Here is a 121,720-nt window from a genome sequence, read left to right as displayed (position 1 = left end):
TTTTCAGTGGAAGATGTTTATCTTCACATTTTACTTAGGTTAAAATTGCTAACCAGCTTATTCTTGTAAAATAAAAGACTTAAAACAAACAACCAACCAACAACAAAAAAACCCCACTGCTTTTGGAATGCTGTATTTCTTAAATTTTCATCTGATCAAGAGTCAGCTGCTATTTATGTTTTGTTTGTGCTTCTAGGGAAAATATGCTTCTGCTACTTGATCCTAATCAGCCATAACTGTTTATACCTAAATGTTGTCATGACCATAAGTGATTAGTTAAGAGGTGCAAACCAGATAGCTCACAATGGAAGTTTGTGGATTTCTGCTGATTGTGTCTCATTCCTCCACACATCCCCCCAGCGCTTTCTCCCTGTTACTGACAGGAAGGAAGGGCCTCAGCCAAACCCATGTGCCAGCTGGAATTAATGGCCATTTTATATGTGGCCAGCTTGTGGGTGAATGGGAGAGGTCAGGCTCGTTTGCCTGTGCAGGGAGACAGTAAGCTCACTGGGAGCATGAAACAAGAGCTGTCAAAAGAAATTCTTCACTGGGCTTTGAAATGAAGTGAATTATTGTTCTTGACTTGGGCTTTGCATCCTCTGGGCCTGTGTTAAACTTAGATCTGCTCACAGGGTTGAATCTAAAGCTCTGTTAGTCTCCCCACTGCTCTTACTGTATGATGAGTAGCTTTTCCTCTTTTAAGGCTTGCCTGTTGCCTGAAAGAGTGTATGTTTACACATTCAACAGTCACGTATTCCTGGTGGTAATGGCTCCTTCCTTTCCTTGATACCAAAATCACACTGGGGGAACTGATACCAATTCTCACTGGGGAAGGTGTGAGACAAGGGAAGACTTGTACAGTGCACATGTAAAATGCAGTAACGCATTCAAAAGTGGCACCCTAACCCTGTGGAAATGTGAAAGTATGGAGATACTATGAAGCCCTTGGAGTATTCTGTCAGTATATATAATTAAATCTATTTTTCTAATTTCACATAAATAAAATTATATGTAAAAATTTACATGTGCATACATTTTTCATTATATTTGTACTAATACCAAAACAAAGCCTTGCAAGGAGCCCTGAATTTAACAAGGCTGTTCCTTTGTGGAAGGCGAACCAAACAGGTAGAATAATGTTTTTCTAATATCAGAAGACTATCATCTCAAAGTTAAATAAATCATGAGTTGCTGGGGCTAGTATCCAGTTTCATTTCATCTCTCAGTAAATCGAGGAAAGCTCAAAAAAACCTGTGTTTTCATTTCCTGGACTCAGGAGCTTGAGCAATGTTTTATTTGTCTACCATTTTCAGTCACCTCAGTAACTCCTCCCTGAGGGAGAATTCAGAGACTCTTTTGCTTTAGCTGACAGCCCCCCAAAATCTGAGCAACACAAGGCACAGACTTTTGTCACTTGCCTCCTTTCTGCCCCGTTTCATTGGCTTCTGATCTTCACTCTTGGGACAACTGTTTTGACCCTGACTGTTTTATAAAAGGAGTTTTCCTGTTGGATGGAAACATGCAGAAAGGAGAAAGAACAGAAAGAGGGAGAGAACTGCAGTGAATGCAGTGTTAAATTTGTCTGTGACTATGGGCAAATCTGGGTGCTTTTGCAACATATTGGATAATATGGAAGAATAAGAGGTAAAATATTTTTAAGGATTCTTGCCTAGAGAGAGGCTGAGACTGCTGAGATGTTCAAGAGTAGCTCTCTAGAATAAGCCCATTTCTCTTGAATTATATTTGGGGGTCTGCACAAGATCTGTTTTAGGGTTACATCATGCAGCTGGGAGAGGAGGAAAGCAAGACAGCAGGGATTGCTGCCCACCCTATAGTTGGCTAACAGGACATTACAATTTGCAGCTGTTGTCTACTGGTTACAGACCACTTGGAGACCTTATCATTTTGGCTCCCCATTCCTAGAGCATTCAGTTGTGTGCAAATTCCTGGAAATAACTTGTAGAATAAGGATGGCTTGTCACTGCTGGGCTGTTGGCTGAGCAGTGAGGGAGTTCCAGCTGCAGCAGAGAGATCTGGACCTCCCCCAAGTCTGGGAGTGTCTGCAGCCATCAGCTTTATTTGAGATGACAGTGTTTACTCTTGAAGTTGCTGCTGGTGGGTTTCCCTGTGTTGAAGGGTCCTTGCCAAGGCTGTGGGACCTGGGGAATCTGTTTGTCTAAAGCAGATCATATCAGGGAGGGAGAAGGGAGCTGACAGATGTTGGGAGGAACATTGTCCTGTGAGTGCAATCTGTCTAACCCTGGTCTAGGAACCCTCTTACGTTCCAAGTTCTGTACTAGAAGAGTACAGACTTAAAATGGTGTATTTCGGGCATCTCCCTGCAATTATGTTGACAGTTAAGAAGAGTTGTGTAGCACATGGTCAATGATGTCTGCATGTGAATATAAAGCGTATCTTGTCTGTATCAAGACTGACACAAGCAATGATCTCATCATAATGCGTCAGCAATATGCTAACTCTGCTGGGAGTGAGCAGTCATATTCAACATTCAGTGGTACGTTCATGAAGACAGTCTTTGTGCAGTCAGAATACAACTGCGTAATGTTTTTGTGCTCTGCCTGTCAGATTGCTTTTGTATGCCGCAGGTGGTGGCTAAAAAGGTGATTTCATTTCACTTAAAACCATAGCTGAAATGACCACAAGAAGTGAAATTTGGCTTTTCCAGCCCTCTGTTCTATGATTAACAGAGAAGCTGGCGCATTTCTGCTTCAGACAATCTGTTGCTGCTGAACAGTGGACCCATTCTTTATTGACATATTAAGTAATAAAACCAAGCCCATAAACCAGGAAAGACTGCAATTGTGCATAGGGACTGCCTCAAGCCTGGTTTCGCAGAGCTCAGCTGCAGAGTTATGTACAGAGGCCACATATCCACAGAGCTTTACAAGACAAAATTGCTACAGGTATCCCAGGGAAAATTGCCCTTCAGACAGCTAGCATGCATGGTAATAACTGTTTTGCAGAACCACAGGGCCAGTTTGCTGGCCACAGAATTATGCCATCTTGCACTGCATGAATAGCATTTCTTGCTGTTGCTTTAAGTCTAAACACATCCTAAGAAAAGGAATCCTAAAGGAAAGTATCTTACAGACTAAAATACTTTCCCTTCCTAAAAAAAACATTGTGGAATTACACAACATATTACTCCCTAAATTACATTATTTTCTTTACTCCCTCTTGGCTTGGAATTGTTTTGAGCTCCTCACTCCGTAGGAAGTTGGTAGTATTGTCATCAATAGGCTGGATGCACTTTTCTTCCTTATTCTGGGCTCCTGGAGGTCACAAGTGTCTGAAGGGTCTGAAGCTCTGCCACTTCGTCATTCTGCATCAAACTTTGCTGCTGTATGTCTTCACTTGGTTTCCACTGCAGTCACTTCTAGTGTGGGCTATACTTATGGCAGCTGTTTTGCCCCCATTGCATCACTGCAATTGGTGCGTTATTATGCTTCACCTAAGCAAAGGAAAATTGCTCCTTCTTCCCTGCTGTTAGCAACAGATGAAAATCAGAGGGCAGTAAAGGGCACACTCAAGTCCTGTTTGGTGAATGTTATTTCCATGTACCACAGTGTGCAACAGTATAAGTCTGACATAGCTGATGGTTGGCAGTCCCTTGCTGGAACAGGTTCCTGACAAGGTGGCAATAGGAAAAATAAAAAAGGTGAGCCTTTGCTTAGCATTTATTCAGAGACAAATGGGTGGTTTGGAGAGTTTCACTGCAGTATTCCCTTGAAAGACAGTCCTTGCTACCTGTCTCCCTGGCAATGTTTCAGGTTGCTGGACTTCATACTTAGCTGAAACCTATTGTTTGGCGGGGTGGGGGGTGGGGTGGAGAAAGGTGCATCACTACCCACTGAGTTTGATCAGATTCCGTAAACCACAGCTATCCTTTTTCCTCTGTTTGCCCAATTGATGGATTCTTAAACTTTCTTCCCTGAATGGCCTGTTGAAGACTTTCTGTGGCAGGCTTACTTTGCTTAGTTACGTTCTGCACATCCTTTAGAAGTATTCGACAGATGCCAATGAGTCCATGGGAAATGAATCAGAAGACGCCAATCTAAGAACAATTTGTGTGATAAAGAAATTTCTACTCCCCACCAGAGAGGGTCTGTGCTGCCTTAAGGATCCTTGTGGTAAAATCGAGAATTGGGTTCTTCAGTGGAATATAGATAATCATGGCTACTAAAACCAGCAACAAATAGCCCACTGTAAGCAGCATTGTAGCACAAGATGTCCTTTCTCCCTTGTCCCTCCTAAAGTAGATGTATGTGCTGCTGTCAGGGGGCTGCAGTGCAATTCTGCCCAGTGAGAATTAGGCATAAGTCTCAGACTCACAGAGCAACAGAGATTGGACCTCCGATTGCATCAGATTTTAAAAACAAAACAAAAACCCCCAGAAGAAAACCAAGTCTGGATTTCACAACTCAGTTTCATGCCACTGTGCACTATTTGAAAGTCTAACTTTACTTGGGCTTTTAGAAACTATCAGCTTCTGTTGATAAGAACTGGAACTGAAAGTATTCTAACCATCATTTGGCTGCCCTAAGAAGTCCCTAAGGACTACACCTAGGCTTCAGTAAAGCATACATTAGTTTCAGGAGTGTAATGCAGGTAGTCAGGGCTGCCAGATCTTCATGTCTGCACTACTTGTTAATAAAAAAATAGGTGCATTTGGCCAGGGAGAAGCATTCAAGCCTCTCTGTAAGCATTCAGGTTATGAATCAGAAATTATTTTACCTCAGTACAAATAGGGAAAGAAGCATTCTGTTTCTCTGAACCAAAAGCAAATTATCTCCTTCTCAATCTGAAACAGAAATAATACAAATGGATTGCTGATTGTAATCATTGGCTGTGACTGCTGGCTCCATCACTCATTCCTGAAATAACTGGGTATAAAAAGAAAATAAATGGGTTTTGTATATCTCTGATGTGTGCATCTGGACACAGATTCTGAATGCATTCATTGCCTTTTGGATAAGAGTCATCTTTTTTGCGTGAGGTAATCAACAAACTGACCTTCATTTTGTTCCAGTGCCCCCTGCCTCTCTGGCAGGCTTCCCTCTGCCCCTGCCCATTCTTCCCACTGTCACTGTCTTACCTCTGGGTTTTACTCTCTCTCCTCTTGCTTCCCATTTCTTTCCTCCCAGCCAAGTGCAGATGGATGTAGGCTGCTGCTTCCCGCACAACAGCATGTTTATGGGAATGACTTGTGTATCCTCTGCCTGGTGCAGGGTCTGACATTGCTTTCTCCTTTTGCTCTTCTTCTCTGTTTCCAAGTGGCGTTTGCTAGAGAAAAGTAACCAAGACAAGTATTTGTCTCCCTGAACTACTTTTTCATATTTTGGATCTACTTTGAGCTTATAATATGGTTTCACAGTTTCAGTTTAATGAAAATACTTCAATTTGGGCAAATTGCAACTGATGTGGTGTTTGGTAATTACAAACAGCATGAGCTGGCTGTCTCCTGGCCTGGCTTTCAGAGGATGGTCCTTGCACGTGTCCAGCATCATCTGAGAGTTATTGATTTGTCTGCAGAGACGTTCTAGAAGTGCTCAGAAATGCAACAGGACTTCAGATCCCTCACTGCTGCCATAAGCTACTGAGAGCTTGGCCCTGGCTTGGGAGGTACGTTCTGGTTTCTGCCAGGAGCTGCCTACTGTTGTGATGGGTTTATTCTCCAATTCTGTAGTGGGGCTCCCAGCAGAATCTCCCCATTCTCCTGCAGCTCAGGCTGTAAGTATCAGGGGAAATGGAAAGAAATGAAAGTTGAAAACTAATTCTGGTTTCCTTAGAGTACCTCAACAGCTCCCATGCTTTTGTTTGGACACACTACTGAGCACTGATTTCCATCTCTTTTATCTTCACTCCCCTCTTCCTTTTTCCATTCTCCTTGATCTTTGCAGATGTGCTTCTTCTTCCATGGGCACGGGAGCAGTTCAGAAATGATTTGCTCCCCATAAAGCACCGCATGACACCAGAGGAGAGGGGGATCTTTATTTATTTTGTGCTTTTGCTACCCATGTTATGGAAATCACCATGCTAGTTCAGGTAGGTGGGGCTTATGGTGGCTGGCAAGCTCCCAGTTTCCCTTCACTGATATAGCAGCTTCAGATTTCCACTTGCTCTATGAATATTGTTCCTAATTTCCTTCTTCAAGATTTCCCTTTGCCTTGTTTCACAGCATCTCACCTGCCCCATGTTCTATGAGAGGTGCTGAGATACACACTTATTTGCTTACCTTGTTCCAGATGGTCTGATATGTCCCTAGGGCCTGGAGTTAGCAGGCCAGTTAATCCTTGCAGTTCCATTCTAGTATGACTTGACTCCCCTAGCCTGCTGGGCAGGCAGTGGCAATGCCAGGATCTGAGATCATGCAGCACGGATATATTGCCTGAACATGTCATCTCCAGCAATGGTGCCCCTTTCAGGATCAAGTCTGTATTGGCAGCTCACATACCTGTGTTTTACCAAGATATAAGAAAGTGTTTGGGAAATTGAATATCCTTTTCATACACTCTATTTGTCAAACCAGTAGCCCATCCGCTCAGTGAAGAAGTTTGCTATGTATGGACAATGTTGCATGACTGTCCAGGGACCTGAGCTTTAGGACTCAGACCTGAGCTAAGGACCTCCTCCTTAATCGATGTTCATACAGAATGGCTGAGGTTGGAAGGCTCCTCTGGTGGTTGCATGGCCCAACACCCTCTTCCCAAGCAGGGCCACCTAGAACCCATTGCTGAGGACCGTGCCCAGATGCTTTAGAATGTCTACAAGTACAGGTATCACCACTTCTCTGGGCAACCTGTGACGGTGCTCAGTCACTCTCCAAGTGAAAAGGTGTTTCCTGATGTTCAGGCTGGTCCTGTCACTGGGCACCACTGGAAAGCGCCAGGCTCCATCCTCTTTGCATTCTCCTGCAGGTACTTGTACACACTGATAAGATCCCCCTGAGTCTATTTTTCTCCAGGATGAATAGTCTCAGCTCTCTCAGCCCTTCCTTAAGGATGAGATGCTCCAGGCCCTGCACCATCGTGCTGGATTGTCTCCAATACATCCACGTCTCTCTTGTGCTGGGAGCCCAGAAAGGAAAGGTAAAGAAACCTGCATAGGAAACCAGTAAAAGCATGAATCCTCTGAGACAGCAGTGTGAGATTTTGGTTTTGATTTCAACCTGCCTCTCTGGTGAACTCAGTTAAACCTTGCATACTTGGAGAGTTTTTAGTTTCAGTGCACTTTCACCATGCCATTTGCCAGTAAATTTCAGGTTATGGTTTCTTTGCTGCTCTACACTGAGCTGGTGATTTTCAGCCTGCTAGGCCAGCAGAAAATAAATTAGTGGAAGAAACCTATTACCAAAGGTTTTCACTTGCTCGACATAGGTCACTGCCTCTGTCAGAAAACCTAGAAGGGAAAACAAATTGAAAAACACTACTTTAATGTTGGTATGGTAGTTCTAAATCAGTGGAACTCTGCCAGATCCAAGAATCAGCACTCAACTCTTGCGCTCACAGCTGGGGCTGACCTGTCCCTTGGTCTTTTTTCCCTAGCAATGGGAGTAAGACTGAAGAAGAGATGTAAATATGTGGTGTGTTAGGTTGTCTGCTATCCTGAAACACATCTGAAATGCAGAAGGTTTGCAGGATGGAGGAAGTTGTGGCTTATTACGTGAAAGTAGTTTGACACACAGAAGGGAGCCCTATTTGTGGACCAGGCCTTTTGAGTGCTTGGCACAGAGCAAACCCAAAGCAAGAGAGTGTCTGAGGCAAAACACAGGCATTTTCTTCCATCTGCACAGTCTGCAGGTGCTGCTTGAATGCAGGCCCTTGCTTTTGAGAAGCTCCTGTAAAATATGCTGCTGAAGCAAACATTATTTTTACAAGTAGCTGATGCAGCTGCATTGGTACAGCTACCAGGCTGGATGCAGGTATAAGCCACTTGTGAAGGTTATCATAGATATACGGCTTATAGAGAAGGGACACCCTGTGCAGGTTTAGCCAATTTTCTACTTAAAGAGATTGATTTCAATTCACTTTATTGCAACCAGTTATTCCTTTCAAAGTGTCACCTGTCCTCCAGAACAGGGTTGACAGGAGCAGCAAGGCTGGCTGTCACTACAGCAGCTGACCTAACTTACTGAGATGCACGCTAAATATCCTCCTGTCAAAAACTATATCCCATGCTTTCAGGCTTGGACATGGTCTGCTCAAGATAGTTCTAATGTACTTGAGAGTGGTTAATAAGCTGGATGCTCTGAATTCTGTGTAAACCAAAGTTTCAGCTCATTCTGATTCTGCAGGTTTAAGGAAGCTTTGTCTGTTTCAGAATGCTGGTTTGGGAGCTTTGCACTGATTTAATTATGTTAAATCACACCAATTTTAATTTGCAGTGACTGGGAATAAAAGAAGCGCTTAGATCTTCTGTGATGAGAAGACAGAGAGTAAACTGAAAATGCCATGTCTGATATCTGGAAACATGAAACATACAGGGCTGTAGACAGTACAATCTCCTCAGTAGAAAAAAAGCCTCAGGAAAATCTCTCTTCTGCAGCTGATGTCGCAGTTTGCAGTTCTGTCTCTGGGCACAGCGTTTAACGTGTGCCTCACAAAATTCGTGGGGTGGCAGCTAAATTGCTAGTTTTGTGACCAGAGATGCTATTTGGTTCATTTCAGGAAAGTGCCCGCCCTCACTACCTTGCATTTCACCTTTAAAGGGTCAGGAATGTATTTGCAGGCTGCTGTAACAATGGTTCAAATAACTGCCCTTTGTCTGATTCAAGAACAACTGTTTTGTCTAAGCAGAATTTACACATTTTCATTATGTTCCTTTAGAATTTGTCACATTTGTGCTGGACCAGCTTTCACCAGAAAAAAATAAAGAGGCTGACAATGAAGCCGGCTCAGGCTGCATGCTGAATTGCATGTTGCTTATCTAAATGCACTTGCTGGAGGCAGATGGGCTGCCTTGTCTGCTTTGGAGTGGCAATGCTCTAGTACCATTTACATCAGGGTAATCCATGATAGCTGTTTCAAACTTCAGGCTAAAAACAACATCATTCAGCACTTGACGCGTCACATTAAACACCCTGAAAAATAATCTTCATTATTATGTATGTCTTAGACCTGCATCAGCACGGAGAGGCATACGTACCTACCTATATGTATGTATATTCTCACATAGATGTATATTTTAGTTCAGTGAGCAACATAATTCCCTGAATTCCTCCTCTGGATCTGATCTGGATGGTTTACTTGAGTCTTGGCCAGAGAAAGGCAAAAGCATCCAACCTTCTCTTTTCTTCAGTTTGCATGATGGGAGAGAAAATGAGCACGAAGAATGGGAAAATGAGAGCTTTCTTATAAGAAAGTAAAGGGAGATCTGATTTTTGTTTCATTTACTCCAGTTTATTCTGACACTTTCATAGTATAGGTTTAGCCTGTTGTATTTAACACCAATGATGCTAGGATCCAGCCCACTGATACTCTGCATGGCTGTGAGCTTATAGGTCAATGGTGGGTTTTTTTCCTTTATTTTTTTTCTATGTTTTACAGTTTCAAGGCTATGTATCCTGTAGTTGCAAGGAAACACGTGACAGCTTGGTCTGATACTACTCAGGGAATTATCACTGGAGAGTAAACTGAAAGGAATTGCAAAGTGGATCTAAAAGGGAAAGGTAGAGGCAAGTAGGTATGTAACGAGGGAAAACAGAAAAAGCTTGAAATAGACGGACTGGGGTGGAAGTTTCAGTGATAAAGATGAAGCAACCAGAAGCTGTGATGTGATGGTCAGTGTAGCTGAACTTCATTGGCTGAGTAGCCAGGGAATTTGAGGGAAGAAGAGAGGGGTTTTGTACCAGAAGAACTTACCTGAGAGATAACTTCACTCCAGATGCATTGGCTTGGTGACCTTAAGACTCAAACAGGGTGTTGTACTCATTATGTGCTTGGGACTGAAAAGATGATAAGAATGTTGTATCGCGTTGGCACAGGCTGCAGCTTTCCTTATTACCACAGCTAGCTTGCAGAATTATTCAGATTCATGCATTTTGCGGTTTCATTGAGCTTCATCTTCAACTTTAAGGCCATGTACCCAGATGTGATTGAGCAATGACAGCAGTTGCCCTCAAGCAGTTTTTATTCCCAGAGCTGCCTTCTCTAACCTTTGACATGATCCAAGTAGTGACGGTGACCAGAGCCTTTTGCAGCATGGTGGGTGCTCATTTCATTGAAGGCTTTCCTTCTGTGGTGGCAGGGACTTTTGTTTCCCCTGTGCTGTGGTCTCACTGTCATTCCTGCACTCCCTTACTCTCTCCTTGCTCTGTTTTTACTATGGAGCCCTCCAAAATAGCACCTGCAGGTGCTTATTTTGCCTGCTGCTCATCTGAGGACCTAGCTTCAGACAGGGAGGCACTGGCTTGGTGACCATAGGACTCAAAGCAGGTGTTGTACTCATGACAGACATCTTGTATTTTCTGTTGAAAGTCATTTCTATTTCAACAAGACACTTCCAGCATAAGTCAGTCAGTTTATTTTTTTCCTGTAAGTGATAATAACATTGACACATATTGCTGTTGTGTGTGCAGTTCCCTTCTGTACAGCTGGTGAAGGCTAATGTTGTTCACACAAAGCTGCAAGGCTTAGGGCTTTACCCTGTCTGATTAGGTGTTGCTGCAGTTCAGAAGAGAATTTTAGGGGTTTTAGCTGACAATCAACGGAAACTTCCATCAAGTAATCTGGATCTTTCCATAATTAGTCACCACTTAATTCACAGACTCTTGAACCCTCATCATGGTCCTGTACTGATTTTTCTGCAATGACTGATAAGTTACTGTCAATTAATGGAAATCTGGATGTGCTAGCCAGGCTTACTGGGGAAATTAAGCCCCTGGTTTTCTGGGCAGGGGATCCTTCAGTATGCTGCAGTGGGTGCAGGAGGCAAGCGTGTGCCAAAAGAGAAGCAGGAGGAGCTGAGGCAAGCACAGAGTGAGCTTCTGGGCTAATTCCATCGTTGGACAGCAGTCGCCCAGATGGAGCTGCTTTACCAGTTTTAACAGCATGTGCAAACGAGGTGGAACTCCCAGGGATGAAGCCATGGGGTTTGGCTTTGCAATTTGCCTTACCCCACCTGTTTCTTCCAGGAACTTCTGTCCGTGGTATGTTGCCAGCCTTAAAAGGCTAACCTTGCTGCATGTCACAGCTCTGGCTGCGTCCTTCTCCCCATGGGGATGGGTGTGAGCAGCAGAGGACAGCTACCCACATACAAGCATCAGTGAGAACAGTCCTGCATGGAGCCTGGTGATGGACATGCATCTGTCAGTGTGAGCTTCAGGATCCCTCCTCACGTGGTTGTGGCTTTGCTGTCATTGATGAAGCAATTGACCAGCCCTGCTATTATGTCCTTATAAATATCGCTTTCAGCACCTGCCCTTCTGCACTTTGGGATTTGCCAGCTTCCCTGGTCATGATGAAAGACCAACACCTTATGTGTGACCTTTAACAACTGTGCTCTGCAGCTGTTTTTCAGGCAAGGTACATTTTTCTTGCCATTTACTGGCAGCTGAGATAGCCTTTATCCTCTCCACACCTTGCCAGCTGCAAGAGCACTTTCTGCTGCTCACACAACCCACCTTCGCGGAGGCTGCCAGGAGCACTGAAAAACAAGGTGATGCTTCCATGAAGATGCTTCTACAGCCACAAGAACAATCCTTGCCCCTGCAGAAACAGGTGCCTGCTTTTATTATTTGCCTAACACTGGCCTTGGAAATGAAATGGCCCCAGCAGCCCAGGCGGCATAGTGTTTCTTTGGGTGTTTGACCCAGCAAGCAGGGATTATGGTCTGCACACAGAGGAACAGAAGTGTCCAGTTACAGCTAACAGGCAAAACCACTGTAGCACACCTGAAGCAATGCAGGTATGATAAATACTGCATGAACGTATTTGCTCTTTGCCCATGACCCTCTCATTCTCAGAAGGGAGTGCGTTTTAGTTGAGGGCAAAATGTAAAGCAAAAAAATTCATATGTATCTGAAGCAAATAAGGGTCCGATGAATACAAACTCCATAAAGCTGAAGAAATGTCTTCTGAGGTGAAGTGATGCTAAAATAGCTGATATTTATAAAGCTCTCAGGAATTAATCATTGATGGAAATTATGAGACCATTATAAGCCTGAACAAGGCAGAATCTTACCTCATTGTGACATCAAACAAGCACAAACGGAAATTATTGCCATATCAGAACAACAACATCCTCAGAGCATTTTCTGCACCTGGAAAAACATAGTCCTTCTTTTGGGCTAGCCCTAGTCTTGCTTCAAAACCATATTTGCTCAGTGTTTTTGCATAGCTCTTCTATACCTTAACCTCCAACTAGGACAGTCCCTGAGATGAACTTGCCCCATCCGCTGGCTTTTGTTACAAAATCTCAGATACTAGATGGAAGGCATTGGGAAAATGCAGCCAAGTCCACAGGTGTAGCAGCTCTGGACCAGACCTATAAAGGAGACACAGACTCAGATTGCTGCAATGGCTGCATATGATGTAAGGCTTTTTTGTCAGGATACTCTGACCGCTGGGATCTCCTACAGGTTTTGCTTGTGCAATTTCCCTGTGCAAGAGCACCTGTTTTTCTAGGATGCCCTATGACTTCATGGAAACTCTAGCTGGATAGACCTTACTGTATTAGCAGCATGCATAACCTTGCATTACTCTGGAGAAACAGTTCATTTCCTTTCTGCCTCTCTAGCCCCTTGTGCCTGTTGCTTTATTTATCCCACCTCTGGAAAAACTGAAACATAATTTATTCTGCTGATCTTCTCTTCCACTATTGTATTTCCATGATATCTTTTTAGTCTGATGTATTTTGGAGGTAGAGTGCACCTACTACTTCATGGCTATGTCACAGGCAGAATACTTTAGAGCATTTGGTCCTTAATTTAATGTTATTTTACTTAACAACATAATACTTCTATTAATAAAAGAACAGCCATGCCAGGAGCCTAAATGGCATGAACCTGGACCCTGCACAAGTCACGAACAGACGATGAAGACTTCTTGCTGTTCCTGAGATTGAACACAAGAATGAAAGATGTTAATTGCCAATATTCATATGAAATTGCTGAGCATAAGCCAAGCTGCTGTGAATGTCAGAGAACACACTCTGCTTGTGATAAGAACAACATTGTGTAATAACCTTTTATTACAGGCCAAGCTAATAACAGATTATCTCGCATTTCCATCAGCTAAGATCTTGCACACAGACTGTTACTGCACTGCAGCGTGATCCTATCTGACCTTCAGTCTAAACAACTGCTCTCTAGAGACAGAGAGCAGCACCTACACAGGCTCTACCTGATTTTGCTTGGGCTAGGAAGTATAAAACATTTTGTGCTCTCCTGGCAATATTGCCATTACTTACAAACAGTTTAATGGGCTTTGAAATTTGGAATATTCCTAGTACAACATTAAAAATGGTTTCAGATCAGCTTCTGTTTCATTCTGGCCTAACATTTCACCATGCCAGGGTGCAGGAGGGTCTGGGAGAAGATCTCAGCCTGAAGAAATGTGGATAAAAATCTCTTTCTTTTTCATTTCCAACACAGTCTTCTTTCACAGTCAGACATCTCCATCTTCCATGGAGGAAGACTTCTCACCCCAAAGTATCTCTGACCTAATGATCAAAGAAACCACTGGTATAACAAACACAAGCACTTGCCCAGGGAAGGAAGGTGTGGGTTATTTATTTAATCTCTGGAGCAATCTGACTCTCTTTTTAATTTCCTGTCTGAGAAAAGTCCAGAGTTAAATTAAGACAAACCAGGTTATGCCTTATTTTTAATCAGGGAGTTATTGCATTTGTCAGTCCCCTTTGCTTCTGACACATTGAAAGCTGTGAATGAATTTTGGAGCCTACAAGCTTGGTTTATATGCCTATTTCCACCACTTTTGCAGCATAAGAAGGTGGCACATTGTGCAGGTACATGATGAATATCTAGAAAAAGATGTATGTGCTGACAAAATGTCTTGAAGTATCCTTAACACAAATAAGAATAGGGCTCATGGCATCCAGGAGTTATTCACAGCTCATGATGCCTGCCAGCAGAAATTATGATAAATCTCAGCAATTCAGAAACTCATCAGTTATTCCCCTGCTTACTTTGTGTACCTCTTTGCACAAGGAGCTCCTTGGAACTAAGGAAAATGGATCACTGGGTAAATAAATACGAGGTTTTCCTACTGTTTACTTTTTCAGCATACAGAAGCAATTTGAGGACTTCTGAAGTGCAGGGGGGGATCTCCTTTTTTTGTTTGTTTGTTTGGGGTGTTTTTTAAATTAACCAAAAAACTTCCTTCTAAATGGTAAGTTGGTGGAAACGAACAGTGGAAATAAAACAGGAGGGAAGACAGATCCCTAGGTCTGTTTGTTACCAAAGGATGCGCTTCAGCTTAGCTGCTAAAGTACCTATCTGCCTGCAGCTCAGTGAAAGAGGAGCACCCCAGGCTGACGGCACTCAGGGAAGTGATGCAGGAGGATGCAGCCCTGGCAGAAACAAGAAAGGTATTCCCAACCATTTTCAGTCCCCAGTGTGTCTGGAGTCCAGGAAATATTCTGCTTTGCTTTGAGCACTGGCTTACCAAGGGAAGACTGACAGCTTGAAGATATTTCCAGGAACAGCAGCAAAAATTAGTCCTTTTTGATCTCCTGAGAGAGTCCTGGTATTGTGCATATCTCCAGGTGGGTCCTGGTGTATCAAATGGAAGGGAGAGGCTGGAGGTCAACAGTCTCTTTTAGCATCAAGAAATCAGGACTGTTACAGGAGGCACAGCTCATACAGCACGCCCATCTGCAACAGCCAACAGTAATGCAGAGATCCCAGGTTGCCTTCATTTCAGCTGTTGTGGCAGATCACTAGTGCTCAGCAGATTTCCTTTGGTTATTCGACTGCAGGAGGCTAAGCAGCAGGAAACACCCGCACCACATTTTGGCTGCATGGTGCATTAGTTCTTCCCTCCCTGACCCCAGATTTCAGCAACCATTTTTACTGTGTCAGGGTTTTGGGCCCTGCATAAATGGGTTTTCCCAACTGACCTCCTTTAATATTCTTAATATCTATTGGAAAACGTTGAAGCTCATATAGTGGATTTTTAATTTTTTGAGATTTTGGTGGGGTTTTCTTGGTTAGAATTTTCCTTATGTGGTGTCCTGGTTTAGCAGTAGCAGTCATTTTTTCTACTGGTGCAGTGCTGTGTTTTGACTTTCGACCTGGGAATAATACTGATAAAGCTGATGTTTTCAGTTGCTGGTCAGAATGTTTACCCTGACCAAGGACTTTGTGAGTCTCATGCTCTGCCAGGGAGGAGGAGAAGCCGGGAGGAAGCGGGGACAGGACACCTGACCCAAACTAGCCAAAGAGGTATTCCATACCACAGCACGTCATGCCCAGGATGTAGAATGGAGAGGGCCTGGAAGGGCTGGATCACTGTGGGGTGGGGGCGGGATACCGGTTGGTGAGCGGTTGTATTCTCTTCCTTGTTATTTCCTTTATCATTATTATTATTGGTGGTAGCAGTAGTGATCTGTGTTATACCTTAGTTATTAAACTGTTCTTATCTCAACCCGTGGGAGCTGCATTCTTTTGATTCTCCTCCCCGTCCCTCCAGAAGCGGAGGGAAGAAAGGTGGGGGGGGGAAGTGGACTTCGTGGTTCTGATTTACGGCCTGGGCTTAAACCACAACATGTGGGTTTACGTTTACGCACTGGAGGCTTCAGAGAAATGTGGTGCAGGACAAAAGCGTCTGGAAGTGGTTTTAAGAAGTAAGGCAGGAATATCCTGGTGTTGCAGCATTCTCAGTGGCTCTAGAGATACTGCTGTGGGTTATCTGCAACTTCTCCCTTACCATCCTGTTGTTTGTGTTCTGGGACCAGGCAGGGCTCTGTGCTCCACCAGTGCAGTGGCTTTTTGGTGGTGTGCCTTCAGGAGTGCAAGTCAGAGGAACCATGGTACTGCTGCAGCTTGTGCTTCATGTGGCCCTTGTGGTCTGCAAAAGGATGAAGGATGCAGAACAGTTATGGCAGGCTACCAGCTACAGGCCTCATGATTTAAATCAGCTCAGAGGCAGAAGCTGAAATCACAGTATCTCTGCTGAAGTAGGAAGATCATATGATGGAGGAGAGAGAAAAAAGAGGCCCTTTGTCAAAAAAGGGATAATTTTGTAGATGGCATCAGAAAGAGAAATTGCACTGACACTCTTGTCCAAGCAAGGAAATTTTCCTGGCTGTCTCTGTCACATCTTTGCCTGTATTTCCTGTTGCACTGGCTGAACAAATATTGCTCTTTTGTCCCGTTCATAAAGTGAGCTTAAGTGTTTTTCCAGCAAAGCCACAAGCAGTAGTATGGTGTGCTTACTGTGTAGTCCGCTTTTCCCAAGTCATCTTCCTTATTGGCAGATGTTCTGAAGCAGTTTTCTATAGCGATGATATACCACACAAAGGTGTCTCTTTCCAAGTAATCCTGAAAAATCAGCACCTTGGCAGGTAGATAACATCATGTCAGAATAGAGCAATAACCACTATGCTGGGATGGCAAGAGGTGAGTACTGCCATTTCATCACTCACATGGACATTTCTGTGTTAGTAAGAAAACACTGACCTGCCCCCTTACTACTGTGAAATTCAGCCTGCAAACACATGCTCAGCTGGTAATGCGGTTGGAAAGAATTTGGGCTCAGGGCTCATTCGTTCTCTGTATATTAATGAAGAGTGGTGAACAGACCAGGCTCTGACAGCCAAGGCAGAGGTTTGGTCCTGGCTCCCATTAGTCAGCTCCCAGGTGTTGCCCATCTTTCCCAAGATAGATCTGGGGGGCTTTGGATGAGTGGGTAAGGCTTGCTCTGATACAGCTAATCCTAGAAGAGGAGGTACACTGCTCCCCACACCCCTGTGAGTCCTCTTAACACCACTGCACTGTGCTAACACCGGGGCCTCAAGGTGTGCTGAAGCAGGCAGCTCTCTTATTTTGCTGGAGATTTATTGAGCTGGAAGGACTCTTTCCAGCCTGGCTTCTGATCTTCCCATTTGTGGTTGCTTCTTCTGTGAATCCTTTGAGGATATTTTCCACCTCTTTTGTGCCTGCAGTGGCAGTGAGGGAGACCAAGAGAAGTTTCTCTGTTCAGATCTTGGTTTTTTTCACCTATCAGGAAGGAGAGCGAGGCAGGGGAAGGAGAAAAGCTCAATAATCTTTGTCATGCTTTAAAACCTATGAACTATAGCATTATACCTTCCTCCTTCTCTTATGTCAGTAGTAAGATGAGTTTTAGATTCAGGGATGGGGTGTTTACTGACAGCTCGCTGCAGATATGGTTATTTAGAGTATCCTTATATGGTGTGTTCAGAAAACAATAGGTTTCAAAGCTATTTTTCTGTAAGTACACAAACAACACGAACACAGGCAGAGTCGAAAGGACAGCTGAAGTCTAAGAGAAACAACAGGGTCTCCAATAAACAGCTTGGGGTTTGCCCCATAAATCTTCCTTGGCATTTCACAGAAACACCAGCTTCCCATCCCTCCAGGAGCAGGGGCAAGAAAGGGTGGGGGGAGAAGTAGACTGCATGGTTCTAATTTACGGCCTGGGCTTCAACCACGACAAGCTGCTTCTGTGGAGCACTGGGATTTTGCAGAGCTGCTTCCTGCATGGATGCAATAGACATGAAAGATATTTAAAATTTACCTTAAAGAAGCAGTTAAAGTAAAAATAGTTGCCCAGATGCTGAAATAGCAAGACTTGCCATCATGGCATGATAGCGTGCAGCAATTTTATGCCTGGCAGTTTCACAGTGTAAGCTATGTTGAACTTGAGACTCACCACATTTGTCCTCACATATTCACTGGTTCTGACAAAGAGGGGCATGGAAGCTCAGTTGCCCTTCTTCCCCCTCTGCCACCTGTAGCGGTTTTTGGAGTGGGCTGAAACATAATCGATTCATATGTATGAAAAATTGAGCCTTTCCCTGCTTATATTTATCAGCAACTTTATGAGAAAGGGTATCAAAATGGGCACGAGTGTCTTCCACTGGCAAACTGGTTTCAGCAGAGATTTCAATGAACGTGTGTTCAGAATTGTGGAAAAGAAATGCAAACCAGAGCAGCTGATGCAGAGTAGGCGAGCATTTTCCTGCCAGACAAGCTCTGCTGTTGGCTGCGTGGCTCAGGGTAGCGTGCCTGAGATGCATGGGCAGATCTCCGTAGGGAAAGCTCTATCACACACCAGGGCAGAACTGACCCCGAGGATGCAATCCCAAGAGGATGAAAACATTCAGGGGAAGAGAGGAAGGGTGAACCTTTGCCAAGGGGCAAAGCCACCTGACATGTACAGTGTGATGGATCCAGGATCAAAATGGAGGTGCACAGCAAAACTGGCAGCAAGGGGTTGCGTGGGCATATTTACACAGAGTGTACGCATGGCTCTGCACCCGGTCTTCCCCTGATGCTCCACACAGAGAGCACAGACCTGGGACCCAGTACCCTGCATTTGCAGTGCCCAGCTGGGCACACAAGTGACGTTCACCATTTCCAGGTACCAGTTTCCTAGGGTGTGTGCGTTCCTTTCTACGCTGTGTGCATTTGCGTACCAAAAGAAGGCATGGGCCTTATCTGCCAGATTGCTGCTGAAGAATTGCTTCTACCACTGTCCATCAGCCAGCTAGATTGTTTGGAGGTCACCAAGTTGTCTATGCCTTTCCTGAAAAGCATCAAGGAGGGGGAGAAAAAAAAGGCATTAATAGTCAGTAATCAATTCTATTTATATAAAATGACAAATGTTATGAAATGAAACTATTTGACTTTCAAACACAGGACGAAGCTTGCTTAAATCATGCTGACGTGGTATGTAAACAGTGCACCAGGCAGCGTGAGGAAATTAGCTGTGTTCCCATGTGCAGAGATCCGAAGGGGTTGAACCTCTGCAGGGAGGTTATCAGGCAGCCTTTGCCAGCACTGAGCAGCAGGGCAGCAGTTTCACACGTGCGAAGGGGCAGCGCCACATCCCCACAAGTTTTCTGAGTGTGACACAGTCTGCCAGTTAAGCATGTGAGCTGCAGGGGGGACTGTGGCTGGACCTGTGAACAGCAGACACTGGAAGGGCAATATCTGGGGGTTTGGAGTTGGGGAGCAGTGAGTACTGGATGAGCTGGGCAAGGTGAAACCCTCTGCTCCTTGCGCACAGGACGTGGCAAGCATAAGCAAAGCAACAGTGGAGTCAAACAGCTCTGGTGCATCTACACGGATTCTAAATTACCCTGCTAGCTCAGGAGAACAGACCCTGTTCCATGTCCGTGCTGGCAGCTGTGCTTCATCGGTAGCTCTTCTTTTTGGTTATTTACTTTCATTGTTGTGATTCACAGGCAGGTAAATGGTTCCCTGTGAGTTGTGGGCATGACTCAAAGGAAACATAAATGCTGACAAACAGATTGAGAGGTTTATAATCTTAGCAACAGTGCCATTTTCCACAGTTAGGCGGTCAGGGACTAGCTTGCATCAGGTTTCTGATCTCATCAGAAACCTTTTGGGGTAATGAATGTCCTCTCATTCTTTGAAGCACATGAGTTGTATCACAACCAGTCTAAAATATTTAGAAGACCATTCCACGCTATGCCCCAGACTGGCAAGTAAACCTTTCTGCCGGTAATATTTTTGATTTTTCTACCTGCATGTTTTTTCTCAGTATTGTCATGTGTCACATTTTATCTTCCTGTTTATAAGGCACACAGTACAAAACAGATTGTAGGCCAAAGAGTTTATTAGTCCAGGAGATGTGAATTATTGTGTTAACACAGAAGACCTGATCTTTCTAAAATGGCTTACTGTTTTTTCAAGGCCTCTTTTCTTGATTAAGCCCCAACTCATCATTATGATGAGATTTTTCTAATTATAAGGGACAGAAAAATAACTAAGAAAGGGAATATGAGGGGAGCGAGAGGAAACCGCTTACGACACATTTCCTGCTTTCTCCTTTTGTACTTATTTGCTTTCCTTGTCTCCCACACACACCTCCCTTCACAAACACGTGCCCCAGGATAAGCACAAAAGGTCTTTTTTTTTCAGTATGTTGTGTTTGAAAAATGGGTTGGGAGGAAAAGATCAGGCTTTTTCTTCAGAAATACAAAGTTCCTGATTTACCCTGGTGAGGGAGGGAGGCTGAAAGAGAAAAAAGGCTTGGGAGAACTTGGGAAATAAAATTTCAGGATTCACTTAAGCTGTTCCGTGTATGGATCTGTGTGCTTTTTGAAGCTCCCTTCTGTAACTGCTTTTCTGAGTGCAACTCCTCCATGATGGACAGGGCAGCAGGGAGACAGGGCTGGGGAGAGCAGCAGTGTGCACTGGCTGGCGTTGCTAAGCTGGGAAGGAGGAGTTTGGAAGGGTGGCAGCAGCAACCCAGCTCCCCAGGCTCCCCTTGTGCCAGTACTGGCAGACAGCAGCTCCCTGGCATCCCTGCCCTGACCCTCAGTGGTGATCCGGGGACCAAGGCACTGGAGTGAATGATGGTGGAAGTGGGACGCAGCATCTAAGGGTACATGTCTCCCTGTCCTCGGTGAGGTGGGATCCCTTCCCTGCCACACAGTGTGGAGTAGCCCACAGATTTTTATTTTCCTTGGGAGGATACCAGTACAGGCTCTGCAGCACGAAGCAGTGCTAGTAGGGCTGCAGAGACCAACACTGTACTGTCAACCAGTCAAGTGCTTGATGGCTACCAGCATAGAACAGGAGTACCTGGTGAGCAAGCTTGACACAGGCAAAACTAGGCCAGCCTGCCCTCGGCGCCCCTGTGGTTGCCAGGAAAGGTAAGTCACAGCACAGCCACAGATAGCTGCTTTTAGGGCAGAGCCTGTTTTGAGGCAGAGCGTCTCCAGAGCCTGTTTGGCTCAGGCGTTCATCCAGCATGACTGCTTTCCCTCTCTCAGGCAGCAATGGTACACTTCTTCATTGCTCTTGACTGTAAGAAAAGTTCCATAGGGAGCCTAGAGCACAAATACCACTGGAAACCTCCTCCCACCTCCATCCCATGCCTTGGAGAGCATGGATGCTCATGGCTGGGGCACATGCATGCACTCATTATAGCCCCTGGATATGGTTGCTCTCTTTCTGCTGCCCAGCACGCACCCTTGGTGCCCATGCTGACTTACAGCAAAGTGGAAGCCCTCCTCTGCCTCCTTTGCACCGATTTTCCTCACTGAGCACACCCTTTTGCCATCCCCACAAGCTGCTGGGGCATGGGCCTGCAATGCAGGAGTCAGTCTGGGACCAAGGTCTGTGAAGGGCAATGATTACATTTGGTTAGACTTGCTGTCAATTTCAGGTGGATCCCACCTCCGGGAAAAATGCCCCTTGGGCGTCCACACAGCCTGTGTTTTGCCTAGGGCGGGAGGGCATTTTTTATGTAAAGGGAATCACTTTGTGAACAGCTTTAGCAACAGCTGAACAAATCCAGTTCCTGCAAACAGTGAAGCTCAATTCCCACCATCAGTGCTGAACAACAAAAAAAAGGTTAGTCTTTCTCTGCCGGCTGAAACATTTTAATCAACTGGGATTCAGCAGGTCTCACTTCTGCTTTTGTCTGCCTCATGCAAATCCATGGGAACTCCAGATCCTGCCCTTACTTAACTTGCCTATATAAGCAGGTTACCCTAAATGGCTTCTGAAATACTTTATGCCAAATTATTTTGACCTGAGCAAAGCAGAGCAGGGACTAGGATTATATGTGGTCCTCATAGACAGTCTTGTTGATTTATTTTGCATGCTTTTTCATGCCTACAGTACCTAATGCATGTTACATCTGTGTATTATTGCTCATTGCAGCTGCTGGTCCCACAGAGGAAAGTTCCCACTTTAGCCACAGAACTAACAAAAATGGACAGAACAGTCATCTCCAAACTGCCTACACTGCTGTGGCTGAGACCTCCTCAGGCAGAACAGTCATTTCTGTGCAGGGAGAGAGGTTAGCAGTTGTCTCAGTTCGGCAAAAGAAACTGCTCCACCAAGCCAGCTGCCATTACCATGAGCTGTCTTTTATTTAAATGTGTCAGTGAACAAGGTTTTCATTGTCTTGGGACTTTCGCTCTCAGTTACTTTGCTAGATTGGCCAATAACATTGCTTTTTGAGGAGTTGAAAGCAAACATTTGCCACAGGGACACCCTGGCCTGGGACACTGAGTGCCAGCATGGCTTTCTACTGTTTTCTGATCACTGACCTGCTTCTCTCTTTTTCTCCCTTATGCCTTTGCTCACTTGGCTGCTTCCTCTGATTGCTGTGTAACTACATTCCTGTTTCTCCAAATTTTTCTGCACAGTGAGCACAATGTGGAGGTGTCCTTGTCCCCACTATTACCCAGGGGCATGGCCATATCCCACCCAGGGGCTTGCAGGTACAGCGGAGACCTGCCTTCAGCAGAGATAAGTGGCTAGCAGCCAGGGTTTCACTTGCAATGTTTTTCTTCTCAATTCCCCTGAAAAGCTGCTGCTTTTAGCCTCATAAGGGAAGCTCATCATTTTGAAACTTGAGTTGAAGGATAATGACAGTGACCTGCCAAATACAGCGAGTGTTTGTGGAAGTATCAGGAATGCAACCAGTGGGTTCAATTAATCTTACTAACTGGCAAGCCTGAACAGTATAAACAAGCAGAGGACACTCCTGCCCTCAGACATTATGGCTGCAGTTAATTTTCTTTTTCTTATAAAACCTCAAGGTTTCAGGTTTGAAGCCTACGAAGTTTATGAGAGCTGCATTACTGTGCTGTTAACTCGGTCATCCTCTTGAATTTAATCTGGTATTAAACCCACTTTTAATTAAATCCACATGTGCTGGAGGGGAAAGGTTGTGGGTTTTTTTTCCAGCGTATCTGCAGCTGGCGGATTGCTGACAAATAGCAACGGGGGAAGGCAAAAACAAAGTGCTTCAAGAGCATACGCCTAGTACTCCCACAGGGCTGTACTGCAAGGTGATGGTTCATGGCCATGTGATGATGGGATTGGAGGGGAATGAGCAGCTCAAGAGAACTTGGGATGGTCCTGTCAGCTCCAGGTCAATGTCTCTCATCCAGCCCAGAGCAAGCCAGGGTTTCCCACTGCAGTAATTTCTACTGGGCCGGGAAACCCATTATTGGATGTGGCTACAGCCACAGGTAGCTGCAACAAGGCAGCGATGGCAGGTGATCCAAGGAGGTAGCAAGCCTGTTTTTTCTGAGGAGAACAGCCCCAGTTCCCCCCCAGTGTTGCAGTGACACTCAAACTAGTCAACTCTGTGCCAGCCCTCCTGGTTAAATCCATAAGGTGAACAAGTGCAAGAAGCTTGTCTATTCAGTCCACGGGACTCTGAAGGCTCATGTGAGCTGCCTTAGGGAGGCTCCTCTTTTCTGTTGGCTGGTTTTCAGATGCACATTGTATTTCCCATGTTTCCAGTAGCACTTGCAGGAGACCGAGGATCAGAGTGTAGACAGGTCTGGAAGCCCGCCCAGATCATCCATCTGCTCCTAAAATTTCCAGTGTGGAGAAAGCAAGCGAAACAGCAACAACTAACCTCAGCATTCTGATGGCCAGTGACTGCTGCTCAGGGACCACAGGCCCGGCGTGGACCCAGTTTCTGCCACCCTTCTGCTGTGTCAGAATTGTAAACACGGCATGAAACTCAGCTGGTGACATCTGAGGGCGGACAGGGCTGTGGAAAACCCAGCTCCACTCAGCATAAATGAGAGCTGTTGTTCGCACGCCTCTGGAGCATCCCGCAGAGCAGGGAATCCCCTGCTGTGAACAAGGGCTGTGCACAATCCAGCTCTGGTTTAGGCCAGGCTACACAGAACATGTTTGTGTGCTGCTGGGTCACGGCCCTTCTGGGAACAAAAGTCTGTCAAGACCACAGTGCAGTTTGTGTCTGTTTATGTTCAGGACCACACTGACAGACCAATGTCTGTTTATGTTGAGAGAGCTGGGAGAGGAGGAACACTGTGGCTGTGTTGTGGGGATCTTCCAGCCTCAATTGTCCTGTGACCCTGTGATCTGCCTTTTCAATGGAATCTGTGCACATAAAGTCCACACTGCATTAATTTTGTGCACTGGTACATGCAGTGTACTGACCAGAGAGGTAGCAGTGCAAGGGCTGAAATATGAAAAGGGCCTCAAGAAAGCTGCATTCAGGCTTGGCTTTCTCACCTGTTTTCCGCAAGTTCTCCCAAAACCACAGGGCAAATCTTTGGCTTACAGGGAAAGTACAAGCTTTTTTCCTCCAAGTGGATGGAGAGGACTTCACAGCTTCACAAAAACCTTTTCCCCCACCTGCGGACACTGTAACACCCTGCTCTGAACATGGGCTGGCATCGCAAGTTACCCACAGGACTTAAACTGGGATTTGCTGTGACATCAAGGGATTGAAATTTCTTCCGGCACCCCAAGGTTTGCTTGGATTACCTGCTCACCATGGCCTAAGAGTCCTGCTGAAACCATGACCACCCACCTGACTGAGATAAGAGGTTGTCTTGACCTGCTTTTGGCAAGTGAAAGACAAAGCACGAGCACAGGGCTTGCCCAGCTCCATTTCTCTCTGATGTGTTCGGACACACTAAGAGCGAGCTGGGTTTTCTGCATCTCCATCCACCTGCAGGCATTACCAGCTCGGCTTTACACCACATCTAGTGTTACAGACAGCAGCTAAAGGAAACCTGCACTGGTCTTAGAAGGAAATTCAGCCAGGCTGTGCAGGCGTTCCCTGTCTGGACAGATGGCTTCCAGCTCCACCAACCCGCTATGGGAGAAGTGCTCATCCCTGAGGTCAGGAAGAGCCACAGCATTCAAGAACTTGACAGACACTGCCCTGGCTGGTCTCAGTGAGGGTTCTGTGTGCTCCGTGGCCACATTATTCATCAGGCGTAAAACAGATAAATGAGCCAGCAAAGTCTGTATGAGACACAAACGTGGCCAGGATGATGGCCAAGCTGTGTATCCACTCACACCGTGTCTCCACTCTGGGATTTTTAGTTGAAGGAAGGATTATGACAGCAGCCGTGCCACAGCTGCAGTGTTCAGCAGTTTCATGTTTCCATTTGATCACATTACCGTACGATTCATTCCAGCCTACCCAGACCAGGGGGCAGGTTACATCTTAGTGCAGAGACCACATAACTCACCACAGGGCTGCCACTGCGCCAGGGAAACACAAGCTTGGATGTTCATGGGCCAAAACCAGAGGACAATAAGCGAAAATACAGAAACACATGGACGGAGCACAAAACCACGGAATAGTTAGGCAACTCCTGGAGCCCAGAAACTGTAGCAAAGTGATCTGTAAGACCCTCTGCCTGAATAGTGTTTTATTTTGGTTGAAAGAAATAAAGCAAAGGAAAAAAACAAAGAAGGTAGGGACTAAGTCTCTGTAAAAAGCAGAGAATGCACTTTATTTCCCCATTTTTAGTCGGTTAATCTTCCCTCAGGAGTTAGCAGCTCCTTGAGATGGTGTTGTGCACAGACAGTAAACCCCAAGCAATTCTCTAGCTACTACACTACAAAACACAAAGTTTATTTGCAGAAGAAAAGACATGATAGAAGCTGAATGTGGGTGTGCATTTGTACATTGCTTTTTCACAAAAACAATGACTTAATATGTGCACACCGACACAAAGATGAATGTTTTTGTGCTCGTACATTGTTTCCTTTTCTGAGTATCCTGTCACTCTTGAGACCGTTCAATTCTGCATGCTGTGACTGTGTCTTGGGCCAGGCTTTTCCAAAAGGAAATAATTTTCTAAACTGCATTAAAGAAACACTTTGGCAATGTAAGGGGTTAACTCCTTTCAGGTTCTGATGTAAGTGCTTTCTATTCTTGAGGCATGTTAGAAAGACCTTCACAGCTGGAGCAACGATTTAACACAAATTTCCAGATAGTGGTAAGGAGGTGTGTGGATGTGACTAACACTCAGAATGAAGTTGGACTGATTTAGGTCTTTTAGGCCGTATTAACAGCAGGTAAAGTCAGCATTTGTTCTAACTTTCCTCTCTGGAAGCCAGGACATCTTCACAAACTCTATCTCAAGGCAAAACTGGGTATCTTTTTCTGCTGAATATTTGAAGCCTGTGTCTTCAGGCTAGGTAGCTCAGCAAGTATTTACTAACTTCTTTATGCAGATAGGAAAAAGTCCAGCCCTGTGGGAAACATCATCATATCTTCATCATCATTGTTGTCGTCATCATCATCAATGATAATATTGAAATAATATTTAATTACAGTTGGGGGTTAAGCAAAACAGGATTTTATTAAAACATAAATGGTCCTCAACCTGTACGTATAATTTTCGAATATGAAACACACTGATCTGAATACATACAATTCCTTTTTGATGCATTAGCTGTGTGTCCTAAGGTTATTTCTAGTTTTGCTGGTGTTCACTTTATGCAGAACCTGTTTTCTTCAAGTCCAGAGCAAACTCGGTGCTGGTGTTCCTAATGCCTGCATTTACAACAATATGCCAACGAAAAGGGGTTTCACCAGCTGCTGCCAACCTAAATATAAAGAAGCACAGATAGACATGGGCCTCGTGGGCATAGACGGGTGCTGGGGACTAAGACCAGGACAAGCAGCAGTTTCCTGGAGCACGACTGGAAGAAGCAGTCCAGCACCCACCTCCAAACCGCTCTCCTTTGCTCGCCCGCCTGCACCTGCTCCTCACCAGAGCAGGTTTCTGCCCAATCAGGTGTAGTCACATCTTCCATCTCTTGTTTCTTGCCCTCGTTTGGCTGTTGCTGCCTTGGAGACCCACCACAAAATGCATGCCGGAATTGGGTTTATGTGCTGTCTCCAAAGAAGGAATGCCCCAGCAAGGACACTGCATAATCTAGCATAGGATGCAATAAAGCCATGGTAACACATTCTTTTAAGAGCATGCAATGTACGGTGACAATGTGTCATTTACACTGGTCTGACCTTGAGAGCAGTTCTGCTGGCTTTGATGGGATTGCTCTTGGAGTATGCTAACATGCTCACAACTAGATTTAAGCTGCAGCACTGCTTGTAGTTAGTGTGGATGGGGATTGCCTCTGAACTGATAAATAAAAAGGGCTTGAGAAATTCTCACTCTTCCTGGCCCTCTGTTCCAGCAAGTGCTTTTTTGTTTCCCTAAAGCTGCAGAGGTTTTCTGCTGTGTGCTGCAAGATGCCCTCTGTTTGTTGGCACCATCCGTCCATGCAAGTCCTTACCCATGGTGACACTTCGAGGGATCACTTTCAGCCTGTTGTCAGAAGAGAGCAGCAGATTTATGGAGTGTTGGTCAGAGCTTCCTAGGGTATCTGGCCTTTGAAAGCAGGAGTTCTTTCAGCTGAATGTAAGTTTCTGGTTTGTGGTAGTTTTTGTCCCCTATGGGATTAAAGACTTGGGGAAATGGCTTTTCTGTTGTCTTCCCTGATAACATTGTTGGCACAGTAACACAGTACGTCAAAGCTGGACACCAGAGACTATGCATACACCTACTTCTACACACATTTCCATCTTCCTTATTGCCTTCATGTATTGCAAGGGGGAGTTCAGCAGTCCCCTACCATTGCAGAGCACACATGTTAAGACTTGCCCTCAAAAGGCAAATGCGGGTGTACCCTCTCAAGGCAGGCAGATAGAGTTTATGAGGGCTGAGGACATCCTCCCTGTGCATGGGGAAACTCTGCCATGCCAGCAGTTACTCAGCTATACCCATGCATGCAGGGACTGGCACCATCCCTCACAGGTGCTGAAGGCAGAGCCTGGCTGCACTGCATAGGGAAGGAAACAGCTCCTCCAAAGCACCCCCATGCTGGGTAAGCCTCTTTAGCCTTTTTTTTTTTTCTTTTGTCCAAGCAAAATGCCTGTGATTAGAGACCAGGCTTCATAATGGTGCCTTCCTTTCTCATGTTCAGCTAGGACCCATGCAGTCAGTGGAATATATAGCTGAAAAGGACTTAACAGTAAAAACACCTGTCAGCATTAAGCAGATATATGACACCCCTAGACTGTGTTCGAGAGAAGCTGGTCTAAACACACCTAAAAGCTGCCTGGAAGAGAGACTTCTTGGTGGCTTGGGCAGCTCCAGGCAATATTTTTCTGCCCTGTCCTTGCAGAAAGCATTTCTCCACTTGCAGCAATTGAGGCTGATTCCTTGTCTGAGTTCCAATGGGCCCTGGGAAGAATGGACTTGTGTCCTCATAGGTAAGTGAAAACAAAGTGAAGGTGGTGCTCATCCCTCTCCTTGGTAAATGGGGATTTCTGGCTTCCCTCAGTTACCTGTATATTTCTAAAACCTCTATTACAGTGTTTTTTGCTTCCAGCTAGCTTCTTCTCCAGGTTGCTCACCTCTCACATGTGCATGTCACTGCAGCTGAGACCTTCTCAATGCTAAAGTGAAAAAGATCTTCCTTGGCTGGGGCATGCCTTTTATCATCCATCCCACAATACTCTGCCTTTGTTGCAGCAGCATCACCCAGCTGATACCCCCGGTGTCTGTTGCTTTCCTTCCACTCACTGCTCCTATGCTGTTATCTGAATACTCTCTGCTCAGTCCCAGTAGATGCATTTGATTTCTTTTCCAGACACAGTGCACTTTTGCTTCTTTTGCTTTTCATCTTGCTGACTGTGACTGTGGCCCAGGCATAACTGTTGGACAAACAGTTTGTCTGTTGAGAAGAAGACAAGTTGTTCAGTAAGACATTGACTGGCTGATTGCCTTGGCCTTTCACAGCCTGTGCCCTCTTAATGCATTTCCAGGTCCCTGCAAGCCCCTCCATTTTTTATGTTGGTATTTTTTCCTGCTCTGCCCCCTTAGGTTAGTGGCTGGCATCTTCAGAGGGGTTTAAATAGTTGGAGGGAAACAGCTTTCTCCTTGTCTCTCCTCATGAGTTTAGAGGTCAGGGAATAACTTACAAGGCTCAAGCAGGAACAGCAACTAAATACACTGGGCCTACAATGTTGTTGAACCATGCCGTGGTGATAGCTGGCACCTCTATACAAGGAATAAATGTAGAGCACCAAGCAGCAGTCAGCACCCACCCAGGAGAGACCACCAGCTCCCATACGTGATGGCAAACAACTGGAACTGGGCGAAGGTTTGGAAAAGCAGAAAGGGCAACCATTTTCTCAACATTCCCCTACAGGCTTGTGGAGCAGTGCTCACGGGACAAGAGTGGCTGGCTGATGATTGCCACAGGGCATTTCCATCACTCTCCCGGGAAGGCGCATCCCGAAGGAGGCACTGAAGAAACCCAGCTGCAAACGAGATTGAGCTCAGTGGCCTCCTGGGGAGCTCCAGGAGAAGGTGATTAACTCTCTAGTATGCCTAGGGCACAGTTCTTCCCAAAAACTGCTCCTCTCTTCCCCAAACTCTGTTATTTAGAGACCCATGTTGTCACTCTAACAAAACAAAATGATAGGCGTCCCACACCTTAACCTACAAAAGAGGTTAATCTACCAATCAACCAGTTACTGTGGAACAGTCTTTTGCAAGTGAATCAACCAGCAACTCATGTGAGGATGTCCTGCCATTACTTTGCTCAGAAAAACAAGAAGAGAAAGGGTACTGCTCAGCAACCACTCTTTCTGCGGTCACAGCTCTTGTAAAAGTACACTGAGCTGAACCTGCTCTACGCCAACATGATCGGGCCACATGCGGGAAGCAAACCCACCTCCTGACCAGATTTTCCTTTTTGTCTGGTATGAGCTTGGGAAGGGATGTGTCAGATGTAGTTAATGTTTGAGATGTGCTGTAGATAAAACATGACAGCCAGTCCCACCTCTTCTCTGGAAGGAAAGCAATGTAAACTTGAATAGATAATCCCACCCAAATGCCCCAAAGGGATTGCTAATGGCTCCAGGCACAGCAAGAGTCTCACACCAGGGAGTAAACCTGCAATAAGAGCCTGAAAAGCAAAATAATTCCATTAGCTTCCCATGTGCAGAAGGGGGAGGAAAAAGAGGAGAGTTTACATTTTACTGTCTACCATTGGATGAACACAACAGCAAGGATTCACTAATTCTTCTCCCTTCTCAAACATATTTTGTCAGTGTTAACTGCATTTGGCCAAGTGTTTGAGGTCCCAGGCAGTGTAAGTTTTTACACTTTACAGGAAAATAAGGCCTTTAATAGGGTCCTTCTCCACACATCCTCTGCTCAACAATGCGGTCAGCCTGTATCAGCCATCACAGCATTCACAGAGTAGCTCAAGCACTGGGCAGATTAATGAGGAAAACCAGGCTACATTGATTCAACTTACCAATTAGTGCGAAGCCAGGGAAACATCTATCCTGCTGCTGCCTGGACTCTGTTACTTGGGCCTTTTAGAAATCAAATGCAGGAAGCAGGGCAAAATTACAATGTAATTATGAAATGTCCCAGGCTGCTAATTAAGTTATAGGAGGGCCATCCAAACACTGTGCATGCTGTTGTAGTGGGAGAGATGATGGGTTCAAGAGCAGTTACAGCAGAAGCCATGTGCCAGTGTTCAGCATCTGCCATTGACACAAGCTGACGTTAAGACCCCCCCAGTAAAGAGGAAAGGTGAAAGATCCCAAAGAATGTCGGCAGTGCATATTAGCACATTAGTGAGTGTCCTGGGTTCAGCAGTAGCAGTCATTTTTTCTCCTTCTTAGTAGCTGTTGCAGCACTGTGTTTTCGACTTTCAGCCTGGGAACAGAGCTGATAACAGCGATGTTTAGACTGACCAAGGACTTTGTGAGTCTCATGCTCTGCCAGGGAGGAGGAGAAGCCAGGAGGAAGCGGGGACAGGACACCTGACCCAAACTAGCCAAAGAGGTATTCCATACCACAGCACATCATGCCCCGGATGTAGAATGGAGAGGGCCCGGAAGGGCTGGATACTGCGGGGTGGGGGTGAGGTACCGGTTGGTGAGCGGTTGTATTCTCTTCCTTGTTATTTCCTTTATCATTATTATTATTGGTGGTAGCAGTAGTGATTTGTGTTATACCTTAGTTATTAAACTGTTCTTATCTCAACCCATGGGAGTTGCATTCTTTCGATTCTCCTCCCCATCCCTCCAGGAGCGGAGGGAAGAAAGGTGGGGGGGGGGAAGTGGACTGCGTGGTTCTGATTTACGGCCTGGGCTTAAACCACGACAGTGAGTTAAAATCACAGCGAGCACATTTGCAGGGCCTTTCCTTCAATCTCCATTTCTTTGCCCTTGCTTGTCCCACAGAGAAGCACACGGAAGGGGCTCAATGCAGTGTACATGCATTGCTCTTGAAACCCAAGTCATGATGTGGTTGCTCCCAAACCACATCATGACTGTCCCATAGCTCTTAAGTTTCCAAATGTCTGCTGTAGGAGAAGGGGAAGCCCTGACCATCCCACATTCCCTGAAAGCACTAGATCTTAACTGCATGTCAGCCATTGGTTTTGGCAGCTCCCCAGATAATCAGAGACTCAAAGAGTATATACTTCCCATACCTCAAAATTGTTTTGTCTGAAAAGCAAGGGAGTAGTTAAGGTGACCTGAATGAAAGTCTCTAAACAGTTGCCAAAACAAATAAAAGTTTTGGTTTTTTTTCTTCACTCTAAAAAAAAAAGCTTCTGCATATTTCTGAAAAGTCATCCCTCCTTCAGAGGTCAGGGGAAGGGAAGCTGTTTGTTTGGTTTCTGCTTGGTGAGTACTCCTGAAGCCAGAGGTGGAGGTTTTTCTGCAGTGTCAGCAAGGCAAATGGACTGTGGACACCAGAGCTGCCACAGGGATGTACCAGGACCCCTGGGCTGGAACTGTGGAGGGAGGTGTTTCTCCAAGTTTCTCCAAAGCCCCTGCTTTCAGTGCAGCTAGTGATCAACAATGGATGTCATGCAAGGCCCTTAGGGATAGCCAGCCTTCCCTTGAGAGGAAATTGCTTGCCCTTGTCTCTGGTGGCCTTCGAGCCCTTACACAGTTTATATGGACCTTGTCAGCTGAATTGCTGTCCATTGGTCATAATGTTAGTTAGAAAGCCTGTTTAACACCCTCCTCACCCTGCCCCCAAAATCCAGTTTTTGCTCTCTGTTCTCTCACTGCAGTGTCTTCCTTGCTGCTGGTCCTGTTACTGGTACATTTTCTCTCCCAGCCAGGTTCCAGCTTCTCATGCACAGAGACAGCAAAGCAACCCTTCTGGGGGGAAATTTCTGAGCCCTCTTTTAATCTTTCCATGTTGCAATTTACCTAATTATGTATCTAGTTATAGATACAGCACATATTCTCTGTCTCCTGGGGGACAGCTTAGCTCAGCCCTGTGAAGTGGCTAACTCTCTGCGTGAAAAAAGAGATAAGAGCTTTCCAGCAGGTCCAGAGATGGGCTGCAAGAGAAAGGTAAATTGCATTAATGGCTTTCAAAATCTAAGCTATTATGGTTGCTTACAGTCAGAAATACCTTTCATCTCAACTGCAGTTACCTGAATGCAGAGTGTTTGTCTATGCCGCAGAAGCTGGGGAAGTCAAGCAGCCTGGGATATCCTGCAGTGCTCAGAGCCCTGGTGGGGACAGGGAGAAGAGAGCACGGGGCAGGTGAGAAGAGACCTCTGCAAATAGCTAACAACCCCCCATGAGATCCTTCTTAAACTTTGTGAGGTAAAAAAAGGAACCACCACGACCCCTCAAAAAAAGAAGAAACCCTGCTTTTATATGTGGGGGCTTTAGTGCAATTTACAGGCACAAATCTCTGTGAAATGGGAGAAGAATTATGCCATGGGACAAAGTTAAATATATTCCACTTCATTACAATTTTTAGTGTGGTGGTTTAGGTCCACAGCTAGGGACAGAACGCAGGAGTGAGTTGCAATGCCATGAAGCAGACACCACTGTTTCCTTTCAGAAGCATTGGTGAGAATTTGAACCTTCCCCACCCACGGCGTCCTTTCACTCAGACTTTTCTTTCCAGTTCACACCAAGGCATTGCTGCACCACAGTATTGGTGTCACCTCCATAATACAGTCAAATCTGGTACTCTGAGCAAGGAAAAATGAATCTCTGAGGAGCTGAGACTGATTAAGCTGGGGAAATAGAGTTACCTAAAGTCTTTTGGAGTAATTTTCTTCTGCAAACAAGGAGAGAAAACAAACAGGTGACTGTGAAAAGGATTCGGGAGAGGAGGTAGAAACCAGCAATTGGATAGTTGAATTGCATTAACAGAGCAAGTAGAAGTCTGTTTATTCTGTTACGTGCAGGAAGAGGGAGAGAGAAAGAGAGAGGAGATAAAAAGATGAAGGTAGAATGAGTATATTTCTGACCTACTTAACGAGAACAATGTGGAAATTTGTGAAAGTTTAAGAAGCGCTAGGCTGGGTGGTAGGACTGGGAAATACCCAGAAAGTAACCACTTTATTTTTGCCACAGAGTCCAAAAAAAGCAGTTCGGTCCTGGTATGGTAGTGAAAGCAGAATGAATAACAGATTTGATTTGGCTCCTTGTCTACCTGCCTTTGAGATTCAGTGACCCTGCTTACAGCTGAACAGAAGGCAGAGTCTACCTTGGTTTCAAGAACTGATTTTCATGGCTTTTTTTATTACATTTTTAATATGTCTTTTATTACTGTTTTTATTATCTATTTATTAAGACCAGGCCTTTCCACACCTAACAGTGCCTGTATGTTGTGTCCCACTTTTTCTTATTCCCAGCTCCATGGATACATACACTGTCCCCAGCTCAGTGTCACCCCAACACAGCCTGCCCCTGGGGACACTGGAAGCAGAGAGGTGCAGACAGGCACAACCAAACCTGCAGCTGCTTTGGATCTGCCTCAGAATTGGTCAGAAGTGAATAGTTATTGATGGGTGGTCTCCCTTACATTTTGTGCCAGCATTAGTGTTCTCCCATATGTTTCTTGCTTTGATGCAGCAACTATAAGTGACTAAGAATATGAGCTGACTATGATACATGGGTTCCGATATCCCTGGGTATGCCAGTTTGCTCTTTTTTCTCTACCAGCCTAACTCTTTTGAACAGGGATTGTACATACAGTAACTTGCCCAGGGTGGAGGCAGGGAAATTTGGCATCTCCAGTTTGGACTGGAGCTTGACAACTCCACTGTAAAATGTATAGCTGTAATGACTTACAAACATGACAGTTTACTGCAGCACTGCTGATCAACAAGTCCAAGCTGCATTTTTAAAGGGAACATGCCTGTGGCAAAATCTGTTCAGAGGGAAAAGAACTCAAACAGCAAGAGACATTTCTTTTGCAATTTTTCACATCTGGACATCCCACTAGGAGATAGTTCAATGTCTGAGAAGCTTTGAGTAACAGAAGGTAAGAAATAATATGTGTTATTTATGATGTTTAAAATAGAAACAAAGACTTGAATATTGCTTTGCATACATATTTTTTTAAGGTTGTTTAGTTCTCCACAAAAAAGCTCATGAGTGCCTAAAAAGGTTGCTCATGCCTATCACAGATAGCACAGTGGAAAAACTGATCAAACTTGGTAATTGCATACACAGTTCACCTGAGTGATTGTCTGATTAGTAACAATTTGTGCACTAAGCCTGAATGGTGTTCACCTCCCAACAAGTACTATAATTTTCCTGGGGACCTAACATCAAACATAAAAACCATTTCCATTAAAGATAAGTGCTGTCACTCATCTGTGAACAGCAGGCTTCTTTTTGTTAGCTAGGTCCGAGTACGAAGGGTTGGGATAACTATTGCAAAACACAAATTGATCTGTTTGTTTGAAAAACAAGGTGGGTGTAGGGCTGGGGGTCATTTCATGAACGATCAGGTAAAAAGCCTTCAGAAGGTTTGGGCACAAACGTTCTTATTGGTTACAAAAGAAAGCACTGCAGTTCATCTGACAGATGTTTGGCAAGAAAAAGTGATGAAGGAAAAGAGAAAGATAAAGAGATGAATGAAAAAAAAAAAAAAACACCACCAAAAAAACCAAACCAAAATCCTCCTTATTTTCCAAATAACCTAGCAAAGAAAGCAGCTGAACACAAAGGGCAGCACAGACAGAGGGAGCTGACACTAAACATCAATGCTGAGGAGGATATCTGGGACCTCCTGCAAATCCATATTTGCAGGGGAAAAATGAATGTATATAAAGGAAATTCACAGCAGGCATTGCCATTCCTTTGAATAAAAAATCAGGGAGCAGAAACTTGCTTATATATAACCACTTTCCAGTGAGGCATGTTGCTTTTAGGAAGAATAATCACCTTCTTTGCGTACATCTAATATGCTTTTATATGCACGCAGGTATCACTGATCTGTAGATGCTCATTCTGCATCACCATATTTTAATTCTGCATTAATTCTGGCAGTCACTGAATGAGCTCCTGGCCAAGTGATCAGGTCTGGGCAGCACAGAGGACCAAAACATGCTGTCTCCTCTGGGGATGCACCCAAATACCATGGAGTTTTCCTGTGTGGCAGAACTACAAAGAAATCCTCCGCACCTCCAGCAGTTGCTGCGTTAGGAGCTTGCATTCATCTAGCTGTGCTAAGGTTTGCTTGTGATGGGCACCTGGTTTTCATTATGAAATCCTAAGGAAATAGTACCCAGGGCAAGTTGAGCCCCAGTGATGTAATTCCCCCGAACTCAGAGACTTTGCTTTACTACTGAGACTGGACCCAAATTCCTCCACAGCCATGTTTGCACAGGTGTAAGTTAGTAGCTAGTTATATGGTGCAATAAGCAGAATCCCCTCTCTTGACAGTTTGGGTTGCTGACCCAAACCTTCAGAGCTGTGTCTTTAAGGGAGGAAAAATAAGAAAGTAGCCTGTGGGAAAGATGTGTTTATTTACAAGCATTAGTAAACACTTTTTGGGAAAGATGGGGGGTTTATAGCACAGGTTTTATCATACAGATAAAAAAAGGGACTTTTTTTTTTTTTTTTTTTTTTTAAGAGACTACCCTACAGATCTGATATGTATTTGGGTCTCCCTCCAGAGATGTTCCCAGTCACAGAGGTCATCCCATACAGCTGAAACCAGCATCCAAATTTTTACACCAGCAGTATGAATAGAAGCAGGGCCAAACTTTGATGCCTGAGACATGGTTTTCAGTCCCACATCTCTCATGTGTGAAGACAAGCCTGTTTACCCTCAGTTGGAAGCTCAGCTAGCTGCTCCTCTGCACAGTGTGACCACTAGCCAAGAGCTATTAGTATCAATGGGGCTTCAGATCCTTGTATGTAAACTTGGGCAAGTGCCGATTCCTCATCTGTATAGCAATCTAGCAATTAACTTTGACAGGGCAGGACAATACAGACGTATTATCTGAGCTGAGGACCTTTACTTTGCAGGACATCATGTTCTACTGCTCTTGAAATAGGGCAGTTTCACCTGTAACACCATGTCAAGTGCGTAGTTCCTTTGGTAAGACCCTTGGAAAAAAAACAGAAAACTGCTGCTCATCATCAGTATGCCCCTTTAGAAGATCTGTAAGTCCGTGCTGTTGGTACCAGAGTAGTAAACGGAATGGTGTAGCAGCTGAGGTTTGTAAACTGATATCCTCAGTTCTTCTCCCAGTTATTCCAGTTGATCTGTGGCCTTGTTCAAACCACCAGTTTCCATTTTACTTCCTGGCAAAGCTCACTCTGCTCTAGAAATAAGCTGCTCCAGGCTACCCAATGAAACTAGCAGCAGACAGATCCAAAGCCAAGCAGGAGGAGTGGCTCCTTGTAGGATGGATGAATGCTTCCCCGTAAGTTGCCACGGACATGACCAGTGCAAGGAGAAACCATGACCGCTGTATGGCTTTTTCCTCTCTCTCGCTTGTGCCTTCACCCAAGGGCCACCACCACATCAGTGCAAGAGCTCTGCATGCCACAGGTAGCTGTAATAGCAATGGCTGCACAACACCATGATGCCTGCAGTGCCATAATTCCCTTATAAATAGAAATCAAAAATGGCTAAGGAGAAATATACATGAAGAAAGTATGTAACCATGCGAACTGAAGTATCTGAGGATGCAAGAAAAGAACACCTTTATCAACTTAACACCACCTTCTTGATGACATTACATGCCTGAAAGTGGACCACTGCTGCAGAGACTTTGGCTAGTCTTCAGCAAAGCATGTCAGCCTTATCTGTCATACATAGAATCATAGAATGGTTTGGGTTGGAAAAGACCTTAAGATCATCTAATTCCAACCCCCTGCCATGGGCAGCGACTCCTCACACTAAACCATGTCACCCAAGGCTCTGTCCAACCTGGCCTTGAACACTGCCAGGGATGGAGCATCCACAGCTTCCCTGGGCAACCCATTCCAGTGCCTCACCACCCTCACAGTAAAGAATTTCTTCCTTATACCTAACCTGAACTTTCCCTGTTTAAGTTTTAACCCATTACCCCCTGTCCTACCACTACAGTCTTTGATGAAGAATCCCTCTCCAGCATCCTTATAGCCCCCCTTCAGATACTGGAAGGCTGCTATGAGGTTTCCACGCAGCCTTCTCTTCTCCAGGATGAACACCCCCAACTTTCTCAGCCTGTCTTCATACGGGAGGTGCTCCAGTCCCCTGATCATCCTCGTGGCCCTCCTCTGGACTTGTTCCAACAGTTCCATGTCCTTTTTATGTTGAGGACACCAGAACTGCACACAATACTCCAAGTGAGGTCTCACGAGAGCAGAGTAGAGGGGCAGGACCTGCTGGTCACGCTCCTTTTGATGCAGCCCAGGATACGGTTGGCTTTCTGGGCTGAAAGCACACACTGAAGCCAGCTCATGTTCATTTTCTCATCAACCAACACTCCTTCAATCCAACAAGTCCTTCTCCGCAGGGCTGCTCTGAATCTCTTCTCTGCCCAACCTGTAGCTGTGCCTGGGATTGCTCCGACCCAGGTGTAGGACCTTGCACTTGGCATGGTTAAATTTCATAAGGTTGGCATCAGCCCACCTCACAAGCGTGTCGAGGTCCCTCTGGATGGCATCCCTTCCGTCCAGCGTATCAACCGAACCACACAGCTTGGTGTCATCGGCAAGCTTGCTGAGGGTGCATCAATCCCACTGTCCGTGTCACTAACAGTGATGTTGAACAGGATCACTCCCAGCACTGACCCCTGAGGGACATCACTTGTCACTGGTCTCCAGTTGGACATCCAGCCATTGACCACATCTGACATGGAACTGGTGTAGCTGAGCTGCTGTAATGTTTCCTCAAAACACTCAACAAAAATCATACTATGATGCTGGCCGATTAGTCAACATCAGAAAATAAGCTCTTCAGTGGTTACAGAACTGACAGAAACCACAGCCATTGCAGGAAATGCCTGAAGCTAAAAAGTTGCTGTTGGTTCCTGGACATTCATTTATGTCTCCAGTGGAGACAGGATACTACACTAGTGGTGTAATGGTCCACGCTAATGCAATGTGGCATGTATGCATGAAAACAGTCCGCTTCATGCAGTAAGCTGGGAGATACTGAGGGCCTTTCAGAGAAGCAAAGTCTTTGAGCACACTTAGACTGCAGGGACTGGTCTTTTTCTCAGTGCAAACAGCCTCCACTGAGATGCCTGCCAGTCTCTGAGCACACCAAGGTCTCATTGCTAAGGTCTATAAGGAAAGCAAATTCTTTCAGCTGCTCCCTGAGAAAACAAAATATCTCAGAGGGAAAAGAAACACAGAGAAGAAGATGTGGATCTGGCAAAGAGAAACAGAGAAAACCAGAAAGAACTGGTCTGAAAAGAATTTTCATTATTTTCATGAAAAGAGAATCATAACATAGAGCACAGAAAAGTTTGCACTTATAGCCCTTGCAGAAGCCCAAGTCAGCTAATCATCTGAACGTGCTTGAGCATCAGTTTCGTTTCCAGCGACAGCTGCCAGCACTGCAGTAGAAACAAAGGCTCATCTCAGAGAAAGTGAACAAATGAAACAACTGAAAGAAAATGGGGTAAAAGAGTAGGAAAACTTGGTGAAGAGCTATTCGAGTGAAAGCAGAAGCAGTCTGAGAGCCTCTTAAAACTTGCCAGGTTATGTTTATGTTACAACACTACATATCTTCTGCTGAGCACTCAGATAACAGAACCCATTTGGTGGCTGGCAAGGTTTGCTTGTGCAGATATTGAGGCAGTGCAAAGGTTGGGTGGGAGAGGGGGGGTGGCATGCAGCAGGAGGGGTTGGTAAGAAAGGAGCAAGTAAGAGAAGTAGGTTGCTCTGCTGAATTCATCCGGTGCCACCAGGCCTTGATACTCAGCATGAGTTTTACAGTTTGGAAATCTGTGAAGGTTACACTGAGAGGGTGAAAACCTTGCAGCTTCCACCCCAGAGGAAGACTGTGATTTTAGGAGAAGTATTTAGATTTCTTTATAAAGTTTACATTAAAACAGTTTCATTTTCTCCATTAATTAGTTGAAGAAAACAAGTTTTTCTTGGTTTATTAGTTTATAAGTGAGGAAAACTACTTCTGGAAACACGAGAACATCACAAATTTTGGGAGAGGTGTTCAAGTCCACGATCCTTGCTATGAGCTCTGTGCACACCAAGGCAGTCACCAAACCCACATAGTCATCTCTGTATCAGGGAAAGAGAAGGAGAGCAGAGGAAGAGGAACTATGAATCAATTCACCCAAGAAACAGCAAATATTTTTTCTAGTTTTACCATTCTTACAGAAGCCTTTTGGATCTGTTTCAATCATGTCAATTCATATTGCCATCCTGCTGCAGTCAAGCCAGGCAATCAGATGTCTGAAGCTCCTGTGCAGAATATCAACATGGACTAAAAAAACAATAGCAAAGCTGAATAAATACACAGGTTTTGCTTGGTGCTCTGAAATCACTGAAATCTTTAGAACAAATTGAAACAATCACTTGCGTAAGAAAAATATCTTAAAGAGTGTCATTTCGTGACCTCCACTTTTACCCTGATTGTAGTGGGAAGGTGTAAATACTCAGTCAGCCTTGGATCAGAATGGGAGTTTTAGTACATCTCGCTTTTATCGCTAACCTAGAGTACAATGAATTATAAACATGTTCTGTGGCTTCATGTTCTTTCAGCATAAACAAACACATTCAGAAGTTATCTGTGCTCTGAAAAGAAAGAAAACAAAACAAAACAAAACAAACTTGCTGTTTTATTTTTTTCTTTCTTTAGAGTTCAAGCTTCTTGTTCTTCAGAGTTGTTTCTACCAAGTTACTGGAAGGGATGCCAGAATTGATTTAATACCGGCATGCGTGACAGCTACTTCAAAAGTTAAGATGTCCCTTCCCATGGAATGCACTGAAGCCTTATGCTTCTATTCAAAGTTGCCAGCTAGTTATTCAGACTTCCTTAAGCCATAGAGGCTTTCCTCAAGACTTACTAGGAATGTTTGTTAAAAGGCATCTTAAAAAGGAGACTGCCTTCCCTGTTGGTATCAGTCAGCCTGGTCACAGTACTTTTAAATACAGATAACTCAATTGCTATTACCTGGGCTGTTGCAGACAGTGTGGGGCTCCCATTTTACCAGAACTTAATGCTCCTTGAACTACAGGCAGAAAAGAACTTGAGCTAAACCGGGATGATACAGTCTGCTTGGCTTTGCCCTCGGTACATAGCCGTGCAGGTTGCAGTTTTGAATGGTAACAGCGAAAAATAAAGCCCAAGGATGTGTCTTTGCAGGTGGGGGTGCAAAATGCCTTTGTTTTCCTTCCATATCTAGATTGATTTGGGTAATGATGGTTGCAAACTGAAACAAGAATGACCATTGCAAGCTCCAGCCAGTGCAAGTCACAGTTTTTCCTGTCATGTTTCAAGTGAGTTAATAATTGTTTATTTTTTGGTCCCTCAGTTTTTACAAGGTTGCAAAGTTCATTCCTGCAAGCAAGTCAGTGTGGCAGCATAAGGTTAGGCTTGGGTTTTCTATTTCCTGTAAAGATTAAAGAAATTATTCTCTGATTCATAAAGCAAAATAAGCGCCCTTTTGGAACCTCGGACACAAACCAACATGTGATCAGCCCCAGCAATAATCTTATCTGGCTGCCATTGTACTTTGCACAAGCGCCGGCAAAGAGGGGCAGCTGGCATTTATTTTTAAACTTAAAAATGGTCATGAGAGATGGAAGTGCTTTGGGAGGAATTAGTCATGGTTCACAATGATAATCTTTGTTAATGAAGCTCCAGGCAGGCTTCTAGCCGTAAGTGGCAAATAATGAGGTGCAGAAATGTTTACAAGCCCATAGAGAATTCATCAACGAAGATCCTCTAGTAAAAAAGCTGAAGAAGGAGTCTGCAGGATTTGAAGAGCGATATTTATACCAGGGACAATGTTAAAATGCCAGGCTGCCACACGCAGGGGCTCAGCTTGTTTGCAGATTGCTGTCACTGCTTGTAAGTCTTGCATTCCCTCAAGTGCTCTCCTTCTCTGCCTGTTGAGGGAACAGGAAGGGGACAAGCTTGTGGTTGAAGTTACCTGTGACTTGGAAATCTCTGTGACAATATCACTTGGGGTCTCTGTGGGTGTCCCCCCGAGCCAACACAAATGCACAACTTTACATGGAATTGCAAGGCCACGGTGCAGGGTTTCTTCATAAGAGCTGCTGCCTCCTCTCATCCCCTTTGCTCGGTGATCCAGAACTCGAGCCATTTGTAACACCCCAGCGGCCACCACAGAGAAGTTACGGATAAGTGCCATCTGCAAGTGGTTCACCACCTGGGTCAGCTGATCACAGATGTGATTGAGTGGCCATTTCTAATAGTGGAGGGGTACCTGCCTTACAGATGCAGAGGCTGAGTGGGTGTTCACACCTGGAAGGTTAAAGTTATGAAAAAGGTATTTAATTCTATGCTATTGGCTAACAGTGAAAGATGGGAGATCTTCTCAGAAGTCTCATGGCATGTGATAGACAGTCCATTGCAGAAGCAAGACACGCTAGATCTTGGACACTCAGTTGCTTGCTAAATCAGAGCACATGGCTATGGACTCCCAAGCCTGCTGCAACTGTGAATGATCATGAAAATGGAGATCCCTCAATGTTGCCTCTGCTTGTGGCTTTGAGGAAAATTTGAAAGCTGTGTGAAATGCAAGGGAATGCATTTGTTTCTGTACTCTTGTCACTCAAAAATCAGAGGTACTGAGCCTTGTTAGACTGTCAGAGATACAGAGCACTAACAAATGCCCCATGTTTCCTTTCTTCCACAGGATCAAACTTATCTTGAAGTCTAAAGGAGTTTTGTCCAAGGACTGACCATATGACTGATGCCCAAATTCCAGTAATTGCAAAGTGCCATGGCCAGTTCCCAAGCCCACTTTATCAGGGGCACAGTGATTTAAGATGCCAGGCACTGCCCTGCTGCTGCAGGTGGTGGATCCTGGCCGGGGGAAGCTGGGGAGCATCCAATGTTCTGTAGCTCCTGGCTGAGGAAATGCCTTAGAAGCAGCATTCATCTTTCCTCTCTTGCTCTTGAAATAATAGGCCAGCACCTGAGGTGAGCCGAGACTGCCAAGGACCTGAGGTTTTTTTCCTCCTGCTCTCTGTGAAGCCTTTGGCATTTCCTAGGCAGGATTGGTTTCTGTATGCAGATGACAGCTTGGTCTCGCGCCACAGGTATAGGGCCAGCATATCTTTAACAGTTTTATGGCTGCACGCAGGATGTACAATACAGCTACAGGGTTGGGGGCAGTGATTGCTGCCTTCTCTGCTGAGCCTAAAGGAGGATTAGCAAGAAGATGGAGCCACACTTTTTTTCAGAAGTGCGTAATAAAAGCAACTGTAAAAAGTAAAGGAAATTCTGGCTAAACACAAAGGCAAAATAATTTGCCATGAGGGAAGGTGAAGCACAATGCCGAGAGAGGCAGTGCAACTTCCCTTTTTGTGAGCTTTCAGAACTGGGCTGAATAAAGCTCTGATCAACCTGACCTGCCACTGAAGGTTACCCAGCCTTGTACAGGAGGCTGAATGAGAGGTTTCTAGTCATCCCTTTCCAACCAGACAAGATCATGTGTCTGCACTTTTTCCCTCCTGAAGTTCTGGGCAGCTGCTATAATTCTTCTCATGAGATCCCTTGGACAGGGAGAGAAGCTTGTTAGGAATGTTGATTTCAAACTAGAAATAACAGCTTGCATCAGATTTGCATGTTTAGGAGAAGGAAGAAAATTTCCAAAACTTCACAAGGTTATTGGGGCCATTTCCATAGCATTTACAAATCTAACATAACCCAACTGCCTTTAGTTCATTGTGGGTAAAGGTCTGATCCCCCAGGATTTTGGGCAAGATTGTTTGCCTAGATTCTGTCTGAAACACACAATGCTTCAGAGGTCCACCACCACAGTTGTCAACAGGCAATTGGTCCTGAATGAAGGACCAATTTAAGGGAGTGATTTCCTTTGTCTCCTTTTCTTGTTCTTTTTATATTATTTCTTTCTTCTTTCAAATTACTGAAAAAAGTTTCTTTATCTCGATTGTATTTCAATAAACACTTAAAAACCCTCCACTTCTTGAAATCATTGTATAATTGCATATGACACCAAATGGAAACAGACCGCTCAATGTGCACAAGGGCAGGGCTGCTGTATGAGGGGCTGCGACAGGATGAGCAATGGTGTCAATGGGGTCCACGCACTTGGATGGGAGCAGCAGGCAGCATTGACCCACGCAGGCAGAGCCGTGTCAGAGATGCCAGTGGAGCCAGCTCTGTGTCCTGGCATGTATCGAGGCATGAAAGTCAGGCTAGAGAGTATGGAGGTAAATGAAAGCCTCTTTCCCCACATGACAGCACAGGGAGGTGATACCATCTTGATCCTTGGAGATTTCCAAGCCTTAGCTGGATAGAGCCCTCTGGATGGAGCTGAATGAGCAAACTCATCCAATTTCACATCTGACCCAGCCTGGAGCCGGCAGCTGGTCTACAGACCTCCTAAGATCCCTTTCCCTCCCTGCTGCTCCTGTTTTATTTTGATTGTTCTACTCTTTGCAAGTTTCTGAAGAGGATACAGGAGATATGTAAGCCTTATCTTCACGCTGGGCTGGATGTTTATCTTTTTCAAAGACCTTGTTCTTCCAGTGCTTTGTCAGATAATCACAATGAACAATAAGTTGGTAAATAAAAAAGCCTCCAAATTACAATCTCCTTCCCTATTCAAGTCTGGTTTGCTTCTGAATAACATTGTATTCCAGTACTCCTAGTTCATGGCACATCTGGAAGCTGCCAGAAACAATGGGCTACACTGGCTGAATTCTACCTTTTTTCCAGAAATATACAGAAAGTTTCATATATAAGAAAAAAAAAAAAATAATCTCCATTTGGTTCTCACTAAAGGAGAATTTTAAAAGTTGCATCTGGTCTTCCCATAGCTTCTATGAGTAGTTATTTTCTCCATGAGAATAATGTTACCTTCACCTTTCTATTTAAAATTATAATTGTCTTTGCCTTGTCTTCCTTTTTTTTTTTTTTTTTTTTTAATGCAGAAAATTCATCTTCTTGTAAATCTATTCCTACACAAATTTTTTTGCAACAGCGAGTTGCAAATATTTTAAGATGATTTTTGGGATGTGACCCCATTATTATAATGCCTCTGTCAGAGGGGTCTTTGGGGAGTTTTCAGAGCTTTATTGGAAGGGGAAGAGCATCCCAACATGTTGTTACCCTGGCAGCTGAAAAGTAATAAGTAGCTTTTTTTCTGTTGTTTGGCTTGGGGTTTTTTTCCTTGTGTTTGTTTGGTTTTCTATTGCTTTGCTTTTGTTTTTTTAAAGGAGTTAGTTTGTTTTGCACAACTGAGTCAGAGAACAGTATTCAAGACCAGCATGCATTTCTGCCTGGCCAAGGTGAGTATTTATGCACTGTACCAGTCTCCCAAGGGTACCTCTAACTCTGTTCCATGCACCACGAAACCCATGTCCTCCACCACCTGGATGTCAGGGACAAAACCATAGTTATTTTCCAGGAATGCAGATTCACTGAAGCCACCGAGATGCAGTGACTTTGCCTGCTGAAGTGGGTGCTCAGAACTGCCCGTGCCCTCTCGTGAAATGTTCAGCACAATGTTTCCACAAGTGTACTCATCAGTGTGCTGCCCTGGGTCAGTCCTCCTTTGTGCTTTCCACAAGTCACAGATGTACTCCTGAGGTGACTATATGCCAATCCCCACATAGCAAAACATGATCAAGCTAAAAATGGATATGCAGTTTGTGTCTGGGGGAAGGAAAATCTGAAGTGACAGACCAAAGCTAGAAATCTGGAAAAATCAGCTGGGAACAAAATGAGTTAGCCAACCTGCTGTGCTGCCAGGTGCTGGAAATAACACTGCAGAAATAAACCAGACAGAGGATCAGCTGGTGCAAGATGGAATCAGACAGTGACTACAATAACAGGATGCGCCACTGGCAGGCAAGCTGTTGAGCCAACACTTTTCAAAGGTGCAGCCATTGCAATCTTGTCTTCACGACAGGAAATGAAAAAAAAAAAAAAGGCCATTTAATGTGGAAGCATCAGAAGTGCTGAGATAGCTCGCTTCCCTCCCTGCGGAAAGTGGTAGCAGCAGTGCTGAGATGCTGATGTGACACAGGAATGTAGGAAGTTAGGGGACACCCAGAGAGGCAAAAAAAGAAGAAATCCTCCTTCCAAGCCTATGTGATTCTAAGGTTAACAGCTCTCATGCCATGACTGCACACTGCTGATGAACTGGCAGTTAATAGTTATTATATTAAATGTATGCTTTGGGACATCATTCCGCCAGGGAGCATCTTCAGCCAACTGGCTGTTGTTCAAGGGCTGCTAAGCCACTGCTTACTTTGCTGCCTGGCCATACCTGCACTTCTTACTTGTTTTGTTCTTAGACAATGGAATAGTAGGAAACAAAGGTTAAACAGCAGATGTGCTGACTCTCTCCTTCAGCCAGTTCAATGAAATAGGAAACCACAAAGGGTTTTCAGCTATTTACAGAGCTTAAAGTTCATAGCCTTCATGGATGCTCCACAAGGTAAATTAGATACTTCACATATTTCATGCTAATGCTTGGTCTGCTGACAGCTATGAGGTGATAATTTGTTAGTCTTTTAGTATAAACAGCGCTGAAAAGCCATCACAGGCAGTATTACAACTATGTCACCTCAAAATTATTTATGCTTTAAATCCCCATTATTTCGGCAGAGGGGAAGGCTTTGTTTCACCTTTATTGCTCAGTGGGTGCCTTAAGGTTTGCCTGATCTCCATGTTAGTCCCAATTTCCATAAAAGAAGATTTTTTATTAGTTTTTTTTATATATATATATATTTTAGATCTAATGTAGGGACTGCAGCTTTGAGGGTTGGAACAGCTGCTTTGTTTTTTTTTGCTGAGAGTTTCGATTCTCTACGTGAGATAACACACAAGCTCATCAGCTAACATTCTAGTTCAAAGTGAAAATCTTTATGAACAGCTTGTTCTAGCTTAAGAAGTTACTTTCTGGTTAGCAACTGCAGACTTCAAGCTGTCCTGACTTTCTTTTTTTCTCAGCATATTTCTCTCCATCCTCACAAGACATGTGGTTGAGTCACTTGACTGTCTGCAGACAGGAAAGGCTGTTCAAAATACAGTATGATGCATGACAAGGATGCCCCTCCAGGGAGAAAACTGCTGATCCTTAGATCCATCTACTCTGGATGTTGTTTGGAAACATGCTAGTACAGGCAGGCTACTTTTGGAGCAGGGGCTGCTGCCTTTTCCACGCCAGTGGTTTTTTCAGCTCATAAATTCATAAGCACTGCAATGCCCAGCTTGAGCCTGAGCTCAAGCTGTACTGCATGAGCTAGAGTTGCCTGGGAGTCTACTAGGTTTTGGTTGAGGCTGTTCCCTAAACCAAAATTGAGCAAACATTGCCTGGTGTTTTCTAGAATTTACCTCCACAGAGAATGTAAACCAAGTCATTGATTCAGTTTTTGCTGGTTATCATTAAATTATTTAGCAAATAGCTGTATTTTACAAACAGAAACATTTTTCTTCAGCTATTATTTCTGTTCCTGAAGTTATGAAATTCACAATTTTATTAATATCTCCTTGTTGATCAGGAGCTTTATGCTTTTCAGTTTTACATGATATGGACACTACCAGCAAGAGTTAGAGTTCTAAATGGGGCTTTTCCCAGTGTTCTCTTCACTTGCCTTTCACTTCTGCATTTTCTGTCATTATCTGAATAACCTTCCAACTGAATGAAACAAATCCACCTTGACACCCTTACAGTAAGGAAAAATATCCATGGTCTAGGAAATGTGAATTTAGAATCACTGAAAAAACTTCAACATAATTTATTAAAACTCTGGTAAAAGGAGTGAAAATGAAATCTGTTTTGTTTGTGAATATTTATTTATTTATCATCTTGGGTTACATATGTCTTCGTTTGGCAAATCTTACATTTAAATCAAGGCCTAGATACAGGCTTTTAGAAAGGAAAATGGCATTTGCTGCAGGCTTCATATCTCTCTGTACTTAGTAATAATAAATAATAAAACTGTAAATAAAAACTATTTAACATTTAAGAGGGATTTTTTTTCCCCCTGACATTAGTGTTCTAAGAAGCTATTTGATATAAAAGCGCCCTTTTTTTCCTATGAGTTCTGTGTCTTCCTGGTAACAAAGTAACAAAGGCAATGTCTGGACCTTTCTAATGTAACATTTTAGTAACTAACACTTAGTCTTAGTAAAAAGCCATGCAAAATAATCTTTTGCATTACCATTCCAGGAATTTATCAATTTGTGTGTGGGCTGCATTGTGTTTTCTTAAGGCTAAGCCTTTTCACTCAAAGCATGAATATGTTTAACAAAAGATGCAGAAAAATTACTATAATGATTTTCCAAGAAACATTAATTCACTGTTACCATTTGCCTGAAGAATAAAGTAAAATTCTTTCTCTTTTAAAATCTTTAGTAAATCTACCTTAGAAATCTCTCTGAAAAAGTAGTTGCCATAGCATTAGACCTGCTAATAATTGGTATGTCACCTGTAGACTTTCTACCAGGCTGTTTGAGTTAGTCCATCATGAGGCTGATGTGGAGCTGGAATATTTATTCCTGCTCTTAACAAATATTCTCTGAGCTTTTCAACTTCAATACTTTAGAGGGCTTCAAAGAAGCGTAGAACATCTGACTAGTGAAATCACGTTTAGCACAAGTTTGGTCTTTATAAACTGTCTCATGTTGGATGAAGACGTCTTTCATCATCACAAAAGATGATTTCCAGAGGATCAAAGCTCCTTCAGGTGTTCCTCTTGCTAGTGCAGGCAGTGGTTACAGCATCCTGTTAAATAGAAGAATTTTCTGCATAACACTATGGATGATTTGTGTGATAAACTAAATTGCATTTTTTCAAGTGGGCATATAAATTTTATTGACAGTATGACACAATTTGTTCACAGTTTTACAGAAGATGCTAACCCAGGCTGTGGCTTTATCAGATAAACAGTTTTCCAAGTCCTGTCCCTTTCAATGTTTTTCAAATAGTGACTTAGCTTTCTGAATGCCTCTCTTTGGTCTTTCAGCTACCAGACTTCCTAGCGATGAATAATTACCATAGAAAGATACTGACCATTTCCAGCTCACTGCTGGTCAAAATACTCCAGCCCTGAATGAACAGCACAATACAAAAAAACAGCTGAGGTCCAGTAGGGACCTCAAAAGCAATTTACTGTAGGGTTGAGCCTGCAGACAGGAGGTCCCGGTTCTCACCACTGTTTTTTAGCCTTTTTTTAAGGATCCAATTTGTTCTTTTTACTGTACCAGACCTTTGAAGTCAGTAAAGTATAGCTTTTCTTCAGTGTCCGGTAATTGTGTGTGAGCTGTACAGACCTCTCTGCCAAAGAATGATCTTCCATCAGAGCTAATTTTAAGGTCGAAGTGCCCCTCTAGCAGTGACTTCTGCAGTAACATATTTTAACAGTAAAAGTTTCAGTCTATTTTTCAAGACTATCAAGTACTGATTCCCTCAGCTGTTTTTGGAAGTGGCTCCAGAGTCTTGATCTGAACATCAGCATGAATCTGGAAGTGCTTTTGGTTTCAATGGTGCATTCCACTTGGTTACTGTAGCATTATTTTATACACAAATCACCAGCAACATTGTTTTACATTTCATTTTGTAATAGGTGGATATCCTGTTATTTTCAGTAGCAGTTAAATTAGGGATTCACACTGCTGGTTCTTTTACGCAGTTTATTGCTTATTAAATACCCTCCTATGATCTTCGTACGTCTCTTTTTTTTTGGAAGTTCTGCATCCGTATTGCCTTTTCTCCAGGCTTTTCCAACAGTTTTGATATGGCAAGCTCTCTGTTCTGTGGTTTAATGAGCGTGACAGGAAACGGGTTAGCTTTTGCTATAGTTTGATGGCAGTCTCTATAAAAACTCTCCATATTTTGACCTTACTTTGCTCTGTGATTTGCCAGGTTGTCTGGGTTTTGGTAGGGTTTTCTTACCCACATTGAAATAAAAATTATTCTCATTTACTGTTACCTTCTCCCATTTGACAGGATGGTATTTACACATTTTTTTCACTATACAACCAGAAAAGGTGACACTAATATTTTACTGATTAAGCAGAAACGTTGTGAGTGCTTTGCAAATCCAATTAAAATGTGAAAATAGTACTGCTGGGTTTGGACATGTGACTGCATTGTTATAATTCTCATTGATCAACTCAACAAACCGAGGTGATGTAAAATAGCAGTGGGTGCTCAAAGTCCTAACTATATTTAATGTGCATACCATGCCTTAAACGTTTCATTTCAGCATTGTGATAACTCCTTTTAACAACAGGAAACTTTCTGGCTTAGATGAAGATCTGTGAGTGGTGGGTAAGACTAAAATAGTTTTGTCGCTTTGGTAGATTTGTACTACCAGCACCACGCTGGAGAGGGATGCCACTGTATAAAAGTGCTCTAGGTAAAAAAGAGGGTTTGTTTTAGACTGGCTTCATTTGTCCATATGTTAAAGATGCCATCTAGGAACACAGTCTGGTGCTAGACACCAAACCATCTTGAGAATTGCACGAAAGTATGTCTTCGGCTGGACAACATTGCGTGTAAGTGTTAAATTAAGTATTCAAAAACATTAGACAAAACCAGCATGGAAGAACCATGAAGAAAACCAACAGTAACACCACCATGCATTAGCTATGCACCAGACGGGGGCCAGAGGATTAGCAAAACTCTGAAGGATCTTTCCTATCTCCATAGCACAGCAGACAGGAGACTAAACACCCTGTCTGACAGACCAGGGACACTGAGTGAATTCCTAAGTCGACTGCTACTTCTGCAAGCATTTTCTAGAGCTAAGGCACTGCAGGTCTCAGCTTTGGAGTCTAATGATTTATAGAAATCTAGAATGGCAGCTGCAATCAGATCAAGGACAACATCACGGGGAATAACAAGTGACAACAACCCTTACTTTGCCATTATCTCCCATGAAATACTTTCAGTCCAGCAAACTGTACTTGTAAGGGGTGACCTATACTTTTTCATACTTCCTTGAGGAAACAGTAATTCAGTTTAGCTCTAAGTCCTTCAAGAACCAGTGGGTGGTTTTGGATATACTGGCTATCTCACCATATGCTGTATGTGTGTTTTACCACATTTGTGTATGCATAGCAAAATCATATTTGTTTCCTAGCTGTGTAATGATTTGATGATGTATTAAACATCTCCCAGGGAAGTTGATACCTCTGCTGCTCTCCCCTGCCCCTCTCTGGCATGGTGAAAAGCATCACAAAATCCTTCAGAAGCATTTTTAAAACTCTTTCTGGCAAACTCTAGGATCACTCTGAACTTACAGAGAAATACTACATCTCACACACTTTGATGTCTTGATAAAAGCATCAGGTGTGTTTCTAAACTGTGCCATCTCAAATACATACAACCTCATATAGCTGAATTACCGCTTCTTTAAGGTAAAGTTTTTTACCTTAGATCTGCAGTCATGAAGCAGAATCCACTGGCTCTAAAAAACCCTAAAATCAGCCTCCTAAATCTATGCATTATTAGTTTGCCATCTTTGCCCAATTTAATATAAGCTAGAACATTATGTGACGAAAGGCAGCTGGTGACACTGAGGCACTTGCCTAATTCCTGACGCAGGGAAAAGCACAGAGCTCATGGACACAGGAGCCACATTCTGATGTTTCTTCTAGTGGTTTCATGTCCATGTGCTCAAGGGGTTAATATCTGCCTTTTCAGTGACAGAGCAAACTGGAGCAGACATAAGGCTGTAAACCTGGGGAAGTGAGGAGATAAAAAATGCCGTATCCGTATCAGTGTGAAAATTAAACAGAAAGTCCTCCTGCCATGTGAGACACCACTACAGCCATCATAATAACAGAAATGAAGAACTGGATCTGAAAGTCAAAAGGCATGTGAATGGCTTGTGAGATGCAATAGTATCTCACCTATACCTCACCTAGAGCCACATTGCTTCATCCCCTGAAGGGACATTTTATGTCTTCGGATTGCACATTATCTTTAGGATCAACCTCTGACCTTTTATGAGGATGTCTCGGTGCCTTTGGGGTTGATAATCCTTTAGACAGAGTAAGTTTGAGGCAAAACTGTGTAATTCATATTTATATAAATTATATTTTTATAATACATATAGGTTATTCTGGAGGGTAGGAAAAAAGACAAACCTTCAGTCTGCTGGCAATATCCATGGTACAGGTTTCCTAACATTAAGGCAAATCTTAGTAGCAGGAAAAGATTGAGTACTGTGAACAAAATTGCACGAAGAGTCTCAAGACTTTCAATTTTAGTTGGATCTTCTTGCTTTCAGAAATATTCTAGGGTCTCTAAACATTCACAATCTGACTCCAGTACCTAACTATGCTTTTCATTTCAGAAGAGTTAAGCCTCTTTTAGAACTGTTTGAATAGGGAGCTAATTTGTCTATAATTGCTCCTGAACTTCCCTCATAGTTCATGTACACAGCTTCACTGGCAGCTAACATGGCAACTCTTGGTTATTTTTTATTTGCAAGGATATGATGTCATAGCTATCAAATTCAAAGCATGAATTCTTTTTTTTTTTTTAATGCCTAAAGATGCTGGCATAAAATTGCAGTGTTTATGAAGCTTAAGTTTTCAGCATTAGCCACAGGGCCCTGATAAGTTTTTCTTCCAGCTGTGCTGAACTATGTGCTCAGCACATGGAGGGATGGTACACATACCAAATTGTCTACATTTGCCTTTTTTTGGCTTGTTTTGGTTTTAGATTTGAAGTCTTGAGCACCTAGGGACAGGGAAAGTTTCCTCTCTGTGGCTGGAAGGCACAATGTCTACCACAGCAATTAGCCATTGGGTATTACTAACCTCCTCTCTGTACACAGACTGCTTTCTTTCAGAAACTAGGATAGGGAGGGGAGGTGGACAGGAATTTTATTTGCCTATTTGTTAGATTTAATTGGGACTGGTTAAGACATCAAGGAAGCAGAAATGATCCTTTTTTTTCTAAAGTATTTCTTCTCCTGAGCTGAAAAAGTGACCCACACCTTTTATGAACCTCCATCTCACTGGGTCTCTACGGTCCATCCACCTGCCCCCTCAGCAGCAGGAATGAGACAAACCTTTGCCCTTTGGTTGGCTGGTACCTCCTGTGTGCTGTTCTCTGATCCGCGATCCTTTCCAGTCTCACGGCACCCTGCATACAGGGCAATGCTGTGGGTCAGAGTTACTCGCATTAACTCCTTTCTGTACTGTTTGAGACCTGTGCAGGTCACAATTGGAAAGCAATTAATTGGGAACAGCCACTCACAGGGACCTGATCTAACGACTCTTCGGTACCAGAGGAAAAAAGGAGGAAGCTTTTTTCTGTTGATTTGGAATAAAATTTAACAAATTCAAAACTAAAACGTTCATTGTCCTTAGAAAACACACATAACTCTTTTGCTGTTTTCTTTCATTTACCATTTTTATCATTTCCAGAGTCAAGAGCCTTGACACATTGGAGGCCTGGTCTGCTCACCCGATTTACCTGAAGAGCTTCAGGACAAATAAAGTCTATCACTGACTGTGGCATACTCTTCATCTTCTCTCACTATGCTCTGGCATGAATGAGGACTGATTGTGGTATTGAACTGAGCACAATGCAGTGTTAAGGGCTGCAATTTGCTCAATCTCTCCATGGCTCTTCAAAGTTACAATATTGACCTTTCTTTAAGCACTCATTGAGTTTCTACTCAGAAGTGTTAAGACATTTAAAAATGGGCCTATTTGTCTACATACTGTTTCAAAAATCTAGTTTTCTTTCTTTTCAGCATCTTTTCTCAGCCCAATTGAAGATGCAACTAAAAAATGCATAATCCTGTCCAAGTTGACCCCCTTTATACTGCTTCACCAAGTTCAGAAACATGGATACTGACAAAACTTTCAGACTGTGGTAATTTCTCTGCAGATATTACCTTGGCTTCCTGCTCAACATTGTAATTTCTTTTTTAAAGCTCTGTGGCATTTTGTCTATCATCTCCTGAACATTTCCTGTGCTGGGGTTCTTCTGGATGGGAGCCATCTCACATGTCCTGCTCCACTCTCTTCCCTAATTATGCCTCGTATACTCTTTACAGAACAGCTATCAACTATGAAGGAATACACTGTAAACTGATTTCGTTTCTCTAACTCAGGAAATAATAACCCCCAAATACCACACAGGCCACAGAGAAACAAAACCAGACTTCTTGTTTTAAATATGTTTAAAATTTAGCCATGTGCCCTGGCAGCAGAGCTCCTCACACAGCGCACTGATTGTTGTCCTACCTGCTGTAAAAGATTCCACGATCAGCTCTGGGTTATCCAGGCCCTTTGAGCCCTGCCTGCACGAAGGTCCATTTCATCTCTTAATTCTGATTTCTGATGTTTTCTCAGTCACATAGAATCACAAAATGGCTTTGGTTGGATCTTTAAGGGTCCTCGAGTCCAACCCCCCTGCACTGAGCAGGGACATCTTCAGTGACAGGAGGTTGCTCAGAGCCTCCTCCAACCTGAGTGTGAAAGCAATCAGGGATGAACAATCAACCACTGGAATAACCTTTCCATGCAAGTGCAGGAGTCCCCAGGGCTGGCTACTTTTAAGGTTGATGGGACAGGATGCTGGGGCATCTAGTCTAGGTCATGTTTCACCCTGAAGGGCTCACCAATGATCATCTAGAAAGACCCCAAGGCCTTTCTAGCCTTTTCATCCACCAATGTGACAATTCAGGTGCAGGGCCTTGCACCTTGGCCTTGTTAAACTTCATGAGGTTTGCAGGGGCCCACTTCTCAAACCTGTCCAGGTCCCTCTGGATGGCATCCCTTCCCTCAGGTGTTTCAGCTGCAACAACTCAGCTTGGAGTCATCAAACCCAGGACTTAGATCCCAATAGTTTACTAAAGCTCAGTTGCTTGCAGCTCCACTTTCTGTTTTGCTGAGCTGCTGACAGTGCTACCTTTCACTGACTTCAGTGTTACCTGTGTAAGACAGCAAGGCTTACTGAAGCAGTTAAACACATGTGAAAACATGTACCCCACCTGCTTTGTGAGGAGGCAAGGAAATACTTTCTGTTCATGCTCTGCCTTGCTCTAAAAAGTCACTCAGGAAGCCTTGAAGTTGGTTGTTTCTGGGCACAGGCGAGTAGAGGTGGGATTTGGATCCTCAGCAAGGAGAGAGCAAAGCAGCTGGGCAGCTGTTGCAGTTCCCATGTCCTGGATCTTACCAGCCTGCTTGTCTCCACATCCTGCCCACCCCAGTGTGGAGCAGTGCAGCGCGGGCTTTCCTGCTGCAGCTTGCTCCCAGGTTTGCTCCTTGGCCCAGTATTGCTGGGATAGGAGCTGCAGGTCCTGCAGCTCTTGCTGCAATAAAGAGGCAGTGCCGGTGAGTGCCTCTGTCAGCGTGAAAGCTGCAACCAGCAAACTCTTCCCCAGCCTGCCACGACAAGGAACTGAGTTTATTTCCATACTGTTTGCTTTTGGGTGGATGTTTCACAGATGAGAAGGAAGAAAAAGTGCATTTCCTCATGCCTCTTAGCTGAACAGGCCCCTTGCTGTGTGTTCTCTGGGCAGAGTTTCCTGCTCTCCCATGGCCAGTGCTGTGTCAGTTGCCTTCTCCTTTGTGTATCTTAAGAGCTGCTTATCCCTGGTGCCCCACATCCCGTCCAGCCAGTTCCAAGTGGTTCCAAGGCTGTGCTGAGGTCAGGGGGGAAGGCAGTGCTGCCGAGTGCTGGGCACAGGACATAGGAAGCGGTTGTGGGTGCAAGGCTCATGGTCCCCTGCAGCTCCAGTGCAGGGCTGCACCCCTCTGCCTCCCCAGCAAGGTGCGTACATGGGCTTAGCAAGGGCAGGAGCAGTGGTGGCTGCTTGCAGGATACCAGCACGGAGCCCTGTAGGTGATGTGAGGCTGCTGCCACACCGTGTCTGCCCCTGGGGAATCATGCCCCTAACCCAAACACCCTGAGCAAGAAGCACCCAGATGCTGTTGTGCTGTCAGACCCTGAACACCTCTCACTGCATCTGCACAACAGCAGGAATGACACCCCAAGCGTTTCATAGGTTGTTGTTTACATGAGGTCTGTTGGAATTGGTCAGCAGAGGTCCCGTGGAAGGTAAGGACTCTGACTCATCTTCCTTCACATGCCAGGAATCAGCTTTCAAGGCTTCCTGCAAGACACAGCTTGATCGGGCACTGGCACTGCCCCAGGATTTCCCTGGGACACACAGTTCACTCCTAGCTGTGGACCCAAAGAGGCTCTGGTCTTCTTTGCCTTATGAAAGCCACGTGTGAATGGTTTTGTCTTTGCACAGCTGAGGAAATGGCAACTTTCGCAAATGTGGCACAGTTTTCCTGTGACAGGATTTCCAAGGAAAGTCCTCACAGAGCTGATGGGATTTGCTAAAGGGCAGAGAGTGAAAATGGGGTTGCTGAAGGGTGCTCTGATGGAAAGCAGCAGCGTGAAACTGAGGTGCCTGCAGGATGCTCTTGCTGTGGCTTGTTATCTTTCACCAAAAGGTTGCTCAGTCCTCACAATCTGAGCAATGCCAATGCTGCAGCCCTAAAATGAAGGTCTTACCTGTGACATTACACAGCAATCTCGACCCCTTGTCAGCCTCACTGCAGCCCCTGGGGCTTTGCAATGGCAGGAGCCCACAGAACTGGTCTCAGAGCTCTTCCCTGTCGGGCATCCGTTCTTGTTTCTCCTTGATGCCCAGATGTGGTTTGCAGCTTGAATCAGTGCCACTCCAGGCCCTTGCCCTGACCCAGAAAACCAGCGATAGTGTGCTTCTGGCTTCATGTCTGCTGTGTGGCTGTGATCTACGCTGACTCATGGGCATGGTAGCAGGTCACTTGACGGTACGTTAAAGGCTGAGGTCCCAATGAAGATCCCCTAGACCACCTCTCCCTGCTTTCATCTCCCTTTCCTTCCCTAGGACCATTTCCCTTCAAGGTATCCTGGCCCAGGGAGTATTTCTGCAAAGGGAAAGGACATTTTGCAAAGCAGATCTCAATGTCACACAATGCAGGATCCAACCCTGCAGGAGGCAAAGCAGCAGCACAGCCAGCAGAGTTGTGCCTGGCTGGTGGCATGGCAGTGGGCACTGGGTTCCCTTCCCAGTTTTGCTGTCACCCTCACTGAATTTGTACCTTTCCTGTGAGGAACAGGAGGGTGTGACGTTCAGCCACAGATCAGGAGAACAAAGTCAGCAGAGAGAATCACATGAGTGGGATTTCCAGAGATGACCCGTTGTATTTCCAGATACAACTGAACGTGGGCTGAGCTCTAAAAACATGAAACAAAGAGTCCCAAACAATCCAAAGCCATACTGGGTTTTGTTTTCAGACTACTGGAAAAGAGTTAGCAGCTTCTATGTGATGCTGGATGAACTGATGAAAATACAGCTAAGTGTGCTCTTAGCCTCAGTGCTATAGAATGACTGGCTGCAGTTCGAAGAGGACCAAGCCTCCTCCTCAAAGCTTTTGCTAAAGCCCCTTCTCTTTGCTGGATGCAGAAATGTCAATTATCTATGTTTCTAAATGGCAAAACATGTGCCCATGTGATGAGCCTGCACATCCTAATCCAGAAGCTTTGCAGTGCTGCTTTTGACAGTGTTCTGTGCCATGTACCCTGCCTCAAGCCTGCTTCTTATTTTAGAGTTTGCCCATTGCAGCCAGTAGGCTCATGAGGCTACTTGTACTGCCAGACCTGCAGCACTGAAACAATAAAGATGTTAATGTTCCCAAGCTAGTACTTACTCTGTGAAATAAAAAAATGCTTAATACAGGAATGCCTTAACTCTGCCAGGGTCTCAGAGGAAAAACAGTCCTAACCACCCATACTGCACAGAGTGGAAATGGAGACAGTGAGGGTCTAACACCCTAAGAAGATGAAAGCTGAAGCCTGATGGAACAGCTCTATAGTAACTGCTCTGCTAGCATAGGACTCACAAGTACCTCTTTCTATTATGTGCTTTAATACTTGTTCTCTTTAGTTCACATTTTTCAGAGGGTACTTGAAAGATAATGGCTAAAAGTATCTCAGCAATTAAGCTCTCTGTATTCCCTCTACCATCCTTCCCCTAGTAAGAGAGCATTATTAAGTGCAGTCCTGCAGCATATAGAGGTGCTGCAATGAAAAATAAGCTACAGGTGTTGTGCCATCAAACACATGGCAAAATATATATGCAAAGCTAGTGCAGGACACATGTCTGCATTGTATCCACCATTCATCCTTTCTCCGTGTAGATGTATGTATATTAAAGGCACAGCACAAGGCCAACAATCAAGAAATTAAATCACCCCTAAGCAAACATTTCTGTGGTCTGGGCATCATCACATTGGAGCTAAAAGGAATTGCTCTTTTACGGGTATGCTTTAGGCTGTTCTTTGTTTGCTTGACCCTTTCTTAAGTCAAGCTTGACTTTTTTCTGGACAGTAAGCAACAAGTCATTCTTCACTTGTATGCCAGAACTTTTTAGGCCTTGAATTGTCTGGTTGGGGTGCAGTAGCTGTACCCATTATTGTTGTTTTCAGTTCCTGTAAAACTTGATCTTGTTTTTTGCTACTTTCAGTTCTTCTTTGAGAAAAGCAGAAACAGCAAAGCAGTGGCCAAAGAAGAGCTTTGCCACTGCAAACTGGAGTGGGAAGACCTTGTGTTTCTAAGCCAGTGCTAGGTATCAGACAAAAGGTAGGCTTTGAATTTGCATGGGACACCTTCATGGATTTTATGGCAAGACACAGATATTCCCCTTGAGAATCCTGAGGGGCAGAACAAAACATGAAGTATCTTACATCTCCCTGAGAAATCTGCATCAAAGAACATCAGATCAGTTCATTTGGCAATGAACTGGAGGCATACGGGAACCTGGAGCTCTCCCAACTACAACTGCACCTCTGTAGCAGTGCAGATACGCATCCAGCCCTCTCAATAGGCTTTCAGCAGCACAGCTATGTGCTAGTATCACCAATGGAGGAGTTAGAAAGCCAAACTGCCCCTTCATCTGCTACAATTTAGATGCCTTTAGGAGTTGAAAGAAATTTTAAGCAGTCAAAAGGTTGCTTATGTAGCTGGAAAACCATTTATCAGAAGTGAGGAAATGTAGCATCAATATATATACAAATGTATATTTGAATATGCACCTCAGAGAGAGTGGCAAACACCCATTCTATCAGTGCCTACGGCTACAAAGGATTAATCATATGCCAGCACAAATGCCCATTAAACAAATATTCCTCAAGCACATCCCTGCACTTCACAGTTCAATGCTGGTAAAACCTGCACTTTTGGTTGGCTTGGTGAAGCTTTTCACCAGCAACACTTCCTATGGAGAGCACTACCGGACTGTTGCTGCAGCCCAGAAGTGCCTCTCCAGATGCTGTCCTGTTCACCTTTTCTGGTAGTGGGCCAGGGGACTTGCCCAGAGCCCTGTGGGCTCCAGCAGAGGCCACTGATGTCACTGTGATGTTTCTCATCAGAATCACCTTTATCCCACCCATAACTCACAGTAAGCAAGGACAGCTATTGCCGTTGCCTCTCCTGTTCATCCAGAACAGCTCCAGACATCTCCATCTCCAGGAAACCTTATCTGCAACAATGTAGATACCCAGTTAGACGTTTACAGGCATTTGCCTACCCCCCAGAAGAACTGCTAGCACCTGAACGCCATAGAGAATATCTCACAGATAAACAGCCCAGCAGAGCAGCTCAGGCCTGAGGGCTTGCCTTTGGATGCGAAGATTAAAGCTCAGGTGAGCACATAGGTGGAGGGGGTACTATAAAAGTCTATGAATCTTCCTGTCTCTAGCTGGTCCCTTACAGAGGGAACACTGTGAAAAGAGGTGGCTATTTATTTCAGCAACCTTTCTGTAGAACTGTGCTCCTCCATCAGAAAAGGAGTATTTTTGCCACAAAGCTATCATTGTGCTCGACAAAAAATTCCGAAGCCAGCAGAAGCCCTTGGGTATGTAACTACCAGCAACTATTTAAAAGCTGGGAAAAATCATGCGAGGCTGTGAAACCTAGCAGTATCAGAATTAAATAACCTACATTTCTCACTTAAGTCAGCACTTGAATAAATCAAAGTCATAGTCTCAGGGAGATGCTACATGCTGGGAGCAAAGATGCTACAGGTCAGTAGTGCCAAAGCAGGAGATGTTTTTTTTCAGTTCATTAGGATCTCTCAAACAAGACAAAACAACATCCCCCTCCCCAAACAAAACAAAATAAAAGAACAAAAAACCCAAACCAAACAAAACCAGGAAATCATAGAATGGCAGACTGGAAGATATTGGTTGGAAGGGACCTCAAGGATCAGCTGGTCCAACCTTTCAAGGCAAAGCATGACCTATACAAGATGTCCCAACACCCTGTCCAGATGAATCTTAGAAGTGTTTCAGTGCTGGGGAACCCACCACTCTCCCGGGCAGATTTTTCCAATGGCTGAATCTTCCCATTGGCAAAAGTTTTCCTCTTGTGTCCGATGGGAAACTCCCTGGGAGTAACTTGTACCCATTACATTGTCACATGTACTTCTTTTCCATGTGACTTCTTGTACAAAGGGAGCCTCCATTTTCTCTGTAGCCACTCGGTAAACAGTCGAACATGGTCACAAGGTTTCACCTGAGACTTCTCAAGGCCGAACAAACCCAGTTCCCTCAGCCTTTCCTCTTACGACAGGCTTCCCAGTCCTTTGATCATCCCTGTGGCCCTTCTCTGGACTGTCTCCAGCCAGTCCACATCTTTTTGTATAGCAGGAACCAAACTGGACACAGTAATCCAGGTGTGGCCTGACAAGCACTGAGCAAAGTGTGATAATGGCTTCTTTATCTCTGCAGGTGATGCCCTTGTTGACGGAACCCAGCATCCTGTTGGCTTTCTTTGCCACAGCTGCACACTGTTCACTCATATTGAGCTTCTTGTCCACCAGGATCCCCAGGTCTCTTTCCACAGAGCTGCTCAGTGGCCAAATATATCCCTTGAATCTGCTCTCATGGATTGAGTTTACCCAGGTGCAAGACCTTAAACTTGTCCTTGTTTAATTTCATAGGGTTCTTCTCACCCCAAAGGAGATACTTTGTTTCAGTACTTTTGTTTCAGCACTTTTATTTCAAGACAGCTTATTTCAACTTACTTAATAACAATGTTTTGAAACTCTTTTTTACTAGAGCTGTGTAAGGCGACAGGGCTACAGTGCCAGATGCAAAATGGATGAAGAGTGGTGGAGTTCTACACAGGAACACAAGAAGACACTGGTTCCATGGGAGCCAGAGACTGCAGCTAGTCTTCCCAGCACAGGCTTGACCACGCAGCAGGTATGCAGTTCCTGCCCGAGTTCAGATCATGGCTGTGTTTATACCTGCAGATTGCTAGAGCACAAGCACTGGCTGTGTGCTTGAGTATAAAAATGGTACAAACACACTGTTTGGTAAAAAAAGAAAAAAAGAGAAAATTAAAAAAGCACAAAAGCAGCAGAAAGCCTTGTTTCCTTAAAGGGATTGAGAGGTTGGTGAGCACTGAACAGGCTGCCCAGAGAAGGTGTGGGTGACCCATTCCTGAAGTGCTCAAGTCCAGGCTGGATGGGGCTTGGAGGAACAGGGTCTAGTGGAAGGTGTCCCAGTCCATGGCAGGATGGAACTAGATGATCTTTAAGGTCTCTTCCAAACCAAACCATTCATTGATTCAGTGACTGAAGGAGCTTAGCATGGAAAGCACTGAAACATGAGTTTCTGGGTGAGGGTGCACTTTCTACAGTTAATATGAAAGTGGCTAAGATTATAGTATTCAGGCCTTCTGCAAGGGAAGAGACTCAAGCTGAAGTTCCTGCTTTCAATGAGACAAGAGGAGATCTGACTTCTGATGGAGGCCTGAACCATCAGGTAGATGGTTCAGTTTCTAACTACCAGTTAGAAAGGTATCCACTGGCACCTGCTTCCCCCCTCAGCTTTGCAAAATATAAGTCAGGAGCAAACTTTCCATATTTCTGGAAGGGAAAAAATAAATCCCAATGTGTTCAGAAGAAACTATGATCTGAGCTCTAACCCAAAGGCTACTTGAGCTGTCCCCACTCTCCCCACTGCATCGTTTTTTCTCTGTACATAAATATTTTGCTGGGAAATATAATTTCTTCTGCTTCCAGTTTCCCCCCACCAACACACCCTGAGCAACCATGATGCTGCAATCACTACACACATGCTGCTGACTTGCAAATGACCTGTCTGGCTACCTCCTCAAACTGACAACTAAACACTGCCGGCTGTGATGGCCCACAAGAAGGATGGATATTGCAGAAAACAGCACAAAAAGCAGAAGTGCAATCGTGTCTTCCCAGATTCTGTCTGCTTTCTTTTGCTTCGCCTCCTGTGCAAGTCATTCCCCTCCTTACTCATATTCTTGTGATAAGAGTTTTCTTTACCCTGGCCTCTCTCCAAAGTTTCCTTCAGTGGTAATTGTCCTTTCCCCTTGAAAATGTATTTTCCACCAGTGATGTTGCTGTGGACCAAAAAGCTGACTGTCAGCTGCAGCTTAGCACTGTTTTGCAGTTGTCAATGAGGCGTTTCTCATAAAGCAGGAGAAAAGAAAAATTGAAGTTTTGTTAAATTTGGCTGCATTTATTGTCCTTACTCCGCCTTGGGCCCAAAGAAGTTTCAGACATTTGTCATGCAGTAGCCACAGTATTCAGATCCCAAACATATGCTCGAAGCTTAAGGCTCTGCTAGTAGATGCTTCTGATATTTTAGTCTCTGCATCTGTCAGCTTGTACCGCATGCTAGCAGACAGAGTATCAGAGACAGCAGATAACTTCAGTGAAGTCCCGCAGCAAGTACTGTCCTGTTTGGTCTCCCACTACCCTTTGGAGTCGTGGAAACGAGGGTACTATGGGTTTACCTGGTATCCAACTTAATGTAACAGAAACTGCAAGTACCATGTCATGGCTGAGCGGAACTGCACAGGTAACACTGCCTGCTGTTGACATCACATTTACAGAATACAGACAGGTTGTTCTGCTTGTAGTTTCTTTATGTGAGTAAGCTAACAGATCTAGCAGATGCCTATGACCTCCTCCTCTTGCCCAGAACAAATAGCAGGCACACAGCTACAGAGTACACAGCATTTTAATATTTTTTCATAGGTATAATACCCTTCAGTATAATGTTCACACAGACAATTTTCACCAAACAGATCAAAAATAGTGCATTAATTATTAGAGCAGGGAATATTGCTATTTTCCACCTACTCTCAAAATGCATTGCTTTAATCATGAGCACAAAGGTGGCTAAAAATCCACATGAAATACCCCTGTAATTAACAAGCACTTTGTGTAACCTCATTCACCAATATAATATAAGCCCAATCTGTATCGTGCCACTGAAAACCAGGTCTTGGTCACAGATAAGCACATTTGGCAGAATCCCCTTCTAAGTTGTGAAAGACAGGAATCAAAAGAAAACGGGACAGCTTTGTCTAAATCAGTGCTCGTGGTACAAAACTGACAGTCAAACTACAACTGTTCCACTTCTGTGTTTTTACTAATTCACTCTGCAGCAGCCAGTACAACCCCTAACGTCTCTGATCCTCATGCTTTCTTATGGAAAAGTGCTTTGAGTTCTTCAGAAAAAAGATGTATAAAGAACAGATAATGAAGGCAGGAATAGATTGACAAGCGTGGGAGTAAGATAACTATCTATATTCAGAACCAGAGACAAGGTTCTTCATCCCAGTGAGATGCAGTGTAGGATAATTAATCCCAGCTAACCAGCAGAAGAAACGTTACGGTTTTTTTGTACAAAGGGAAGAAAGAGCATTGAGTAGTGACAACATTTTTCCTGAGTACAAAGAAGCAGCAGCAGTTTAAAAACAAATACAGAAGTGAACTCAGCAATGCCTAAAACCACAGTTTGTCCACATCATCTATGTTTCTTACTTTTTTAAAGCAAAATTGTGTTGTTTAATTAATTGAACAAACCTTGGTATTTGTTTAAAAAGCCTCTCAAAATATATGGGTTTTATCAATATTTTTCAAATGGATGAATCCATAAATGATTCAAAGGGGTGCCAGTGCCCCAGTCATGCAGAGCAGCATAACCAAATGCACAAACCCTGACCACAAACAGGTATCCAAGTCCCACATTAGAAACACTGAGGCTCTCCTCTTGCTAAAGGTACATACCCCAGGGTTACCTTCCAAGTAAAACTTATCAGCACTGCCTTGGAGCAAACCCTAACTTACTTCAGCAATACCTTAAGATCTTGTCTACCTTATTCTTTTCCTTCTTAATTAAGTTTTCCCATTTTTTTTCCAAGGGAAGTGAGAAGGGAAGCACACAAGCTACTCAAAAGAAAGCTAACAAAGTCAGGAAACAAAGACTCTCCCTGAGCCAGTCATAGCAAAACTGCAGCTTCAAAAAACCAGCACATCTTCAATCTTCTGTCAGGAAGTGACCTATTTGGACAGAAATGTTCAGTCTTAACAAGGACACTGTTTTTCTTAAAAAGCTCAACAATTACACAAAAGAACTCCTCTTAATTGTGTCAGGCCACTTCCTCTTTATTTAGTTGGTCTCTAAATTCTATGTGTGGTAATGCTTCTCTACTGACACATATGAAAGTTGCTGTCTGTAAGGCAGCCTTTGGCAGCCTCAAATGGAGCGAACAGAGTGGTTTTGTCATTTGCTCCACACTTCATTTGCTGATGACTTGGTTAAAAATCTACTGGTGAAGATGGGCTCAAAAGCAAGTATCTGATATTTCTTTCTGCCAAACACACTAGACAGATAAACAGCCATGAGTCTTGAGACAGACAATCTGTAAGAGTGCCATGGTGAAATGCACAGGCTAGGTAAGCAGCAGATCCTGTGATTCCAAAAAATGCTTTCTTAAATGCGATAGTAAGCATTCTAAGAGTCTGCAGGGAATCATGATAAAGGCAGATCCAATGACTGACTGGCAGTAGAAGAAGCAATTCCTTTGCAAAATTCCGTCAGCGAAAGAGGCAATTCTTTGGGGATGGTGATCTGAAGCAGTTCGGGACAGTTTGCCTCTTCACTGTACTTTTTAATTATCAGCCCTCCCTAGGAATTTTTCTTAGATCAATCATTTATCATGAAGAATCAGCAAAGTTTTGTTAGTATCAGACTGGAAGATAAGGATTGAAATTATATTAACAGGCACTTCTTTCCCTCTCTCGTCCTGCTGCTGGACATAAAGCACCATTTTCAAAGTGTATCCACGCCCATTTTCTGCCTTGATTTGAAATATAAAAGGAGCAGTGCAAAAGAGCAAGTGTCACAGCACGCACATTTGAAATCCTCATCTCTATCTCAAAGACCTTTTAAATACAGTGTATTTCCTAGGGGGTAACTGATGATTTTTGTTTTTCCCCAACAGAAAAGAGTCATCACTCCCCCCTCCCTACAAAAAGGGAAAAAAGTGTCATACGCTCCCACAGGATGTTGACTCTATTGGGAAAAAGACAAAGGGAAATAAATGTAACTTGTAATGTAGGAGAAAATGAGTACAAGATAAAAAGGTAACGAAGTGAAAGTCAGAGAATGGTATGTTTGTTTAAGGATGTCAAAGGCAGGAAGAGAGATTTATATCAGTTTTGAAAGCTGCTTGTTTACTTGGAAAAACAAGGACTGATTATAGTCATTTGCACCCAGGGTGGCTGGAAAGAAACCTGCTGCTTCTGCAGTTTCAAGACTTGTATCTGTAGCCTGTGATTTCCCAGCAGCTGGTAGCCAGATCTCTACAGCTGTGAGAAAGGCTAAGACTGAAGTGAAGACTTCTCCTAGATTACTCATTTCTCATTAAAAACAGCAAAGTTTTGCTAGAGCCAAGCAACAGAGGAATTGGCGTATAAACTGTAAGCTGCAAAACCAATGGTAAATTGCAGCTAACATACATTAGGACACACAATCAGCAGCCTTTAATACAGAGCGTTAGAGACATAGGTACCTGCAGGCTCGGCACGCTTCTGCAAAGAATATAAATGTGTAAGAGGATGAATGTGGCGTGAAGAGAATGGTTAAAGGCCATCTTTAAAAGCTCATTGTAGAAGTCTGAGACTCAAAGTAAATTGAATGAATCTAGTAACTTTCTTGCTTCACATTTAAAATCTTCTACACTGATCACTTCATTACAGCACATCTGCATAAACCTATCTGCTTTCTCTATTCATATGAACACTAAGATTTGGCTTGTAAACATCCTATGCACTGCATGCTTCCTGGATGTTTGTGCTGTGTTCATCTTTTGCAGAATTCCAGAGTACTGGGTAACTACGTACCTCGATGAAGCCTGAGTCTGCCTGTAATCTCTTTCTTCTGCTTATAGGTCATCATTCCAGACCAGCAGCTCTCACATAAGACATACTTAAGGAAAGCTTGCACTTGCATTGATTTTTTTTTTCTCTTCAATTCAGAGAGATGAGTTTGGAGAATGTCACTGCTCTTTTCTAGTGAAAAACACTTCTGTGATTCTCTGTGACAGCCACTTTCAGCTTCACTGGTTTTCCGATGCTCATAACAGGTTTTAAGAATTAACAGACTGCAAATGAGTATTGAAAAAAAACACTACTCCGTAATTGTTTAAATTTCTCTGCAGAGAACAGCCTGCAGGCATGCTGAAAGAGTTTAGATAACAAACAGATCTGTGAACACTGGGCTCAACCAAGCCTGGTTTTCCTTGGATTTGTATCTTTCAAATGACCTGAATTTCTAACAGAACTCCAGAATTGCTGTTAAATGAGCTCAGCTCTTAGCATGCACAGGAGACTAGTCACATACTAAGCAGTAAAAGATTTTCACTCCTGCTTACATGCAAGAGAGAGAAAATTGACTGTGCAATGGATTCTTCTGCACTGCATGTTTCCTAAAGCATGGACAGAGCACTTGTAACATCATTTACTTGTGCAATGGACTCTCTGGTATCTGACAAAAATACAGGCTGGACTCTAGTTTTTCTCAACTACCTGCTTTCACCAAACTTGATGACTTTGTGATTCCTATTCCTCTTGAATGTGCCTGCAGGCAAAGACATTATTATGGGAAAATGAAGAGAATTTGTAACAAGCTCTTTTCTTTAGAAAATGGTGAAACTGAAACAGTTACCATAAGCAATGCAGAATTCAACTAACACAAACTTGGACAGTGACCCAAGCACAAAAATGAGGGCAGCAGGGGTCAGTGGAGGGGGAGGTGCTGACCTCTGTCTGGTGATCACCGATAGACATGAGCAAATAGAATGAATTCGTGTCAGAGGAAGTTCAGATGGGACATTAGGAAAGGTTCTTCACTGAGAGAGCCGTCGCTCACTAGAACAGGCTCCCCAGGGAAGTGGTCTTGGCACAAAGCCCGTCAGAGTTTAAGGAGCATCTTGATGACACTTTTAATCATAAGGTTTAGTTTTAGGTAATCCTGCAAGGATCAGGGAGTTGGACTTGATGATCCTTATGAGCCCTTTCCAACTTGAGAGATTCTATGACTCCATGACTCTGAATCTTGGCATGTAGCCAATCGCAGTAAAGCATATCTTAACAATGGAAAGGGATATAGGAGTTTAAGTCAGGGCAAGCACTCCAGGCTCTTAGAGACTGCAGAGCTAAGATTTTCAAAAGGAAATGGAAATTAAAAAAAAAATAAGAAAAAAAAAAGGGCACCTGATACCCAGAGCGTGGAGGGCCAACCATGAAATAGCGTCTCTTTTAGGTATTGCAGCTTCCACACACTGTACCAGAGCACTTCCAACAATTTTCACCAGGCCATTACTCTGATGGAGAACCATATCCTGATTTCAGAGACTTTATCCATACAGAAAGAGCATCTCAGGGTATAACTAAAACAGAAAGCAATTACTCAATACCCAAGGCAGACTTACAAGGAAAATATCTGTGAAAGGAAATGCCAGGTACCAGATAAAACACCCAGAACCAAAAGTATTTCACCATCACACTGATTTACTATCATCTGCTGGGACATGTTTATGGATAAAGGCAAAACAGAGTGAAATCTAAATGGTAATAAATTGCATCATCCTACAGTAGTATTCTTGCTTGCTGATACTCTACAAAGTATTCTGGGTTCATCACTTCTGTGATTACAAAGTCATTGTCTTTTAAGACTTACTCTGTCACTCAAAATGCAATCCTTTTCAATGCATGAACTTTGCCTTTTGTTTTGGAGGATGAATCTGGTCAAAGCCAGAACGGGCTCTTGAATTATTATTATAACCATATTATGGGATAAAGAAACACTTGTTATACCTTGTCAAAGACAGCATGGCTTTTCACTGCAAAATGCCCAAAGCTAATACATGAAAATCTGTTCAAACATTCTGATCTGTTTGAGAAACATGAATCAGTCCTGCTATGGCAATTATCAGGATGTGGGATGAAAAACCAAACTCTCAGGAGTCCCAGCAGAAAGCAGAACAGATCAGCAGGATCCTAACTACATGATCTCAAATGCTGTTGAACTGAACAATAGAAAAATCTGGTAAGACGTAACAAAAAACCAAAAAAACAAACAAACAAAAAAAAAAGATGAAATTTCATCTTCGAACAAGAAAGGGAAATTGCCACAAAGGCAATGTGTGCCTGGAAATCCCCACCTACCTTGCTTCACAATGACCTGTGTAGACAGTGGATAAATAATAGTACTGCTGAAGAATCTTTGGATTTTGTCCAGTTATAGGACAAGGGGCAATGGGTGTAAACTGGAGCATAGGAGGTTCCATGTGAACGTCAGGAAAAACTTCTTTACTGTGAGAGTGACAGAGCACTGGAACAGGTTGCCCAGGGGGCTTGTGGAGTCTCCTACGTTGGAGATATTCAAGGCCCAGCTGGACAAGTTCCTGTGTGAAGTACTCTAGGTTACCCTGCTCTTGCAGGGGGGTTGGACTTTTGTTGATGATCTTTTGAGGTCCCTTCCAACCCTTGGGATTCTGTGATTGCTGTGGCCATACTAGGAATCCTTCTTACAGCTACTCCCTTCAATCTCTTTGTGAAAATGCACAATGTATTTGTCTGTCTGTTCTCATCTTTTCGGCTTGAGTTAAAATGTAAGAGAAAATTCTGAACCAATGTAAGCATACACCATTGTACTACATTTAGAAAGAAGTGGCATGGACTGAGAACCTGAGTAAACCTACAATTTCAAGGGAATTTAATGAAAATCTGCAGCAGAAAGCAGAATTCCTCACGCTCCTTTTGATGCAGCCCAGGATACAGTTGGCCGCCTGGGCTGCGAGCGCACACTGAAGCTGGCTCATGTTCATTTTCTCATAAACCAGCACCCCCAAATCCTTCTGCGCAGGGCTGCTCTGAATCTCTTCTCTGCCCAACCTGTAGCTGTGCCTGGGATTGCTCCAACCCAGGTGTAGGACCTTGCACTTGGCATGGTTAAATTTCATAAGGTTGGCATCAGCCCACCTCACAAGCGTGTCAAGGTCCCTCTGGATGGCATCCCTTCCCTCCAGCGTATCAACCGAACCACACAGCTTGGTGTCATCGGCAAACTTGCTGAGGGCGCACTCAATCCCACTGTCCATGTCACCGACAAAGATGTTGAACAAGACCGGTCCCAACACCGATCCCTGAGGGACACCACTCGTTACCGGTCTCCAGCCGGACATCGAGCCATTGACCACAACTCTTTGCGTGTGGCCATCCAGCCAGTTCTTTATCCACTGAGTGGTCTACCCATCAAATTGATTTCTCTCCAATTTAGAGACAAGGATGTCATGTGGGACAGTGTTGAAGGCTCTGCACAAGTCCAGGTAGATGACATCAACTGCTCTACCCATGTCCATCAGTTCCGTACCCCATCATAGAAGGCCAAGCCCCATCATAGAAGGCCATGCACATGGCTCTGCAAAAAAGTACAAGACCTGGGAAAAAGGAATGGTGACTAAGAACATTTAAATCTGAGATCATGTGTAGAAACAAGGAGCATACTGGCCCTCAGATCTAGCCCTGTACATACAACTGATTGTGATTATAAATACTGAAACAAACAAACAAGCCTGGATAGCTTCTGGCTGTCTCTATCATACCCAGAACAAAGAAATGTCACCAGAAGATTTAAGGGACATGTAGTAGAAAGTGTATTTTACAATAAAAGGTTTTTCATTTGACACACCATTACAATTACATGCATAAATGCTGGATTTTTACAGTAACCTGCATGTTATCTCACTATTACAAAATAGAAGATAAAAAATGGTTTGACTTAAGCTTAAACAGAATTGTTTATCCAGGGCTAACACTTTCCTGTTTCCTCTATAGACTAAAACACTTCAGAGATAATGCAGACACTGGTGTGTAGCGAAATCAGTTTCTCAATATAGCACCATGAATAGGAACAGATCAGAAGGAGGGGCAGACCAGCTTCAGTTGGCTCTTCCTTACTAGGCCTGGATGTGAAACACGTATCTGAGGAAGCAGAGCAAAAAACATTGGAAGAAAAAGGAGAATTTCAATGTTAACTCAACGAACAGCAGCGAAGGATCATGAGAAATGCCTGTATAATTTCTCAAACTGTGAGGGTGTGATTATGTCAATGTTGCACCTAGTTTGGCAGGATGCTATGTGTAAAAAACAGAGCCACTAGATCACTCCATAAAGTGTATAAGGATTATAAGTCTGAGCAACAAAAGTACCCCTAAAGACACACTTCTAATTCCAAAGCCTCATTCAAAGTGGCACCTATTAGGATTATCTTTTCCTATGAAGTATTTTTGTAAATCAGAAATCTAAAAGTTCGTTTTTGCAGTGACACCCTTTCCATCACAATGGATGAAATATCAGAAAACTAGCCATCATTAGCTGTACAATTTCACTGTACTAGCCTGTTTCTATAACTGTACTTTTAATTACAGCCACTATAATTTCATATAGTGCTTTTTGTCCGGTCCCACAATAGTTCTTCTAAGTAGAACTTTTAACAACCTTTTCCTAATCTAGCTACATCTTAATTTCCTACTGTTTGAATCTTTTTACTTTCCCTTAAAAAGAATTTTAAAAATATAATTGGAAAGCTTGGGAGCCACAGAGCAATGTTTCTGAAAGGGAAGGACTACAACAGATGAACTAACATCTGAACAATTATCTGAGGAGCGCAAGGCTAAATTATTTCTCTATGCTTCTCGCATTAAACTGGAACAGATGTAGATTGAAGAAAGATAAGTATATGACAGATGAACACAGGCTCACAGCCAGAGTGAGCCTAGCAAGAGTGACAGAGGAGGGGGAAACTTACAGAGGGAAAGGGGGAAATTTACAGAGGGAAAGAGGGAAACTTACAGCACATTAGCTATTTTGGAGAACTTAAGATGGCAGGGAGTCCTACCTCATCGCTTCTCCCTTATTGGTCTATTCCTGGGTATTACGGAATAATACCATATGCTGCACTGCTCTGCTGTGCAGAGATGCTCAAACAACTCATTACATACATTATGTAAGCCCAAGCAGAAGTGTGGGTATTTGTTAAGAAGAAACCTTGCTCTGAAAACTTTACATTATGAAAAGACAAGCTAGGTAAAGAAGAGTCACACAGAAAAGAAATCACTTGTTGAAGGTTACATGAAGACCTCTAACTTTCCAACTACACCTACTGACAGGATGGACTTTCTGCTCCTGGTCCTGCATAATGTACTGGAACACTGCTGGTCTTAGTAAAAGGTAAAAGAAGTTTTCTTTAACAGAGGATGTCATGTCTGTCTCCTCAAATCATTTCCTTCCTCTCCAGCTCTCCCTTACTCAGTCACAGCTGTTCATGAACTTTATTCCAGGACCAGCAGGAGAATAAACCAGAATGAAGTGGTGCAGTTTGTGCCGCTACGCCAAACCTTGGCAACCTATTCCATTGAGAAAGGAAATTATGAGCAGAATGTGTGAGAATGAATTCCACAGAAGAAACAAAAAAAAAAAGTAACAGTAGCCTAGTATGAACAGTTAAGTTGTTCTTTCACAGTATGAACAGTTAAGCTGTTCTTTCTCAATCAGCAAAGGAAAATATTACCAACCCTTAATCACTAACATAGACAAAGGTGTTCTTACTCAGTTACTAACTACAGAAAACTTCTGAACTTGAAGGAAGATTTAGTAAGCAGTAGAAAAGCTGGATAACAGAAATTATATCTGGCCAGATCTGAAAAAGAACCCCCAGTTAGCCACAGCAGTTAAAAACTCTCTCATGTAAATTTGATTGTAATTCCTCTCTCCTATGAAGTCTGCTGTTACACTTTAAAATACCCTTTTAACACATCAAAAAGGGAATACACAACCAGTCTAAAATTATAAAGCCAGCAGGAATTAGGAACACTCAGAATTCCAAAAATTGGTATGATTATTAATATTCAAACAGAAAAACCACAAAACATAACTTGGAAAAAAAAATGAAAAAACTAGGTAAAAACCAAAACTCTTGCTTTTTTATTTCACCAGTTAACAGAACGATTTTGCTAATATATCTCAAAGCAACTTCTGATCAGGAGTGCAAATAATCAAAGGGATTTGATTCTTTCTTACAGAAGGAAAAAATATTAACTGGGAATATGCCATAGGAAATCAGTTAATTGTACTTTATTAAGTGACTCTAACCAGATGTTACACACCAGCTCATTAACCAGATAATGATTTAATGACTCTACTCAGAAGTAATTATAGAACAGAGATTAACAAAATTGCATTTAACACAGGTAGCTCCTTACTTAAATTAGTTTCACATGCCATTAAGGCTACTCAACTTTTTGGCAAACTGCAGTTTTATAGATTGGTATATTATTTGCAATTATTGCTAATTGCTATGAGCAATGATTGCAATGCCTTTGGAACACATCTGTTGCTGACACTATTTAAATGTGACAATTTTATGGCTAACAACTCCGCACTTATTATTGAAGTACCATTACTAGTAAGTGACTGATGAACATCTTCTACCTTTATACTTGGAAATACAACAGGCACTTTATCTGACATAAGCAGTGATCTGTGCTTTTTCTCGTAATGGACCAGTTTATGTCCTACGGTATGTGAAGTAGCAGTTGATCCTCACAACAGTCTCAAATGGATCAGGGGATTATTCATGTAATAAAGTACAATACAGACACTCATTATCAGGCATTCATGTGGCTGGAATAGCTGAAAGCGTTTGTCCAACACGCGGGATGCATGATAATATCCCTGACACAAACCTGTTTGTGAGGGAAGATTCTCCTTCACATACCACACCACCTGAAAACAAGGGGAGACAATAAATCTCTCTCTTCCAGTAACACACATTTCAACTGCCCATGCTATAGTATCTATATGCTATGCAGATACATCCATATTCAACAGATGCTGGCTTTAGCAAGAAGAGTGTGTTTTCTCTATGCTGACTTCAGGGGCTAACACATCAGAGAAGAGAGACGTTTTCAGTCTCTAGGAATGACGATGTAATCCCTATTTGTGCTGTGTCCATTGTGGCAGATAAATACACAGCCTCGCAGGCTAAAGCAGCAGGTGGGGAGCTCACTGTGTTGTGGAGATAAGAGCTGGAGAAAGAGAAAAAAATCCAGTTAAAAGAAAAAAAGTTAAAAAACATTCAAGACTCAAGTCTTGATCTGATAGAGAATTTGCATCATTCGTAATGATGAGATAAATAACAGAGTTTCTGAAGTTTTCTGAAGACCTAAGGTTGCTGGTATCAATTCTGAACATTACAGCTAGTGCAAGATGGGTAGGAAGCATTCCCATAGGGTCTGATCACTACCTGACCTATGTTACCCTTGGCATTGACAACACTCATGTCCAGTGCAGATCTTCAGAAAGCTGAAGTTTTGACACTGTCCTTATGGGCATCACACATAAAACGAACTAAAAGAGGAATGAAGCAAGTGAGTATGTGACAAAGCACCTAAATAATAACAACTACAGGCTAATGCTTTTTTTTTAAATGAAAAAATTCATAATATCTAAGGACATCAGTAGTCAGGCTGTGCATTTTGTGAATCCAGTGTCAGACTTCTACTCACTGAGGAGCAGTTAAAACTTCTGTCAGCAATCATTATAGTAGGAATTCACAATCTGTCCCACTGTGGTAATATAACCCCTGAGGTGGCAGACATGTGGTAAGCTGGTGAATACAGCAGTTTTTTGTGACAGAAGCTGCAGAACAGGAAAGCTTACAGGGATGCTAAGAAATAATCCAAGACCATTCACCTGATGCCATGGCTAGACCAGCTGTAGCTGTGTCATTCCTGACTATGTTTAACCTGCTCTTGCAGACTACCCAGAAGCTAAAGCCTCAAAGCATTTACAGTAATCTGTTCCCACGCCCCTTCTCCTACTGCTCAGAAGCACACAGGTATTAATGCCCATGGATGGTACACGTATCACAGGAAATACAGACAGGAGGAAGTTGGTCTTTGTATAATGGCTTTTTGTATACTTGTTTATCATGTGTTTTGGCAGTCTCTTCTCTGCCAGGCTAGGCAACCTACCAGCACATTATTGTAGTTGTAGCTACATCAGGAAGATCAGAAATCAGAAAGACCTCATCTCTCTCTTGTTGAGTTCCTCTGTCCCTTTTTCCTGATGTGCCACATCCTTCTGGGAGTACATTGCCTAAAACAGGGCCATGGCTTTACAACTAGACAGGGCGAAAGGCTGACTTTCCATGCTTTTTCAAATTACTTTCTTAATCAGAAATGCATTAAACTGATGCTTATTTAAAACTAAGAGTATTTTTTATTTATCAACATTACATCTATTTGTGAGCACTGTGAATCCCATGACTAACATCTGGGATTTCCCTTCTCTGCCTCCTACTGAGATGGGGCAGCTTTAATTTCTGCAAAGGATTCTGACTGATGTTCTCTAAAATCGGCAAACAGATTGAAGTATTTTTCAGTACAGGGGAACATGGGCCTAAAAGATACTTGTTGAATTATCAAGTCACGTCCCCCAACATTACACTACATTACAGCATGACCCCTGTCAAATGTACTCAATGTACTCAGCTCCCTGAGTATGGGTCTTTTTTGCTCTCACTCCTTTTAAAAGAAGACTGAAATGGAAGTTCAGTACCTAATTTTCTCTATACTCACTCACTAGTTTAGACTTACACATGAAACTTCTAGTACTGTCTATTATCTTAAATAGCTCTCCAATCACTGTGATGCTAATTCATGTTAAATCAATTGATGTTAAATCAATTAACTGATTTAACATCAATTAGCATCAAGTATTTCTATACCTCTGACACATTTTCACAAGAGAAACTGTAATAACTGAGGAGCCTTTCAGACCATGACAGCCCAGGGATACCCTTCCTCCTGCAATAAGCCCTCTGCCAGGTGTGCTGCTTTACACACAAAGGCAGTTAGTTAATGGTCCTTCTGCCTCAAATGTCAAAACTGAATCTGACAATGTTTTTCCAAAAAACTCAAAACAATCAAGACTGCAAGCTCAAGTTACCACTAAATCCTATTGTCAAGGCAACCCTGAGATCCCTCTCTTTCATTAGAAAAAGACAGACACCATCAAATCTTTAGTTTGGAATCTAGATTGTAAGAGCTGATTTGAAATTTAGACAACTACAGACAATCCAAATAATTCTACTTTCTCCAGCCCTGAAGAAGACTAGCTCTTTCTATTTCAGAATGCCAAATAAAAATCTTAACTGATCATTGTTCTATACTTCCCAGCTTCCAAGCTGCAAGATCCTGACCTTTCAAGGCACAGAAGACCACTCTCAGAGTGGACTTCGTATTAGAACAAAAAACGTATTTTAAAGTCAAAGACATACTTCATAGTCAAGAGATTTTACACATACAGACATTCACAGTTACTTATAGGCACATATTTGTCTTACTTTTGGAAAAAAGACAGTTAGAAAGTTACTGCATGAAGGATCACGAAACAAAAATAAATCAATCCATGTTCTAACATGTTTTTATTGTGTCCTTTATTGCGTTTTTATTGTGTCCAAGATCAACTGCTACTGAAAAACTGTCCTTTCAGGCCTTCTGAATAAAGTTAGGAAGACTAGAAATTGGCTCCTAATATATGAAGAGTACATCAGAGGGCATCAGTTTAAGCCATGGCAGTGTTCACACTACTCAAGGAACTTTTGATAATAGCTTCTAATATGATAATAGTTTCTAATAAACTTAAACCAAGCAGATTGGCAAGAAAAACATTTAAGCCTTGTGCAGGCGGACTATAAAATTTGAGTTAATAACAATACATACCGAGCTGCTGAGAATGTCAGAAACAGTATAAGGCAGACAGCAGCAACTGACCCTAATCCAACAGCAGTCATGTATTGCGGAGTCGGTGCTAAATCTGAAAGAAAATATCAAACAATTCAAACAAATACCAAATAGTGCAACTTCCGTCTGGTAACTGAGTCTGCTCAGAGCTACAGTACTCTTAACAAAACCCAGATGCTGGACTGACTGCTCAGTCAAGTAGTAATGGAGCTGACTATCTAGTAGCTACCATCCAGTTGAGGAAGTAGGATTAAATGCTGTATTTCTCAAAAGTAATTACACTTCTAACTATTCTACCCTAACTATTCTGTATTCTATAATTCTCCATTCCTCAGTTTCTTGTCTTTTCCTTTCTTTGCTTTTTCTTTTTTTTCAATTCAGATACTCGATGTCAACATTTTTCCCTCTCATCACTGGCAATTTCAGTCTAAATCACATTCCAAAGTGGTCTCTGGTGCCAGAAAATCCTAGTGCTTTATTAAATGGCTCAACACATCTCCTTCAAACTTTGTACAATCTAGCCATGACTTCTCCTCCCCATTCTTTTATTTATTTATATCTTTTTCCAAGTGACAGAATAGAAATAAACCTGACATCAACAGCTTTACCCAAGCCCATAATACCACAAGCCATGCAGGCATAGAACAGAAGGCTAACAGTGATTTGCTGTCAAAACCAGAATTACTCAGAAGTACTGTTACAGGTAACCTGAGAAGACAGGAACTCAATCAATCCTTTCCAGCCACCTCTATTCCATTTTCAGCATTAGTCAAAGGTTACCTATTCCTTACTGGGCTTCCCACAGACATCTAGGATGCTGGATCTTATTTCTGCAAGATTCCGTAACTCCACTTGCTGTTAAATCTTGCAAGCATAGGTATTTAATACTTTATCAAAAATTCAAATTCACAAAAGAACAGCATTTTTTCAGTGAAATTACTGCATATGCCCAAATAAGAATCTAAGCACCTGAATATCAGAAACGTAACTTCTGTTACTTGAATTGAGTTATTTTTTGGCTCATCGGAACATACAGGAACAAAACTGATTGGACATGCACCCAAAACACCCTCAACAATTGATCTGAAGCACAAAATGTCATACAAAGCCTTAAGGAAGACCTGACCAGCTTATCATGCTTCTCTAACACTGCTCAGTGAAGCAAGGCTTGTATCTGTGCAGCACCACACCTGTAAACTTACTGTAAGTACAATAAAATAAAGAATTTCAGACAAGGATCCGACAAGGAGACTATGCTCATCCTAAAGGCATGTTCAATTTTGGTAAAATTTATACTTGTCCTCGTATCACTGTAACACCAGTTTCCATACAGAAGTTATGCATCTCTAGAGCAGATGTCAGATGTCTATAAAAATGACACAATTATCTTCCCTAAACATTATTATGTATTTGGTGAAAAATCCTCAAAATGCATTTTACTTAACTGTGACAAAAGAAAAGTGTGCTTCTAACTAACAGCTTCCTACCACTGTCTATGATGATTTATCATACAATGTAGCTTTGTCTAGACACCATCTGAAACACGCTCATTTGGTTTAGATTTATGTACAGATTTTCCTTCCATACAATGTGAATTAAGAAATTCTCAAAGGATTCAGTTAGCCAAAAAAAACTCTCATCCTTTCCAGCTCCAGAATTACATTAGGCCAAGGACACTGTCTAGTATATTCAATACAAAGGCAAACAGATTTACAATAGAAAGCCAAAGGCCTGGTCTGGCCTGCTCCAGTCTTCTAATGGCCATTCTTTTAATCCCAAACCCAAAATCCACCTACACATAAGGCAGCCTCTGATGACGCTCTGTAAGCAGAAAAATGACAAATTCAGACGAGGATAGTTTTCTGTCTTTCCAGACCTCTTGCCTATACAGCTCTAGCAATAGTGCCCTGAAACCTAGGGAATCCTTTCACATAGCCAAGTCTCCACAACCACAAACTGCTTAAATTATATTCTAAATGTGGTGGTAAATGAACTAGGTAACAAGAATAAACAACAAAAGGCAACCTAGAAATAAAAACACAACTGTCACCAGATCAGTAATAGCAATAGTCAGACAAGAGTTTTGTGAACAGGGGAGGAGATGCACATCAAGCACTCCATGCACCACAACTCAGTCTCATTCCAAAGTACTGTCTCTGCACTGCCACTGCATTTCCAAGCTCCAATTTGCAAGTCTTCCAACTCAAAAGCACAATTTAGTTTTCAGGGACTCTAGTGGTGCCACTTCCTTTGTTAGGAGAGGCGAATGTTTGCATATTTTCTGTCACTAACCTTTCCAGTCCTCACAGTCAACCAACAATTAACGGTAAATTTAGAAACAGCCACAGCAATTATTAGATCAGGCTGTCAAGCACAGCCATGACAATTTCTGTTTTCTCATTGAAGGAAAAATTGACTTACTCTTAATTTGTGCCCAAATAGCACAGGACTGTGTTCTCACCTGAAAATGAAAGCATAAAAATCACTGTTTCTCATTAAAAGAATTTATTATCATTAACACCCTCTGCAAGAGCAGCCATCCACAACATACTGTATTTTATTGCTATCTGGAGTGGAATTTATTATTCTCCTGATAGCAGCCTCTATCTTGTCTGTAAAGATTATAAACTACAAAGACAGAATTAGAAATTGAGCTTTGATGAAAGGCTGGCTCTAGTCTCTGGATATTCCCAGTTATCTAAATTGGAGATAGAACCTCTCCTTCCACATCTGTACACTTGAAAGAGTTCTGCAGAAACAAGAAAACATTTTGCCAGGCATATACACTTTTCTCAGATGACTTTTTATTAGGCTAATTTTAGCAGGCTTTTCTCACAGTAGGAGTCACTTTGATTCCAATTTTCAAAAGAGCTCACAGCTTTTTTCCTGAAAAGACTGCATGTCATCTCCAGCTTTCACAGTCCTGCTTTTACTTCTGTTACAGGCATAAATTGTTTGATAAAAAAACCCTGATACTGAGATTGAACAAAAGCTATGCTAAAGAAATTATTCTTAAGTAAGTTTAAACTCCAAAGATGTTCTTTAGTTCTTGCCCTTCACTATAAGCCTGGACTCTCTGCACAGCATGGAATCTATAAAGTAATCACTGGAGATTAAAACAGGTAATCGATGGATTTGAGTTATTTAAGTAGTCCCTCATGGAGAAGGACACTTCCACACAAAGGTTTTCATGATAATGACAGTAAATTCTCATTTAAGAATTCAGTGCCAGGTTGGACAGAACCTTGGGTGACATGGTCTAGTATGAGGTATCCCTGCCCATGGCAGGAGGGTTGGAACTAGATGATCTTAAGGTATCTTTCCAACCCTAATCATTCTATGATTCTAGGATTTGTTCCCAAATCCTTCCCTGGTCTCTATTATTCCTGTATTCCAGTTGCCAAATTAATCAATATGAAAAATAGTAATTTCTATCATCTTCAAATTCCCATTATCTTCCAAACTGCTTCCTTGTATATTCCCAGTGATCTCCTCAGATGGTCTGACCAGCCTTTTAACACATCTTATTGTCCTGCACAACTGAAATATGCATTTTAAATCTTGAAAAATAAATACTGCCCAGCAGACACCTTTCTGAGGGCCTCCAAATCTCAGCAAGGGATAAATGAATGTGGACTCAATGGAAGGGAACAGCTTGTCTTAACTGTGTCCACAAAATTTTATCTGAACTGATTTTCCCACCCTTACCACAAAGAAAATATGTAAGGTATATTAAGAAATAATGGCAATAAAAAGTCACAACCAAGCCATGATTTTGGAGCATGTATGATACAAATTGTACCATTATCAGCATGAAGGGGTCTGGAGCCAGAAAGGACTCTGGAGGATGCCAGAAAATAAAAGTACAAAAATGATAACATTAGTTAGGAGTCTATGATACAGACACATTAGAAATGTGTCTGTATGTGAAATGTGTCAAATAGGAATATATTCACAAATAAAATACATTACAGAAATGCTGATTTCACATGTTATTAATAATTGAGGGCCAATTAAAGAGCAGAATTTTTTTAAAAAGCAGACGTCTAAATATTAACTTTTGAATCAAAATTCAGTTACTTAAGTAATCAGATTTTCAGAAATTCTCAAAACTCAACAACCCTTGATTTATAATTCTGAATTTCTTAACTCCTTAATACCTACAATCATACAAAATACAAGAGCACAAGAATTGAAGATAAACCAGTACTTTGAACCACAGGTTTAAGCTCCATTTCAAAGAAGCAGTGCTTGGAATCAAAGCTTTTTGGTATTTGCAATCCTAATATTTATGATGGCCCTTTATTTTTAGGTTTTTCCATTGTTTGCCTTTTGGCATTCAGAGTTGCTCCAACATTACAATGACATAAATATCTGTAAGGAATTACAAGTATTATTTAACGACCTTCAGATTTAATCTAATTCTGTCAACTAAGATCCCAGCAACATCATGAAAAAATTTAACACAAAGCTAACATCTTCGTCTTGTTCCCCCAGCAACATTTCATTCAACAGGTGTAAAGAAAAGGGTTTAAAACATGCATTACCTTATTCCACTCACTTATCACCCTTAAAAACACACAATACTCTTCTCCCAGCTTTAAAGGAGCATTATAGAACTTTCCGTAGTAATGTCTGTCTCCAAGAGAAACTGGCATGTTATCAGCAACATCCTTTGCCCGAAATTCAGCTGCCACATATCCTTTAACATCAGTGGTGTTACTAAAGAAAGTTGCAGCAGCAAAGGAGTCACAAATAAAGGTGCTCTGCAAATCCAGAGGAAGCACAATGACTTGATAAAAACTAGAGTGAAACAAAAAAAGGAAACATTAGCTCTCACTTCAATGTACTAATAATCATTCATTAATTCACAATGTCTTTTCACACATTTGTAGCATCTTTACTGCTTTTAATTGTCAATGTCCAATACAAATGATTTTTATACTAAAGTACTTCTCCGCGTGTGTTCCATCACATTTTAAACAAAAGCAATGCATGCACAGATCAGAGCTTGTTCTCCCGACATACACATTAACTCTACATGTTCATTCATGTTCAGAAGAACATCGAAACGAGTTATTGCAGGCTCTCTCTTGCTCCTCTCATCTAACGCGTAAGTTCATCTATGAAGCAATACATCATTTGCCTTCATAAATGAGCCCCAGAAACAAGATTTTTACTGTTTAAAGCAGGAGAGGACAGATACCATTTGTAAAAAAAATTATCAAATTTGTCTTCAGACATCTCTAAACAATGTTTTATCTATAGTATCCAACCATAGAAAGATTTAAGTACCAGGTTGTTACGCCAATCCTATCCTGAAATGTCATTAGCTTTCAAGTATTTTCTGCTCTAGTGAAATGTTAAGTTACAATTACCTTTTCCTTCTATCAACGACAGCACTTAGAAAGGTGTAAATCATATTTTGGCAGTAGTACACTAATATAAAACACTACTTCAGAATATGCATAAATACAGATATTGTTCATTTTCCCTGGCTCCTAGAAAAAACAAAAGTACTGCTGCATGAGTTTGCTGGAAAAGAAAATCACATGGGTAGAGCTGTGCTTGGATCCATCAATAAAAATCTACTGTGGTTTCACTGTGGATAAAGGTGAAAAAAAAAAAACCCACAAAAAAATCCACAAAACAAGAGTGAAAACACATAATTATAAAACACATAATTTTGCTCCAGAAAGCAGGGAAGAGTCTGAAACCAAATACTACTCTGCTAAGGGAAAAGAAAATGGGAGTTACAGGTTAAGTTTTCTCCCATTGCTAACAAAAATAACCTAACTCCCACAGAAAGTTTCAATATGTAAGTAACATGAATCTGCAGAATATTTTTTGAAAGGGTGAAGAGTCCACAGAGACAAACCTGATTGGTCCATTTTGATCTTCTGCTTTCCGAAGTCTGAGCAAGGGTGCAGAACCTGTTACTGCAACAAATTCTACATCTGGGAAAGGGGGATCTAGAAAATAAACAAATAACAGCGCTTCAGAGAGATTTTCGAAATACTTCAGCATGAGGGTTCCTAGCTATTTTTTCCCTCAAAACTTCCTATATTAACTGAGCCTCAAACCCCTGACAGCTGAAGTCTGCAGGCAACATGAATAGTCTGGTCAAGAAAAACACAGTGAAGACAAGCATGATGGCATGGCGGCCCTAACTCAACCCTCTGTACTGACATATGTATCTGCTAACGGGGAATAACAGAAATGCCCCAAAATGATGGTAGGCTATGGAGAACTGAGGCAGGAAATAGTTGGAAGAAGCAGTATCATTTATTAGACTAACTGAAATGATCAAGGAGAAGAAAAAGTTGAAACTCCAGGCACACAGCCCACTACAAGAAATAAAGAAGTATCTGTGTCAAATGCGCTTTCAAGAAAGCAACTTCCTTAGTTACTACCCACAGTCAGCTAGCAATATCCAGCGCCTTAAACTGGATTTCAATATAGATACAAAGCTCCAATTTGGTCTAGTGGAATTTGCATCAAGGCCAAAACGGAACTAACACTTCTGCCTCTGATTTCAATGGCAATGATGACAGCTGCACACTGATATGAAAATTACCACTATCAGCTTGGCAGCAAAAATGAAAAGAGCTTCAGTATGTACAACCAAGGGGGCAAGAGTGTGAAGCATGGATACTATCTACCCCAGAAGTCTAAAAGAACTAGCACAGATATTAACAGGTATGGCTAGGCTGTTTGAAAACCGGTCTATCAAGCTACTGATGTGGTATCTGACTAAAGAGTAACAAATGCAGTGCTTATGTACAAAAAACAAAGCTCCAGAGCACCATTAGAAAGAATGAACAATGTCATGGAGGCAAACAAAAGTAAATCAATTAAGATCTGCCAAAGCTAAGACACATCAGATAAAATGATGTTGAGACACATGGAGTTTTCAAACACCTGTAATACGGATTGCTGCACATATATATTGAAATATAGGAAATCATTAGTTCAGCAGGAGAAAAAGTGTTAAGTGGGTAAATAACTGGTAAATAGAGAACTGTCAAAATGCAGCATGTTGGAAGCAGAAGTACCGGGATGCAGGAAGGTTGCTAGAAGAGCTCCTCCAAGACTAAAGTAAGTACTAAGTCTGGCATTCTGCAAAATCATGGTGCAAAATCCCTGTGCATACAGATGAATTTTGCTGCTTAAACAATGTTAGTGCAAAACAAAAGCAGAATGGAGACATTATGCAAGAAGAGCTGAATCACCTTTACAGCTGTTTTGCAGAAATGGGATGAAATTCACCAGTATGAAGTACATAATGGGGAAGTAGTTAGGACTATAAATATATTCTATATATGCTCTCTATATATTCCTATATATTCTAAACTCCTTTGAGTAGCAGGAAGAGCATATCAGTACATCTCAGAATGAATGTTAATAACCAAAATGATCACACGGGAAAAAAAAAAAAAAAAAAACACAACAAAAAACCTGCTCTAAAAAGTACAAGAAACAAATTTCTCTAACACTAGAATAGTACACTAGAGGTTCAGAGGGCCCAAGTGTGTCATTTCACAGTCTCTGAAGTTCCAATCATCAGTTCAACAGAGCTAAGCGAAACCAGTGCAGAGGATGGCAAGAAAGATTCAAACAAAAGAGAAATTGTCATATATGAGGGAACCAAAACCTGGTCTTTGTACCCTATGAGAAATAAATTTGAAAGCCTACATGATCTTTGCTTTAAACAGGTAAAACACGGGAAAGGAACAACTTAAGCGCAGTATGCCCAAAATAAATGCAACAGTCTATATGAAGCATCCCTACCAAGAAAAACCCTACTTTGCCCTTGGCAAAAACAATCTTAAGAGAACCTCCTGAAAGCCTACCTATCCGACTGAATTGTTCTGGTAGTTGCCTTTAACAGGTTCTCTTCAAAAACATGCTTTAGGTGAACTACCCATAGTTCAATTCCTATAAAAAGCTAGGAACGTGTAAGATTGAAATCAGAGTAAGATTTATACCTAGCAAGGCCTTAATGTTCTACAGTGGCCTTCCCCTAGCAGAGACAGGCCAGAAAACTCTTTCAGATAGTTGTCAGAGTTAATGAAGTGTATTGCATTGCTGCCTGCAAGAACAGAAAATGGTATTTAATTCAGAGGGTCTTTTCAACACTTTTGCAACTGCAGATATTGAAAAATGTATAGTCAGTATTTCTATCAGAACAAAATGAACAAACAAATAATATTTGTCAGGCAACCTTTTTGTCCTTTGCACCTTGCAAACATAAGCAAATAGAACTTCAGAACTGTAAACCCTCCCTATAATTTCGGTCATTCCGCGCCACATACATTGCCAGTGGACAGTGTGAAAGGAAAATACATCTGTCCAGGTAGATTCATCTGCTACGTTTCTCCTATCTTCCTCTCCTTTGGCATCCAACACTAGCAGGAGACACTGTTATTAATTTGACTTGAGAATATTCCAATTTGTAAGAAAAACTTGGGAATTTCCTCTTTAATGCCAGACATTACAGGCACTGTATGCAACACTTTTGACTCCTTTTTTCCAGATAAGCACTGCAAGGGTGAACATAGGGCAAAAAGACTGCTGACTAAGTTAGCAACAATTTCATTTTTTTATTTTCTGTAATTTGATAGGAAAAATGCAGAACATGAAAATAAGCAGCCATCCAGCACTGTCAGTGTCAGTAAGTGGGCAAAAGAGAGCAAAACCTTACACCACACACTCACACAGAGTGCTCTTAAAGCTTGGAGTCTTTTGCCATTTTTAGTTGCTGGTAAGAAATACAAATTACTACAAATATCAAGCAAATACCAAAGGCAATCTGCCTCTTTTAGTAAGAAAAGTGAACAGACGAAATAAAAGAAAGAGTAAGAATAGATGAAAAGAATTAATTTAATTTTTGCTTCAGTGGCCAGAAAAGAAACTGAAGGAGCTATTCCCTACAGAGTATTTGGCCACTAAGAACTTTCAATAAAGCAGCTTTCCAGCAATTTAACATTTTTTTTTAAATGTCTGCTCTGAGGTCATCATAAGTTCCAGATTTAAAAATCCACATGGAAAAAATACTGTCTTAATATCATCTAGAAGAGTGGGAGGGAAAGGGGGAATGCTACAAAGAAGGTGTGTTTGCACTAGGTGAGCTGTAAGAAGAAAGCAAGATCCTCCAGTCTGTTCTACTGCTGTCTTTGTTAAAGGTTTTGGGATCTTTTAACTCCTCACCAGCAGAACAGACTAACATAACTGTAGCAGCATCAGGTAAATACAGAAGAACATAGAAAGAAATGCAAATATGTCCAAAGATAGTCCTACTCCAAGTACCTCCTTGTCATAGCAATGCTATGTTACTAACACCTGGACATTTCATATACCGGCTAGTCTTCCACAGTCAGAGTGCATTTGTTGAGTTTGTCTCTAAACATGAAGGCAGACAACAGGAAAGAAGGAACATGCCAGGAAGTTCATTGCAACAGCCCTGGGATACAGCGCATGCCTCAAAGCTGGAGGAAAAGCCAGCTTCACTGTAATCATGCCCTTCAGAAAAACCTAGCAGTTCCTTGTTTGCTACCGTAAAAGCAATGGAACAGCTACATTTCTTTCTTTAATCCTGGAAATGAACTGTTTATTTCTCATTTTAAATTCCTGTTTGTTGCCAATACGATTTACTGTGGCAGTCTGAAGACTTCACAGGCAAACTGCTGCAATACAAGGAACATGGGCAGTTCTGTGACATTCTCCAGTAGTGACAACAGGAATATTTAATGCCTTTCCTGTCATCTGACCACTTGTACAGCTCTGAACCTGTAACTCTGCGACAACACTACTTAGCTTTGAATACACAATGCATGCAAGAAAGGTTGTAAGTTTCCTATACACAGTAAGGAGAAAAATGAATGCACAGATCTATTTCTATCCTACCCTATATATTGATATGTACAAAACCTGTTAAACTGAATGATTTGTAGCTTATTAAATAAGGTGCCAGCTTGGTGCCAGCACAGCCCTCCTCACAGACTGCCTTCCTTATTTTGTGTTGATGATAAAGCTTTAAAAATACTAATAGAAATGAACCACAGAGTCCAAAATCAAATGACAACTCTTCCCAAGATCAGGGAAATCAAATCAAAGATTCCCCTTAAGGCCAAGTACTAGCTGAAGTAACACAGTTTCAGTGATAATAATTTCCTTCAAACAAGTGATTTTTTTTAATGGTTATTTCGGGACTTAATGACCAAAATACTGAATTTTAACCAACTAAGTAAAAACCAGTGCTGTAAAATAAAAACAAATTTTAAAAAATATATAGATACAGATAAAAAAGGTTCATATGCATTACTGTCTGAAGAGCCAATAAACTTTCCTGTACATATTAAGCACACTTGTTTTAACAAGAGTGAGAAGAGATTTTTAACTTGGAGAAAGACATTACTTAAAGAAGGGATGCAAGGAAGAAGTTTGAAAAAAACAAGACCACATCTAATACAAAATGACCATACAAACCTTCTTCTACGACTGGTCATCTCTGGAAATCTCACTCATGTGATTCCTTCTGCTGTGACCTTTGTTCTCCTGATCTGTGGCTGAACGTCACACCCTCCTGCTCCTCACAGGAAAGGTACAAATTCAGTGAGGGTGACAGCAAAACTGGGAAGGGAACCCAGTGCCCACTGCCATGCCACCAGCCAGGCACAACTCTGCTGGCTGTGCTGCTGCTTCGCCTCCTGCAGGGTTGGATCCTGCATTGTGTGACATTGAGATCTGCTTTGCAAAATGTCCTTTCCCTGGCTGGACAGGCCATGTGGCACTGGGATGAGCAGCTCTTCAGACACACAAAGGCAACTGACACAGCACTGGCCATGGGAGAGCAGGAAACTCTGCCCAGAGAACACACAGCAAGGGGCCTGTTCAGCTAAGAGGCATGAGGAAATGCACTTTTTCTTCCTTCTCATCTGTGAAACATCCACCCAAAAGCAAACAGTATGGAAATAAACTCAGTTCCTTGTCGTGGCAGGCTGGGGAAGAGTTTGCTGGTTGCAGCTTTCACGCTGACAGAGGCACTCACCGGCACTGCCTCTTTATTGCAGCAAGAGCTGCAGGACCTGCAGCTCCTATCCCAGCAATACTGGGCCAAGGAGCAAACCTGGGAGCAAGCTGCAGCAGGAAAGCCCACGCTGCACTGCTCCACACTGGGGTGGGCAGGATGTGGAGGCAAGCAGGCTGGTAAGATCCAGGACATGGGAACTGCAACAGCTGCCCAGCTGCTTTGCTCTCTCCTTGCTGAGGATCCAAATCCCACCTCTACTCGCCTGTGCCCAGAAACAACCAACTTCAAGGCTTCCTGAGTGACTTTTTAGAGCAAGGCAGAGCATGAACAGAAAGTATTTCCTTGCCTCCTCACAAAGCAGGTGGGGTACATGTTTTCACATGTGTTTAACTGCTTCAGTAAGCCTTGCTGTCTTACACAGGTAACACTGAAGTCAGTGAAAGGTAGCACTGTCAGCAGCTCAGCAAAACAGAAAGTGGAGCTGCAAGCAACTGAGCTTTAGTAAACTATTGGGATCTAAGTCCTGGGTTTGATGACTCCAAGCTGAGTTGTTGCAGCTGAAACACCTGAGGGAAGGGATGCCATCCAGAGGGACCTGGACAGGTTTGAGAAGTGGGCCCCTGCAAACCTCATGAAGTTTAACAAGGCCAAGGTGCAAGGCCCTGCACCTGGGTCAGGGCAACCCCTGGTACCAATACCGGCTGAGGGATGAGGACTTGGGGGTGTTTGTGGATGAGAGATTGGATATGAGCCTGCAATGTGGTCTTGCAGCCCATTAAGCCGACTGTATTTTGGGCTGCATACAAAGGAGCATGACCAGCAGGTCGAGGGAAGTAATTATCCCCCTCTATTCTGCTCTCGTGATACCTCACATAGATACTGAATTCAGCTCTGGAATCCTTAGTACAAGGAAGACATAGATCTGTTGGAGAGGGTCCAGAGATGGCCACAAAAGTGATCACAGGGCTGGAACACCTCTCATATCATGAAAGACTGAGAGAGTTGAGCTTTTTCAGCCTGGAGAAGAGAAGACTTTAGGGAGATCTTATTGTGGCCTTAAAAGGGGCTTATAAGGAAGATAGGGAGACGCTTCTTAGCAGGGCCTGTTACAAAAGGACAAGGGGTAATCGTTTTAAACTGAAAAAGGGGAGATTCAGACTAGGTATTAGAATAAATTTTTTATTATGAGGGCAATGAAACACTGGCACAGATTGTCCAGAGAGGTGGTAGATGCCCCATCCCTGGAAGCGTTTAAGGTCATGTTCACAGGGCTCTGAGCAACCTGGTCTATTTGAAGATGTCCCAGCTCTCGGTAGGGTGGACTGGACTAGATGACCTTTAAAGGTCCCCTCCAAGCCAAACCATTCTATCATTGTATCTTAAAAATGGAAATAGTAGCAGTGTGTAGTGTGACCTTTTTATATATAAATTCATTGCAGAAGAGAGTATACAATCCATCTTCTCCCCCATTAGTAGCCTATTTTTGCATTGTTTTTTTTGATTTTGTGTTTCATTCATTTTATTTAATGCTAATTACACTAACTAGTTGAGGACAACATCCAGGCTAAGGAAAATACATTACTATAGGTTTATAAAGGTCTGAAGCAATACTGAAGACCCCCTTCTTCACGCAGAGGGAAGACTAAAAAAGCAAAGAAGTATGTTCAGCATGTAAAGCATAGACTGTGCCACCTCTATCAATTGCTTTTTAAACATAATCATAGAGGTAATCAGAACAATCATTGACAAGTATTTATTAAAAATTCTCGTCATGAAACAGGTCAGAAAAATAACGGAGGCATGGATATGAACTTAAGTATCACGCATTTGAATAGTCTGCATAGGAATACGAAGTGTATGCAAGAACATACATATGAAAGTGTTAACAGGATTGGCAGCTAATTTTCTCTCTACAGTAAAAAAAAAATAAATAAACCAGGCTCAGGTTTTAATCACCTCATGTTCCCTATTACATAAATCAGAAACTCCCTTCTCTGCAGTACTGGTGCTTTGAAGCTGCACACTATCATGGACTGTCTCTTCGAAGGAACATGATGTGCTGTCAGAGTAACTCTCAGGCTAAGAGCTCTCCAACATACTTTCAGTTCCTCACTGCACAGTAATTTGTTTTGTCCCTCTTTGCCCAGACTTTAACGAAGTCCTTCTATGAAAGGATGAGTGTAAATCTTTTTCATCATACAAACAGCAGAACAATAACATCTTTTACGTTTGTGTGTACATCTATGAGCAGGCAAACAAATTAGTCATCCCAACCTGATCTGTAATGTAGTACGTTTTTCACATACTGAGATGAAAGTGCAGGGCTCCATAAGATTATACTCAGTACATGATAGAATTAATTCTTCTAATTCAAGTCACTTTCTAGACTCTTTGCTTGCAAGCCTACTTTCAGACTTATGTGTTCATAACAAGAGAGAGAGGATACACACACAAGTATGTGGCCTGCAGATATATCCTGCAGATATAAACAGATTCAAATATCAACAGTATTTTAAAACAGCTCAACTGAAGAAGTTTCTCTTATTTAGGATATTAGAAGCAAAAGCATTACATCTTTCTCTATTATTTGGTTTTTCAAACACTTGAAAGTGGTTTCAAAATTAAGTCTTTTTAAATTCATATGTGAAAACCTCTAACAAATGGTCTTCATAAAGGAAAAGGAACAGAGCCACGTGTAAGTAGAGTAATCCCAACAGAAATAATGAATGAAAAAGTACACCCACGAGGCACTCTCTTCCTTATTTGGAAACTGACACGAACTCTCTTGCTTAAAAGACAAGCTTGCTACCATCTTTTTACAACTACAGTATAATCACTGCCTAATCATTTTTCATAGTTGACTCAACATCTTATCTCAAGTAGACAGGTGCTGAGAGCTTGTCTAAAATAAGCTAAGACAACATAAAAGACTGTGCAAGATGCCTGTTACTGGAAGTATGAAAGGAGTAGAATTTCAATGATCCATGAAGCATTTGCTAGACTATACTTACCATCCACAAGCTGATGGGCAACATCAATTTTGTACTCAGCACAGAACTATTTTTAAGGGCTGCTACTTGCCAGGGATAAAAGCAGGCTTGTAAGTCCCATGCACTTGCTTTTTTTCTTTAGAAATACTATGGATATAACATATCCTCATTCAAAGGAGATATAAACATAGATACAGATATTCAGCATATAGAAGTGCCTTTCTTAACATGCATTTTCAAATCCTCCTTTTTGAAAAAAGGCCCAGACTTGTGGCTAACATTTACATGCTTACTGTATTCTGCAGCACTCTTTAATATGACTATCCTTGTCAGGAAATTAAGTCTATTAGGCAGTGTTCATCCAACTGCCTGGGACATGCCTCTTTACAGCAGTTCAAACTCTACAGTCAAGATTTCCTGAAGTCTCAAAATGTGGGAAGCATGTGGAAGACAAGGAGCCACAACATCTGGATTTGCCCCCAGATGGGGAAATAGACCAACTGATGGTACATTTGTTAAAGGATGCTGTATGAAACCTTGGGCAACAAACGAGGCCGCCTCCAGTACATTAACAGTAAAACACTTCTGTAACTCTCGGGTTCCTTAGAGCCTCTTTGCTTAAGGAATATCTTACACTTATACAGTACCATTTAGGCAGAAACCCAACAGAGCCAAAAAATACTCTTCAGACTGAAGGTGGCAGCTGAGATCATTCCACCCACCATGGAAACACAACCATCTGGTATAACAACATACATGATTACAAAATAATTGGACAAATGAAGAAGCAAATTATACACCTACTCTAAAATTATAACTAGTTTTATATAAATAAAGTTGCTTGTATAGATAATGCAATTCATAAAACATAAGGCACAGAAGTCAAAGGGACACTGCCAGAAGAATTATATTAACTGTATCATTTTCATCTCAGATAAACTGAAATAGCAACAAATTCAACACTTTTGAAAACTCTCATTATTTGGTGAGCTTTGCAGCATGATCACTACTGGCTTTCTAATTTTCACTCAATTTCAACCACATAAAAAAAAAAGACCTACTTTTATTTTTTGGCTTCTATTAAAAAAAACACAATATGTATTGTCTGCATGACAAGTTTTGGATGAAGACTCCTAATGACAGAACAACACCTACCTTTTATTGCTTATTGAAAAAACTACCTACCAGATACAAAATGGCTTGCATAGCAAGATCCTCTAAGTGACCTAACTTTTACGTGAAGACCTTCTCTGGGGCTATGCATGTGCATTTGTTAAGCACTATGTCAGCAGAGAGGGAAACATGCCAGCTGCACGAATACCACTTCACACAGCACCTGCTGCAAAGTGTTCTCTAGAGCTCTGCTGAGTAAGTGACATGATGCAATCCTGCAGAGTTTAGGAAATATTACAGGATGAAAGAGTAAAGAGCTATGTCTTTACTCTGAGTATGTATTCAAAAATTACCTCAGTCAACCAAATTCTGAGACAGCTTATTAGCTTATACAAAGCTACATGTATTCATGAACTCATGGATGCTACTTCTGAATGACAGCAAGTCAACTCCCAAAACCTAATTACATAATTTCATTGCCAAATCCCCACAAAACCCTCAGGTCATTGCATATGCTAAACAGTAGCTTTAAGAAACTTAAAGATGTTTAAAGGGATGTACTGCCTTTCATGAAACTTAAGAACATTACATTTATTGTTAAAAATATGGTCACTTATACATTTCAAAACCATCACAATCCCGTGGTGGGTGGACTTCATAATCAATCAAAGAGAACTGGTTCCATCTAGTGGCTGATCAGATTTACATACTTTCAGAGAACTTTCATGTTTCTTGCCCATTCCAATTTGTGGCCCCAACACAAGGAATGATACTAGCACCAAACACTGCACTTCACAACCTAATACAAAAAATCTGACAGCACTGGGATTTTGCAAAACTGTTCTAAACAAAAAAATGAGCTAAAAAATGACACACAGTTTTTATTGTAGCATTTCAGTGCCATAAGAATATCCTGCTAAATAGTGAAGCTGAGACTCTCCCTACAGAATGGTATTTGCTCAAATGCCTTTCATGTTTTGTACTCTACCAATTAAAGATTAAGGTACCTGTCTGAGGTACTTGCAGGACTCTATGCACTTTGGATCCTTGAAGACTTTAATTATAATCTGTTGTTTAAAATACCCATAGGAAGTGTAGTTGTGCTAGTATCTCCACAGTGGAAAGAACTTCAACTGAAAAAGTGACTTAGCCTCTAATATGACAGCTCCTCTAGATACCAATCTTCTGTCTAACCCACCAACCATCTTTATCCCTGCTGTGCCAAACACCCCACCCTCATTTCTCTCCCTCTTCTGCTGCTGGACTATCAACAATATGAAATCTGTGAAAACAAACAGCAATGAAAATTTTGAGCATGGAAAGAGCACTTTAACAACCCACCATACAACACTTAAGTCAATCATGCTGTTTCACTTGAGTCTCTCAGACCCAGTAGGAGTAGGTGCTTTTATAAACACATAAAATAAATGCCAGGACTTACCTGTGATTTGTGTTGTCAAGGAAACAAGCAATGAAAAATTCAAAGCTGCCATGGAAATATTAACAGAGTAATTGGTGCCTGGCTGCAAATCAAAACAAACTTCTGGAGCTTGCTTGTGTGTAGTAAGGTCGAAGATCATTTCATGAAAGAACTCTTTCTGATACCAACGCTGGCCTTGCACATGAAACTGTAATCAAACAATCACAGCATGGAAATTGCAATGTTTCAATAAATCACTTGCATTCAGTCATGTCGTGCTCTAAATTAGAAGAAAGAGCAGAAAAACACGCCACTGCATAGAGACTGCAAAAAATGTTGCCACTGACGGTTACTCGAATTCAAATGCTTCCAAAATTTGACAGGAATTGCACTCCCTCTTGACCATCTCTGACATTGTCCTAGTTCTTTCACTTCTTCTTCTCCTAGTCTAGCCTCTTTTTTATTGCAATGTGGTTTCCTCTAAGTCTGGATTTCCTGCTAACATGCAGGCTTCCAGTAATAGTGTATTTTCACTACTGTACACCCAAATGGTGCAAAGTAAGCTCACATGAACACCTTGTCTGACCCTAACGACAAGTCAGAATCAAGTCATTCTGACCTATGTCAAAATGCTAAATACCCTCTCCAGGATCTGCTTACAGACAGCTCTGTCTCCAGGCAAATTTACAGACATGGGGTTGGGGTTTTTTTGTTTCAGTTGGATTTTGTGTGTATTTGTTTTGTAGTTGATGTTCCAAATGATCATGAAATTATTAACTTAAGACCTCTCATGACTATTACTGTTAATGAAAAATAAAATGCCTGCTGTATTTTAATAATGTGTTAATTTTCCTCTAAATAGATCCTGTGCTTCTAGATTATCTCTGAGCACCTCTTAGCACAGATATCTGGGACAACAGCAGATGGTCAAGAGTCCTGGCAGAGACAGCTCATGTAGAAATGCCCTCCTGGGACGAGAGAAGATTGAAGACTTGTCACCAGGCAGAGTGGACTGTCCCTGTCGAACTGGAATAAAGCTGTCTGTGGCCTGAACATGACAAAGGTGAAAGTACACACAGGAAGGGCAAAATAGAGTAGAACAGGGGGAACAAAATAAAGAAATAGGAGAGTACAAAAGAGGATAGTGGTTTCTTTCTTTGCTGCAGGTTGTTGTGCAAGCTTACTCCCTGAGGTTTTATGAGACATTATTAGAATGAGGAACACTGCTAGCGGTGAGTGTCTGAAAAATTTTTTCACATAGGTAAAAAATCGCTACAAATTGTTTTCTAGATTCAAAATACAGATTGTCACTTACCGAGTATCTGTCTTCCACATCAGTCCCCCTGACATTTCTCTTCCATTTCAAGCAGGTATCATTAAAAATTAGTACATTATTGAAAGCTTCCTTTACTGTAAAGACAATAAAAAATGGGAGCAATTTCTTACAAATACTTCACCTCTTCAACTTAGTTGAATATGAGTAGCTGAAAATTAAAAAAAAAATTAAAAAAAAAGGGGGGAGGGGGGCTATTTTAATTCTGAGAAGGAGGTAGAATCTGGTTTCTTTTTGACTGAACAAACAGAGCAAATAAAGCACAAACATTTTCCAGGGAAACTGGCTTTTGGAAAACCCAAGCATGCTATTCAGGAAATCAAGGTATGACTTATTTGTCCAGATTTAGAGAGGTTATAATGACAGAATGTTCCAGGGGTTCGGACCCTCTGATGCAAGTAAAGTTATCATAGAACAATCTGTAACAGCTGATGCCCTTTAGGAAAAAGCATGTGAAAAAGAAGAAGGCATTTTTGTGGATTCCAAAGGCAATTATTTCTCAAGGTCTGTTCATCAGAATTAATATGTCAGACAGCAAGATTAAAGTTTCCATGACCAAAATGCTACAGAAACCTGCTATTAGAACATGTTTTCTCTACAATTACTGAAAAATTGCCAGAACACTGCTCATCACTGCTAAACATAGGAACATTATCTATAATGCACACATTTAGATTACTATCACACAGCTCAGCAACAGGGAATTCTCCCATAGGCAGACACTCAGTTTTCAAGACAAGGAACAGAAACCAATAAGCATTGTACCATGCCTGAAATTCCAGCATGTAGCCAAGAATGCCACTGCACCAATCCTGCCACAGCCGGAAGACAAATCCTGAAGAAGTGAATTTGCCAAACCTTTCTGAAGGGCACTTACTGCCACTGCTCTGTTTGCTCACAGATTCAATGGCCACAGTGTGCAGAAAAACCTCTTGCAGAAAAATAAAATGCTGATGATGGCTACATGAGTGTAGTCAGCATAAAGAATGAGAGCGTCTAGGAGACAGCCTGTTATCCTGTTTGCTAGACTCAAAACAGTCAATTCTGCAGCACAATAAATTCTTCTATAAGCACAGAAAATACAAAACACAACCTACCCTTTGTTTGAACTGCTACTGTAACTGAGACAGGGATGTTTGTGGAAGAAATTGTAGTAATATTCACCACGTAGTTACTGCCAGAGTTGAGATCTAAACACACCTTTGGATTATCTTCATTTGTAGTGATGTTAAATATCACATCTTCTGAGAACATCTTCTCATCCCATCTCTGGCCCAGTATGTGAAACTATTGAAGGATTAACAAAAATGATGGTACAAGTGGTTGTGGCTCTCCAAAATTCAGAATACTAGTTCAATTAAGCCTTGAGAACCTAGGATTACATCCAATTTAGAATATCAGCTCAAAAAAAAAAAAAAAAAAAAAAGCTTGTGATTAACTGTTTTGGTGCAAGAAGATGGCTTAATAAATTAATCCTTAATTTCTTCTGACTGCTAAAATTATGAATTCTTTTTTCATATATATCTACAGCATATGGAAGGAATCTATAACACAGACCCTAAAAACACCTCCAACACAAATAGTAAGGTGTAAGTAAATATTCTTTCTTGTTTACAGCACAGAGATAGAAACTACATCTGCTTGCTACCTTCTTCATCTTCTTCTCATTCTTCCCCCTTGCCCTACATAATTAGTATTAAAACTGAATGCCAAACAACAGTAAAAAAGAAGCATTCCTAAGATCATTCCAGTGCAGTGAAAGAGAAACCGGTTGTTTGTATGAGATGAAGGGACAGACAAAACGTATCTAGTTGAGCTTAAGGCAGTCCAGATCCAGACTGTGTTCTGAACTTTACTGCATGCATCCTATGCCTATCTACATGATACGCGGTTTTCACTATTGTGAAGCATCTTGCAGATAGCTGAATTCAGGCAAAACCATGTGCACAGAGCACATTACATCAGAGATACACAGCTTGCCAGTTGTCACTGGATGTATGAAAAGCTCTACTTTTGAACCATTAGGGCAACTGGGAATTTGGTTTTTCCATCTCAGCAATTCCTCATAAAGGCCACAAACTAAAAATAAATTTTAACACAGGAAGAGAAAGACAGATTGTTTTCCAAAATTATCACTCAACCTTAGTATTCTCCCCATCCTGGAAATCCTTTTCATTTTTCCCCGTACTTGTACATATTAAAAAAAAAACAGAACAAAAAAACCCACAAAAAACAACCCCACACCAAAACCACAAACAAACAAACAAAAATAAAAAGAACACCACACAAAAAAAACCACCAGAAAAACCAAAACCCACCCAACCTTTCTTGGGATCTTGTCATTCTCAAAACATACTAATTCTTATCATGTTGTTCTGGCTTTCAGTAACAACGATTGAACTATTTGTTTCTGAGAATTTATACCTTAACTTTTATTCTTATGTTTAAATGGGTTAAAAAATAGTTACCAAGGTCACTTCTTATTTCCATGGAAAACAGTTCTAAAATGTCCAAATAAAAGATAGTTGAATCTCTTGAGCAAGGTATGGTATTTCAGTATACCCTGCATTTCTAAAACAACTTACATCCAGTATGTGCAAGTGATACACTGTTTACTTGAAGTGTTTGCATCACAGAGGGGGACAGAGCCCAAGTTTTGCAATATTTTCTATGTCAATGTGACCTTGCTGTACAACAGAATTTCATTAAAACAAACTTGTGCTGAAACACTCATATACTTTCAAGCAGATATTTAGGTGATTTATTTTTGAGTTTTTCACCTACCATTAGGATAGCTACTTGTTTCTTTCCTAACACCTTTAGGTTTCTAGGGAAGCGTGAGAGAAACAAACGAAAGCCAAAAAACTAATCTCCACTGCTGCCTCACCAGAATTAACCAGGACAAAGCTACTCCCAAACTCAAATACTGCCCCACTTACTGTGTATGTTTTCTGCACTCCTAGTCTTCCAGTTTTCCTTTCCCACTTCACACACGTTTCATTGAATATGGAAAAATTACTGAATAATTCCTCCTCTGTGAGCAAAAACATGAACACAGAATGAAAAGTTATTTCTCATGCAAATGTTAACATGTTTGGAGCAATTGTCTATTTCTTTCTTTTTCTCTGTTTGGGGGAGGGGGGAAATTGTTGGTTTGTTTTAGTGGGGTTTTTTTTTCTCACACTTGAAAAAAAAAATGACACAGGCAGAAGCTAGGTAGCAATTTTTACCTTAACTGCGTCAGCTGTCAAAATTAAAATACAAGGCTAACTGAAGAAGCATGTTCCAAACAAATGACTGCAAAGTCCTTAAACACACAGTCAGCATTAAGTAAACTACCATGACCAGGGAAGACAAAATATTTTGCTAGGTTTGCATTTTAATGTAGAACATTTCAATTCTAATGACTGTGAAGAGGACATTAAAACTACATTACAATTTCCTCTTAGCAAAGGAATAAGCTCATTAACTCCATCAGACCACTAATATATTGTTACATAAAAGCATACATATACAACAGCGCTGCTTCTTACACAAGGATTTTCAGCATATGCTGGAGACTAGAATCTTTCATACCAAGTGACCAATGCAGACAAAACAGTCAATGAGAAAAGACGTTTTGCTCTGCTGCATACTTTCGTCCTAGGCATAATACACTGAACTTGTACCACGTATAGGTATTCCAACAGTTCTGGCTGAAGTGTCCTTATGACAGCATTACACCACTTGAAATGAAGAACAATAAAAAATGCCCCATTTCCACTACTTCTGTCACCCATTCTGTATTCTCCTTGAAATTGGGTGCCAGAGACTGGATCTCTTGATATGCAATGGTCTGTCTTCTAAAGAATGAACCACTCACAAATCACCTTGAAGACTTTATAGATCATTTGATCTCATGGATTAGAAGGCTCATTAAACAGCAAATAAAAAAGTAATGCAGATTTAAAAGAGCTATCTAAGAAAAAGAGCCTGCCTATTAGCCAACAAACTTAAAAAATTGCTCTTCTAAATACAACAACCTGCATTAAAGCTGTTCAAGAAAGCTTCTATGTAAAATTGGAAAAGAGCTTTTTGTAGCTGAATGAATGTCTTTGTTTCCTTATCTGTTTGGGTTGCTTTTTTAAAAGAGGTCAACATTTTTCATTGTTTTATTATAAATAAAATTATATAACACAGTCACAACAAAACACTTTTCAGAACAAACGCTAGATTAAAAGAATGAAGTCCACAGAATTAAGCATGTGTGGAGTATAGTTGGAGCAACCAGAGTTACATCCCTCAACAAACCTTTGTTAACTTACGCTCTCTGAAGAGTTGGCTTATGCCTCACAGAAAAAACACAGCCAGGCAGATCAACTCATATGTTTTTTTCAGGCAATTCTCTCACTGCTGTCATAAGAGCAGTTGCCTTCACATGACAAGGTAATGAAGAATCCCCCCAGAGCTAAGAAGAAAGCTTCTTCTGGTGCAATTCAGATTGACAATGAATGCATTTGCTCCTCTTCTTTCCTTCACCAGCCTTCAAACAGTAATTCCTTTGCCCTACTACCATATTTTCTTATTATTTCCACTACAAGACCAGGGTCATACAAATCCAACCTCATAATAGACTCCAAGCTAAAAAGTCCTTACTAGCTGCTGAAAAAATTTAAGGGATTTTACATGACAGCCTTGGTAGATACTTGAGAAACGTTCACTCAATACTTGAGAGTAATGTCCTGCTGTAAAAGCAAGCACAGCTCAGGGCACTCGTTCCTCTTTATGTAAACTTCAATCGCCACTTCCCATGGAGCACATGGACAAGAAGCTGTCACAATAAATCAATACATCAATAGTCTCTAAAATTCCTAAATGCAGGCAGTTAATTCAGAACTAAAGCATAACTGCTTAAGTATTTTGCAGCACTTTTTTTTTATAAAAACCATCATAAAACTGTTTTCTAATAATATCTCCCTCTCCACGTATTCAAAAAATAGATGCCCCACTCACTAGACTCATTGTTACCCCAACCCCAAAGTGTGGTTAAATATGGAAATGCTATTGAAGTCTTCCTCTTCCAGAAATAGAAGAAAAAAAAGAGATTAATCTGCACATCCTTCAGAAAAAATTTCTATACACATGGCTGCGTGATTAGATGTCTCTAAATGATGCTTATTATTACGTTTCACAGTCATGTCTAGAAACTCCGCAGTAATAAGACTTCTGTACCAACACAGAGCAAAAGAGCACGTTCTGCTGTTGTGTTCTTCAATCAGATACATTTTTATTTAGAGACTGGATGGCAAAAATAAGTCATTAGAACACAGCCAGAAGGAGAAGTCTGCATAGCCATGAGATCTGAACCAAAATGTATAACGAGAAAAGAAAAAGTAATCTCCGAGACTGCTCAGCAAGAAAATCAGGCACTTGATTCATGACTTTATAAAATAACTTTTCAGAACAAACATTAGATAAAAAGAATGAAGTCCATAGAACTAAGCATGTGTGGAGTACAGCTGTAGCGACCAGAGATATACCCCTCAACAAACCTGTGTTAACTTACACTCTGAAGAGTTGGCTTATGCCTTAGAGAAAAAGCACAGCCAGGCAGATCAACTCATCTGGGTTTTTTTTAGGCAGTTTCCTCACTGCTGACATCAGATGTATTCTTTAAATCAGATACATTTTCATTGAAAGACTGAATGGCAAAAATAACTCATTAGAGCATAGCCAGAGGGAAAAGTTTGCATATCCATGAGATCTGAATTAAAATGCATAACTAGAAAAGAAAAAGTAATCTCCGAGACTGCACAGCAAGAAAATCAGGCACTTGATTCATGAGTTTATAAGCTACACAGGGAAAAAAAAAAAAAAAAGGCAAAATAAAGCAGCAAACAACAAAAAAGTGATTATGCCATGCATTAAGGCAAGGAAAGAAATCTTACAAAGTGGTCTCCTTGGAAGGAAGAAGGCAGAACTAATAGAATTTCTTCTGTATCTACATCAATTTTTCTGTTATGCTTTCTGAACTTTCAGAAGGGTAAGGCCACCATGCAATTACTATGCATACAAAGAACAGATGGCAGACTTTTCCTCAGAAGTTTCCACTCTAAAACATTATGGACTTTCTAAGGAGACTGCTTTCTCTCCCTGACTCTTACTGATCATACACTATGGATAATCAATGTAGAGTAAGTGCCTGGCTTAACACTAATCCCAATAGATTAAACACAGGATCCAGCAGCAGCACAAAAGTATCTCTGAAAGAACTATTTTCGCACCTAAAGGGACACAGGTTTTCTGACAGTTTAGTTCTACTGTGAAATTTGACAGTACCAGGGACTTGCAGAGCCTGGGAACTCTCTGTACCTGCCTGGCCTCAGCAGATGGGTCTTCAACATATTTGATTTGATCAAGAGCTTTCACTCAAGATTCAGAAATGAGATGGGAGAACTGAAGACCCTCAATTTACCCATACTTCAGCACTAGAAATTTCAGCTTTTGATTAAGCGAGAAGGCCACTGGATGTCACTGCTGCTCCACAGACCTCCCTGTTAACCTCAATCTCCTTCAGGTGCCAACGGATAAGGTCCTAGAAACGACGTGCAAATGCCTGGAGTCCAGAACAGAAGGCTGTAAAAAAATCCTGGAGGAGTCAAATACTGAAAGGCAAATTTGGGAGAAGGTACAGAGATGCAAATGGGGAGAAAAGACAGGTATTGGGAAAGAGAACACAAATGGGAGAATGCAAAAAGTGAGCGTCAAAGGGATTCAGTGACCATTACAGGAAGACAATGTTAAATAAGTCAATGTTAAGAATACCAAAGAGACTATTTCTAAGAATGAAAACATGGAGTGAACGTCTCAGTCTTCTTTACTTCACCTTTAAAAGCTCTGCTAGGAAGTAGGGCCTCTCTCTGTGCATGAGCAACTGGGAAAATCATAGTAATTACAGCCAGTGTACTAATGCCTGTAGTCTTACGCTCTTCTGCCTTAACCCTGTTCTAGGAAGATCAACCTTAACCCTTCACTTAGCCTCTGCAAGTTTAGATCCTAGTACTCACTGTTATTATTTGCTGATTCAGAAATAAACCTGGACTCAGAGAGAACTTTATGTTTAAACTTTATGTTTAAAACCACATGACTTCTTCCACATGTACAATCCACTAGTCCTCAATTGAAAGAGCCCTTAACTATGACTGACCTCAGCTTGAGATACATCTTATCGGTGAAGTAGTTCTAGACTTGCATGGGAAGATGGTATTTATCAGAAATCAGATGAAATCAGCTCCAATCTAACATTAAAGATACAGATAACATCTAACAGCTCCATCTAACAATCTAAAAGCTACTACTTTTCTGCAAGTAGCTAAAAGAGCATCCACATGTACAAATTCATTTACTAAGCTCTTCCCACCAATCCCCACACATACATGCAATTCAGGAAAAAATAAAATAGAATCCAAATATTAGCTTTTTTGTATGTTTTGCCTGTGCAATTCTGTGAAAACTGTGAATGATGCTGCAAATGCCATCTGCTATTAACATGTACCACACTTATGTTCAGATAGAGAAATGAAACGAGCACAAACAACATTTTAAAGACAACTTCTGCCCAGACTGTTTCAAGGCACCTGTTCTGTAGCACACAGGCGAATTCCTCTGGCACAGGAGCTTTTGCAAATGCACACGGAATTTATTTTACAAAGACATATCTTCAGTATTCATACCTTTTAAGGCAGCCTGGTAAGTTTTTCTGAATTTTTTCACATTCTGAGTAACATACTTGCTTCCATTTTAGCTAGGGTTGCAAAATTTCAGCAGGTTTTCACCAAACTTTACACAGAGGGAATTCACAAAGAAACAGCAAAGCTGCAAGCAGATAGTCATTCAGGAAGGAGCAGATAGATAGCTAATGGTTTACTACTTCCTTTGGTCTAAAAATGTTACCAGGAGACAACCAGGAGCAGAGTAATTCATGCATTGAACCAGACTGACAAAAATGCAAGAGATGCAATTGTGAGCACACTTACAAAGGAAAGATGTACCAATCAAGGGTGTCAGACTAGCCAGGATTAGATAGGCTGGGATTAGAGATGCATATGATCTACTCCCAAGATGAGGGAGATTCCCAAGACAGCTACTTGCCATCACAAACTTGGTAATTATTAAAGTGGTTTCAAACAAACACATAAACAAAAGCCTAAATAGCCCTGCGAAAAGCTATGCTTTTTTCTTTAACTGTCACTGGGTTTCATCACTTTGATTTAAGAAGTAGCACCTCCCGTAACACAGAATATACCTGTGTTTTTCCAGGCAATTAAAGAAATTACTAGATTACCAGATGTCTGGATTTAACGTATCAAATTAGGCCTTTACAAGAACTTTACAAGATTCTTTTCATTGATTACTATAATTATCCTAATGGTTTGGTGGGGTTCTTATTCCTACAGGACCATGGGTTTTGAATCAATGCCCACAGATGTAACGCCTTTTCCATTAAGCTCATAACTGTTGACATGAATTACTTACACTACAGCTGGGAACACAAATTAGGACAGTGACAGTTACCCATTCATTGTTGTGAGGAAATTACTGATGCTGCCACCACAGAAACATTCCAGCTGCCTTTCTGTATCATCTCTTATTGTACAAGAGAGTAAAAACTGACATCCCACAGAATTCCAGCTGGAGGGGAAATCTGTCATTGGGAATAGGGATAAAGCATTGCAGAAGAAGGGAAAGTGAAAGCAAAGGGAAAACAACTGCGTATTGAAAAGAAAGTAACGAGACTCTCTCAACTGCATGGAAATTACCTTCGCTACAGTTAAATTACACCTAATGGATGAATCATCTCCATTTATTCCAGACTGGATTCAGATTTCACTTTTGATTTTTTTCAAGGCCTTTTCTGTATTATTTTATTATGACAGTATTATTTTCCTCTTCTGCAATGTTTTCAAGTGCTGATCGCCCTTACTGCCGAACATGACTTCGGAAGGCTCTCGGAACCTACCAGTAAGATTGCCAAGCTGTCAGACTCAGCATTAAAGGGAAACAGAGGTAAATTTCTCCTGTTCTCTACAACAGCTGATTCCCACTACTTCAGTTTTTAATGTTTTACTAATAATGAGCATTACTTTCCTATGCAGGTCAGATTAATTCCCTCCCTCCAGCTGTTTTACATACCCATTGACTTTTTCCACCCACGTGCAATAGTTGCTTCTTTTGCAAGGACAGTGTTTCACTTAACACATCAAAACCACTTTAATAAATGCCTTTCTAATAACAGTGAATTGTGGTACTGAAGACTTATTTAAATACTGAAAATTATTCTTTAATACAGACTTGTATTTTCTTCTCCTTGGATAAAAACAATATCAATACACAGAATACTAGCAATCTCCAAAGATAAGAGATGTAGAGGAGTTTTCTAGAGAAAGAGTCTTCTAGGATCAGAATAATGAGCAGCAGCCAACCCAGCCTGTGTGCTTATAGCTGGACTACAGCCAATTGTTACAGAAAGGATAGACGTCATGGTTTAAGATACAGTGAAAATGCTCTCCCTGAAAAGGATATCTCTAGGACTTGGGACTTGTCCTGGGTTCAGCAGTAGCAGTCAGTTTTTCTCCTTTTTAGTAGCTGTTGCAGCACTGTGTTTTTGACTTTCAGCCTCGGAACAAAGCTGATAACAGTGATGTTTAGACTGACCAAAGACTTTGTGAGTCTCATGCTCTGCCAGGGAGGAGGAGGGGCCGGGAGGAAGCAGGGACAGGACGCCTGACCCAAACTAGCCAAAGAGGTATTCCATACCACAGCACGTCATGCCCGGGGATGTAACTGGGAGCTACCCGGAAGGGCACGTCCTCTTTTCGGTCGGGCTCTTTTCCGGCGAGCGGTATCATATCTTCTTCCCTTGTTATTTCTCTTATCATTATTATTATTGGTGGCAGCAGTAGTGATTTGTGTTATACCTGAGTTACTGGACTGTTCTTATCTCAACCCGTGGGAGTTACATTCTTTCGATTCTCCTCCCCATCCCTCTGGGGAGTGGGGGGGGGGAAGTAGACTGCGTGGTTCTAATTTACGGCCTGGGCTTAAACCACGACAGGACTGGGAAATTCAAAAAAGCTTGATGAATAGTAGAAGGGAGAACTCCACAAAAGGATGAAGAGAGCTTGCAGTAGTTGAAGAGAATGTTTCCCTCCAAAATATCCCTAACAATTGTCCAATTAACATAGAAAACAGCATCAGACACACTGTTCCCTTTGTGCAGGAATTGAACCCTTCATAACTGAAGAAGATTGGAAAAAGTATCTGGTATTAAGAGCAAGGCAAACTCATAAGAACCTTATTCACCATAATTCATCTTAACTTTCTCTGGATGCCCAAGAAATAAGTTCTCAAGAGTTAAGAACTGTGTAGATGTGTATATATGTGTTTACATGCATGCACATACACAGTATACATATATTTCACTTCAGCTTGTTAGGAACAAGCATCAGACAGCCAAGGCACAAATCACCTTTTCTCTGGCCTTCTTACAGCCATAATAAATAGACAGATATATAGACAGATAGACAGACAGATAGATAGAATGGTTGATCGATCTTATGGGCAGAATTCACTCAGAAAGAAAAACATGAGTGGGAAGACTTCATTTCATACTTTTCTTTTCTATGAAAAAGCAACTCTAAGTCTTGGGTTACCTGATGTCTCATTTTGAGCCCACACCCAGAACAATCTCACTTGGTAAGGTAAGTATTACTACCAAAAAAGCTCCAGTTAACATTTTCTCCTCTGAAATGCACAATGGGAAAAACTATCTTATTGTGTCAGACTACCCTGCATTCCAACACTTCATGCTACAGTGCTTTACAGTCAAAGCCCTCCTCTGAAACAAACTGAAACATTATTTCTATAAGATGATAATTTTTCCACTCTGTAAAAAACTTCCAAGGTTTACCATGAAATCTCACCAGAGGTCAACACAGTAAGTGCCTGAAATAATATCACACCATTTCTGAAAATTAAAATAAATTAAACCATACATTCCTGCTCCACAGGAGAAAAAGAAGTTCTTCCAGGACAATTTATAGAGGATGCCCAGACTGACATGTTGAGCGTACTGGACAGCAGGCATTTAATTGTTGGTATGTTCTCTGCACTTTACTGTCTTAAGCTTATGTATACAGATCAAGGGTTGGGAAAGGAAGATTGCTATTCAGCTGACTATTGCCAGACCGCTAATCCAATCAGCACCTCTCAGTAAAATTAATTTTGTTAAGCAATTTTGAAACATTTAAACCAGATACTACTAAACGTACTTGCATACTTATATACACATGCTATATACCTCAACAGACAATGCTACAGACAACACAAATAAAGGGCATCATAGCAATCACTGCCTAAGAAATGAAGAAGTGATTATTTGTCAAAGGGAACATGCTCAGGGCAATTTCACAACTTCTTTGCTTCTAATAAGATTTCTCAGGCAGTAGGAAGACAGTCTAACAGCTCTATCATAAGTTATTTTGGAATGCTACATGATCTTCTTTTATTTTAATGCAAATTACTTATTAATTACACACCCTTAAGATTACATACATCTGAAAGACATCATTACTGAAACAGAAATCTCATTTCATTTGAAAGTCATTTTTTTCCCCTAGTAAGTGTAAAAAATGTAGAAATTAAAAAGCTGAAGACCTTGCTGCTAATTTCCTATTCATGATATTTTGGGTTGTTTTTTTTTTTTAAATAGGAGCCTAGACTAGTTAGGCTATTCTTTAAAAGTTTTTTTCCCATTCTATTTGCCCATAACTCTTTTTTGGGCCTTTGATCCACCAGCTAGAGCTCGCGTATACATTTTTGCCTCTGGCAAAGGTGTTGCTGAAATCCTGTGAATGCAGTCTGCAGAAGCCCTCTGCTTAGAAGCCCTTCTATGCTTCAGAGTGCTCAAGACCAAACTCTCAGCGTTGCAAAGACTGACACACCTGACCAACTTAGCCACTCTACACAATGCTGGCTCCAAAGCCAATTCAGAAAGCACAGCTATGCAAATTGTCTAAATGAAATATGAATTCTGCCCTCTAACAACAGCAGTTACATTTTTATTAGGGCTTTGTCAAAAGTGAGTGAACTTCTTTTCTGCATGCCCATTTTATTTGATGTCGCATGTGTTCTATTCACAGTGAATGCTCAAGACATCAAGTGAGGCAAGAGAGGCATCAAGCAGCAACTCTTTGTGTAAAGGCTTTGTCTGTGAAGTGGTAGCAGTCAAAGACACACTTCCAGTCCTTATGAAAAGCATGTGGCTATAACAAAGCTACATAAACACTGCCATCTGCAAAAGACAGCACTGCTACTTAAGAACAAGACATGGATAGTCATCTATGACCTGTGACATCTCTTTCTAAGGATACGGAGGAACACTAAGGAGCCCAACAGACATAGTCCAAACCATCTGCTATTTTTTTGCTGTTATTAAAATGTTAGTATATCCTGTTTCCAAGCCCACAGTATGGCATCACCTTCATTACAGATCTCCCTTTCGGAACTCATTATTTTCTAAGAATATCCTTCTGGGCTGAAATTCAGACAACTGGATGCTGGAAAGGCATCCTTGAGCAAATTTTAGTTAGAGCATTACGAGAGAAGAGGAGAAAAAAAAAAAAAAAGGAGTTTTGAATTCTACTGCTCCTACTTTCATCGCAGTGCACTTCACAGTATTAGGCTCACAACAAAATACTATTAAATGTCTTCTGCTCATATAGTTCCCCTGGCTTTTAAAGTTCAAGGTTCTCAGCGCAGCCGTGTAACTCCAGTTCCATTAGTCCCTTTCAATTTGAAATAAAAAGGAAGACAACTAGAGAAAGATCTGTGGCATCCCCTAGAAAATGTTGTACAGTTAACATTTTCTTCTGTGACTTTTCCATACAAAAGTACCACCATATGCCCTGCATGGTAAATTAGGCATGCACGATGCCGTGCACCTTCCTCCTGTTCCTACCTTCAGAACAGGAATGTGAAAATATACAAACAGCATACCCAACACCAGCCTCCTACAGTAATATGTACCTTTGCATACAAATGTAATATTCTCCCATGACTGATCTATTGTGCATTCTGAAAAATTCCTGCCTCCATTAAAATAATATCCTTCTTCACACTGATAGTACACTCTGCTCCTTAGGGTGGTAGAGTTGTCCCAGGTCATTTCTGTATGTGGAATCAGCAAAGGTTTGCCACAGTCTATTTCTGGAACAGAAAAAAAGAGGGTAACAAAACCAGAAAATTAAAACAAGCATGGCATATCAAAGTGTTTAAGGAAGAGAGATGAATTGTCCCAACAAGTAACGCTTCACTTGTTTTCACTTCCAGTGACTTCTAGAAGCCACCCAGCCCTTTAGAACCCTGAATTTTGTAAGTAGAGAACTTCCAGCAGGGTGGGGCATTCATCCTTCAAGATGAGCCATAAAATAGAACAGTGTCCTGTTTAGAAATGGAGAACAAAGATCTCCAAGCAAATTTTTACAAATACATCTGTCATCCCATACATTCTTTTAACCCCCACATGCTATTTATTCCTTTATTTTACCTATCATGAGTAACAACAGATCTGAAAAACGACACAAGTAGTAACATGGAAGAATAGCATCAAGAACAGAATCCACTGAGCCTTTGCCAGTGGATTTAATTCAAGCATTGGGAAACAGGAGAAGCTGCTACAGACATGAGAAAGAACACCTATGGGGGCATATTTGGAGGGTTAGTCAGACCACTGCAGAGGTAATTAGAAAGCTGGGGTAATGCACTTATAAATCAACAAATTTGCTCAGCTGTTTCCAAGGGCTTCATAATAAAATGAGGAAGCAAAAAAGAATAAAGAGTGAAGAACAAACAAATGGACGAATATTATTTAGGGTTGAAATTCCCAAATCCACAGTGAACATTACACCCCAATAAAAGATTCTGCACCACTTAACCTATAAGAAGTAAACAATGTAAGAATTAAAATCTTACCTTCACTATAGCTTATATGCTGTGCTTTTAAAAATGTTTAATAAATAATCCTAAGTAATTCTGAAATTTAACTCAAAAAAGAGAAAAAAAAAGACATAAAAACCAAATTTTATAATCTTGACATGTACAACCTTTAAAAGCAAATATATGTTTTGCAAAAGGCAACACATCCACCATCATGACTACCTCCCTTTTCATACACCAATGTATGAACGTATGTATCTATTATAAATCAGAAGAAGAAGCTTTAGAATAATTAATGCACATGCAAAGAACATGCTTAAAATCTAGAACAGTACATGATGAGATACAAAGATTACAGCTGCTTAACTCCAGCTACCTGCCCAAAGCCACCCTCTAATTAGGCTGGAAAGGAGAAACGTGTTTCTTTGTAACATAGCAAACCTTCTGTTTGGACTGGTGACCCAGAATAAGAACATTAGAGAAGATCTTAAAAGTAGAGAGCGGTTGTAACATACACATTGCACATTCAAAAAAAGTCACTACATTTGATTACAATAAACGGAAGACTCAACCCTGCTGGATAAAGTTGAAAAGATATTAAGCACCCAGTGAATGGGAAAGTGAATTTGTGTCAATATAAAAACTGACTAAAGATGAACAATCCTGAGGTTGCATTAGTTAAAAGTATCAGCTCAGAGTAAAAACACAGTGTAAATATTGTTGGGCAAAATAACTCACTTTTAAACATACCTTTGAGCTTCTTCTCATCAAGAAACTTGTTGGGCTACATTCTTCTAAATCATAGTAACATAAAGGATTTAAAACTCATGTCAAGTAACAACAGCTTGCTTGAGCAACCATAGTTTGCAACTGGAAACTGTCTGAATATGGCATTTTTTAGGGATGATAACTGCTAATTTCTGTTCAACTGTTCGATTTCCAAGTAGTGGCTTCAACCACAGAGTAGATACTGAGCTAAAAAATTGGCAGCAATTTAGGATAATTTTTCATCTCATGTTAATCCTGATGTCTGACCTACACTGGGGTTTTGTCCCTAGAATGGTAACAAAATTTTAACAATTTATTGCAACCTCATTAGCAACACAGGTTAAAAAACCCCACACTGTTTAATATGTGGCTTCTGTTTTGTGACTGAACATGCCAGAAGCGGTTTTCTGAAAGTCCAAAGAGAATGTCTCTTACTGACAACTGCTATTTATTTTGGTGTCTGAAACAGTATCTATGCTAAGTAAATCTGAAGGCAGATTTGATTTACCTTTGCACACCAGATCAGTACCATCCCACTGTCCTTTGGCATTGCAGACTGCAGTCTGATTGCCACTTGCCATAAAGTAACCATGAACACAATTGTAAGTAACTTCACTTCCATATGTAGTCCCACTTACAGATGCTGGATGTGCATTTAAAACAGAGGGTGGAACCCCACAATCCACACCTAGGAAGAGGAAGAAAGAGGAAGATAAACTTATTATTCAAGCAGCAGAAGCAGTGACAGCTGCACTCCCAACTAACCCCGTTCTGTGTTAATCCAACACTTCCCAGATGCCCTCTGTGACATCCCCACTGTGACCAAGAGTGCTGTAGCTACTCCTAGCTACTCCAGAGCTGCTTCCATGCAAAATAACTTCCCTCTGCTTTTGTCTCAGAATGACATGCTAAATCTGTGACTCCTTCCTCAGCTTAGCTGCTAGTATACCGAAAACATCCTTTTTGATGAACAAAAAGTTAGGATTCTCCTGATTTACAAACCTGATTACAGGTGGCAAGCTGGTTCTATACCACCTGCAGTGAACAACAGTCAGAGGGAGGCAGATGAGCAGAAACTGCCTTTAGGATGACGAAAGGATTTCTCCAAGGACTGGAGAAAGGCAAAACCACACAAGTTTAAAACATGCAACACAAAAGCTTCCTGTTAAACCAAAAGCCTACATCTGTTCAAAATGTGTTGTAATAGTTGCTCTACCCACAAACATGCAGAGCTGTCATTTACAAGTGCCTAAAACAAATAAGTCAAGTAGCACAAAAACGCAGTTTGTTTGATATGCTGTCCATTTTCTAAGGTAAGCCACCATCTAAAAGGCTTTCATGTTAACATGACACAGCCCTCACATTCAACAGTTTAAGTACACCTCTTCACATACATCACACCTTTCCATTAAGCTATCTGACTTTCCATCTCAAAACAATTTCTTTATTAATATTCAAAGGAAGCTATAACCTTCAAAGACAGAGTATAGCCATACACCTGTATTTAAACAAAAAAAGAGGACTTGCTCCATTTACAGTACCCTGATGTTAGGTTACACATCTTACCAAGTCTGACCTACCTTCAATGGCCAGTTCCATGATGACTACATAAAATAAACTCCTAAATTAGCATACGAAGGAAGACAAAAGACAAACTTACAGATTTTCCTAAAAAGGATGACATTACACTTGGCCAGGAGAAAAATAAGCGATAAAGACTTATCACGGATATTCTCAGAGTTTAAAGAATTATTTAAAGGTGCCTTTACTAATATTTAAAAATAAATAAATAAATAAATATTCAGACTTGCTAGTTTTACAAAAAGAGAAGTCCTAACTGAAATCCAGGAAAAGAGCTTGCATCACAAAGGAGAAATAAGCTTGTCACTTCCCACAGACACACATAAAACCATTACATTTCTATCCCCTCTCAAAGAAAACACACAAACAAACAAAAGAAATAAAAAAGACACCACAAAAGAATGAGAAACCAAGAGGGCTTTCGCATCTTCAGGAAAGGAAGAAGGAACTCTCCTCACTAAGTGATGATTTTCAGGATGACATTCTGCCCTATAGAATTGTTATACACTGTGTAACTTACGTTAGCTAGCACTTCCAAGTGTCATTTAACTAATATACAGAGTTTGTAACTCCTCACAGGAACACAAAATCCTGCACTTGTAAGGAGCAAATATTTCAACAGAATGGGCAGTTAGAACACCAAAGAAAGTGGAAGTTTTAAAGACACTCTCAGGAATCTTAACACTTCAGAGATGTAAAAGCAATTGCTCATGCACAAATGCTCTTAAAATCATGAAGGCTACCCAGGCATGAAGGGTGGTATGATGCCTCTCATTTGCAACCTTCAGGAAAAACTTCATAAGCTGTCACAAAAATTGTTCTTTTCATGAGAGGCCACTAATGCCTTCCAACTCAGTGGCTTGCTCCCTGAAAGAAACGGCTACAGAAATCTACTTGTTTTCTATGCCTTGGTTCACAGGTAGAAGGACACACTGGAGTGCCTGGAAAAATGGAAGGACCAGCATCAAAAATGTCACTCACTAACAAGAAGAGGTAACACCGTTTTATAACCTGTCCTTTTCTTCTTTTTTTTTTTGCAAATAGCCAGATCTTGAGAAATTATCCTTTGGATTGAGGAAATAGTTTACTGTCTTTCACTAACACACTTCCCTATGCGTAAACCAGCGTAATGAAGAATTTAAGACAGATTTAAGACTCTTTTCACCTTTACAGCTTAAAGTGGCAGGTTCCCAAGTTTCATTTGCAGTGCAATATGAGAACTTTCCCTCGTTGCTATAAAACCCTTCTTTACATTCATAATGAACCGCACTTCCTGGTAGCAAGCTGTAGTTCCCCACAACGTAGCCATGCTTCATTTCAGGAGGGGAACCACATCCAATTTCTGCAAAGAGACTGTGTTAGAAGATCTCACAGTATAAAAATCACAACACATGACCATTTTAAAATGAGCTGAATTGGATGGTCACATCACAAATATGCCCCATTGGATGAATCTGAGAGGTCGCCAAAGGGGTACAAGATTAGAGCAGAAAAATTTTACTGGCCACAGCTGGAGAAACACAGTGATCCATGCATTGAGCTACATCTTTACTAGCATACAGCTGGAGCCATTCACACCACCAAAGAGGAGACACTATAGTGTGATGGTGCTCTGTGTGTGCTAGTCTCACTACAGCAATGGATAAATAATCGTTCAACATCTGATGAAAATTTAAGGTCCCAATGCAGTTTCATTTCCCTGTGCATGGGAAAAGCGAAGCACTGCACACAGGCTGAAATTAAACAGTTCACCCCCCAATTGCTCCACCTCACTGAACCAGCCTGCATAAAAAAGCTACATTCCTGCCTGCGACAGCGCTTCCTTGTCCAACTCCGCAAGCAACCCAGTCAATACAGACACACTTCTTTACCACAGCATGTGGAGGGGGAAGTTGGTGAGATAAGCAGGGCTGTCAGCACCTTTGCCAAAATGAAGTGGAACAGTCCAGTTGGAAAAACCGGCCAAGCTACAGGCAGTGAGCTTTACTGATGGTTCTTACAATAATTCAGAAATGAGAGCTGGATACAACAGAAATGTGAGCCTGGGATGCCCAGCTTCATTAAATACTGTGACAGTTACAGCTTTCACTGCTAGCACTTCGCATCTGTGAAAACCTACACTAGAGAGGAAAGGAGGAAGTTTCAAAATGAATTTTTTGTTGTTGTTTTTATGGCTTATTTATGCAGCTTATTTATGCAGTTGGCAAAATACGTAATGAATAGCTAAACTACTATGTTATTACTACCGTCTCCTACGCTTGTTCCATTCATCTGAACTCTCCCACCAGCTATGCATCCTCTCTTCCCTTTCCCCTCATGCAGTGTGGTTTTATAAGCCAGTGGATTATACCGTACTTCCTTCCTATTCAGAAACTAACTACATCACCTTCATGGCATTATTAAGCCTCCCTGACCCTGAAGACCTGATCCACTTCTGAGAGCCTGTAGAAATCGTATCTGCTGTCGACTCTACCATTCAGACATCATTAGAACAAACTGAACCCAAGCAGAAAGAAAATCATACAGGAAGCAAAATCCACAGAGGGCTTCTGCTCTGCAGACTTAAAAGCACAGGTCAGAGCAGGTATTACTATATCATAGAAGATCTGATTTTATCTGCTAGTAAAAACAGCATTCAGAGACTCTCACCTCTGCATGAAACTGTATTCCCATCTGGATGAAAAGAACGCTCTCCATTTTCTAATTTATAACCATCATTGCAGTAACACTTGTAGCTTCCTTCAGTATTCACACATTTTGCATTGTGACCACACAGCCCAGACTCCTCACATTCATCTATATCTAAAAATTCAGAGAAAAATACAAGCACTGCATAATAAGTTTTGGTTTTCATTTTTTTAATTAATTAGTCTAGGACCCAAGCTTAAAACAAATACAGAATTCCATGAAGGGTTCTATGTAGCTTCTGATGCCTCTTCTGAGAAACAAAGGAGCTTATCATTACCTAGCGTTCCAGCATGTGGAAGGAGGAGACCCTCAATTTTGTAGCTAGCTATCTTTCAATTTTCTTTTCTGTTTGACAAGACAAATATTTTCCAATGTCACCTCCTGCTACAACAATCCCAGAAAAATCCCGTATCTGCAAATACCTTAACCAGTTACAACAGTTCATTACTGTTAACATAGAACTGGCTAATATTGTACTCTAAACACAAATACGACATTCTGGGGGAAAGATAAGTATCACCTTATTTTCTTTAATTTAGTTTCTTTTGGGAAAATTCTTGCTTGAATGTGACTGGAAAGCAATGATTTGTAACATAGAAAAGAATGCAACATAGAACTGATTCACAGCTGCTAGAACCTAATTGTCAAGTAAGTGTTGGCAGAACAGAAAGTGCTGTGATACAGCTTTAAAACGTAAATTCCAAAGTGACAGGAAAAAAGTTCTGTGTCGTAATAGGTTTGGATTCCTGGTGCTCAAGACTCTGTGATGTCTACCTGTACAGTTTGTGCCATCATTGGGAATAAATGTCTTGTTGTTGTTGGAGGCTCGATATCCATCAAGACAAACACAGTAAAAGCTTCCGTGTGTATTATGACACAGTGTATGATTTCCACAGATCTTGCTGGCTCCAATCTGGCATTCATCTTTATCTGTCAGCACATTTAAAACACATCAGACAGAGATTAAGAAAAGTAAGGTATCCTCCCCTCCTCACTCATTCTTGGGTAAACAGACTTCCCCTTATCGATTTTCCAAGTTATCTGGGATGTAAACACTGCTAGTAAGCTGGACTATTTGGACCAACAGAGGCTGCTGTCCCTAAGTGGAACAGATGTGAATAAAGTTTCACGACACAGCTTAAGCTGATCTAAGAGCTGTTGAAACCAGAAAGCTGTGTTCTTTGCTTCTGCTTTTCCTCACATAATGCACTGTCTGCAGCACTTGATGGAGCTTGTGCTGATCTTACCAACTCACTCAACTGGCAGAGAATTAACACAGCAAAATACGCAGATTGCCTTCTTCCACAACAATGACATAAATGAACTCTGTGCAGGGCCCAAGAGGGTGCCACTGCTTGTGAAAGAAGGGGGGAGACGGAGTGGAAGAGATCAGAGGTGGAGGACTTTTCCCTTTAAGCAGGGGTAAGCTATTACATACACTCAGACACAATGTTTGACATCACCCTTTGATTCACATATTGATTTCTCACGTATGAGATAGTGTTAAAAGGATACCATCAGCTACAGTAATAAAAAACCGCTGAACAACACTTTCCATGTAACAAGACATCTGAACTTCAGAAATCTGTGTGTATATGCACACTGTTATTAAGAACAGACATTCAACCGATTAATTTTCAGTTAGCCAGTAATCTGAGAGAACTGGAAAAATTAGCAAAAAATGTGCTGACAATTTTAATTGTCAGGTTTATTGTCTAGCTTTCAGCTCAACAATTCATAGGTTGAAAAGAATAATAAACTGAAACCCAACATACTGAATTTTTTTTTCCTGAAGCTAGGATAAAAAATAATAGACCATTCCAATACGTATTTTAAAAGTAATTGTTTGCTACAACCCTACATTTATCAAAAAAAATTAATTAAAAACCTTCACTATATAGCAGAAACTGAATAAAACAGTTAAGCAACTAAGCAAAAAACAAAACAGTATTTGCATTCAGTACAGCTCATGGCTAGCTGATGGAAAACAAGGCAAAAAGTCAAAAGCATCCACATATATTTTACGGTTTGGAAATTCTGCCAGGAAATGATAAAGCTTTCACTACACTTTGAAGAATTCAGTAATATTACTTGAGAAAAAACATTTTAGAAACGTACATGGTTTCATTTTACAAAACGGCAGCCTACCTTGACAATGGGTTCTTCCATTGCCTACAAATCCATAGTTACAGATGCAGACACTTTTTCCTTCAATTTGATGGCATGTAGCGTGAACGTGGCAAGTTGCACAGACATCTGGAACTGATCTCTTCACAACTGTTTTAAGAACAAAAAGACAAAATTACTTTTTAAATTATTTTTTTAAGGGACTAACTGGTAACTGGCACAGAATTTAAACTGCAGATACAACCCAAGTTAAAATACATAGAATAAAATCCTATCTCCTCCCATCTCTTTTTCAAACTTGCAGGAAAACCACAGCCATAGTATTCAAAGACAAAAAAAAGAAAAGAAAGGATTAAACACAATAACTACAGTGAACATTTTTTTTCACCTATCTATTCTTTTACAATAAGCAAACCAGCTTGTCAGTAACGCCTGTGAGACATATAATAAACAGCTCTATCCAATATTATAAAATCTTTTCTCCATATTAATTTTATTTCTCATTTCTCTTGATTTCTGTTTCTTCATTTATTCTATTATTTTGTTTCTATTATTTACACACAGACATTTGGGCTATTTATCAATCTGTTTGCATCCTGCATCGTCAACATCTATATGGTAAAAATGCTATTCATAAAATCAATGTTGAGAATGCTGCCAGGAGGAAAATGACTTACAGAAAAGTCGTTTTAGAAATTAATCTATATTGGAAGTAGTTTACCAGCATATGACACACAACCTAATTTACTGTAATTTAACACAGCTATAAATATACATGAAATTAAAAAAAAAATGTGAACTTACTCCCTAATTTGTATTCATACTTTCAGTGTAATGTTTGCATTTCCCTCCATTTTCTGAAAGCTCTTTTTGTTATCTTCACACACGCACTGGCTTTCCAAATGATAAACCTCAGAACAGACAGCTTGAATGCAGACAAAACATGCATCTGCTTACACCCTTTGTATATTTTTAAGAATTAACTAATAGCACGCAAGCTGATGCTGTCTCATGATGCTGGACACAACAATACATTCTTTTAGAATTCTTTAAAGAATTCTTTTACTCTTCTAAGATAGCTCAGATTAATAAGGATGGTGAGGTGCTGATAGAATACAAATCTCCCTGTGCATATAGCAGTTATGACCAATTTTTGCCTGTCTTCACATGGTGTCTAAACACATAACCATAACTGGAAGGAGAAGGCCAATGAACGCTCTAGCCAGCTTCTTTTACACACAAAATTTACCAGTGCGATAACACTGCCCCTCTGCATAGTGTCCCAGCTCTCCTCACAGCACAATTCTGAGTGCATTAAGGCTCGTGGGAAGCATCACGGATTCCCACACCTAACTCTCCATGACTTTATATACTTGTGTGCGTGTGCACCTAATAAGCACAGACAATACAACCCGTCAGCATGTCACGGCACCCAATGTAATCATAAAATTAAATTTAAAAACAGCCAAGGGAACAACCTTCTCATGATGCCTCAATCTTCTGATAAGCCATGGGAGTGTCCTCCTCAGATTGCTGCTCCAGAAGATAAAACACGGGGGTTCCCCTCTCCACCCCCTTCAACACCCCCCGCTGCTACGTATCAAACTTGGCGACTCACTTCTCCTCAGAAACAAGCCATTTTCCATCCTGGCACCAAAGCCACCTAATGGGTCCAGCCCAGCCCTCTCGCCTGCGGGCGCATGAGCCCTCGCGGGCGCATGAGGCCTACCTGCCGCCGCTCCGGTGCCGCTGCTGCCCTGTCTGCCCAGCCCCCTTCCGCCCCAGCTCCCCTGGCCCACGGCCTCCGTCCCCTTCGCGCCTCGACCGCAGGACACCGCCCTCACGGCCCGAGGTCCCGCCGCAGCCCAGACGGAGCGGAGCCGGGTCGGGGCCGCACTTACCCCGCCGCCGCGCTGCGCACTGCAGCAGCGACAGCAGCAGCGCCAGCAGCAGCAGGAGCGGCCCCAGGGCCCGGCCGGTCCCCGGGCTCATGTCCCCGCCGCCGGCTTCGCGCCCAGCGGTGCTGCACAGCCGCGGTGCCTCCGCATCCTCCCCGCGGGTGGAGGGTGGGACGGGAGCCCGAGGGGAGGGCGTCGCGCTGCCTCCCGGTGGGGCGGGGGCACCCCTTATCGCCACTGGTGCCGCGCCCGCGGGCCCCCCCCGGCTTTCCCCTCGGGGAGGCCCCTTTCCTACCGCGGCCGAAGAGCCCTTGCCCGCAGAGCCCTGGCACAACCCCTTTCCTTCCCCAGGACACCGCCTCTGCCCGGCCAGGCGAGTGGCAGAGCTGATAAGGGCTGTTGGTGTATGCAGCAGCGGGCTCTCACCCCGGGAGGGGGGAGAAACAGAGAGAAGGGCTATTTATGATTCCTGGGAAAAGGGGAAAGGCATCTAGGAGGTTACCCCTCTTCGTGTATGGCAGCTGTGCTGCTGCGGGCCTGGCCGCGGTGGGCTCCTCCTGCCCCGGCAGCAAATGGAACTGTGCAGCACCTCCCAGGCCGCGGTGTGGAGGAAAGGTGGCCATCAGCAGGTCGTTGGGCCTACCAGGGCAGTGCCACAGCCCCGCATCGGGAAGGGCCAGCATTCCCCTGCACTGCTGCACAGCGCTGCTGGTACCATCTGCACGCTCCCCGTGCTACAAATGGATGAAAACTTTGTGTTTACACCAGCCCTTATACTTGAAATGAAGTAACGCTTTCTCCTTGTAGGCCTTCACCACAGGGAAATCCCAGAAGCTTGGTTTTTAATGAGTACCAGTGGCGCTGCCTGAAGAGTTTTCTCGAAGAAGGGTGATCCTCCTGAAGCTTATGATCTTTAGTCAGGACTGTGAACCGCAGTTTTAGAGAGCTGTGTAAACTTGTATTTATCTGCAAACGCAGTTGACCAGTTATCACAGCTCCAGTAGGGGACTGACAAAGAGATGAATGGGGGAAGCCTAACACAAACATAGATTGAGGCATACTTGATACACTCTAAAGACCTTCCGAACAAGGCTTTGCTCATGTGCTATGTTGGCCTCACATTAATGCCCTTTAATGTTGACACAGTCAATTCCTCCACCAGCACTGCATTTAAGTGACATAACCTCAGCTTACGCTGTGTCTGTGGAGTTACAATGACGAAAACCAAACAATCTGTGTCTGATTTTAATGGAAGCAAAACACAGTTTCATAAAACTACCAGTTTTATTGATTTATGTAAGTTGGCCTGTGCCAGTGTTTTTTAGTTATTGTTCTGCCTACATTTTTAACCAGCTTCTGCTATCCTTATTCACTTCAATCAGGCCACAAAGTGACCTGCATCTTCAGCAGTGGCCAGTTACATTGCAATTGACCTTACTTTTGGAACAACACTCTACAGATGTCAGTACTGCATATTTCTATCTTAAATCACTGAAATTGGAGGCATGCAGTGGTGGCAAGTGGTTTAGCACAATGAGGGATGACTCAGAGAGGAGTTATTCTGCACCACATATTAAAAGTGGGTTGAAGGGTTTTTTTCTCTCTCATAGCAGCCCATCAAGTTGCAGACCCACTAATAGCTGCAATTTCTGCTGTTCCTTTCATAAAAAAGTAGTAGGAGCAACTGCTTATAATTATGAACACCTCACACAGCGAACAGGAAAATAATTTTGGCAGCAAGCCTGAAGAAATGTATCATTGTATTATAAAGAGAATAAGTTAAAAAAGGTACTATAAACATTTTTTAAAGAAAGTAACAAGGAAGTGTATCAGCTGAAGAAGATACACTGCCCAGAGTGGAACGCCTTGCTTTGTTCTAGTCTAGTATGTATTCAACAGCTGATTAGTTGCTGCTTAAGACATTCTTCAGAACTGCATAATTAAACTACTCTAAATGGCTCCTTTAAATTATGTATAGGTCATTTGCATATCTAAATTTAAAGCACAGTCATATGAAGTGTTGAAAGATGTTGAGAGGTCATCTGTTCTGTCTTTTTCCTTTATGACAATATAAGCTCTACTTAAATGATTCCTGACATACTTGTCTAACTTGCTGTTTACAGTGGCGGTGATGTGGAATTCACAGCAATCCCAAGCAATCTGTTCAGCTACTTTGCTCTCTTTGTAATCTGAAAATGGTAATCTAAGGTTCAACTTTAAGTTAAATCAACTTAACTTTAAGTTAAGTCTTTTTTTTTCAGTTCACAGCAGACTCCCAACACCCTTCAAGATCTGGACACAGGTTTGAATCAGTCACTGAAATGAGTCACAGATCACTTCTGCTCTGAAGTCACCTGCACAAGTCCTGAGTTCATTCCTTTAGAAAGACAATTAAAGATTTAGGAGGGTAGGACAGGTCAGTGTCCTAGTATGAAAACACAGGATAATGTCCACATAGATTCTCTGTTATGGATAGGATAAGGTTTTGAATCTTTTCACTGTCAAACTTCAAGGACCTAGTTTGTAATTACAATATTTCCTTTGTCTCTATTAGCATTCAGTCTCACTACCCAGAAGACATCTCTACCAGTATTTGCTTCCATTTCTCTTCTTTGTGATAAGAAAACAGTTGTGATGGTCAAAGTAATTTAATTCATCCAGAGACACTTGGAAGTTTCCTGTGCAGTTTTTCCTTGCAGCTGTTTAAATGAAGGTAATTGAAAATCAGAAAGGCAAGCAGGATTAAACAGCTCCTAAGCCATCTGGATTTGTTCTGTCTTCATCATCTTCAGACAGTGAATGTCACTGTGTCATCTAAATCACATTCTTTTGCAAGGATATTTGGCATAGATTTTACTACTTATTCTGACACATAAAGGCAAAATATTTGCTAGTAATGGCTCCTTCATCGAACATATTTTTAAAAACACAGCAAACATCTTCAACCAGAGTGAATAAATGTAATTCATCCTTGTTAACAGATCTCTCAGCTATTCATAATGAAGTTGCATGCTTAAACAGCTTGCTAGCAGGTACTTCTTTCCAGCTGGCAATGAAAAGAGTAACTGCAACTTGATGGAAGGTTCCTTAAGTTCTGCCTCTCTTGCCTATTTAAAGTGAATCAGATTAATAACTGGTTTCTGGTTATCCTCTTAATTTCCAGAATAAGCAACAGCAATTGTTGAAGCAGAAATAACAGAAAAATTGGCTGACCCTCTTTAGCTTCTAATGAAAATGCTTCAGTAAATATGGTGCAGAAGAAAACATTATCTTGTAGTGAATTTTGCTACAAAGGAAATGTTACCACTTGAGTTGTTTGCAGCATTTCTGTACTCTCAGGTGTCTCAAATCCTGACAAATGAAGTCAAATGAAAAGAAGAAATAGGATTTCTGCAAAAGAATTGAACTGAGAAGTATCTGAATTTGAACCTTAAATATGGAATGCTTCTCCCTCAAGAATAGGCTTTGGATGAAAGAGACATCAGAGCATGCCATGTACATCTCCTAGCAAGAGCATGGTAGGTGATAAAGCCTGCTGACAAGTTGCTGCTAATCAGAAGAGCTATTCTACAGAGCAAAGGGGCTGCTATCTGTGGGTTTTAGCATAGGAGTAGGAGCCCAAACTGAGCTTTGCCACAAACTCACTGTAATCTTTGATAACCACTTTGTGTTTCTCTATGCTTCTCCCTCCCACTTAATTGTAAAACTGGGATAATATTCCTACGTAGGTGTGTTCAGGCTTAATACCATAAAAGCAGGCCTGAGATGATGCAATGTAAACTTCTCTGATAGAAGCTTTGATGTCACTACAATCTGCCTCAATTTTAAACCAGAAAGACTAAGCATCAGAGAGCTTATGGGGCACTATCCTGATGTTGCTGTATCTTGGAATATCATGCGAGAAAGCTGCTGACTAGTCATTGCTTCTGATTGTTCCATGCTGTTATATACAAGCTGTGTCATTATTTTGAGGGCTATGCTAACTGAAGGCAGTAGTTAAGAGAGAGAGGCGAAGTAACAGCATCCCTTTCACAGATTGTAAAAGAAAAAAATACCCCCCAAAAAACCCAACCTAGTGCTGTGATTTTATTAACTCCAGAAAAATGAGCAGCCATCTTTTCTGATCCTACCAGTACCTGCTAAAATCAGAAGAGGAAGAACTGGGCAATAAGCTTAATTCTTCTTTCTCTGCCAGATTCCCCAAGCTTGTCCACAGGGGTGCTGGCCTTACTGTTGCAGCAGCACAAAACTTAATAGCAACTTAGAGATAAGGCAACAATTAATGATAATTTCTTCGATAGGTACAGAAAGAAAACCAAATCCCACTGACTCTATTATCCTTCTCTTGCCATTAGCTTTGCTATATTTTGGGGCAAGTTCAGTGTAGATATGCTATAATGCTTAGATGAGACACATGGCAACTTGTCAAAGTATATTATCTATGAAAATAAAAAATTCCATACACACATCATATAAGAAGGGAAACCCAAATACTGACTAGAGACTCTAAACCAAACAGTTCTCCTCAAGCTGTCCAGGCAGCTGGGGATCCTTTACCCACAGCTTCTTTCCCTGCAGACCAAAACTGTATTTCGCCAAGAAATTCGCCAAGAAGATTGGAAGAATCTAATAACCAAACCTTTCCTAGTAAATACCTTGACTTTCCCTCCCTGAGTTTTTTTGTAAGCAATCCAGCTTTCATGTGCTGTTTATCTGGTTTTAAAGAAACTGTTATTACCTCAATTAGAAAGTACTACGAGTTACTGTGGTTTTAGACTCCGGGAGCACAAGGCCAGCAGGATGAGTTGGGTTTCAGATTCCTAACACGATGCATTCATTTTTGGCATACAAAAAGTGAGAGCTTCTGTCTGGTCTCTCAAAATTCAGTTAGGTATATAAGTATTATTTCTACAGTTACTGGAAATCAGAAGAGAAAGAGACTCTGGGTGATGACATTTGTATATTATCATAAATTGTCGTAAAGACATAAGACTGACATTTCTAGGGAAATAAAAGGTCATCTAGTCTTTTTTTTTTTTTTTTTTTTTTTTTTATGTATTGATTGCAAAGCTGACAGCCTTATTTGTCTTCAAACAGTTTACAATATTCCCACAAGACTCTCCAAGATGATCAGGAATACTGCTGTTCAGAAATAGATTGTCAATAGGAGACCACTT

At 41.8% G+C, this 121,720-nt stretch overlaps 1 protein-coding gene across 19 annotated transcripts; it reads right to left on the bottom strand.

Moving 5' to 3' along the window:
* Positions 1-47,270: 47,270 nt before the first annotated feature.
* SUSD1 (sushi domain containing 1) lies at positions 47,271-116,874 on the bottom strand. 19 transcript variants are annotated; one of them, XR_013958732.1, is made up of 18 exons: positions 116,547-116,871; positions 114,667-114,795; positions 113,293-113,448; positions 112,480-112,632; positions 110,996-111,172; positions 108,758-108,937; positions 106,573-106,752; positions 96,447-96,541; positions 94,605-94,794; positions 93,490-93,584; positions 92,196-92,382; positions 81,498-81,591; positions 80,167-80,422; positions 78,041-78,080; positions 75,599-75,692; positions 72,557-72,596; positions 58,871-58,952; positions 56,440-56,650 (listed from the first exon to the last, which is right to left on the bottom strand). XR_013958732.1 is itself a non-coding variant. In XM_080637506.1 (17 exons), the coding sequence occupies exons 1-16, from the start codon at positions 116,635-116,637 to the stop codon at positions 72,581-72,583; spliced, it is 2,133 nt and encodes a 710-aa protein (XP_080493632.1). In that variant the 5' UTR covers positions 116,638-116,871; the 3' UTR covers positions 47,271-48,169; positions 72,557-72,580. The 19 variants fall into 19 exon arrangements, 14 of the variants coding, with proteins under 14 accessions (XP_080493632.1, XP_080493620.1, XP_080493628.1 ...); XR_013958731.1 differs by lacking the exons at positions 56,440-56,650; positions 72,557-72,596 and adding an exon at positions 47,271-48,169; XM_080637506.1 differs by lacking the exons at positions 56,440-56,650; positions 58,871-58,952 and adding an exon at positions 47,271-48,169.
* Between the last annotated feature and the right edge of the window lie 4,846 nt (positions 116,875-121,720).

This window comes from Psittacula echo, assembly GCF_963264785.1.
Source record: "Psittacula echo genome assembly, chromosome: Z".
NCBI classification, from domain to species: Eukaryota; Metazoa; Chordata; class Aves; order Psittaciformes; family Psittacidae; genus Psittacula; species Psittacula echo.
The sequence above is the reverse complement of the archived record's forward strand: the minus strand, read 5'-3'. Positions and strand labels throughout refer to the sequence as shown.

Coding starts and splice junctions, on each gene's coding strand:
- SUSD1 (XM_080637493.1), bottom strand. CDS start 116,637: ATGAGCCCGGGGACCGGCCGGGCCCTGGGGCCGCTCCTGCTGCTGCTG. Junction 114,796..116,546: donor GTGCGCAGCGCGGCGGCGGG/GTAAGTGCGGCC, acceptor TTCTTAAAACAG/TTGTGAAGAGATCAGTTCCA. Junction 81,592..92,195: donor CTTGACAACACAAATCACAG/GTAAGTCCTGGC, acceptor TTTATTTTCTAG/ATCCCCCTTTCCCAGATGTA.